Source organism: Ochotona curzoniae, unplaced genomic scaffold (assembly GCF_017591425.1).
Source record: "Ochotona curzoniae isolate NIBS_2020 unplaced genomic scaffold, NIBS_Ocur_1.0 scaffold_4506, whole genome shotgun sequence".
Taxonomy (NCBI): domain Eukaryota; kingdom Metazoa; phylum Chordata; class Mammalia; order Lagomorpha; family Ochotonidae; genus Ochotona; species Ochotona curzoniae.
Genome location: NW_024467119.1, coordinates 71,383,911 through 71,528,089, shown reverse-complemented (window position 1 = coordinate 71,528,089; position 144,179 = coordinate 71,383,911). Strand labels below are relative to the sequence as shown.

The 144,179-nt window shown below is 39.3% G+C and overlaps 1 protein-coding gene and 1 long non-coding RNA gene across 7 annotated transcripts; one reads left to right on the top strand and one right to left on the bottom strand.

Moving 5' to 3' along the window:
* Nucleotides 1-70,257: 70,257 nt before the first annotated feature.
* LOC121147557 lies at nt 70,258-97,814 on the bottom strand. Of its 3 annotated transcripts, none has more exons than XR_005882403.1 (4): nt 97,671-97,814; nt 90,780-90,851; nt 71,199-71,348; nt 70,258-70,680 (listed from the first exon to the last, which is right to left on the bottom strand). It is a non-coding gene; the product is annotated as an uncharacterized LOC121147557 (long non-coding RNA). The 3 variants fall into 3 exon arrangements; XR_005882401.1 differs by lacking the exon at nt 97,671-97,814 and adding an exon at nt 95,376-95,463; XR_005882402.1 differs by lacking the exon at nt 97,671-97,814 and adding an exon at nt 91,497-91,588.
* Nucleotides 95,518-120,292, top strand: GYPA (glycophorin A (MNS blood group)). 4 transcript variants are annotated; one of them, XM_040967461.1, is made up of 7 exons: nt 95,518-95,635; nt 99,427-99,507; nt 111,533-111,625; nt 113,794-113,832; nt 115,865-115,950; nt 117,595-117,670; nt 119,913-120,292. In XM_040967461.1, exons 1-7 carry the CDS (start codon nt 95,599-95,601, stop codon nt 119,918-119,920), a joined length of 420 nt encoding a protein of 139 aa, XP_040823395.1. In that variant the 5' UTR covers nt 95,518-95,598; the 3' UTR covers nt 119,921-120,292. The 4 variants fall into 4 exon arrangements, with proteins under 4 accessions (XP_040823395.1, XP_040823394.1, XP_040823397.1 ...); XM_040967460.1 differs by having other exon boundaries at nt 95,520-95,635; nt 117,592-117,670; XM_040967462.1 differs by having other exon boundaries at nt 95,526-95,635; nt 117,628-117,670.
* Nucleotides 120,293-144,179: the final 23,887 nt, after the last annotated feature.

Here is a 144,179-nt window from a genome sequence, read left to right as displayed (position 1 = left end):
TGTTTGTTTCTCCCTGGTGACAGGAGATGTCTTCCAATTCTGAGATTCTTTCTTCTGCTTGCTGCATTCCATTTTGGAAACTCTCCACTCTACTTTTAATTTGCTCTACTGTGTTCTTAATTTCTGATATATCAGCTTTGATTTGCTTTACTGCTTCCTTAAATTCTTTGAACTCTTGTATGGGCTTCTCATCTTTATTCATCAGAATCTTTAAAATGAGTTGTATGGATTCTGTGTCCCCCATTTTCTTGATGTCTTCCTCAGTTAACTCTGAGCTTGGCATAGGGTTTTGCTCCTTTGCAGGGGAGTTTTCGACAGTATTCATTGTGCCTTTGTCTCTTCTTTTGGTCTTGGTCATTGTACTTCTGGTTAGCAGAGTTTTCTCCTTGGGGCAGGTTTCTAAGCTCTGTCACCCACAGGTCTATAATGCGGTTTTACTTATTGCAGTTGGTATACAACTCTTTGCTTGCAGCCACTTGTGCCACAACCTCCAGCGAGTTCCAGGTCTGGGTTCTTCTGTCAGATTTCCACCGTGGTCTCCACAAGCCCCAGCTCCTGGCTCACCCCTCTCCACCTCCTGTGATACCGTGCTGAGGCTGCACCATTGTCTCTGCAACCTTTCTCCCACTTTCGGTTAGAGCAGATCCCAGGATTAGAGAGACACAAGGTGTCTTATCTCGTTAGGTTTTTGGTGGCACTGATCTTATTGGAACCTATTGGACGTTAGGTCTTGGTGCCACACAGACCTATTTTGACCTGTATGATGCCACAGTTGGTATTATTTTCCTGCAGGACCAGTGCAATCTTCCACTGATTTGTTGTTATTCTGACACTTTAATTTCACATTTGCTGGGTAGTTTTTTTCTTTTTAACGTAGTTTGCACTCATATGTCCAATTTGTGTTTAAATTTGAATACAATATTGGTTTATCTTTAAAGACACTGATATTTTTCTGCATCCAGTTTGGTTAGAAGCTTCTCAAATCATTTATTTATTACTAGTACAATGTCTTTAAATCCTTCATTTCTAAAATTTTTCTTTCTGGCTTCTTCTTACTGCTAAAATTTCCTTTGAGAATCTTCTTTATAAATATGACATGAAAGAGGCACCTTTTCTGCTTACTTCAAATGATCCTAAAAAATGTTAACATGAGCTTTATACCTACAAGTCTACCCAGATATAAACATTTATTGACTAGTAATTTAATGTATCCCTCCCGTGGCTAATATGTATAGTTATTCTGTTTGTTAACTGTACCAAGGAGGTAGGGCCAACAGTGTAGCGAGTTGGAAGCACAAGTAATGTGTTCCCAATGGTTCACGAACAATGTCACGTCTTGAGCCTATTTTTAATTTAATGGGACTTTCTTTGTTTCCCACCATTCTCAAGATGAGTAAAGCACTAGTTACAGAGGGACAAATAAGAATATATTACATGGTTGGAGATGCAGGTTTGAATAATGATAGCACACACACTTGGCCACAATGTAAATTTTAGAACAAGCATCTTAGAATGTGACTATAAAAGTGTTGATCCCTTTCTCTGCTGTCCATTACCCACACAGGTATAATTGTTACCAGATATTTGATAATGAGAGGAGGAAGGAGGACAAGAGACTGAGATGATGTGTAAGACTATTGTCTAATTTTTAAAAGTGCTTGGAAGTTATTTTCTAATTAGAAAAAAAAGTTAATGAGAAATTTTATGTAAAATTTTACTAAGAATGAAACCATATTCATTAAAATTGTCTTAGTCTTCAGACTGAAGGAAATAGGCTCGGTAAAAAAAAAAGCTATCAACCACGCCAAACTTCACAATATTGTGCCAATCGCTAGTCTCCGAGACTTGTTCTGTTTTCTGTAGAAAGAAAATATATGAGTAAAATCATTATTGCTGTCTGCCAGGAGAAAATTCTCAGTGCAATGGTAAATACTGTTGGTTTGGAGAGGTGGCAGGACATGAAAATTAGTGGAAACAAAAAAGCAAAAAGTTCTCTCAAAATCTCCTGAAAGTCTTTTCAATTTGTACACTTACTCTCATTTCTTCTGAGTTTCTACTTCCATTCTTCTTAGGCCTCCACAGAAGATCAGTTTATGGACCAGCTAATTCAGGCTTCTCATTCCAAATCACTTATCATTATGTCCTGGACTCTCCATGGAGTGTTTGACACGTGAATGGCTTGTGAATAAGTGAGCAAACCAAGCCTTGACGTATTAAGTTCTTTCCCTGTCAGCCAAAAGTGTCAGACTGCAACATGAGGTTGCTGCCAAGGTGCATTATCCCAGTTATTCTCATAGTACTGATACCGTTTTTAAAGATGAAACAGTATTATTCCTTGGGAAAGTATGCTTTGGAATTAGCAGAGTTATTACAGGTAAGATCAATGTTTTTAAGAGTGAGGTTACCAGAAATGATACAATAATTGTTACTGTCAAGTTGTTCTGTTGGCAAAGTTAACATTGGGAGGAATTGCATTCTCTTTTTTTGCCATTCCATACTTCTCTTTCACTGATGTGACAAAATCCTATGCTGAAGAAGCTGCTTATCATCTCTTCTGCCCATTTGCAATTTACCAATATCATCACATCGTCTGAGAACACTCCGTACACTCTGCCTGGTAGACAATGTTCATCCAGAACTACTCTCCTAAGGTCACCATGGTCATTCATCAGAGAATTATTTAATGCTGTTTTTCATGCACTTATTTTAAAACTAAGATATAATTTACTTAAAGTGAAGTATAGGCGTCTTAAGTAAATAGATGGATCAAATTTAACAAACACATGAAATGTACCCTGCATCTTACCATAATGTGTACAGTCTCCAGAATATTGCTGCCAATCCCTTAAAATATAGCCACTTGTCTATATATGAAGGAATCTCATTAACATTTGACTGTACAGTTCACTTATAAGGAGTGGTATGGAGTATATTTTCATATGCTCATTTTATATATGTATATAGATATCTTTCCAAATCCTTTGACCTAACTAGATCTAATTTTTTTCTATTTATTTCGATCTATTTTATTTTGTTTGAAAAGCCAAAGTACAAAGATCTCCCATCTGCTGGCTTACTCCTACTCCCCCAGGGCTCTATAATCAATAATTTACTTCTCATTTCTGACTTTTTCACTCCATGAGTGCAGACTGGTTTATAGATTGAATTATGTCTTCTAAGAAGAAATCTTACAATCTTAATTCCTAACACCTCTCAATGCTATTGTTTTGGGGGGTGGGAATAATTGTAACTAGCTAATGTAGCTAGTTAAGTTCAGAGCATATTGAACTAGGGAGGTCCTTTAATCTAATATACATATGGTCCCTGACTGAGAACAGGAGTCACTGTCTTTATGATGGTATTAAAAGTAAAGCTCACAGAGTAGAGGCTGCACTTCAACATTTTTATTCTGATTTTTCTTGGGCTAGCTTTATTTACATGCAACTTTCTGGAGAACCTAAACAGCAGAAAACTACAATTCCTGGCAAAAACAAATACTCTGTGGTTTACATTGTGAAGCTACCAACTCCAGTATCAAAGGCATTTTCCAGCTTAGCAATATTTTTAACTTATGATGGACCTGAGCGGTAGCTCCATCATAAATTAAATGACCTCTACATACAACTGATGTGTTTACAACATGAAGCAGATATATGAAACACTTTGTAATAATGGAGAAGAAAAATGGAGGTGCTTCTGCTGCAAGGGAAGAAATGCCAAGGACTGCTGGCAAACCATCAGACATCAGAAAGTGGCAAGAAAGGATTCTTCCCTATGGATTTCAAAGAAAGCATGGCTCTGCCAGCACCTTGATTACCGACTTCTGGACTCCAGAACAGTGAGGCAAATTTTGTTTAAACATTCTTAGAATGTGCATATTTTTTTCTTTATGCTCTCTTCTCTAACCCACATTCATTTTTGCTCTTTCTGCTATCAAATCTTATATAGACAACACTAGGTACATTTTCTTAATTATCATTGCTTCCTGATTCATTTATCTTCTCCAATCCGATACTCCAGCTAACAAATTTATTATTCAAATGCATCATTTTGTTATTCATTCAGTCTATTATGCTTTTAAAATTTGCATGTTAACAATTACATTTGCATGTTTGTAATTTACTTCATAATAGCTTTTCTTTTCCTTCTAAATGAGAGACTAGGACTGTGTGCTCCATTGCCTCTGTGTCTCAGGTATAAAGTCTATTTGCCTCCTTACTGTTAAAACACTGACCATAACAAGGCAGAATACATGATTTTGACCCTGAAGTGATTGCAAAACGTGTTTTCCTTGACTCAGCTTTGCCGCTGAAATTTGCTGCTGGATGGTCAGCTCCCTCTGCTTGACTAGCTTGCCTGGCTGAGAGTAAAACAAACTGCTCAGGTTTTGTTAATTATCATTTTTGGGGGCAAGAGTTGGGCTGATGCACAGTTTGTTTTACTCTCAGTCAAGCAGAATTTAGGGGACGCTCACTTTTGCTGACAACAAGCAATTCTTCAGGTTTTGCTTTGTTAATTACTCAGTTTCTGCTCTTTTCTGCTGTGTTCAATAACATAGCTCTCTTAATATTGCTTTGCAGTTCTGCAAAAGAGTTCCAGGTTATGATTTTTTCACCATGTAGAAAACTGAGCTAGAGACAGGAGCACCAGGATGCCAAATAAGGTTTGGAATGGAGGTGCTGCAAGGAACAACTTAACAGCTGCACCAAATACCCACCCCATCCCTACTGGTTTTTATTTTTTAATATATAAAAAAAATCTTTCTGCAATTTCCAGGGCTTTGTAGAGAGAGGAAAACAGCACTGTGTTCTTCGTGCTGAAATGAAAAACCACACTTTAACTCCCTAAACTTTGAAAAGATTAAGTCACCAAGTTCAGAAACCTAGAGGTCATCTAAAGGGAAAATACATGTGAGTTCTTTGTATTTTGGATCAAAAAATCTTCGCAAAAATACTTTTGTTCAATGAATACTTCTAGGGTATGAGCAGGAATGAATTAAGTGCAGTGTAGTTTAGAGAAAAATCAGATATTGTAAATAATATGTAAAATTTATTTACATTTACTTACAAATTATAAATATTACAAACAATAGGCTGATGAACTAATCACTTAGTCTCAAAGGATATCTAAAACTATCCTGAACAGTAAAACACTCTAAACCTAAAATGTTTTGATACTTAATAATCAAGTTTTGAGATTTGACAGGTTTAATGAGAGACCATTCTGAAAGTTTTACTTTATTCTTCTTCAAGATCAATTTGCCTTAAGTTTAGCATTTCTGATTTTTCCTTTGCTTGTTTCTTCCTGCTTTCCTTTCTGCAAGTTTAGGTTGCCATTTTGGTGGTACCTTTGTTCAATCTTCTTTTTTATATAATGCTATTATGCTCCATTTATCTGTCATGATCCATAACTCATCACTGAGCACGTATTGTTGAGGACCACCAGGTCTAGCAGTAATAACAATGATAGGATTTGTTGAATGTTTATTATCTGATAGTGACTGCAAAGAGCCCGCATGAGGAACGTCTGATTAAGTTCTCACAAAAGGGTCCTCATCTAAGGTTAAGGAAACTTAGTCTAAGAACATACAAGCAACTTGCCTAAAGCTAGAGAGATAGCACTAGCTGAGAAGGATTTAAAGGTGAGTCCTCTGGACTCCACGGCCTGCACAGAGCAGATATTAAATGTCAGTGTTAAATGATGATTACCATGAGAGAATGGTTAAGTGGTGCATCTTGTTTCATTTTGCAGTATTTTTTTTTTGCCTTTGTCAATTCAATCTTCTAATTTTTTTGCTAATATCATTTCAATTTTTGTTCCTTCTTCCTGCACAAAATATTCCAAAAAGCATGTGCATATGACAAGAATTCCAATGAGTACTTTTACTCATACTCATGTCAACAAAAGCTCTAATTATACTGTTGTTCAAAAAATTCTATATTTAAGGTCAGAGTTATATAGAGAGAAAGAGAGCCAGAGTTATATAGAGAGAGAAGTGAGTCCACTCCCAAAATGGCTGCAACAGTGAAGCTTGGGCCAGAATGAAGCCAGGAGTCAGGAGCTTTTTCCACTTTTTCCACATGAGTTAAGCAGCCTGACACTTGGGTCATCTGCATCTGCTCTCCTGGACACATTAACAGGAAGTTCAGCAGCTGGACCCGAGCTTTTTGGGTTGCTAGCATTTCAGGTGGCAGTTTTGCTCACTTTAGCACACACACACACACACACACACACACACACACACACACACACACATCTTCCATTTTACATATGTCATTATTCATATCCATCCTCTTTTGTTGAAAAACATGATTGGTCAATGTTCTTTGTAATACAACAAAATATGGAGTCAACAAGTATGTTCAACAGATATGTTCACCTTAAAATTATTTTTTGCTTAAAAGATGCATTTGATGAGACCAGGAGTCTCAACTTACTCACAGATCCTCACAAATCTTACATGACTTTCTATATCCCCTCCATGGAAGCCTGACTTTTCTTATGGAAAATTAAAGGGGATGGGCACATTTTCATGATATCTGGAAACAATAGGTAAAATTGCCCGTGAAACATACTTTACTAAACAGTGCTGGACTGAGGTGAAAGCACAGTTTGCTTACAGTTATATTTTGGGTTCAGTGCTTTTTACAAACTATTTCATAATGGAAAACAAATGTGTTTTGAATGTGAAACAAAGGATGAAGTTACAAACTATTTTCCTAATTAAAGAATGGTTATCAAACATGTGTTTTTCACTGTAAATAAATCTAGAAGATACCTCACTGAGTTGTATTTATTTTTCTTTGCATATCTTGGGTGAATTTGTCTGTGACAAATAATGAAAACATATATGGCCAGAGTTGGGCACGGACTTTCTATTTTTACATAATGATAATCATGATCCCTTCTAACTAACATTCCTATGAATTCCAAACATGCAGTGAGATTTTGTTCCACTTCATTAGTTATTCCACACATGGAATGGCCTTTGAAGTTAATTGGAGCTCCCCCATGTTGAAGCAAGATGAACATTTTTGCAGAAGGAAGCCCTGATGCCCACTATTGCAGAACTTACAATATTTGATGACTTGTACTCCACAACTGGCCAGGTCCTAGATACTGTTGCAAGAGCTCTGCCCACAGGTGAGGCCTGAAATGCAACCTGTTAGGAAAACAGCAAAGCACTGGCTGTGGGTACAAGCTTGTGAACCCCAGTGTGAAAAACAACTTCTTTATTTCTCATTACTGACTTACAAATTGAAAAGAATCCAGAGATTCTTGCTCACATTTAACAAATCACATAAATAACACCCACTGAAACAGTCATTCAAAACTATAAAATATTGATGACCTTGTCTCTCCATTTCAAAATTGAAGATTTAATAAACTAGATATTATTAAAGATAACTAGTTTATATTTCTAGCTCTTTTAAGCTTTGATTAAGACCTTTGTTATATAGACTGATGCTATGTATTTATAAAACGGAGGATTTCTTTTGGTTGGTCATGTATTCCTTACTTCTGTGTTTAAGGATTTATTTATTTATTTGAAAGGCAGAGTTACAGAGAGAGAAGGAAAGACAGAGAGAAAAATGGTGCCTTCTGATTTATGCTCCAAACAGCTGTGACAGTCAGGGCTGGGCCAGGACAAAACCAGGAGCCAGGAACTCCATTTGGATCTCCTACATGGGTGCCTGGGGCCCAAAGACTTGGACCGTCTTCTGCTGGTTTCCCAGGTACATTAACAGACAGCTGGATCAGAAATGGAAGAGCTAAACTTGACTTTAAAAAACATTTTTTTTTAGATTTATTTTGCTTCAAAGGCACAATTAGAGAACAAACAAGAGAGAGAAAGATCTGGCTGTGACAGCCAGGGATGGGCTAGGCCAAAGCTAGGAAGCTAGCAGCTTCTTCTCAGTCTTCTGTATGGGTACAGTGGCCCAAACACACAAGCTATTTCCACTGCCTTCCCAGGCCATTGTGCCTGGGTGCTGGATTGGAACTAAAGCAACCAAGACTCAAACTGGCACCTTGAAGGGATACCAGAGTTACAGGCAGTGGTTACCTTTTTATGACACACTTTTGGCTTCCAAAGCTTGATTTTGTTTTTGTTTGTTTATTTGTTTATTTATTTATATTGGAAAGTCAGATTTACAGAGAGAAGGCAAGACAGAGAGAAAGATCTTTCATCTGCTGCTTCACTCCCCAAATGGCTGCAGCTGTTGGATCTGAGCCGATGCAAGGCCAGGCTCCAGAAACCTCTTCCAGGTCTCCCAATCTGGGTGCAGGGTCTCAAGACTTTGGGCTGTTCCTGACTGCTTTCCCAGTACCACTTTGATGTAAAATCTCAAATTAATATTCATTTCCAGGCTGCAAGCAGAGAGCTGGAAGAGAAGTGGAGAAGTTGATATATAAACCAGCATTCATATGGGATCCCAGCGCAAACAAGGCAAACACTTTAGCCACTATGTTACCATCCAGGTCCCAATACTTGATTCTTAAATAGAATGTTGGTATTACAAGCAGCTGTTAAGCCATCTAAATTACAATATTAACCCCTTATTCCTCAAATCTTCAAAAATAACTTATGGAGCATATAATGCATTCTGAGTACTTTGTATTTGTCACTGAAGACACAATGCTAAATAAAGCAAAATGGAGCATATCATCTTTTGTCTTGAGTTGAAAAGTCAGTGGCTATTTTCTTGGCCACAGGTGGCAATTTTTTGTTGTGTACTTTGTGATACTTTAATTAATAAACTGCATTTTTATTTTTAGTATGATGAAATTTTGAGTCCATGTTCTTGTGAAAATTCTTTCTTACATTTTCTCATTCAGTCCTTTGAATGGTACTAGAGGACCATCATTTGTTTCTGTATGTATTTGTTTTCCAATTTTAGTTGCTTGAGTGACAGAAGGTGAAAGGGTAAAGTATCTTGCCCAGGGCTCAATAATTAGTGAATGGAGAATCCAAACTCAGACCTGGTGCACTCTGAGGTTTACAAATAACAAGATGCAATGTTCTGTAAACCAAGAGGTGTAATTTGAAAGATGTTCAAGTCAAGTGATGTGCTGATTCTGGTGTTGAGAGACTGAGTCACCGAAAGTCTCTTCTCTCACAGTCTCACTGTCATCTTGATAACTGGGAAACCCACCAGGCACTGCAAGAGCAGATATGTAATGTCAAGGAATACTCTTTCTTTATATGAGTTGGAAGAGAGAGCATGAGAAGGAGAGGGAGAGCGAGAGAGCATCTCACCTAGTGACTCATTCCCCCAAACACCTGCAAGAACTCTTAGCTAGGATGAAGACAGAAGTCAGAAATTCAGTACAGATCTCCCCTGTAGGTAGCAGGGATCCAACCAAGCCATCACCATTTCCTGTCAGGGTCTGAATTAGCAGGAAGATAAAACTTAGAGCAAGGCTGGAGCTGCAGCTCAGGTCCCCCAATATGAAAATCTAGGGCTAAGACACGTCAAGCATCCCATGTGAGTGCCGGTTCATGTCCAGGCTGCTCCACTTCTGATCCAGACCCCTGCTTATGGCCTGGGAAATACCAGGGCCTGTGTATCCATATGGGAGACCAGACCGGGAAGAAGCTCTTGGCATTAAATTTGCTTAGGTCTGCCACTGTAACCATTATAGGAGTGAATAGGAGATGGGAGATATCTCTTTCCTTTCTCTGTAAAAATCTACATTTTAAATAAACATAAAGAAGTCTTCTTTTTTAAAAAAAATAATTCTGTAGTCCATATTTGAAAAAAATGTATATTTAAAAATACTCAAAATTATGCCTCATTGAAAGTTGCATTGCTTTCCCAATTAAACATTTTATAGAAAATATAAAAAATATTAGTGATTCAAAAGAATTTTTTTTACTACATTTGTGTTAGCATTTTTGTCCTGTCTCCAATGCAAATTTGAGGGTCTTTAAACTCAATTAACATCTGTTCATTCAAATCCTTTTCAACAAATTTTTAAAACACTCCTTTGTTAAGTGTTTAAAAAGAGAAGGCGAAGAGGTTTATGTTCAGGTTGCTCTGTTCCAGTTGGATGAGTACAGAAAAAAGTGCAAATGAGGGAAATATGATGGACAGAAAGAAACGTTAATGGTATAGACGAAAAATATAGTATAATCTTACCTCCTAGTAAAAGAAATGCAGAAGTGTGTCCACCACTATTTGTTAATTGCAAAATCAGGTAGGAATTGGTTTAGCCTTGGACATTGGCTTTCTACTTTCACTAACATCACTTAGGAATTTCTTAGAAATGCAAATATTTAGGATCTATACCAGATCAGCTGAAGGAGAAACTTACCTGGAGTGTGGTCACCTACTTGCTGCAAGTTGACAAGAGGAAAGGAAACTGATGAATTGGCATGCCACAGGGCTTATGTCTTGGTCCAAGTAATTTTGATGAACCTTTAATTTAAGAACCAATGCTGAAGAATAAAGGTTTCACAGTAGGTACTATGGGCAGAACAAAGGGCCAATTAAGTTATTCTTATTTACAAAGAACTTAGAATCTGTTGGAGAAAAATGTTAATTAAATGGAAAGATAATTCATGATTTCAGCATAGTTTGATGCCTCACTTCCAAAGGGACAGAGAACTCTGGAACATGAAATTTGATCAGGGCCCACACGGATGACATGACCTACAGTCTGAAAAAAAAAAAAAACCACAACCTTACTTGCTTCCTCTCTCAGTACATAGCAAGGCCATATTTCCAGCTTCTTTCACTGTTACAAGTGGCCAAGACACTGACTTTTCTGAATGGATTCTGAACAGATAATAGTTTCTCTTACTGAGCCAAAGGTGTTTTTTTTTTTTTTTAGAAGTGATTCATTCTCTTTTCTGCAAGCAAATGGGAATGTCAAGAATGTAAGAATAGTACATTTCCAAGACAAAAGTCTGGGTTCCTAACTCATTGCATTTAGGAAACTTTCTTGGATTAATAAGTGAATACAAACCTATCAAGAACATAACAGGCAGCTTATACACAACAGACTTGACTCAGCATTAGACAATAGCAAAACTATAAAGACATACAGGGGGAATCAGGAGTGATCCTGACAACCTCTTAACAGGAGGTCATATGCACAGAGCAGGGTGGGGAGGCCCAGAGTGGAGCAGGTGAACAGGAGAAGGCTTGAATCCCAACTCTGGAGACTCCTGGATCCTCACCAAGGACTATCAGTATGGGAATATATCCCAACTGCCAAGGAGACCACTGGGAATTGGAGTGCCTTTGGAGGCCAAGAACTCTAAGATCATCCACTCCCGTTTGGATCTCCCACATGGGAAGGAAGAAGCCCAAATCCTACCCCACAGGAGCAAATGTTATTGGAACAACAGCCAGGAGCCCTGAGCAGTCTGCAGAAACAGAAGAACAGTAAATTTCCTTCAGGACTAGGAAGAGGAGCTTTCTCTGGTCCTTACTTAGTTCCAACTTTGGATCTCCACCCTCTCTTGCAATGACCATTAGAGTCGCTCCGGAGCCCCCAAATCCCCCCAAAATTAGATTGGATAGACAGAGAACCACAAGGAAAGCTTAGTACCAAATAGGAAGCGGTTAGCCTAGACTCACATATACCTTACTAGGTAGGACACAAAGATAAGTTACTCCCCACTAAGGTACTGAAGATTTCTCTGCATACTCCTCCCTCCTAAAACTTGTTCAGCACCTCAACTGTTGACATATGTTTTGTTAGAGTTATAAGCCAACATAGACTATCCCCAAATCCATCAAGTTTAGTAAAAATTATGCTTCAATGCTAAACTACTAAATACTAAAATGAAAATAGACATGAGACAGCTGAATAGTACCCTATAGCCATTTTAAGGTGGATAGCAGCCAATTGTTTATAAACTAAAATTGAAATATCAATGCAGTAATCACAGGATGTGGTTAAGAACCTGCATTTCTAACATATTGGTCACTCAATACCACGTCATTTAACTCCATAAGGTTGTAAACAGTTGTTGATGTTATGTTGTAGTTTTCAATAGATCGGGATGATATTCTGCCAGCTCTGCCTTCAGACCAGAGATGGTCTCCCCAGGAAACTGCTGAATTTATCTGGACAATAAGATGCTGAACATTAGGCAAAGTACATGCTTGCAATAAAAGAATCATGACTGGATTTGAAATGTAATACTGTAACAAGGTAGAAGAATCCACCATGGAGGGAGGACACCGGAGGGGTTGGGGGAATTCCAGAGCCTATGAAACTGTGTCATAAAATGAACTGTAATTAAAAAAGTGAATACAAATTAAAAGTCTATAAAGTTTGGGAAGTTCTGTATCAGTGTACTTCAAAAAGCTAGTGAAGCATAGAATTAGTTTTATTTTGGTGCAAAATTTTTTAAATCCACACCTAATTTATACATAATATATACACTACAATATAATATAATATATGTTTATATGCATATAAACTCCTTTCACAAGGAGACATGCCTGCCACATACATTTTTCTCAGGAGAGGGAAATGGGATCAATGTCTGAGGCTTAGATCACACGTATCAATCTCATCCTCAAGAGCACTCTCCAGAGAGCATTTATTAAAAAACAAACAAACAAACAAAAATCCCTATTTCTAATCCAATGAAAATATGGCCATTTTACTCATGCACATTAGATTTTAAAATATAGTAGTATATCATTCTTAACCATTGGTTCAACCAAGTGTTAAAACAAAGCTTGACAAAACTACATTTGCAGGATTACTGACACACACAGGCACTTCTTTGTACCTGCTATCATCCTGTGAATCTAATCTATTAGTGCATTCATAAAAAAAAAAAAAAAAAGAAGTAGAGTTTGTGTGTTTTGGAAATTGCCAGGAGTCAAAAGTAGTTGAAGATTTCTTATTGGCATGGCAGATTGTTTAGGTGTCAATCGTGGTATAATAATCTCCCCACCACATTCATCAAGAACAAGGAAACTGACTTGGATGAGTCATTGGAAATGGAACAGGGATTGGAGAGGAAATGCGAACAAACACTAAAAATGTCATCCTTTGTAGGCCCTGACCTCCCAAGGGTTAACTCCACAGCTTAGCTTGGTCCTCAAGGTGTAACAGGAAGGGCAATCTTGGCCTGCTACATTTAGCCTCTGGCTTGACTGCAAATTCCCTCCTTCCTGCTTCCCCTTTTTACATGCCCTTGGGGGAGCTTAGGTGTTGCTTGAGCATTGGGAAAGTGCTGGGAGGGGCCAAGCAAACTATAAAGATGCAGCTTGACTTTGAATAAACTGGCATTCTCTTCACAAGAATGACCCACTGTGTGTTGTCTCTATGTTGTCTGTCTCATAACCCTAGTCCCTCCACTCGGCTCAGGGTACGCGGCGACTCGGGTGTTACCTACAACCCTTTGCCTTTCTAAGCTGAAAGGACTCATGAATGTTTGTGAAGGGAGAACAGTGCTGTCAATGTAAGGTAACTGTGAGCTATGTGCCCTGTTGTCTCACAGAATCTGCAGCAGCCCTCAGGAGGTGCTCAGTGTCTACTGTGTGGACAAATGGATAGAAAGTGAACATAAGCCACATTTCAACAAGTGACAGATTTGGCACACATCTTGATTTTGTCTTCTTTATGCACAAACTCAAAGATATTTGGAAATCTGGATGCACTATCAGGTTTATCATAACTTTCATAATTAGTTATTCTTAGATAAGTTATTTTGCAACACTAATGTTCAGCCCCTAAGTAATTTTTCAGTATAGTTTTGTTTTAAGAGCTGAATGCTTCTCCGAGTTCCTTCGATTACACTGTTGACTTAAAGAAGTTTTCTTAAGGGCCAGCACTGTGGTGTAGCAAGTAGGACTTCTACCTGTGGTTCTAGGATTCTACTTGGGTGCCATTTCAAGTGTTGGCTGCTCTACTTGTCACCCAACTCCCTGTTCATATGCCTGGAAAGGCAGTAGAGTAGAATCCAAGTCCTTGGACTCCTGCATACACATGGAAGACCAACATGAAGCTCCTGGCTCCTGGCTTCCACCTGATCCAATATTATCTGTTGTAACCATCTGGGGAGGAAACCAGAGGATAAAGATCTGTGTCCCTGCTATTACCTCTATTGTTCTGACTTTTAAATGAATAAATAGTTTTTAGAAGAGGGAAGTTTTCTTAATCTTGTTTCTCAATGGATGGTGATACTCTTCCCAGGATACATATCTGGAGACATTTGAGGTCCTCTCCACTGGGTCAGGACTAGCAGCACCTGCTGGAGAAAGGCCAGTGGTACCACTCCTACGTTTTATCACACATGAGACAAAAAGGCTCACAACAAAGACAGACCTACACTCAAATGTCAATAGTCTTGAAGCCAAGAAGCCTTCATCAAACCTACAACTCTAATCAAGTACATTTTGTAAATACTCAATAGTAGATGCTACAATTATTCTGTAATTTCTCCAGTGTTTAGGCAGTCTTGCTGCTTGTGACGTGCCTAGTTTGAGTCCTGATTACTCTGTTCCTGATTGATGGCTGTGCTTATGTATACCATGGGGGCAGTGAATGATATTTCAAGTACTTGCATCTCGTCACATGAGTTGGAGACTCAAATTGACTTCCAGGTTTCTGGCTTTGGATTAGCCCAGATCTGGCTACAGCATACATTTGGGGAGTGACCCAGCAAATGAAAGTGAATATATATAAATATATATATATATTATGTATATATATATATAATGTTAGGAATTCTTAAGGACAAGTTTGTTACTAATAGCATTAGGGACAGACCCTGGCTATTTTTTGTAGACGTAGCTTTTGTGTTAGGCTTCAAATAAGCTTTTCTAAGCCTTGAAGACCCAAGCTAACAGCCCTGTTGGTGATTTTGTACACAAGCCATGCCAGCCAGATGATTTCATTCTGATCAAGATTTGTATGAACATGACATTTTGTTTATTCTGTTGCTTTTTTGTTCTTTTTGTTCATAAACAGCAATAGAGGGTGGAACAAATATCCGTTCTTACTAGACACAGATGTGTAAATGCATGGAATTTTCTTCGGGGCCAATGGTGCCAAAACAATTCATATTATACCTCATCTATTGCACTTAGGATTTCAGACTACGAAACTAAGAGAAAGGCCATCACCATTTATATTTATGTTTATATTTATGTTTATGTTTATATTTACATGGGCTGAAGAGAGGACTCATGGGACACTGTACAACCACACACTTTTGACCCTCATGTTACAACTCAAGGAAACACTATCCACTGATACAGATTATATTTTTTTTTTACCCAACAGTGGATTGATCATAAACATAAATTTAAAAGATTGTAGAATGTAAGTTAGAGAGTTCAGTCCAAGAAGTGTCATTTGTGTACTTCCAATTCTCTGAAGCTAGGAAGAAACTTTATCAACAATATTAAGAGCTAAAGTTATAAAAAGCAACATTGCAGAGATGCATGTCAACTATTACCTAAGCAGACATCAGAAAACTCTCTACAATTGCCCAGAAAGTAAACATTTTAGGCCTCATTGATTATAGTCTGTCCCAACAACACAACTCTGCTATTACAGACAATATATAAATGTATACATGTGATTGCTCCAGTAAAACATTGATTACAGACTCTAATACTTAAAATCTATAGACTTCTTGTGTGACACAAAAGAGCAGTTTTTTAATTTTTGCAACTAATTTTATAATAACAAAGACATGCCATAGATCACTGTCTCAAAAATTGGCGAGGATTGGATTTAGCCCATTAACTATAGGTAATTGACTCTTTAACTCAGGGATTAATTATAACCAAGAAAAGCATCTATCAAAAATCATAAAGAAGATGATTATAATAAAGATAGGAACTTACTTCAAATTCTCATCATCAGCCTAAAGACATTTTAAGGAAAATAATTATGCTAAATATAATTTGATTCAAACAAGTGAAGATGTTAATATTATCTCTGCTATAACATTCTTTTAAAAGATTGAACTTCTTTTGGAAAGATTAAACTTTTAACGGTATTCATTTTTTTCATGAGACTGATGGTGATTTTTACAAAAGAAGTCTTATGAAGATTCAATCAGGAGCATTTCTTACATATCTTTCTTTTTTAGATTTATTTACTTTTGTTGCAAACTCAGATATACAGAGAAGAAGAGAGACAGAGAGGAAGATTTTCCATCCAATGATTCACTCCCCAAGTGACTGAAATGGCCGGTGCTGCGCTGATCTGTAGCCAGGGGCCAGGAGCTTCTTTCTGGGTCTCCCATGTGGGTACAGAGTCACAAGGCTTTGGGCCATTCTGCACTGCTTTTGTAGGCCACAAGCAGGGAGTTGGATGAGAAATGGAGCTGCCAGGGTTAGAACCGGTGCCCATATGGGATCCCAGTGCGTTCAAGACAAGGATGTAAGCCACTAGGCCACCATGCCGGGCTGTTTTACACATCTTAAAATCTTTTTTCCATGTTTTCTCTATGCTTTGTCTTTAAAGTAATTTGATTAGGGTATATATTTTTTTCTTCAGTAAGTGTAAGTAGAAAAATTAACTCTAAATTGGTTTACTTACGTAATGTATTTCTCAATATCAACAATGAAAGGACGTCCAGAGAAGGAATTATATGAATCAAGTGCATGCATTCAAAATATAAAAACTGTATAGTAATTCAGGAAATTGATTCCACAAACTGTATTAATACCCTTTAAAAATTTCTAAATATATATCTTTGAGCAACCACTTGGATGAGCGTTCTTCTATATAATTGCTTCAAAATGAGCTATTGCAATAGGTGAGTTAGAAAACTAATCAATATCCCTTCCCTTCTTGTTCCCCACAAGAGGGACAACTATGGAAACTCAATTTTATCTTATCCCAAAGTTTGTGAAATCCATTTGAGTTTGTCAGCTTCTTCTGTGTTCCACCCAGCTGCTCCATTTCTCTATATTACCCTTTCTATTCCAAATGTAACTCAAGGAGAATCAAGATGGTGGATAGGGTAAGGACACGTTTAAATGGATGGAATAACATTTAATTAGGATGAAGCAGAGAGGACATGTTTCAGGAAATAGGAAAGGACAGAACAACAGCAGAGGGGTACCAGGAGACTGACAGACACAGGAAAACAGCGGGCACAGCAGTGTGGTGTTGCAGTGACTGATACTCCAGCATGGCGATCTGAACTCCACCAGCAGCCTGAACTTCACCAGCAACCAGGTGGGAAAGGCCTCTCACTGGGAGCTTAGGAAGTGAACCCAGACAAAGAACTGTCTGACCTGCTGGATTGTTTGATTTGACCAGGAGCAGAGACAGAGCAGCAAATCTCAGATGGGTAGTGTGAAAACAGAGTGGATTTCATTCACCAGTAAGCCCCACTAGAGCTGATTTGGGCTCCATTTTGCTAAGGAGGAAAAGGCAAGAGAAAGGACAGAGCGTGCTCTGAGCTGGGAGAAAGCTCATGTCTGACTCAGTGAACTGCAATATGTTCCACCCAGGGCAGGTCTAGGTAGCCCTTGGATCTGACAGCCAGCAGATCAAGAACAGTTGTGGTACCACGTCAGGCACCATTTTGCACACTGTGGCAATAGCTATGGGATTGCAGGGGACAACAGTGAAATGCACATGTGCTGAGCTCGCGAGAACTTGATGAGGTTCCCGCAGGAAAATAATACCAACCGTGGCATCATACAGGTCAAAATAGGTCTGTGTGGCACCCAGACCTAACTTCCAATAGGTTCCAATAAGATCAGTGCCACCAAAAACCTAACTAGATAGGACACTTGGTGTCTCTCTAATCCTGGGATCTGCTCCAACCGAAAGTGGGAGAAAGGTTGCAGAGACAATGGTGCAGCCTCAGCACGGTATCACAGGAGGTGGAGAGGGGTGAGCCAGGAGCTGGGGCTTGTGGAGACCACGGTGGAAATCTGACAGAAGAACCCAGACCTGGAACTCGCTACAGGTTGTGGCACAAGTGGCTGCAAGCAAAGAGTTGTATACCAAGTGCAATAAGTAAAACCTCATTATAGACCTGTGGGTGACAGAGCTTAGAAACCTGCCCCAAGGAGAAAACTCTGCTAACCAGAAGTACAATGACCAAGACCAAAAGAAGAGACAAAGGCACAATGAATACTGTCGAAAACTCCCCTGCAAAGGAGCAAAACCCTATGCCAATCTCAGAGTTAACTGAGGGAGACATTGAGAAAATGGGGGACACAGAATCCATACAACTCATTTTAAAGATTCTGATGAAAAAAGATGAGAAGCCCATACAAGAGTTCAAAGAATTTAAGGAAGCAATAAAGCAAATCAAGGCTGATATATCAGAAATTAAGAACACAGTAAAGCAAATTAAAAGTAGAGTGGAGAGTTTCCAAAATGGAATGTAGCAAGCAGAAGAAAGAATCTCAGAATTGGAAGACATCTCCTGTCACCAGGGAGAAACAAACAAAAAGCTGGAAGCAGAGCTGGATCAGGCCAAAAAAAGTATTCAAGAATTGAAAGACACTATCAAGAGGCCTTATATAAGAGTTATGGGAGTCCCAGAAGGTGCAGAAAGAGAAGCTGAGTTTGCAATTGTATTTAATGAAATAATCAAGGAAAATTTCCCTAATCTGGAGAAAGAATTGGGAAACAAGATCCAAGAGGGGCACAGAACTCCCAACAGGCTTGATCAAAAGCGATCTTCACCACGACATATGATCATCAAGCTTTCTTCAATGGAACATAAGGAAAAGATCCTTAAATTTGCATGTGAAAAAAAAACAAGTGACATATAAAGAAATGCCAATTAAGCTCACATGAGATCTCTCACAGGAAACTCTACAGGCAAGAAGAGAATGGAGGGACATATTCCAGATTCTAAAAGAAAAAACTGTCGGCCTAGAATAACATATCCAGCAAAGCTTTCTTTTGTCTTTGAAAATGAAATAAAATTCTTCCAGAGTCAAGAAAAGCTAAAACAATATGCCTCGCTCAAACTTGCCCTACAAATAATACTTCAAGATGTTGTCTTGACAGAGAAGAGGAATAGCACCCAACAAAACCAAAGGCAAAAGCAAAGAACATCCCAGTAAAATGACAACTGAAGACTAAATCAATGAACAACCCATTCTAAAATGACAGGACCAAAGTACCATCCATACATGTTAAACTCTGAGTGTAAATGGCTTAAACTCAATTAAATGTCCTAGATTAGTAGACTGGAAAAAAAAACAAAACACATCTGTTTATTGTCTAGAAGAGACACACCTCACCAACAAATCAGTGGAAACTCTACCGCCTGGGTTTTGATGTTTTCTGTTAGTTTCATCTCTTCAAAAGCCTTTCTTCTGATTAAATCATTCAATGATTCATAGATCATGCAGTGGCATCACTTTCTTCAAGAAGGTCCTTGATTTTCATTTCTTCAGCTACACGTTAGTTTTTTAGTAGCATGTTATTTAACTTCATGGTGTTGTTAATTTCTTTTTTCTCTCGGATGTTGAGTTTGTTTTGTGGCTCTTCATTTAAGGGAATGTATAGTAGTTGTGTAATGGAGACTGTCATATCTAGTAACATGTTATTCAACTTCATGGCATTGCAAATTTCTATTTTCTTTCTATTGTTGATTTTGTATCATGACTTTTCATTTAAGGAGATGTACAGTAGCTGTGAAATGGGGACTAACATCCAGATATGAGGATACAATGTAATATGCATTTCTGCTTCCAGACAAAGATGGACTTACAATGAAACTGTTTACTATATGTTGACAATAGGATTCTGGACTCTCTGCCATTGTCCATGCCAGCAATGATGGACATATGACTGTGTATGAAGAACTATGCTTTAGTAATGATATAGGGGAACTAGGTGGGGGGGAGGGAATTGGGGATGAGATTTAGGAAATTCCAGGAGCCTATGGAGCTATATCATAAAATGATAGTGATACTAATAAAATGTATCAAAAATAGAATAATATCTTTGCAAGATATTTATTCATCTGAAGCTGCATTTTTAACATGGGATTATAGTATTGGGAACATGTAGTGGTAAAATTCATGCTAGCCATAGCACAAAGTATAGCAGGTAGAAAATGGAAGCATATTTTCCAAGTATCCTAAACTTAGCAGAAGTGATACAACACTATGTATAGATAGATCCTGATAAATATATAATGCAAAGATAGAAAGATGGATAATGTACAGAAAGGGGATTTAACTAGAAAACACACTATGCAGATTAAAAAAGAATAAAGCTAAACAATGCAAAAATACATAGGGAAGAAATGTGAAATAGTTGGGAAGAATAGAGAGCAATCAGCAAGGTGATACATTTACATGATACTGTAGCAATAATTATATAAAGGATCTAATGATCTCAATTAAAATACAATGTTGTCCCAATGGACTTTTTTCTTTTCTTTTCTCTCTTCAGGGTTATTTATTTGAAAAGCAGAGTGACTGATAGCTTCTTTTTGTTGATTAATTCCTCTACATGCCTATAGCAGCTGAAGTTGCAACAGGTTGAATCCAAAATACTAGGAATCCTATCAAAATCCTTCACATTGCAGGCAAGAGTCTTGGGTATTTGGGCCATCACCTGCTTCTTCCCAGTCCTTTTATTAGAAACTGGAACAGAAATAGAGGTGGGACTCAAGTCCAGGCATAATAATATAAGATGAAGTCATCTCAAGTTATAGCTAAAACACTATGCCATAAATCAGCTCTAAAGTCATGTGCAATTAAATTGCAAGCCTAGTAGCTAAGTCATTACATTCCATATGAGAATGTCTGTGGTCTGGCTCTGCCTTTGGCTCATGAATATAGCTTTGTGCCAGTGCAGATCCAGGTAGTGGTTAGTGCTCTAGGAATTGGTTTCTGCCACCATGTGGAAGGCCTAAATTTCATTCTCAGCTCCCCACTCAGTTTGGCTCAACGCCATTTCATACTGCCTCAGTCTCTGAGGTGTGAACCAGTCAATGGGAATGTTCAGTATCCAGCTCTGTTTTTCAAAAGAAAAAGAGAGAGAGAGAGAGAAAGAAAGAAAGAAAGAAAGAAAGAAAGAAAGAAAGAAAGAAAGAAAGAAAGAAAGAAAGAAAGAAAGAAAGAAAGAAAACAAACAGCAAAAGTCAAGTCCTTGTGTCCCTGTACCCACATGGGAGACCAGGAGGAAACTCCAGGATTCTGGCTTTGGACCTGCCAAACTCTGGTCATGGCAGCCCTTTAGGGAATGAACCAGCAGCTGAGGCGCTCTTTTGCTTCTTCTCTGATGGATGGGGAAAAAGCAACAACAACAACAACAACAAACTGCCTTTCATATAAAATAAATACATCTTGGGAAGATCGTGTTGTCATAAATTGGTATAAATGTAGCTACTGTGCTATAAAATTAGAAGGATAAAACATTGATAGAATCGAAAAGAATCAGAGATACTCCACATTTCACTATTCTTTCCTTAATAGATTTAAGAACACATAATTGTCCCTCAAAACAAAAGTGAGAAAGGACCTTCAAAACTTCAAGATATGTACAACTCCTGCAAAACTGTTCTGTCTGTACAGTACAGGCATTGTGGAAACCATCAATAAATCAAAGCCAACCTAGGAAAGGAAAAGACTCATAGCAACACTGTTGTCATTGGTCACAGATTTGGGAAAGTCCATGCTCCTTATTATCTGATCTATAAATGTGGCGTTGCAATAAGAGGACTTTCGAAACATTTGAGGAAGATGTTGCTGAGTTGGGAAAGGATTCCTTCATCTAATTGGGTCTTGGGTAAAGTGAAAGCTGAGTGTGAGTTTAGTAACATCATTGACATTTTCCTGTGGAAATTTTAGACTAGCAATTGACCATCACTGATGTCTGAAGACATAGAGACTTCTATCAAAAACATGATTACAGGACATCTCAGGCTGTCTGTGCTGTCCTGATTGTTGCTGCTGGTGACCATTAATTGGAATCTGATTTCTCCAAGGATGAGCAGACCCATGAGCGTGCCTCTCAGACACTGAATGCGAAACTACTAATTGTTAATGTTGGCAGAATGGACTCCATGAAGCCACTCTACAATGAGGAGAGATTCAAGGAAATCATTAAGGAAGTCAACACCTACTATAAGAAAATCAGCTACAACCCTAACACTAGCATTTATGCCAATTTCCAGCTGAAATGGTAACAATACACCTGAGCCAATTGTTATGTTGTCTTGGTTCAAGGGCTGGAAAATCATTTACAAAGATGGCAATGCTAGCAAAACCACCCTGCTTGAGACCCTGAATTACTAGGCCAACTAAAGCAATTGAAAAGCCTTTGTGGGGTCTCAGGATGGGGTGTCTCATGCCCAGGTCCCTCACACCAGCCACCATGTGCACATGGTAAGCTGTTCCCAGGTGGCCAGTGCGCCCTTTGGAGCCAGGCACTGCCTGCTGGCCACCCGGCCGGGGAGCTCTGGAGTTTATGTTCTTTGAATCGTTCCTTAGGTAGCTCCAGGTTGAGCCCACTGTGCTTTGGGGATGTGAGTCAATCCTAAAGATTCCCAATGACAGTAACTTTTCCTTTGAAGAACTTGTAATTGCTTAACAATGCTGGGCACCAAACAACAGTTCATGCAAAAGCTAAGGCATGGGGCTTATCTAGCTGGATATTCTATTACCTGACATGATGATGGATCAGCTGATGGGTCACACTAGGCAGGGCCATTACATTAACTAGCACTTGAGAACCATAGCCGGGGTGGATTCTGTGAGGGATGTGTGGGCCACACGCTGTGGAAATTCTAGCCCTACTGATTAGCTCAACAGTTTGGGTGGTGATGGACTAAGCTAGGTGTGACCAAAGAGCTTCCATCAATCACAGGTAAAGGAACCCCCAACAGTCTGGACTGATCAAAGCAGCAGCACCCGAATGTGCATCCTGAATAGGGTATGGGGTGGGCTGGGCTTCAACATTCATCAGCTCATACAAGGCCAAATGGAAGGCCAGACTGTGCCGGGAACTGGCATAAAACCCATTGGCATGTGTGAGAACTGAGTGGGGGAGTGGATCAAGTGGAGGAACTTGGGAAACTCCCCCTGGTGACTCACAGCTCCCGCTGGTGAACATGTGGACCTGGGGGTTGGACTAGCTGGGCAAAGTAGCTCCAATGGCTGGCCAGTGTGTGAATTGGTAATGGAGCACGATGTACTGGGCAGGACTGAGCAAGCCTTGGCGTACAAGCAAAACTAGAGACCAGGATGGAGCACAGGTCATGCTGAGCTAGGCTCTTGCACCTACTGGTCTGCATGAGTCAGGGACACTAAGCCACAGTGTCTAAGGCAGAGGACAAGTGAGGGGCTGAGCTAAGCTGAGTCAGAGCAACCACTGGCATGTGCATGATCTATGGCTGGGAACAGGCCTGGTTGGGGAGATAAGGGGACACCCTAGCTGGGTTGAGGTTCCCACCAAGGGGGTGTGACCTGGAGTGGGGGCTGTGTTCTGATCAGGATACAGTTGTAGTCTCCCTTGGCACAAGTGTGGACTGGGATTGGATGCACCAGACCAGGCCAGACCCCAACACCATCTAGTGTCCTGGAAGACCAGGGTAAATGTGGGATGGACTAGGCTAGGTCTCAACCCCTACTGAACCATATGTGAGCCATAAGTGGGTATGAACAAGCCATGGGTGGGCTGAAACATCCAACAGCAAGAACCAGATTGGATTGAAGGCCAGTCAGGAAAAGCCACTGCTCCTGCTAGGACAGGAGGTGAACTGAGTAAGGCTGGCTCATGGTCCCCCTGATATGTGCAAAATCTGTCATTGGAAGAAGTTCTGATGGAGGAGCCTAGGCAAATCCTCTGGCAGGACACAGACCCTGCAGGAAAGTGTATGAAGCATGATAGGAAACAGCCCAGAATAGGCCATGGAAAGTTTCCCACTGGCATACATATGACATGAGATGGGGCTGACCAGGCTGAATCAGTTCACATCATCCAATGGCAAGCCAAGCACCAGAACAGAGTGTGGGTCGAGCCGGGTTCAGTCGCGACAAAAACCAGTGCACAATACAGAATGCCAAGGTGAGGTTGCCTGTGCAAGATGTGACCACAGCACCCAACCAGCACACATGAGATCCAGGAAGGGAGGGGGCAGAGCCAGCAGGGGGAATAAGGCAGGGTCCCCTTGCCAGACAGCTACTACCACTGGAGAGCGTGGGCTGGAATGGGGACAGACCAGACTAAGCAGGGCTACAACACCTGTGCACTTCATGTGGACCAGATCAGGGAAAAACCAGGCTGGGGCTGATTATTCCTACTGGTGCAAGCATAAATTAGAGTGGGTGAGGGTTGTTTGGGCTTAGCCACAGCATCAGCTGGCAGAAGCTGGCACAGGGGGCTAGTTCTGTCAAGTTAAACCACAGAACCACCTGGAGAGTGCATAATCCAGGTGTGGAAGAGGCCTGGGAGGGAAATAGTGGGCTCTTCCCTCTTGGGTTACCACTCCCACAGGCAGGCACGAAAACTAGGACGGGAACTGGGTGGCTTGAGAGAGACCCAACAACATCTGTGAAGGCTGGATAGCTGAGCTGGTTAGATGGAACAAAGCTTCAATAGCCATCGATATGTACGAGGGCCAAATGGGATGTGGGACAGACTGGACTAGTCTGCTACACATACTGGCAAACCAGGGTAGGGGGTGAGCCTGGTGGGGGCTATTGTGGGTTGCTCCGACTAGGCTGCAGCCCACAATTGTTTGTGTGAGGGCTTTGTATGTGCTGGGCAGAACCAGGCTGGACTGCAGCACCCATTGGTTCCAGAGGAAGACAGGGATGAAAACAGAACCAAACCAGCAATTGCAACCACCAGCTGATCGGGGCAATGGACTGTGGTGGGCCCTGTGCTTGCTACAACACACAAGAATCTGGTCTGGGAACACCTCAGAGTTTCTTTGGGGATCTCCCCAATCGAACTGCCGGACTCAGAACCCTAACCAAGAAAAGACAGAGAACAGAACAAGTCAATCAACCACTTCAGTTATTTGTTGGCAGTGAAACCTGGGCAAATGGAGACTCTCTGAGGAACTGTGTCAATCAGTGGATTCTTCAACGACCTCATCGTGATTGGAGTGGTGAGATTGGCAGCGATTCATTACTGGTGAACTATCAAAACCACCTGAGTGAGTATCTCAGAGCATGCCACACATCCAGGACTTGGGGTGGGTGGAAAACCGGGTGGGGCTTCTCCCTCAATATCCCCCTTTACCTCAGATACATGGAGGAAACAATATGGAACTAATAGTCTTACCCACTTCCCTATAGCCCTTGAACCTTTTTACCCTAATAAACTATTTAAAGAGTGTCAAAAATATAATAAAAAACCTTTAAAAGGAAAGAAAAGAAAAGCCTTTGTGTTTGCCCCTACAAGAAGCCTACAAAATGGGCAGTATTGATACAGTCCCTGCCACTCAGTGAAGAGTGTTTTTACACCTGCCATGGTGGTAACCTTTGCTCCAATCAATGTTGCAATTGAAGTCTATTGAAATGCATCATAACGCTTTGTGCGAACCTCTCCCTGGGGACAACATGGAATTCGATGTCAAGAATGTGCCTGATAAATATATTCACAATGCAACATTGCTGGTGACATCAGAGGTCACCCATCCATGGAAGCTGCTGGCTTCACTGCTCAGGTGATTATCCTAAACAATCCAGACCACACCCATTTTGCTATGCCCCTGTACTAAACTGTCACACAGCTCACAGTGATTGCAAGTTTACTGGGCAGAAGAAGGAGGTTGATTGCCATTCTGGTAAGAAGCAGAAAGATGGCCCTAAATTCTTGAAATCTGGTGACTCTCGCGTTGCTGATTTAATTCCTGAAAAGCCATGTGTGTTGAGAACTTCTCTTACTATCCTCTTCTAGGTCATTTTACTGTTTGTAATTTGAAACAGACAGTTGTTAAGGGTGTGATCAAAGCAATGGAAAAGGAGGCTACTAGAGTTGCCAAGGTCACCAAGTGTGACCAGAAACTCAGAAGGCTAAATTAATATTTTCCCCTACATCTGCTAACCAGGTATAGCCAGTGGCCATTTAAGTTTAATAGTAAAAGACTGCTTAATGATAACAATGCATTGTATCAGTGTGTCTTAAGAAGGAAAGACTATTTTGTGAACCATTTAGAGTTTCTGTGCAGAGCAGTTTGAAGTTTTTTAAATCAGCACTTTTAAATGAAAACAACACAACAAAAAATGTGTCACAGAATTTGACACCTATTAAAACAAAATTTGACCTAAATGATATCTGTCAAACTTGCCAAATTGTAACATCAGAATACCTTTTAAAAAAAAAGAAATGCACATGAAATACTTACTAAAATGTGAATATAACATGTCTGGGGGTCTTAGAATAAGTCTACCAAAGTTAAACAGATTGGACTCATGTCAGATATGTTCTCCATCCACTGTGAAATTAATAACAGAATATCTAGAAAATCTCCACACATATGATTTAAGCAATGTATGAGAATAATTTTGTAAAAATGGAGTTAAAATATATTTACTTTGGTGCAAAAAAATAAGAAGTTAGTGTGTAGTCTATTAGCCATATGCATTTACATATATTGTGAAAAGAGTTTTTCATACCAAAATAAGTTTTATTTTCATTTTCAGAACTTTTAACACATTTTCATGCTTCACAACTTAGGGACCAAAGAATGAAGCAAAAATTAAAAAAAAAAACCTGAGAAAAGATGTGAAGTTGAGTAAAAATAAAAACTATTCACATCAAAACTCATGAGAAAATCTAGTGGTGTTTAGAGAGAAATTGGAGTATTAGTGTTCCTGTTAAGCAGGATCTCAAATTCATGCTTTTAGTTTCTCCCTGAGTAAGCTAGAAATAAAAAATTAAGTAAAAGCAGACAAGGATAAGGAAAGGAAATATGAAAGTGGACAGGTTAGAGCAATGAAACAGAAAATTTTAAAATATGGAGGAAATCAAAAAGCTCATACTTTGCAATGTGCATTTAAACTGAGATGTCACCTGAGGCATCCTCTCCTGGAGTGCCTGCATTTCAGTGCAGCTCCCCTCTGTATTCCAGCTTCCAGCCATGGACAGCCGGGAGAGCATGTGACGATGCAAGTGTTTGAAAGGCCTGGATTGAGTTCCCAGCTATGAGCTTCGGCCTGGCCCAGTCCCAACTATTGTTCGAGTCTGAGGAGAGAAGCAGTGGATGGAGATGCTTTCTCTCTCTCTTTCCCTCTCTCTGTCTCATCCTCTCTCTATTTCAAATAAATTATATCTATTTAAAATGAAAGAAAAGGCTAGAACTTTGAGTAAAAAAATGGTAACTCTTTAAAAAATAAGCAGTTAAAAAAACTCATGGAAATAGGAATGCAAGTAAAGTTAATGTGTAGAAAATAATCTATAAGCAAAACTACTATCACCAACATCACACTTAATAATGAAAACCTGAGTGCTTCCACCACCGGCACCAACATGTTGAGCATGGTATCTGCAGAACATGCCTGGACATAATTAAGTGATCACACAGTAAAAATTTCATAAAGATTGGAAAATACAAGAAGAAACTTATTATCCACAGGGGATGCTGGTGCTCAGAAGAATACCACTATCCGTATGCTGAGAACTATAATACATTACAGGGAGAAACATTAGAGGACAGAGATAAACAGAGAGAAATATTTCGCCAATTCTTAGAAAACTCAATATGGTTAAGATACAAATTCATCTATACATCTAATATGACTCCAGGAGGCAGCTTTTCCCCTTATTTTAATGTATGGAAAGACAAAGGAATGGGACTAGCAAAAACAATTTTGCGAAGTATTGTTATAAGACCCACATCCCCAGAATTCAAGACTTAGGATATTGTTATTATTATCAAAACAGTATGGTATGATCACAGCGTTGGCCATATACATTAATGAAACAAAGTCCTGAGAAAGATCCATACATACATGTGACCAATTTATTTTTGATGAATATATCAACACTCTTTGTCCTTTGTACATAGGTCAGACTTCAAAAAATATACTGAATTTGGTTGTTGTAGGTATCTATGGAATGGATTATCAGAAAGTTAGTACCTCTCTCCCTCTCTTTTCTCCTTGTCTTACTTTATTTTGAATGAATGACATTTAAAAAGAGAGAGAAAGAAACCATGCTGGAACAATTGGTTACCCATATGCAAATGGAAAATGAACCTCATGTCATACACAACATTTAATTCAAACTAGCACAGGGACCCCCTTCAATACTAGCTCAGTGGGGCAGGTGAATAAACGGGATGCTGGCAGAAAGGGAATGAATAGACACCTCCACACGTGCTCTTCATGGATGACACATACTGGAAGAAGGTAGCTGGAAAGGCAGATGGAGTCCATTTATAAACATGAGAGTGGATCTAGAACCACTGACAGATGGCCTGTCGTTGCCCCAGGAGCTGGTTTTGCGAAACAGCTCTTTTGTGCAATGAAACACACAGACTCATTTCTCACTGGACTGCCAGTAGACCTGGAGGCTATATTTTCAATGCAGATTCCTAGGTTGAATTTCATACACAGTAAGTCGGAATATGTGATAATGGAACTCAGAAAGTTGCATGTAAAAATACAGTTCCCAGGCAATTCTCACACAGTAACTATTTTAGAGATTTTATTCTTGAAGTTGCCCATGAGAATGGATAGACAAACTGACCCTGGGTCATCTCTTCCTCCTTTTGTTTCTTTCCCTTTTCTCTCTCCTTCTTCTTTTTTCTCTCATCTTCCTCTGCTTCTCCTTTTGCATTAGTATTATGATTATTATTACCATCATATCTCCAGCAAAATGAGAGTGTGTATTTTTCTACAACAGGCTAATTTAGTGATGAGTCAAAGACTTGAAAAGAACTATGAAATAGTTTTTAAATGTAGGATTGCCCAGGGCAGTCCCTCCATCTTAATTAGGGATGAAAAATTACAGTATTGCATGCCCCCCAAAGAGAACACTGTCTATAATTAGAGATGTGGCCCCCAGTGAGCTGCCACCATGGGAGAAATGTTCATGCGCAAAGCCACCAGCGAAGTTTCTGGCTGGGTGCTGAAGGTCGCCATCAGTTGCATGAAGCCAGACTGTGTCAGCAGCAAGAACAGTAGTAATTTTGGTTACATGGATTTATGTGCATTGTTATAAATCAAGTTCCATGCCCTGTGTGTTCTAACGCATGAACATTTCATAATCTGAGACATTTCCCAAGCAGTTTGTTTTGGATTGGCTTGGTAATGCCACTTTTTTTTAAACATTGTGAAATCTTCTCTTTTGAGTGACTTGGGTTACACACTTTGACAATATTTAGAATGGTTTCACTACATCTTTTTTTGTTTCATATTTTTGATGGTTAAAATGCACTCTTTGTCTGGCAGGAAAAAAAAAACGATTAAAGATATAACAGTTGAACTGGATGAGAAAAATATTGCTCTTCTAAATAGGCAGTTTTCCTAAACCAGGTTCAAATTTTGCACTATTTTATTCTCTGCTTGTAGGAATATGCACTAATCTACTGTAATCAGTTCTCTTAGAAATCTTGTGTAGTAAAGAAAGCTTTTGAATATTAGCTTAGGAAGAAAATAATTTTAACTTCAAATCATATAACTTTGGTGTATTTATTGACCTGACCCTCTCTTGTAGACTCCAAAAAAAAATATTTATTAGAAGAGTGATATTTCTTAGACAATTAAAAATAACCCTGTGTATACTAAATACTGCAGTGTATAAATTGCCTTTTTATTACAATGCTCTAACATTCTAGTTATCTTCATTTTGCAGACAAGATTACTGAGTTTAAAATCAACTCCAATTTTGGATTGTCCTGGGTGGATTAGGTGAAACTATGAGAAGACAGCCCAGTTTGTTGCTAAAAAAAAATTTCAGAAAACCTGTCTTATAGGGACATGGCACAGAAAGAGACAGGAGAGAAACTCAAGCTCCAGGCTGAATGGAAAGAGGAGGGGAAAAAAAAAAGACAACTGCCCAGCTGCTGAGGGCGAGGTGCATGCATGAGAGCAAGCAGGCAGCCCCTTTGCTGGCCTGCTCTAAAGCACCTTTGTGTTCAGTGAACAAGCACTCCAGTAAGGACCATCTCACTGCGGTGCTCCCACAATTCGGGGAGCACTTGGAGAAGGAGTTTGGTTCCTGAAGTAAGAGGAGTATTGCTTTCCTGAAGAGCTCCTGCTGAGCATGGTGGGTTGCAGCCTCAACCCTGGACTGCTGCAGTGCTGGCTAAGTGAGGGAAGAAGGCTTTTGAGAGGGTCATCCTCTCTGGAACCAACCAGGCAGCTCCATTTCTGGAATCTGGGTCATCCAAGACCAACAGCTTGCCTTTGGGAGTTCAGATCATCAGGTGGGCCATAAGTCCAGGACCTGTTCAGCAGGTGGACAAAGCCTACAATCAGGACAAGGACTTCAAGGGAATACCTCTTGCTGATGCCTAGTGGCCTGCACCTGCCCTTCAAGGATATGGAGGTCCTTAAAGGAAATAGCATTGAAAAAAAAAGAAAAAGCAGTTGGCTTTGAAGCTCAGGTCTGTCTGATCCTGAAGCTTTTAGTTTCCCTTATTCCAATGACTTCTCAACTGCAGATAAAATAATGCTGAGGCAAATTATCCCGTCCCACTGCAAACCTGGTGAGATCCAAATCTTGTTGGGAAACAATTTCATATTCTTTAAGTCATTTTTAAAACCTTCATAAATATTATTCTGCTATATTGAATGGATGACGGGAATCCTGGCTAATGTATATTATATACATATTAATCCCAACTAAAAGTAAAAACTAAAATAGCATTAATGATCTGTACTTGGATTTCCTTCAGTCTCCCTTTTTAAAAATAATCTTAGCAATATTTTACTTTTATAAAACACCACAATATAATTCTAATAAATACTAATACTATAATTCTATAATTATAAACACTAACGCTATAATCCTAATAAATACTAATACTACAATTCTAATAAATGCTTAAACACAAGTTTAAGGATTTCACCATTGAAAATTATAACATACTGGAAGAATCAGTTTAAAAGAATGCTACCTGTCTAAACATTGAAAATGGTCCTAATTCTTTTTCTTTTTTAAAATTTTAAAAATTGTCTAATTGATGAAGATTGTAAAGTTACCCTAGTAACAAAAATGCAACCATGGGTAGTTTTATTTGAGCATGCATTTATCACACTTCTGATTTTTAAGATTATTTTCAAATACCCAATGTGGTTTTTTCTGTGGGTCACTTGTCTTTACAAGCCCTGAGTGACAGATCTTCAGGGCATGGGGATCCACCTAGCCATGCCTTTTGGGTGGCGGATCAGAGAAGCTCTCCCCCTTGGTTCTTCCCTTCTTCTATCAAGTTCACACAGGTGTGAAGATGTAAGCTGACAAGGGTACCTATGCAGAGTCATTCTCTTCCTAATGAATCTCCCGTGAACTAATTTTAGTTCAAATTTCTCATCATTCCTGTATTTCTTTTTGGCTAAATATTGGTAAATTCAGAAAACTGAGCTGTAGCCACACAGTGGTAGAACTGGGATTTCAACCAGAGCTTGAGAGCCAAGCCTGTGATTTTTAGCCGAATTCTTTAGTGATTTCCGGTCATATGTTCTCAGATTTTACTAAAAGTAGGGTATATTTTGAATTCATAATTCTAATATAATAATTCCTGATATTATTGTGCTTCTTTTTCTATAACACCAGCTAGTTAAAAATTCCAGAGTCATTAATTGATTTTTTTTATCCACAGAAAACAATAAAGTAATTCATCTGAGTTGGGGGTATGGCAAGTGAGAAAATGAAGACATCTTGTAAAATTTGTTTAAAATATCAATTTTTAAAAATCTTTCTATGTAGGCTTTTCTTCGTTAATTAAAAAATGTGTATTTTCTGCAGGAAATAGTCAATTAGTTCTGTTTAAATATAGGTTTTTACCCTCAGATTATGTGAAAAAAAAATCCCATTGGAAAACAAAACAATAGTCTCAATTCCTTAGATCCTAAAACTTGAGAGATCTAAAACAAAACTTAATTTATCGCCAAATAGGGGATTAATTCTAGCAATAGAAAGCAGACTATATCCCATGTCATTGTGGAAATATAGGAAGCAGACTACCAGGTGGGGATGGGACTCAGTTGGCTGCCAGTGAGATGATAAACAACTTCAAAATCGTAAGCCAGGGAGCTCTGGTTCAAGGCATTTAATATTTGTTTTTAAATAGAAAAGCCCAATATTCCCAAACATTATGTCTTAATAGCTCTATGAATGTCACAAGTTTCATAACGTGTTTTTGTTTTTGTTTTGTTAAACAATGTGTTCTGGTGTTCATTTTGCTTTTACTATCTGCGTTTATGTCTCATTAGGCCATGCAGGAAATCCGCTACTTATTTATATTACTGCGCCTTGGGAAAAGACAAACAGACAACATTTTTCTAAAACAATTTCCCATTTTCCAGTCTCTTATTGTAACTTGCAAAAAAAAACAAAAAAACAAAAGTATTTGCAAAGAGTTTTGTCACTTCAAAGGAATAGCCATTTAGTTAATTTGAACGTCTTTTAAAAACTCAAACTGAAGCAACCAAAGCTGTTATTCAATTTTTACACTTAACTTTGAAATTCTTTTTGAAGCTATTTCAGTTCAGCCTTTATTCAGCAGAGTGCTGTAGCAGAATTCCATCGGAAGTAAAACAAAAGTTTCCATTCTCCTTCGGATGAATAGATACTTATTAAAACATCTTTCACCCACAGAGTATTATACTCCTCTTCCTCCAACACTGCATTTTCAATTTTTTCAAACACTTCTTGGAAAAGATATATTTGACATTGATGTCCTAGTTCACTCTATTTTTCTTTTACAAGATTAATTAATTAATTAATTAATTCTGAAAGGTAGAATGAGGAGGATAGACGGGTAAAAAGAAATATAGTTAGAGAAAACTTTATCTGATGTTTCACTCCCCAAACGGCAGCAATAGCTTGGACTAGACTAAAGCAGTGCCAGAACCTGGAACACTACCTGGTTTTCCCATACGGGTAGCAGGGGCCCAATGATTGTGTCACTTCCAGATGCATTAGCAGAGATCTGGGTCAGAAGCAGAGCAGCCAAGATGTGGCTGGTGTTCTGATAGGAGATGCTGGTAGCACAGCAGCTGCATCCACCGTGCTTCAATGTCAACTCCTCCCTGGGTCCTTTACATGGCTCCATTTTATCTATCGACCACATAATACACAGATATGTGTGTTGTGTAGGCTTATGTATTTGCTTCTTTTTTTCACTTTGACTTATTTACTCTTAATATACCCCTTCCGTGTATATTTAGATCTATCTATTAGAAAGGCAGAGTGACAGAGAGAGACAGAGATCCTTCATCTGCTGGTTTACAACACAAATGGCCTAAACAGCCAGGGCTGGGCCAGGACCTACCAAGGAGACAGGAACTTCACCCTGGTCTCCCATGTGAGTGACAGGAACTCAACTACTTGAGCTGTGCTCAACTGTTTCATAGCCACTCTAACAGGAAACTGAGCAATGGGGACACAAACTGGTTAATGTATTTTTCACTTTGTAAAGGGTACTTATATTTTCTTTATGTGAAAAACTTATACTTAAGAACTCATCTATGTGTGATCTTGTTATCTCTTATTGATAAAACAACAACCAAAGAAAACCCCTCTGTATTCTTCATGTAGCACACATCAAGCAAAAAATGGACTTTCCACCTTTTCATAAAAGGCTTTATTTCCAACTTTAATCATTGAGTAGTTGCACCTTTATTTTTGTCTTGTTAGATAAACAAGAGAAAAGAATCTTCCAAGCAAGAAGTGATAGTAACTATAAGCTCAAGTTATTTTTTTTTATTAATAAAATTTATTTTGATATTCTTTACATACTTAGAGTAAAAAGGTTCAAGGGCTACAGGAAAGTGGATAATACTAGTATGTTTTTCCATATTGTTACCTTCATGTTTAAAAGGGGGGTATTAAGGGAGAAGGCCCACCCAATTTCCCGCCCTCCCCAAGTCCCGGGTGTAGGGCATGCTCTGAGGTTCTTGCTCGAGTGGTTTTGATATTGCCACAGTTATGAATCGCTGCCAATCTTGCCACTCCAAGCACTATGAGGTCTTTGAAAAATCCACTGATTGACATAGTCCATCATAGCTGAGATGGTTGGTTGACCTTTTCTGTCTTCTCTCTTTTCTTCGTTAGGGTTCTGAGTCCAGCATTTAGATTGGGAAGATCTCCAAAGAAACTTCTTGTATGTGCTAACAAGTACAGGGCCAGGCACCGTCCATCGCTCCAATCAGCTGGTGGTTGTAATTGCTGGGTTGGTTCTGTTTTCACTCCCGACTTCCACTGGAACCAATGGGTGTTGCGGTCCAGCCTGGTTCTGCCCCGCACATATTTGGCCCTCACCTAAACCAGTGGGAGCTGCAGCCTAGTTGGAGCGACCCACCATAACCCCAACCAGGCCCACCCCCTACCCTGGTTTGCAAGTAAGTGTAGCAGTAATCCAGTCTGTCCCACACCCCATTCCACCCCAGCCACTGTTTAGTTTTATGTCCTCCCGTGGAAGTGGTAACCCAAGAGGGATGAGCCCACTATTTCCCTCCCAGGCCTCTCCCACTCCCAGATTCCAGTTGATGCTGCCCAAACAAACCTCGCCCACTTTAATTTTGTTTGCACCAGTAGGAATAATCCGCCGAGCCCGGCTTTTCCCTGATCTAGTCCACATGAGGCGCACAGGTGTGGTAGCTCTGCCTAGTCTGGTCTGCCCCCATCCCAGCCCATGCTCTCCTGCGGAAGTAGCTATCCTGCAAAGGAACCCTCCCTTATTCCCCTGCTGGCTCTGCCTACTTCCTATCTTGTTCTCAGGCTGGTTGGACGCTGCGGTCCCCTCCGGTACAGGCAACCTCACCTCGGCATTCCATATTGTGCACTAGTCTTTGTTGCGACCGAACCTGGGTCGACCCACACTGGTGCCTGGATTTGCCAGTGGATGTCGTGGACAGATTCAGCCTGGTCTTGCCCCCACGTCTGCCAAGTGTATGCCAGTGGGTAGCTTTCCATGGCCTTTTCTGGGCTGTTTCCTATCATGTTTCTTGCGTTGACCTGCCGGGTCTGTGTCCTGCCAGAGGAGTTGCCCAGGCTCCTCCATCAGAACCTCTCCCAATGCCAGGTTTCACGCTTACCAGTGGGTCCATGAGCCAACCCTACTCAGTCCACCTCCTGTCATAGCAGGAACTGTGGCTTTTCCTGACTGGCCTTCCACCCAATCTGGTTGTTGCTGTGGATGTTCCAGCCCAGCCATGGTTTGTCCATACCTACATATGGCTCACACATGGCTCAGTAGGGGTTGAGACCTTGCCTAGTCTATCACACATCTGCCCTGGTCCTCCAGAACACCAGGGGGAGTCGGGGTCCAGCCCGGTTCGGTGCATCCAATCCCAGTCCACACTTGTGCCAAGGGAGACTACAACTGTTTCCAGATCAGAACGCAGCCCCCCTTCCAGGCCACGCGCCTCTTTGTGGGAACCTCAGCCCAGCTAGGGTTGTCCCCTTTGCTCCCCAACCGGGTCTGTTCCCAGCCATAGATCACTCGCATGCCAGTGGTTGCTCTGACTCAGCTTGGCACAGCTCCTCACCTGTCCCGACCCCTGCCTTAGACACTGTGGCTTCGTGTCCCTGGCTCCTGCAGACCAGTAGGTACAAGAGCCTAGCTCAGCATGACCTTTGCTCCCTCCTGGTTTCTAGTTTTACTTGTGGGCTAAGGTTTGCTCAGTCGTACCAGATCTACTCTGTTCCCTACCAGTTGACACATTAGCCAGCCGTTGGAGCTACTTTTGCAGGACAAGCCCCAAGCCCAGGCTTCTGCATGGACTGGTATTTGGTGCCCAGCATTATTAGTGATTACAACTTTTACAAAGAAAGAGTTACTGCCTGTTTCATGTCTGAGAATCACAATGGGTTCAACCTGGAGCTAATTAAGCAGCGACTGAAAGAACCAAATCACCAGAGCTCCCCAGCCGGGCGGCCAGCAAGCGGAGCCTGGCAACAATGGCGCACTGGCAGCCCGGACACGGCTCACCATGTGCCCATGGTGGCCGTCTGGGATCCAGGCATGAGACGGCCCGTCCTGAGACCCACCAGCTGCCAGGAGGCTGCTGGAGGTTTAAATTCCCAGGCCTAAGGTCGCGCCCCTCCCAAATCCCCTTCACCGCCCAATGAGGGCGGTGGCTGGGTGCCGGACCTGCCTGGTCCCAGAGGCCTCCCCCCTCGGTCTACTCACCCCAAAGGAAGCAACCTCTGGAACCCAGCAGGCCCGGACACGGCTCACCATGTGCCCATGGTGGCCGTCTGGGATCCAGGCATGAGACGGCCCGTCCTGAGACCCACCTAGCTCAAGTTATTTTAAGCAAATACAAAATTAAAAGAATTATATTAGAAGTCCATAAGAATCCTAATTTCACAGACATACACAATATGATACATGCACAACATGTAGTTAGTCATCATAGTTTATGTAAAATAAATCCTGTTAAAACTTAACCACTTTGTTCTCTTTAAGATGGATAATGTGTTAGCAACATAATAGAGGGATTCTGTGCCACGTAAACCAAGAAATTCAAAATGCAAACCATTGGGCCCACAGGATAGGTTTGTTTTATCTGAACTTGGAAGAAAAGGACCTATGAAAACAAACCAATTTGCTTCCAATCCAAATTATCAGCTGGAGAGATTCTTCAACAGAATACCAGAAACAGATGTGAATGCCTTTTCACCATGGACTACAAGCCAGTAAATGATTTCTTGCCATTTTATCCCTTTATGATAAAACCTCAAGCTCTCATCCACACCAGGGAGAGAGGAAAACCCAACAAGAAACATGATACCATTTGGCTCATTTGTTTTTCCTCATCCTTGTAGATACTAAATGTGCTACCAGGTCTCTCCACTGTGTGTTTTAAACTGAAGACAACTTTGGGATACTGTCTCATTAAGACACACTCCCTTCAGTATGCAAAAAGAGCTTGTTTTCTAAATTTTGAAGAGTTAAAGCACATTCAGCATCCTCATGTAGTAATGATTTTAACACAAACATGACTGCATTTGGGAAATTATTTGTTTTGTTTGCTTACTTGCTTTTAAGTTTTGGATCCTGTATTTTCCAGAGGATGTTAATGCGCTAGCCTTGGAATCTTGGGAAGCATGAATTCAAGTTTGGCCCACGGTAGGCAGCAAGTAACAATGTTTGGCCTAGTCTCAAACTATTCTCTGGGCTTCTACATCATCATACCCCACGCACGACTCAACACCATTAACACAACTGGAAACATCTGCTCAACAAAATTCCCAGATCCGGGTAGAGAGGATAGCCAAATGCTCTCAATACCTCACTATTAGAAAACCAAAACTTACCACTGATGTTCAAAAGCAAAGTCAGGAAACGATTTGAGATTCTTGGAGATTAGGGGGAGCTGGCCAACGGATTCTAGAATTCTTGGTAGAAATTCTAATTTTATTTTTTTGACTGTGCTGTTCACTTACAACTATGTGCCTACTTGGGTGGCCCCTGTCTCAAGATAAATTCATGCGGCCATATCTCCTCCAAAAGCACATAGGTTATAGGTTTCAAATTGGTGCAAACTGTCCTAGGTCTGAATGAACTTAAATGCAACCACAGATGTTCTGGAATGTGGAAAAGGCTTGTGTTTAAAAACACTAGAGGGTAGAATGGTCACAGTTTAAAACTGCATGAAATCTTTTTCAACAACTTTCTTGCCTTGTTTTTTGCAACGGATTTTCCCCTATCCTTAAAGAAAATGAAGGAAAAATAAAGAAAGGAGAAATAAAATGAAGAATAAATGAAATAATAAAGAAGATATAGATATTTGTGTAGTGGAGGACATTTTTGAGATACTGAGAAATCTGATAAACCTCTTCAACTGTTGGATAAATTGTTCATAATTATATTAATTTTACAAATTTACATTCCCTACTTATATTGTTTGAAATCCTATTCCAAATATAAATTCTAACTTAAATAAATAAGGACATTTAGAAGAAAAAGATTCATGTTTCTTTTTTTAAAGTTTACATTTTATCTTGCAGGACGGAAGACAGAAAGACTTAAGCCACTGCATCAAATATCTTCCATGCCCAACAAAATTTTCTTTAGAGATAAGGTTATGAGTTAATACCTAAGAGCCAACTGTGTACAGATACATGTTTAGGACCAAGAAGAAAAAAGGAAAATTCAAATTTGACTAGTGATTTTCACCCAAAATAATGATCCTTGGTAAATTATATAAGTGATCAGTGGTCATCTGTCATAAGAAACTTTGTGTAGAGTCAAAGATGTAACACTCGTATGTCATGTTCTCCCCAGTTAGATTCAGTACAAGGACAGACCACTACACGTACTTTTCAATAGACACAATTAGATTTGGAAAAGACAAAGAAGTGAAGTCAGGCTGCATCAACACCTTGCCCTGATGTAGAGCTACGCAGGAACTCCAGCCCACCAAAAGACTTCTATCAACTCTCACTGCTGTACAGCAAGCTCAAAGGAAAGAGCTATGTCTAAATTCATTGCTGGAGCTTGCAGCTGAGAAAGAAGGGGCAAAGCAGGTTACCATTCCTAAAATGGAATCCCTGCTACCCAGAGTCCTGGTGTCACCAAGAATGCAGGAGGGCAGGGGTAGAGAATTTGATAGTCTCTTGCCTGGAGTTTGGTTTTCAAAGGCATCCCAGAAAAAGCTTATCTTGCAGCATTGCACTTGGGGAGGGCCAGACCACCAACCAACCAAGGAATGCTAAAAGAAAGTAGTCTGCGTTTCAACTGTATAATGCATGAAGACTCATGCTGCTTCAATAGCAAGGGCCTTCCAGCTCGCCTTTTTCTTTGTCTCACATGAGTGTTGCAAATCAGAAAGACCCTTCCACTACCTCTTTTTCACATCCTGAACACTTTCCAAATCTCAGCTCTGAAGGGACTAACAAACTGCGTCTCCAGCAGGCAGTTTCTTCAAGGAACTCGACCTCCTCATTCTCTCTTTCACTTGTCATCAGTAAATAAAGGTTTTCTCTGAGCACTGCAGCACCCCAAGTGAGTGGACATTTTGTTTCTGCTAACACTAATAAAATCCTAATCTCAAAAATCCACAGTTTTAGAACAAAAGAGAATGGAAGTTACTTAGTCTTATCTCCTATCTTGAGGATACATGACAGAGAAGGGACTAAATGAATTCTAGATGGTAAAGATCAAGCCAATGGTACCCCTGGCTAAGACTGATAAATGAAAAGTGGGTTCCACATGATTCTGTGCCTTGTGGCTTGAAGTCATCAGAGGATCCTCACCCCCAAATATATTATTTGCTTATTTTAGCATTTTTGTGCACAATATTTGCACTTGCATGTTTACATGGCTTTAGCAAACTGGAAAAACAAACTTTTTTTCAAATGAAACAAAGCTTAGAGTAAGGAAAGGCAGGCCCATTTTATGAAATTTTCTCTAAGATTAATTTTCTGATTACAAGTTCGTTAGTGTAAGAGTGGATTTCTTATGAATGGATGCATTCAGTCCCCTGTTGGCTTGTGCACTCTTGCCCTCTCTGTCCTTATACCATCTACTGTGGAATAACAGCATGAGGGCCCTTACTGGATACCAGACCCTTGCTCTGGGATCTCTCAGCCTCCCAGACAAATGAGGGAAGAAAATTATGGTTAGTACAAATTACTCAGCAAGTGATACCCTGTTTTAGCAGCATGAAACAAACCAAGGCAACTTCCAAAGAAAAATGTCGGTTACAGACCTGAGACATACGTGCTCTATTACTTAAGTAAGGGCTCACCATGGTTGTTTCTGTGAGACAAAGTGAGATGTTTAGCTGCCACAGGAATTGCATTTCAATAGTTCTAACCCGCAGCTCTCCACACAGCCATGAAACAGAGAGTTCTTGAGGAGGTCACTGCTTCTCTGGGTTAGCAGGGGTTTGGGTGTCTAGACTTTTATAAACCATTTTAGAAATAACTCATTATTTTGAGCAGAGTAGTGCAAGGTGCACTGACCATTTCGTATTGCTCATTTGATAGCCGGACCATTTTCATAAGTTATTGAATGCAATTAAACCAAAACCTAATGATGATAAGATACAGTGGTATAAATTTGTGTCTCCATTACCTTCTTGTTATAAAATAATGATAGCACACAAAATTATTTCCTCAAGTTCCCTGTTATAATTTCTATTAACTCTGCACAGATGGTCAGGAAATCTATTCTTGAATAGATGTGTACAAGAACGAAAAAAAGAAGCTTATCTTTTCTGTTTTCTTAATGTGGTACATTTTAAGATTATAATTGTGGAAAAGCTCTTACACTTTGCCCTGTTCTATACTGAAGTTTTCACTAAAATGATGCAAATTAGGAAATGTGGTGCGTTTTTCTTTTGCTTTGTTTTTGGTTTTCTTTTTCTTTCTTTTTTTTTTTTAACAATAGCTAGCTGTCCCTTCCTGTCAAACATGTTACTCCCAGTCAATTAAATGCCACATTTAGGAAATAAGTGACAGTAGACTTGTTTAGGAAATAAGTGACAGTAGACTTGTTTCTAATGTTGCATTAAGACAAAACAACATACAAATTTTTCTATTTAATAGTAATTTAGCTAATCTAACTTTCAACTTCTTTATTAATACATGCAACTGCCTAGAAGTATTGAGTCAATGAAAATATTGTAGATATAAGTAATGTAAATGAATATAAATATTTCATATACAATTGCTAATATTCATGACAATATGAAATCATTGTCCTGGCAATCAGTTCAGTGGGTAATACAAGGAAACTAGTAGAGAAGACGCAGGATGTAACAGATTTAATAAGAAAAAAATCCAAATGCTGTTGGAGTTTTTAATGAGGGAGGTATTCAGAGTTAAAGTTCACCTGAATGAGCTTCATGGAGGCTGGATGAGCTGGAGGTGCTTTGGATTTGTCTAGAGAACTAGAAAGCCATGTTTTCCGTTTTTAAAACCCAAATGTAAAGACAAAGAGAAAGAATATTCAAACTTCCCATGGAGAATAATGAAGGACAAAAACCAAAATTCAATTTTGGGAGAAATGGGAGATAAACATCAATACATCAGATGAAGGTAACTTGTTGGGAGCATTGAAGACCGAATTAGGGCATGTGTACCTGCCCTGAAAAGCAGTAGAAAGCCATTGACAATCATGCTAGAGAAGTAAAGACAGATAAATAGAAATCAGTATTTATGCCCTGTCAGATGGGACAAGGGTCTCCTAAAGCATAAATCTTAATGAAGATCCAGTAGAGATGTCATGAGGTCTCATTTGTAGGAGATGGGATGAGAAATATATCCAGCAATAGTGTAAAAAGGCATATCTAAGAATCACCTGACCCTGGAGCTCAGAAAGAAAAGGAGAGAATTTAAAAAGAAGTTAAACCATGAGGTATATGGCATTACACTGTGACTTAAAATCTAAGAGTACTTTCAGTAGATCACAAAAACTCTTATAGCTTTTTCATAATATAAATTCTATACCTGATATTCATGGATGAATCAAACCAACAAGTCTTTGATATTAGATTTATTCAGGGTATTTTTATAATTGATGCATTTTCCAAAATACCATTTATTTACTAAGATGAGAAAATTTACAAATATTGCTAATACTTCCTTACTAGAGAATTATTTGGAAAAATAACCCAAGACTTAAATTATATGTTTCCCAAATTTCTTATTTAATTCTTTTTATTGCAATCAATGGGAAATACCAGTTGTGTCAACAAAATTACTATGTTGGGAAGCAGAATGCCAAGATCTTGTTGTAGTTCTGCCACTAATTAGCTAAGAGGCAAAGTCATTTTATCTATGTTAAAATTTCCTTCTCCTTGAAAAGATAAGGTTAAGCAAGTTAATCTTTCAGGTTTTTTTTTTTTAATTAAGAGTTTAAAGAAGCTAACTTCTAAAAGTTTTTCAGCTTTAATATTCTCTGATTGTAATTTCTTAGTCATGTGGTGTTGCAGTGAGCTTTTGCTCACTTGGTTTAAGAATTTACAGATAGAAGTACTTTGGGGAAGAGATAAATCTGTCCTGTAAGATGCTGAGAAACAGAATCTTTGTTTTCAATTTTACATAAAACTACTCATCGTGCAGATTGGTTCCAATCTTCTTCAGGAGATAAAAGCCACAGAATTGACTTTGTTTGCTTCAATTTATTCAAGCAAAGAAAACCATGGAATGGACTGTTCTGAATAAAGTCAAATACTAAATCCTATTTGGATCTCTGGAGACAAGTGCTAACGGAATGAAAGAATATTTAAAATAAAATACAACTTGTAAATTCCAGTCTTTGTAGTTAGAAGCCTTGTTCTAAATATTCTATTTTTTCTTTAAAGCTGTGTATGGGTAACTGTGAGAGAGAGAGACAAGTAGGCACAAAGAAAATTAAAATGACAATGAGCAAGACATGCACATATTATAGAAAGTAGAGTTAAATAAGGTGCCCTTCCTCTTGGGCATTAGGAAGCCTACCAAACTGTGGAATGGAAAATTGTGGTCACAACTAGGTTTCATTCCATTCTGAAAATGAAATCAATTTTTTGCCTATTGATATTATTACACCTTGGTGATTGCTTTCAAAATAATTGACCACATTTCTCAAATTTAGACTCTTAGGAATGTATCTAATATTCATTGTCTCTTAGGAAATTATTACATGGCTATGACCTAAGGAAAGATTCAAAGATCATAGTCAATAATAAACATATATCATTCTGTTGTTATGTGTTGGGTTTGTGGATGTTATATAAAGAAAGATATATGTCACTAATACATTTAGACCTTTTACCATTTGTAGGAACTAAATGGTAACCATCTAAATGAATTGATTGCATTACTGTCATAACATTGGTTGAAGCTGCAGGCTGAGCGATTTAAATGGATAAATGTAGATGAGATTCAGAGGGGAAAAACTACAGACCTCTGTCAGAAAGATAAAGAACTTGATTTGTTAGCAAGAACTCTTGACCCTTCTGCCATAACACACTTAGTGTCACATCATAAATGCTCCAAGACCCAAACACAAAATGTGACATAGTGGGACAAGCTGCTTTCATCATTTCTCAGGAACAGGTGAGTCATGGAGCCTTGTGTAGGTCACCTTGAACCTCAAACCACTTCCTCCACCTACCTCAGTGTACTGTACAAATAGGATCATTTGCTATATATTCTGTCTGAAAAAGATGTAAGTGATGGGTTAGCAAATAGCTGAGAAACAGTAGAGACCACTTGAAAAGCCTATATTCAGAAGCTAAGCACAGAATAGCATTTAGAGAAACTTTTTGTTGTATCACATTGCCATCTTCTACATGTCCTTAATATCACTGACATCAAGGAAACCTACATTGGGGCTAATTTCTAGCTATCCAGATGCCAAACGTGACATGATAGAACCAGGTGCTTTCATCACTCTACAGGACAGAAACACTAAACCAACTTTCCAAATGCTTTTTGCAGATCTGCACAAAGCCTTGTAATTAAGCAAAATCTTGCAGCATCTACCCCAAAGAGTCCTGTGAAGGAAAAGCTGCTGAGACAGGAACTCAGATGCTGGCTGGGGCTGCATGTTGAAATTTTGCCCTCTGAAATTTTGCACACTTGCTCCAAGAAAGCGGTGGCTCAGAATCCATCTGTTCTGGCCTTCTGTGAGGCCTACATGCCTCATCAGCTATTAATTGGACTCTGATACGGACTGCAGGAGTCATAGTCAGAAGGGTGAAACTTTGAGTTGTTTCCTAATTATAAACGAATACCCCGAAAATGTGGAGCACTTATTAATAATGATTACATTACAAGAGCACATTTTCCATTTCTTAAATCAGGAAGATTTATGAAGCTGTGTGGTCATGCTTTGTAACTGATGTTTCCAATGAAGAATAATCTAATTTCCCAGTGCAAATCACACTAATGTGACCTAGAGACATTTCTGTTGTGTCACAACAGCATTTAATTTGGTCTGAAATTAGCCAGAATTACACTATGTTCCTGGCAAACAGTAAGCTCCAAAAATATCACCATAGTAACATGTGTATTCTATCAACAATTCCCCTTCCATATTTTTAAATGTCTCATTCTATCAATAATTCTGAAATGCACAAAAAATGTTTTGGAACCCCCAATCTGTTACTATAAGGTATTTGTAACTCAGCTTAAATGGCATAAGGCTTTAAAAAAATATTTTCCTTTTACTTAAGGAAATATTTACTTGCTCATTAGTCCAGATCAACTTTGCAGATGTAGTGAGAGCTTCCAGAGACATTTTATATGACCAAGTACTGAAATTCATTTTCTTTTTACTGTTTCTTTCATCACCTTCTAAGAAATTATATGTTCATTCCAAGGAGTTCCGTCTCAACCGACCATGGAAGGGTAATTTTTAAAAGTTTGCTTCTTTTTAAGCTCAGAGAAAGCGTAGAGGAAACACAGCAAGTTCATATTCTCAAAGAGGCTTTAGTTCTCACTTCAGCAATTGAAGGAGAAATTTCTTTTGATTATATATATGAAACGGTTATAACTGGTCTTTCATAGGCTTAAAGCAGTTCATTTCCTCCCTTCAGCAGCTAGAGTTGTTAAGTGTTATAGAAGTAACAATTTGTACAGGGATGAAATTGAAAAATGATAATTAAATTTATTACAATGCCTGTGATGATGTGTGGATGGCTAAAAAATAAATAAGGGAAGTGAAAAGAAGAGAGAAATAGAGGGAGGAGAGGAGAGAGGAGATATTTCAATGGCATTGATTCTTACATAATGAATATAATACAAATAAAAACTGGATGCTTTAAAAATAATCACTTATTTGTTTTCTGGAGCCAAAGCTACAAATGTTTGAGCATGAGTGCTTGTGGGTAAAGGCAAATAATCGTGATAAAGGATGGCAAATCATTTCAATAAATATTTAACTTGGTAGGGGATGGGAATGCTTTTGTCTACAACACTGGTTCATTGTGTCAGCAGCATGTGTGAACAGTTCAGACTTTCTGTGTATAGTAAACTTCAGCTTGATACCATTAAGATTGAAGAAAAGATTTTTCTGTATAAAAAGATTGCATTTGATTTATTATGTTCATCTGAACAATGAACTCTACAAAGATGCTAGCTTCATCTTGCTGTTTTTGTCACTGTTAGTAGATTAATGGTGCAGCAAGCAAGACATTACAAGTACACTCATTTGTTTTTCCAGTTTGACTTGAACTGCTCAACAGTATTGCAACTCCGTGTTGGCATTTTCCCTTATAATAACATACTTTGTGTGCTCTGTTGGCCCCATTTGAAATAACTTTTTGTTTGTTTCTCCATGTTTGTGTTTGTTATTTTTCTGGTTGCTTGTACCTTCTTCCATTAAGTTTATAGCAATGCGGACAGTGACCCATAGTTCCTTTCCTTTAGTAGAATTCTTCTTCATTCTTTGATAAACAATCTGCATAACTTGTGGGAAATTTTGACACAGGATCATTTTGTTCTCACTGCTGTTTAAACTGTCTGACAACAGAAAGACTTTCTTTGATATGGTAAACTCTCAATAACTGCTTAATTAATAGCTATGCTGTGCTAAATGTGATGTGTATCAGTGAATAGACATGCACAGGCAAGTTAAACAGGGTCCTTTCCCACTGGGACAGATATCAGACAAACATGTAGTAGTATTTCTAATAACAAATATCAGAAAGTAGGATATATGGTTAGAGATTAAGAAGATCAAGCATAATTTAAATTGAGGAGCCAAGAATAGGCTTCCTACCATTTAACCTTATACTTGAAGATAATTCAAATTAGATCAAGAAAGAGAATGGATGTTAAAGTGGTTGGTGTAAATGGTGTATATTGAGGGATAGAGGCAGAAAGTGGGGAGGGGGTACAAGAGTCTATATCATAAAAAGTTAAAGGAGGATAGTGACAGACAGGTCAAACATATAGGCAAGGGTTCAGAACTGGAAGGACTTCACAGGTCTTAATAAAAGATTTGGGATTCATTCTATGGCAAAATTGGACATTATCAAGAGTTACACAATGTGATATATTTTCAGAAAATCACAGTGGCCACTCTAAGGAATGAATTGAAGGAAAGCAAAAATAGATACAAGCAAATAAGGTCAGAGAAATACAGTTCTCATCACATATTGTAGCAATGGTAGGCAGCTTCCAATAAGGCCTCCGATTATGTCACTTACTGATTGTCAAAACTTTGTATAATCTTCTCCTTCATTGTAACCGAGTTGGCCTGTATGAACAATGCAATACAGTGGAAGCAATGGTGCTGACTGCTAAGACAAGACCATAGAATATATAGCTTTTGCCTTACTTCCTTTCTTTTTCATCAATTGATGTAGCAGAGAATCAGCCTATTAAGAGGTCAGTGTGGCAAGTTACCAAGATCTCTCACCAATAGTCATTGAGGAACTGAGGCCTCTTATGAAAACCCGTGTGAATGAGAAAGCTTGGAAGGAAATGCTCCAGCCCTCTACAAGCTTTCAGATGGCTGTAGTCCTAAACAACTGCAAACCAGGGTCACTTTACAAGTGCCAAGATCCCATATGAGTGCTGGTTTGCGTCCTGGCTCCTCCTGTTCCCGTTCAGATCCCTGTTTATGATCTGGTAAAGCAGAAGAGGATGGCCTAAGCCTGAGACCCTGTCCCCATGGAGGAGACCCTGAAGACCCTGGCTCCTGGCTTTAGATCAGCTCATCTCCAGTTTCTGCAGCTACCTAGGGAATGAGTCAATGGATGGAAAATCTTTCTGTCTCTCCTTCTCCCCATAAATTTGATCTGCCTTTCCAATAAAAATAAATGAATCTCTTCTAGCAAACAAACAACAAATGACAACTGCAAATCAGAGGAGATTCAGCACCATTACAGCAAGGCTGAGTTGCTTTGGAACCTTTTACCCACCAAACCTGTAAGAAACTAAATTGCTACTTCATCACTAATTGTTGAGGTAATTTGTTACATAGCAGTTGATATGTAATGCATTTCCTTAAGCAATCGTAGGTACTATTTACTAAACTGCTAAATATTACACAAATATATTTATAGGGAAAGATCGAGAGCTAATGTTATTTGAACTATTCTCAAGTTGGTATCATGTAGAGAACAGAGTAAATGAATATGGAATTCAGAAACCTGATCATAGCTACTGATACATTAGGAACTGTAAGCTTACAGGTGATGGCTTCATTCAAAAGAATAAATGCAATCATTGAGGAAGCGTATGACATATTGAGACAGAATAAAGCAAAAGAACCCAAAATTGAGACATTTATATGCTTGTACCTCTTTTGTACCCTTTTAATCCACTCGGCCTCTCTCTTGTTTTAGCCACTGCTGCATGCACTCTTCTACAACCTTTGCACGCACTCTACAACATGCCAAGGCTCATCAGTTCACACAGAGCCTCTCCGTTTTCCTCCTTGGGACACCATCAGGAGCCACTGGACACTCCCTCATGCACAGTGATGAGATGAAGAGCACTGACTGCCCATTGGATCACCAAAAGGACATTGGGGGGGTGGTGAATACATTTACTTTTCATTCTCAGGCAGTGTGACATGTTTTCCCAAGGGTTCACAAAAGTTCCTCCTGTGTGTAAGATCAATTGTCAAAATAGGTTCTAACTTACTTTCGAATTGTTTTTCCCTGATTTTCTATTTTTCTCATTCTGTCTCTCAGCCAGGTTTCCCGGAATCACTGCCTTAAATAAACATTCTGAAAAACTCAGGTTAAGATAGCCATATGGAAGGGGAACTGAATGAGGTAGTAAAAAGGGGGAAAAGGAGAAGGAGAAGGAGGAGAAGAAGAAGGAGAAGGAGAAGGAGGAGAAATAAAAGTATTGGAGGAAAACCAGGAAATAGGTCTTGAATATAAAGAAAAAATGAGGATCCGTTAAACTCTGTAACACTTTACTTATCATCAAATGTTCACACGGTGTGACTTTCACATCAGTTTTATAAGGTATAAAAGACAGATATTATTTTTCTCAAGGTCTAAGTAAAAGTGAATATACTCAGAAAAGTTAAGTGATGTGCTAAAGTTCAAGTTCTGGGAGTCTACATTCTCTGAGTCTAGTTTATCTGCTTCATAAACCACCATTTATAACACGGTAGTCTGAAATCAACTTCACTAAGTATGAACAACTGTTGTCATTTGTAAGAATTTAATTCCAGATAGCATGTTGGTAAGATATAAATAGTTTGACCTCTACAAGTTGAGAAATTTTGTATTGGTGAAAAGAGCAGACTTTTTGAAAGGCCCTAATTTTGACTAAATAATCAATCACAAGGCATTCTAAAACTGCAATTATTTTATAGCTACTGAAAAGTCACCTAATAAAAATCACAGGAAAGGCAAAAGAAAATACTTTATTCTTATTGAAGACTGAGACCATGTCATCTTGGGATTTATTTTATCACGTTATCATCTAGAAATTTTTTAGTAAAAATATCAATGGATAAATCAAACATTTGAATTATGGTTGTTCGCATAACTGTTGGGATTTGAGGATGCCCAATAAATGAACTCCCTTTTCCCTGCCTTTGTTCTGAGTGTTTGAAACAGAAGCTCATTACTTGCAGATGAAAATGCCAATTTTACACAAGAATTCACTGAGCGGTCAAGACTAGAATGTGCAGGGAATGGGATTTTTACCCCATGCTCCCATCATCCTGAATTCAAGCCTTGTTTTAATCTGTAACACTTCCTATTGCTGCATCCGGCTATTCAGCTAGGGAAGAAAAAAGTTGATTCCAAGTCTACACAACCAGTTGACAGATTTCCCTGCCCAGTTAAGAACAGTTAACTAGCAGAAGTCATGTACCAATCAGAGACAGGAAAAGACACCAAGAATTAAGTGAGAAGCGGGATGGGAAGTCAGAAATGTCTCTTGGCTGAGTGGTATACCATGTTAGCCTAATGACAACCAAAGATCCCTTAGGGTCTTGTTCGCTCACAGTTCTGTTGTGGAACGGAAATAAAATGTGTGGCCTTATTCAAATTAAGATGCTGTGGGATCCTAAATAGCCTCTGTGGGAAGTAAATCTGATGCACACACTATAAACATAGAAACACAAAAAGAGAGTATTGCTTCATCCCTAGCAGGTGATGAAACACAACACTGAGTGCCCTGTGTTCTTCCCCATCCTGTTGTTAAGCAGTGCTTGGACATGAACCACACTTTCCAACACTGCAATGCACACCATTGTGAAATAAGCATGCGTGAAAAACTTTTTTTTCAGTTCAGTCTTGATGTTCCTAAAACATACATGCACCAATTCAATTTCTGCTACCCTTCTTCTTTTTAGCAGAACAACAAATCTGCTTTTTCTTCAAAGTTTTTTGAAAATAACTTTTTTATCTGATCCTAGAAACTGAACATGGATACTTGCAACAAGGAAAGCATAAAATAACTGTAAAAAGAAGGTTAGTTGGATGCTTGGAAAACAACAGGACAAATCATGTACTAAGGGGAAATGTGTGCTTTTTACCTTTCCTAATTATTATTAAAGCCTTGAATGAGTTAAGACAGTTTATTACTTTTAAAATGTAATGAAATACAAAACAAGTAAGTTATTTCAAACTATTGGATTTAGGGTGAAACTTCCTGGGCAAAACGTCTAACTCTACCATAATTATTACCATTTTTGAGGTTAAAAACACATTCAAACTTTCAAAATGACTACTGACAAAATTTCAAATATGCTTAATAGTCTTACTCCTTTATATCTAACAAGGCAATCTTTGTAGACTATTAGGATTCTTTTAGTTAAAACATTAGAAGAAGCACACATACTTGGACTCCTAAATGTAATTGTACAAAATGACAATATAAATCTTTAAACAGGTAAAAATTATATGCCCATTTACCTTTCAAATGCAATAAACGGATGTTCTATCATCAAGAAAACAAACGATTCAAAAGTATAATTGTAACTAGGAGTCAAAAATGATGGGACAGAATGTTTTATTCAAACCATGTAAAGAATAATTTGTGTATAACCTGAGCAATTCTTTCTAGTTCTTTATCTGATCATACGCACTGAAGTTGAAGGCATGGTCCTGGCCACACATTGTTCAGAACTAAAAGCTAGGCAGCAAATCCATTCTCTTCTTTACAGCTGGTGTTCCCTGAGATCAAGGCCTTTTGCATGCTGTACTGCTCTGCTCTGAGTAAGTTCACACTGTCTGCTTTCTGAAGGCTCAGTTATTCTGTTTTTTCTCAACAGGCACACACACAATTTCGATCTAAGCTCAAGTAATAAGATATTTTATTCCTTGTGTTGGTTTCAAATCAGTCAGCAACTCTAATAAATCCCACTAGCTTCCCTACATTTGGCTCACTTTGAAAGAAATCTGAAAACTCTTTCAAACATAGCCCTTGATTTTAAGACACAATTTTACAATCCAGTTTGCGAGAAAAGACTCATGCAAAACAAAGCAGACAGCAGTGGAATCACCAAACTTCTTTGCATTTTGTTCATCTTAATAAATTAAATCTGAATAACTGTTATGTATTGGGTTCACTGCTACACATGTAGCATAAAGTATTTCGTGTAGTCTCATTCCATCCCTTTGATGTAGATTTAACTATTAGTTTCATTACATATGACCAGCTAAACTTAGAGAAACAAATCGACTTGATGTCATACAACTAGAAGATACACAGTAAAGACCACAGTATGGGTCTCTTTGACTTCTCTGCCTATAGGCTCGGCTACCAGAGTACAGCAACAGAAGAGCAGAAAATTCTGGAGTCCAAGAAAAGGAAACCTAAACAGATGTCACCTCCAGGGCTCCGAGGTAGAAGCCCAATCTCCCGCAGTGGTAAAACTAGGGCCAGTCCCATTTAGAATGTGGTACATTTCCAGGCTGGTTTTGGTCTTTATATATATATGCAATACTGAGCCTACTCAAGGGTCCAGTTGGAACCCTAAAGGTACAGAGAGGAAGGAGATGGAGGATAACAGTCTCAGCTAATGCTGAGTGAATGAATACTAATTTAAGGAATGTTAATAATGACAATTTGAGGTTGTAACTGTTTATCTCCAGTCTGCAGCAAGTATAAAAGGAAAAGAATACTCTTCGTATATAAAGAGTGTTCTTTGATAGTTTGAGAGCTTCACAGGACAGGCAATGGGTTTTTTTTTTTTTCAAGATCCTTGTAAAGCAGACCATTTTCATAAACTGCCCCAGAGGAAGTGGCCCTCAAGGTATCCTCTGTGAGCCAGGTTCTTTTTGTTATATCATCACTGAGCACCGTACATCAATGCTGTGTCTTACACTGCCTCAGAAGCCTTTTCATAGCCAAGAGATTAAATACCTTTCATATAGCAATCTCCTCTCTTATCTCTGAACTTTCCTTTTAGAAAGATGTCTCTTTGCAAAGTAACATTCCCATCACTCTGTGGCTTTCACTTATTATAGTCACTGCTCTTATTATATAAGGCAAAATTAGTCAGATAGTCTGGACTAAAGCACTTAATCCACTAATCCAAATGCTGCTTCTCCAAACGTGTTCGGGGCTTGTGAAGATATTTGTTCATGGTAAGGGATTATTCCTGACATCCTGGACTTGCTTGTAGACTTTGTCCTAGCATCGTTGTAGCAGGTGGGGTTTGTGAGTTAAGTCAACCTGAATGTGAGACATGCCTGGTGAGAGTTCCAGAGTGAAAGGTGCTTCTCTGTGGGTGGCACTCACAGTAGGAATCCTTTCATTAAACACAGCCAGCTTTACTGCTACATGCTGGAAACATTAGAGGAGAAAGAGAGTTCCAACCAGGGAGTTAAGGTTATTCCCAGCCTGCTGACTCAATATTTGACTAGGGACAAGTAGCTTAACTGTACTCAGACTTCACGGTTTTCAAGTCAAATGAAAATAGCAGCAAACACATCCAAGTGCCATAGGCAATCCAGTCCGTAGGTTGGTCTCTTTTTGACCTGGAAAAGTGGCTTGTTCCAGATGAAGAGTTACTTAACACCACGCAGGGAGGAGTCCTTTGGATTCCTGTCTAAAGGCATGGCACTCTGCTTACTGTGCTGTCTCTCACCACGGCTCTGCTGCCAGCCCTGGCTAGAGAAAAAACTTCTAAGTCATTTAACTTTGTTTCTGTTGAGTACTTATCTCAGTATTTTATGAAATTATAGGCCCTTTTAAATCTAAAGTTAGAAATACAAAAATGAATTGCTTTGGGCTTGGAACAAAACTTTGTAAACTTTGACTTTCACTTTTGTGTAGATGCTGACTTTGGATGGAGCTTACTCAGATTCCCATTTCAGTGCAAAAAAAAAAAAAAAGGCTGCCAAGCCATCAGCCTCAACAACTGAGCTTCACTGCACACTGACCGATAGGTATCTGTCTTGAAAACCTACCTCACAGGACCTTGTACAGTAACCTACTGGCTAAAGTCCTCGCCTTGCAGGCGCCGGGATCCCATATGGATGCCATTTTGTATCCCAGCTGCTTCACTTCCCTTCTAGCTCCTTGCTGGTGGCCTGAGAAAGCAGTTGAGGACAGCCCAAAGCCTTGGGACACTGCAATCCCCATGGGAGACCAGGAGGAAGTTCCTTGCTCCCAGTTTCAGATCAGTTCAGCTCTAACTGATGGGGCTTCTTAGGGAGTGAACTAGCGGATGGGAGATCTTTATCTCTTCTTTTCTCTGTAACTCTGACTTTCCAAAAAGTCTTTAAACAAAATAAAGATTTATCAGGCATCATTTCCCAAGAGCCTACTGTGGTCTACACTAACATTCTATGACACTTCTTCTTGATATCTCCTATGTCATCAGGCAACTCCTTGGCCACTTTGGTGTCTATATACCTGCTTTGTTCTTTACCTCAATATTACATAGAATTCATTCACTCTTTGTTTCTCGGTCCTTGAAGTAATGCCTAAGCATCTTGTGAATTCATTATTGGGCACTTGCTTACTTACCCTTATCTTTTAGCTACGCTCTTCGAGTTTTCCACATTTGCTCTGGCGTCGATATGAATGGCTGCACTTACTCTTCCCATTATCCTTCACCAAAGGCTTCTGAGTCTCACCTAAATCATGCCTCTATGTCCCAGAAAACCATTTGACAAGTCCAAAAATGACCCTGATGGATAAAATTTAAAATTTGTGGTCACTATGACTCATTCAAAAATAGATGTAGAGAAAAAGCACAGGAAAGGTACAAAAATAACTACATTATGGGTCAATGGGTAACTCAAGCATCAAGAATTTCTGAACACCTGTTTGTCTTCTAGCAGTTTCTGTGGTGGTAAGATATTATTAGCATAGTAACTTTCTGCAAAGGCTTTTTTGTTCCTGACTTGAAAGATCTTAAGAAGAGTTCCCATAGTGTTCTTTTCCTCTCAGTGAGTGAACTTTTATGGGACAAAGGATTTGTGTCTTTGGATAACACATTTTGCCCTAAATAGGGTAGACATCATATCTGGCTAGTGAAGAGGATAATCATCTGCCATGAGAAATAATCAGTAAGGGCTGCATTATAGATTCTGATAACAGAGTATTTCAAAATTTTTATATCTTGAGTCCAATAAATTAAGAAAGCTATAAAAATTAAAAAGAAATATATCTGAGAGAGAAGAGGGAGTGCAAGCAAGCTACAGAGACTATCCTAAAACAGAGGCAAAATTATCAAAGTAGAGGATCAATGGTTTTAGTTTTGTTATATTTTATTAGATGATGTTCAAATATATGTGTGTGTATATATACATGTATATGAATATATATGCAGAATGCTACTTAATACTAAAAATTTCCTCACTCCCACCCCTCAATATAGACAATATTTCCTTTTCTGTTGGTTTCTCTCCCCACCCCCCTTTCAGGTAATTGGCTTTCTTTCTTTTTTTTTTTTTTTAGAACTTTGTAATTTTGGGGAATGAATATAACAATGAAAGGCAGTGTTCTTTCTACCCTTTTCTGGCTTTTGATTTTCTAAACATGTAGACTTTCAGTAAATGGAGCAGGCTCATGGCATGGATGAAATATTTGGGAGAAGACATCATCAGTCAGAGCAAATGCTCCTCGCTCCTTTTCTCCCACTCCACCCTGGGTTTCAGAATAACACAAACAAAATTCTTGGGTTAAAAGGAAAACAAACATCAGAGATAAACTGGAAAAGAAGTTTCAAGAACCTGAAAAGAGGACTCCAATATTCTTGGGCACTTCCCCCCCCCCCCCCCGAGGAGTGAATCAGCCAGTTCCTCCATTGGAATTCGTATGTGCTCTTGATTTTTTCAACTAACAGCAGACACAATTCTGTATGGCTTCTAAGGCTGAGCCATAAACATGATGCTGATTTCACCCTGTTTTCTAGAACATGCCAGGAATTGCTGTGTGCAATTCTAACTAAGTAAAGGGGGCACAACTTGCAGAAGCCAAGTCACACAAAAAGATCGCAGTGGGAGTTCCTGCCAGCAGTCCTCATCCTCAAGTCATCCTAACCCAGACTCTACACAAGTGAGTGGACAAGTTTTCAGATGAATCAGCCACCAGCCACTGAATCACCTCCAGCCTAGGTCTCCCAAATAAAGCACTGAGTCTCATGGAGCAGAACCAGCATGTCTGCTGTGCCTGTCTAAATTCTTGATGCTTCAAATTCAATGAGATTAATAAAGAGCTGTGAAAGCTGCTGTAATATAGGAAGGTTGCTGTATAGGTGTTTCGAATGGGAACCAAGGAGACTACTTCTCTATCTCTGTGCAAATCTCCTGGACAGTGAATCTCTCAGATCTGACTGTGGAATCTGGCAACAAAGAAAATGTGTCATCATACTCAAAGTAGAGGACCTCATGGGTAAGACTCTTCTGCAAGAAAACATGCTGCTTCATATGGCCATCCAGGTCTGGCTAGGCTTAGGGAGTTGGTCTGTTTTCAGTACCCCAGGTCCCAACATGGCCCCTATATACTTTCAAACAACATAGACATGAGGGGGGAGGGGGGCGGGCTTCCAGAGTTGGTGGAGGTGCTTTTGGGAGTACCTTAAATCATCCTTTCAAGCTTTGCACAACTCTGAAGTAAAAAGCTAGTCCTAAAATTACTTATTTTTGGTAAATCCTGAAAATGAAAGTTTTAACACCACTGAATTATAATAAAATTAAGGAAATGGTCCTCCTTGCACTGTTTATGTCAGCAAGCATGCCCTGTTTGTATCACTGAATCTCTAATTCAGGTTAATCCTCCAGTGTCATCAACCATCTAGTCACCCGTAGCACTAGATACCTGTAAGTATTCTCAATGATCTACCATTGTCAACTTATCCTGATTTCCTTGGCACTGACTTAGGTCACCACCTCTTTCTATTTATGTATGCTGAACAGCTCATAATAAATACAGATCTTCCAGACGGTATCTTTCCAACTTCCACATTTGCTCCTATACTGCTTCCTTTTCTGGCATGTCCTTCCAGGCTTAAAACTGCACTGTGTACTCCTGGACCTCCTAACAAACTCTTATTCCGTCAAGACTCTACACCAAAATTTCCTTCTTTGTGAACATTTTTGTTCTGTCCCCAGGTACAGTAGAGTTAATGATTTTCTTTGTTGTGCTCCATACCATGTTTCTCACATTTCATGTTTTTTCTCACAGAATGCTTTATTCATTCATTCCTTCATTCATTTATTCATTTCTCTCTCTCTCTGTCTCTCTCTCTCTCTGAATTCTGAGCTCCTTCAGGGCGATGCATGCAATACAGTTGATGTTATGTTTGCTAATATAGTGGATCTTAGTAAACAAAGTCTCTGAATCCACACTCAAAAACTCATCCTGTCAGCACTAAGACCATTGGCATAAAGCTTGATTATGCCAATTCATTCATGGGTAACAGGATATTGATGATTGTGATGCATACAGAGGCTTTAGAATGATATTTAATTGGAAGTTACACTTCCTTTTCATTTTTAAACATACATTATTATTTATTTATTTATCCAAAAGGCATAGCAATAGAATGAGACAGAAGTCTTATAAACGTGTCATCTTCCACTGTTTTCTCGGGTGCATTAGTGTGGATCTAGATGAGAAGTGGAGCAACTAGTTTCAAGCTGGCACTCTGTCAGTGTTGCAAGTGGCAATTTAAGCTGCTATGCCCAACACCAGCCAGCACCATGTCCTTCATCTTGAAGAAATCCATGCTGGAGATAGATGGCTCAGCAAACCCTTTGCACCAGTTTCCTTATAAGATAGACTATTGGGCTAACCAGCTTTCATTTGACTTGCCAACTGCCAATTAAACAAGGTATGCACCTATCTAATGTTGAATCACTCCATCTAAACCCTGTCACGCACTACAATTATTGTCTGAAGACAGTAAGTTTGGGACTCTGTTAAATAGCAAGGTTAATGCCAAATGATCACCCATTCAAACAAGCACTTACAGTGTCTTAATGGCTTCATATGATGAAATTTAGTGTGTGAAGTCCCAGTCCCATGGAAGTTCATGGTGATGGGAAGAATTTTCATCTCCACACAGCCATTCAGAAACCTACATTCCTTTCCTCTTGCCATTTCTTTCTCTTCTACATCTGTGGAGTTCCATTAATTTGTGTAGCAGATAGAAAACAGAAGAGAGTTGTGTGGGCAGAGAATGAAGGAGAATCACAAGGGTAGGGCTTGTCTGAAAGAGGCATATAACATTTCTATTTTCATTCTGTCAGCCAGCACAAGGTAAAGAGACTGGAAAACACAATCCAGCTGTGCTCCTTGTAAAAGGAAGTGTGGTGGTAACGGCTGATGGACACAGTGATGGGCAGAAGTGCATCAGTCAATGGTGCATGTATCCCATGCCAGCACAATGCTTGACTTCCAATAAATGCTTAACATATGCTATGAAATGAATAAATGAAATGGCCAGAGATCTTGTGCCTCATTTAAGATAAGGTCTGAGGATTAATTACGAAGGGCATTTTATCTCAGACTCATCTAAATCTGTGAAGCACAAAGTTGACAATGATGTTAGTGAAAAAGTTTAAAAACCAAAGCAAGAAGCAGATGATGCTTTGCTGTGGTTTATTTCCTAATTATGAAGACAATAAGAATCACAATGACATAGTAGTTTTGTCTTACCCTAAAATTTGTTTGAGTATCACATTTAAAAGAGTAAATTAAAATGTATTTAAATTAAATATCTGATTTCTCAGTGTGTCAAAGATTTGTGAGCATACATGTATAATATCTGCATATGCACAACACTGTCATGCTATTCAATCAAAATATTGGTAGCTAAGGCATGAAATACATTAGAAATATGACAGAAGATTTTACATAAAATAATTCATGGTATAATCTACACTTTAATGTATGACTAAATAAACGCACAAACTGAAAAGTGAAGACTTAGATTTTAGTCTTTAGCCTCTTGTTAATTATTTCAGCATTTTTACCTTAGTTTCCTTAGCTAACGGCCATAAATTAAATTTTGTATCACAGCATGCATGTTAGAAATGGCCTTTATTTCTCTTTACCCACTTGTAGAGAAATAAATAAGTAAGTAGCAAACTTCCTCTCCAGCGAACTTCAAAGAAAGTTCTCCTTTGCTTTATTTGACATGTAAAAAGGGGACTTAAGTAAATACATTCTAACAGACCCTCTCTTAACCCTAGGCTAGAGAAGATTCTGTGAGTTCCAGACAGCACTTAATAAATAACTAGGGCAACTACTAGGTCATGAAGTGAATTAAGAGGAGATGGCCAGTGGCCAGAAGTTTTCCTTTGCCCCTGCAATATCATCTTCACTGCCTGCCAGTTATGAGTCAACAATGTGTTTGAAGATATTATCTCCTCCAGCACTAACTGTGAAATATATATAAGAGGAATTGATTTAATTATCACCTTGCCTGACAATGATTTTAAATTATCAGGTTCACTAGTGGGAGCTTCAGTGAAAGTAATAGCAAATAGGAATGTTTCAGCAAAGAAGGAGGAAGGAGTGCTGTGGCAGTGTGCACTCCGTGTCATATCTGTGTAAGGTTACCAGAGAGCAGGAGGAAAAGAATTCTGAGTGCCACAACACTGATGTCAGCACCCACAAAGTCCTGGCTATCCCCAAGTGTAAGAAGACCTCAAAGATCATGAGCTAGTTGGGAAAGTAAAAGGCAAAATATGGAGATAATGCTTTGGGTGGGAATAACTCATATGCGTAGTAAAGAGGAGAAAAGAAACAAAGACTGGTGCACAGTACAATTTGGTTGGAGTAGACCAATTCATTGTTACACTCATCCTCTATTGCATATCCTAAATATCATTTCTCTGACATTGCCCTTAAATTATCTCAGGGTGCATTTTCGCAGCTTCATTTTAGATTATCACACCAACTTGTCAATTCAGGGGTGAATTGCGACACTGTTAATTCATGAAAAAAATATTATTTGTGACATTAATGTGCCATTTGTATAAAACATTTACTTCCAGTTGGTCACTTTGAGATTGTTAGGAACAGTGATGATCCTCTTCTAGAAACATTTGGTTCCAGAAACTATCCCACTGGTAGCATTATCACTCTGAATTCAGATATGTGGCCCACACCTTTTTCCCCATAACTAAATTTGTTTTCAAAAGAACAGATTAACAGTACATTGTTGTTTTATAAATCTCTAGTTACACTAACAAGGGTAGAGTATGTTGGAAGAGAAACATAAGCCAGCTTGGGGCAGCAGTGTCCTGTTTAATCAAAACAAAATGCAACCATCATGGGTTCAAGTTTGGTGGTCCAAAACAGGAATTTTTGAAGACATCTACAATGCAATGCCAGCACTATTTTATTTGGTTTCGGGTTTGCTATCACTTTATTAAAAAGGTGTTCAAAAAAACTACACAATTTTTACTGTCTATTTTCACAAATGCCTACATACAAAGTAGCCAGAATTTATGATAAGTGGAAACTTCAAACGTGCAGAAGCAGTCTTTACTCACCTACCTCTTGAATGTAGAGGAAGCTGAAGATTGATCCCATCTGATCTTTATATAGCATCCTACCTAACAAGAGCCATTCTAAGAAATAAGACTCTGAGCCTTAGAACTGCACATCACAGACATTTCCCCTGATCCTCCTGCCGTCTTATATGCAATGTCTATATTGAGTCCTTTTGGCATCATGTGAACTTTTTTGAGATTGGACCGGGGGTTGAATGTAACATCTTCTAGGTCTTCTTGAGGAAGATACATGAGTTGCATGCTTTTTTTTTTAACACTGGAAAGATATTACATTTTAATCCCCAAAGAGAAGAAATACATTCCACAGTCCAGATCTTCAAATTACACATTTGTGATATATCTAAACATATTCTTCTAATAAACTATTTTTAAATATTTTGTTTGCTTAGTCCATATAACACATACAGTCACGTCAGTCAAGACACACTACAAACTGTCTGAGCCCATTAGAAGCATTTCATTAATAACATCTGTTTACCATTGAGAGAAGAGGGCTTCGTGTGCTAAGATTTTGTTTGTCAGTCATTCATTGGAATCCCACTGTTAATAGCATACAATGGTTTGTGGTTATGCCACAATTTAACCCAGGTTTAAAAATACAAACTAGAGCCCTGGTGGTCTACAAGCAGCAGGGAGTGAGTGAAGGTATTGGCTCAACCTGCTTTGTGGGCTAGTGGCTTGGAATACTTCACAAACTAATCAAATTTATTGACTATAGTCTAGAGGAAAAAAAAATATCGCATGCTGGGGTGTGCATCCTGGTTTAACTGCAGTTTGATGATGTTCTGAATGTCTGAAGATGGGAAGCAAGGCAACTATTTGATATTCTTTTCCCCAAAGACAAATTAAAAACAGACATCAGGCCAGGTGTGATAACGTAATGCTTAAGGTCCTCGCCTTGAACATGCCAGGATCCCATTTGGGCACCAGTTCTAATCCCAGCAGCTCCACTTCCCATCCAGCTCCCTGCTTGTAGCCTGGAAAAGCAGTCGAGGACAACCCAAACCCTTGGGACCCTGCACCCATGTGGGAGACCCGGAAAGAAGTTCCTGGCTCCCAGCTTCGGATCAGCGCAGCGCAGCACCGGCCGTTAAAGCCACCTGGGGAGTGAATCATTGGACGGAAGATCTTTCTCTGTCTCTCCTCCTCTCTGTACATCTGCCTTTCCAATAAAATAAATAAATCTTTAAAAAAAAACAGATATCACAGAATAAGAGATTTTTTTTCAGCAGCCTAATAAAAAAACAGACTTTTTCTTTAGCCTTATTTCTACTGTATATTAAACATAGGTAAACAGAATTAATATTGCGCTAGGTTGAATAGGCAGTGACAATTCTGTTAATTTAGTAATTCCAGCAGCCAAGTGTTCTAAGCATAATGGATGAAAAAAAAAATGGTTTTGCATGAAGGATCAGTTTTCTTAAACAAGATTGTCTGAAGGGTTATTGGAATTAAGCATTACCAGCTATGTATGCACTTAAAACATGTGTGTAACCCGGAGGGAAAGTTTATATTTTGCACATATTTGTGTGTAAAACATTCATTTAAAATTAAATAACAATAGCATCTCAATAAGGCATAGAGCATGTCTTTTCGTTTCATAAACTCAGTTGTGCAGAAATATATTGAACTGCCAATACTCATAGCTACTATAGAATGTATTTATGAAATCTAATAGTCATTCATAAAAATAACACCATGATCCTAAACATTTGCGAAATCATTTATTACAAATGCTTAAAACCAATTTTTCAGTTGGTTATATTTATGATTTTAATAATATTTGTATTTCAAAATGAAACAGATTGCACTTATAAGTTTAACCCATAAAAAATTATTAGACCGGGCCCGGCGCGGTGGCGCAAGTGGTTAAAGGTCCTCGCCTTGCACGCCCGGGATCCCATATGGGCGCCGGTTCTAATCCCGGCAGCCCCGCTTCCCTTCCAGCTCTCTGCCCGTGGCCCGGGAAAGCAGTCGAGGACGGCCCAAAGCTTTGGGACCCTGCACCCGCGTGGGAGACCCGGAAGAGGCTCCTGGCTTCGGACCGGCATAGTATCGGCCCGTTGCGCTCACTTGGGGAGTGAATCATCGGACGGAAGATCTTCCTCTCTCTCTCTCCTCTCTGTATATCCGCCTTTCCAATGAAAAAATAATAAAAATAAATCTTTAAAAAAAAAATTGTTAGACCATCAGTAAGCTATATCTTTACACATTCCCAGAAGGTATTTTATTGTTTGAAAACAATGATTTGAACTTGTTTTCCTTTCTCTTTATTACTAGAGAACGTGTCTAGAGAGAAATACTTCTTATGAACAAAAGGACATTTTCTACATTCTTGCTACCTTGGAAATGAAGCATCAAACTACACAGCATCTATCAAGCACAGACCTTACATTTTCAAAAGTTAAAGTGACATTCACTTGGTCCACAAATGGAAATTGGGCACATATTTTCCAGGTCAATGATGGCTGTGGAGACAAATAAATAAACCTATCTTTGAGGATCATATGATTTAGCCAAGAACCCAAGCACCTGATCGTTGTTCAACAAAATCTTCCATGTCCTGCAGAATTACCTTTTGATCTCTTACTTCTACTCATATGCGACTCTTGGAGTCGCTTCCTAGAATACATTTGATTGATCATGGTTCTTAGAACTTCTAATGCAACAGTGTTTCTGTGATTAACCACAAATAGTTCTAGGGTAATTGGGCCAATCTTCAGGAAAGAAGGGAAGCAACACACACACACACACATACACACACACACGCACACACACACACACTTTGGACTTAGCCTGCTGAGGATCCAAGATGATATGAGAACTGAATGGAAAGCTTCTAGAAACCATGACCTCTGCTTAAATTCTGACCAGACCACAGTCCAGTCAGCTCCAATCCTGACTTCTAGCCTGTCTACTATAAAATGATATTTTGAGACTGTAAAATGTTTAATAATATGACAAGAATTTATTTTGTCTTAGAAGGAAAATAATCACATTTCAGCCAAGATAATTTTAAAATAGTCTTTATTTGCAAGATTTCACATAGTAAATTACATTTGCCAAGTAATGTGTCCATTAAATCACATTACTAGACAGAGACCAATGAACTTTTCAGTTTGATTTGCTTCATTTTTTTCAATGTGAATCTTATGCTGGTTTTAACTCTAGTATTACATCCCATATATTAACATAAAACTATCTCTTGTCTGATATTTTTACGTAAAAGTATCCTTAAATATAGATCTCATATTTCAGAGCCTCAAAAATTTTGATACACTAATTGGGGCTTGAAATAATACCGTTCACCAACTTTCTCACTGTGTTGTTGAAAACTAGAAACTAATTTCTTAGAGTTTGATTTGTAGAAGACTAGGAGTTTCCTAAAGTAATATGTGGCTAGAACCAACTTGACAATGCATACCATGTAGTGCCTTTACGTTCAGCTGGCTTTAACAAGATCTTCCTATTGTTTAACTGGACACTTGGAGACCATGGATGGCAGCATGAACTCAAAATTTTTCTCACTGTTCCTTTGAAAACCTGGGGTTTATCCTTGTTTTTCCAACATTATTAGCAGAAGGAGAAAATTGAAAAAATACATTGAGTGGTCTCTAGGAGCTTGATACACAGCTCCCTGGTGCTGGAAATCCCAGTTCTTCCTTTATTCATTGAACTATATCACCTCCTTTTAAATCTAATCTAATCTAATATTGTTCTTGCCTTATAGATTTGTCTAATTAAATAAAGAATGCTTATTCTTCAAAAGACAATGCTACAACAATTAAAAGACAACTGGAAAGTGGAAAAGAGTATTATTTTGATATGTCTGTGTAACAAGGAACTATTATTTGGAGCATTTGAAAAGCTCCTACAAATTAGTAAGAAAAATGCAGGCAATGCAAAGGAAAAAAATGACAAAAGAGATAACTCATAAAGGAGGGCATCCCAATGACTAAAAACTTATTTGCATATTCTTAAGTGTGTCGTCATCAAGAAGTTACCAATTAAATCAGAGTATACCACTAAACTTCATTGGCTGATTCAAGCAACACAGGCAAAAAACGTCAAGTCTTGTAAACAGGTTAAATGCTTACATGCTGTTGATGATAGTATGAATTAGTGCAACCATTATAGAAAGCTACTTGACAGTAACAACTGATTCTCCTTTCTCTAGGTGTACACACGCATACATATTTAATAAAAACATCTATTCAATTTTATTAAAAGACTGCTGAAATGTGCATAGCCAGCATTATTTTAAATAATTCCCAACCAAACTGGATACTATCCAGATGTCTATCAGCAGTGGGCTATATAAATAAATTGAGACATATTTATTCAATGGAATTCATACAATAGCAAGAATGAATGGTATATAAATATATGCAACAATAGGGTAAATCTTGTGAACAAAATGTTCAACAAAAGAAACTAGACAGAAAAAGTGGATGACTCTACTTACATAAATTATAAAAAGAGGGAAATTATGCTTTTGGAAGTCATCATGGTGATTAATCTTGTGACTGGAAAGAGCATCAGAGGTTTTACAAGCGGTTTGTTGCATGCAGGTGCCTTTATCTTTTCAATTTGTGATCAATCTTTTCTGTACATCAAAATAAGAACCAAGAAAGAGAAACTTTATCGCTGACAAATGAAGGCTAGACATTTCTAGTCCATTTCTTCTTTGTGTATATTGCTTCCTTTTATGAACTGACACACTGAAAAACTTTAAGTAGGCTTTTTCAAATTGGTGGAGAAATCAACATGTATAATCTCCCAGCTAGATTAGTGGCTTTTCCTGACTGCTTTTTGAAACCAGAGAAGAAGTGAGATGAGTCCTGAGGTGAAAGAAATGATAAAGAAGCAGAACTGAAACAGAAATATTTTCTAACTGTCCCCTTTGATGCCTTATTTCCCTTGTTAATCTTCAGATCACATGTGTGTTTACTCCAAGACTATATTATGGTCATTGGCAGATGGTCCATAATACTGTTTAAAAAAAAGAGAGACTGTCAAAAAGACAAATGAGATGATGAAGATAAATTCATCCTTCAATTTTGTGGAAATTGTACTCTCAACATGTCACATAGACAAATGCACACAAAATAATGCAGATTATCTTTAGGGACTAACCAGTGACAGACTTGTCCCAGAGGGAGCATGGAATGGCCTTTAGATCCAAATTCCTGCCAAATTAATGAAGTCAATGTACCAAGGAATGCAGAAGCTTCTTAGTCATACTTAAATCATATGAATTTGTGAAATCTATGAAAATTATACTGTGAAGAAAATGGTATAACTGTGACACTACTGATTTCATCTTTATCCAACATCTCTGCACATGATGAAAGCCTGCGCTATAGCATTTGGCTAGCGGTTAAAATTTAGGTGTCTGCATCCCATATTGGAAAGCTTGAGTTTGAGTTTCAGACCTGATTATTCTAGCTTCCCACAAATGCAGACTCTAGGAAGTTGCAGACAATGGCTGAGAAAGTTTTGTCTCTGCCACCCATGAAGGAAACCCAGATTGAGTCTTGAACCCTGACTCAAGCCTGGCCCAGCCCTGGGTCTCATGGATATTAGGAAACTGGATCATTGGAAGATGTTTCTCTCTTGCTCTCTCCTCCATCCCATTTTCTTTCTTTCTGTCAGCCTCTCAAAAGCAAATAAATAAATAGTAAATACATACATTTAAAATAATAAATAATGAGAAAAGACATGGTGAGAATGGTTGATTTAAAAGTTTGATCTTCAAACTGGTTCATGGCCATGAACTTCTGGCTTTTTCAACAAAAACGAAAAGTCCACAGCTGAGTGGAGGCCCATATCAAAGTCTGTTGTCTTTTAGAATGACTCTTGCTCCTTATCTTCATGTTTGTGAAGCGAGGCTGGTTCTCTAAGATAGGAAACAGACTTCACAAGTTCATGATGTACAAAATATCAAAAAAAAATGCTCATTTTGACAAAGATGGAGAACAGAAAAAAGGAGATTTTCTTTTACTCATTACTCCAGGACTATGTATGAAATAAAGAATAACTAAGATTTAATGAATGTTGCAATGTACTATGCAGTTATGGTAGCAGATGGAGTTCCAATTTTTATTTCTGCATTCTCTGGATATAAAACCAGTGGATATAAAATCAGATCTCAAATTCATTCAAAAGAGCAAGGGAGAGGTAAGGATTACAGCACACTGGGTTAAGCTGCTGCTGGGACACCCACATTCCATACTGAAATGTGGCTACACTGCTTCTGATCCAGGCTCCTGCTAATGCATCTGGGAAGAGAAAAATATGCATGTATCAAGTGCTTGGGTTTCTGCCACCCATATGGGAGACCTGCATGGAATTTTTGCTTCCTGGCTTCATCCTCATCCAGCCCCAGCTGATGTGGCTGTTTGGAGAGTGAATCAATGAAATTTTTATTTAAACAACAATAACAGGGGGGGAAAGTCAACTTCAAAGTAAAAGGATTTTAAAATTAATACAAAGTCTCCAGTTAGTATTAAACAGCTTACATCCTTGTTATATTACGTCTTATGCTTCTGCCTCCAGGCATTCAGGTCAGATGAATGCCTTTTCTTGAAATATGATTGAGATCACTGGACTCAGCTGTTTGGGTTCCTCACAGAATCTCTTGTCTGGTCAAATAATGATAGAGTGGTTAACTTCAGATCACATATGAGTCTTCAGATCTGTGGGGCATCACTCAACGCCTCCCACCTTCAAGAAAGCACTTTGTAGCTCCCCAGATGGCAACACACCATCAGTTATTTATTAAACATTTATAAATATATTATTCCACCTGTTGAGTCACCTATACCCTAAAGATCTGATTGTAAATCTCTTTGCTGTGGCAATGGCCTTATCACATAAGAAACACTTGAACGTATGTCTATAGAATTCTTTTTGACTAGGTTTTATAATCATTCATGTCTTTCGCTTGTCTAGAGTCAAATTAGATTTTACTTTTTTCCCTGGGCCTATCCTTCCTAACATTTGATCTCCCATATCTAGGATACTGAGAAATATTTTTGGAAATGCCTGGTTGAAGCAAGCAGAACATTTACAACTGCCTTCTAAAAGAGGACATTGGATTTTGACAATTCAGAAGAGTTCTAGAACATTTCTAGCCATTGTGACAACAAGGATCCATTCTCAGAAAGCAGAATGAAGTTGGTTCCTGGAGAAAAGCTTATATTTCAGTCACCTGGAAAGCCCTGCCTAACTGCCTTCCTCCCCCTGGCCCTGACAGCTTTGTTCGGGCTTCATCCCATCTTGCTTGAAGTAAATTCGTGCAAAGATACTTTCAGGAACATCTGCACTCTCTCATGCGGGAAGAGAAGCAGAGCGGACATCCTGCAGAAAGACATACCAGTAAACATTGGAACACCAGCAAAGTCTTCATTTGGGCCTCTACAGACATCATTCAGGGCTAAATGAATCCACAAGCACACCCCATTCCATAGCAGGTTGTGGAAATTGCACAAAAGCTGCAAGGGCCTGGTGATTTGCTTTTCACATATCCAAATGCCAACATATGCTGTGCTGTGTCAGGGCCTAGATTTCATGGTTGCACATAAAACATAAACATTTAGACCTATTTTTCTTTACAAGAACACCTTCAAATTCCTCATAAATCTCAGACTAGTACATTAACTAAGATGGCACTACAATTCAAATACATATTATTTTACAGATATCTGCTAGGAATTAAATTGTCTGTTAACAATCAAAGTTATCTTAAGAACTGTCAGGCTCAGGTACTTAGCATTTTTTTTCCACTAAGTGGGCAAGCTGAAAAGTAAAAGCATCTTATTGGTCATAAGCTTGGGAGCCTAGTTGCTATGTTTGAATTTCTACAAAATGCTGAATATTAGAGAACATATGGAACTGTTTCAGAAACAAGTCAACTATAACCTTAAGCTTAGCTAATTATATTAAATTAGTAGACTACTTCAGTGTCTTTTAGTAAAGGACTTGAGTTTTTATTGAACATCTCCATTGTCGGTGTACAAATAATATGAAAAGCTCAATGTGTTTTCTAAGCTTTTAGAAAATATTCTGAAGAAATATAATGACAATAACACATGTTAATTATAAAATTCTTATGAAATATTGAGGATTACAAAAAGGAAACTAAACCATGGTCATGAAATAGAGATAAACATATTTGTATTCTGGCATGTTTCTATTGTCTTCTGTCTCTGGTTTTTAAAGAATTAATGCCTGCTTAATCTCTTTATATTTTCTTTACTTTTCTCAGTTAATATTTTGCCATTAGCATTGTCCTGCGATGCTATGCAGACTGCAAGACATCCTTCAATGATCCTGGTTTGTGTGGTCCACTTCCGTAATATCCCAGGGATTGGTATATGTCCTGATAGCTGACAAACAACTGTAACTTCTATGTTGGGCCTTCTCTCTAATCTGCCACTCTGGGAAAGCAAGTTGTTGTATTGTGAGGAAGGCTATGACGAATCATACAGGATAAGTAACTGAGCCCTCCAGCCAGGAGTCAGAAAGCTTGCCCCTAACCAAATGCATGATGTTAAAATGACAACCTGCATGAGCTTGCAGCTGGCTTCTGTTATCACTGTTGTGGCACAGCAGGTTAAGCCAATGTCTCCAATGCTAGCATATCATATGGGTGCTGTTTTAAGTGCCAGTTGTCCCACTTATGATCCAGCTCCCTATTAATGTGCCTGGGAAAGCAGTTGAATATCCAAGCAGCAGCTGAAATATACTTCCAATGAGTAGTCTCATCAATTTAAATTTTACTGATCCACAAATGGCAGATTTGTGACATGGCCAAATTATATCTCTTTATATGACCACATATTTCTGATGTAGAATGCTTTGTATTTGATTGCCTTTTATCTTGAGTGCTGTTCTAGAAAATAATTAGATCTTCCTATCCATTTGCTGTGTTGGCTATATCTGATAAATCAACCTGTCCAGTGCCAACTCATCATCTTTTTCTTCATACCTGCTTTCTTCTTGCTTTTTTCATCTTGGTGTAAAGCACAACCTTTCCAGTTTACTAAGGCAGAAATCAGAGTCATCTTCCATCTACCCTGTTCCTCACCCCTTCCCTACCACCAATTTCTCCATTTTAAATTTGTTCTTAGAATAACTTATAATTGCCTTTTTAAATTTTTACTTTGACGATGTATATGTGGCTGATTAGGGTTGGAAGGGTCAAGGGTTAGGTGAAAGTGGGTGAGATCATTGTTTCCAAATTCCTGTGTCGGGGGAAGCTGGGAGACAAGAGGAAGCTATACCCAGCCTCCCACCCACTTCAGTATGCAGAGATGGAGAATGGCCACCTGATGTCATCCCAGCTTCCAAAATATGGGACATGCTTAAGTGGTTTCAATAATGCTGAAGTGTTGTCAGTCTCACTGAACGAAGGATGAGGAACTCTTTCCAAGGTCCATTGACTGACATGGATATTTGCTGTCAATGCTTTGCTGGGGTAGTTGACCAATTTGTTCTGCCCTCCTTCCTCTGCTATGGTGTAAGATACCCTCTGCAGGTCCCCAGCACACTGCCATATCTTCCATGTGCACCTTGGTATGCTCTCCATTGTTCCATCTAAGATACTGAGGAGGCCCAGTTCTGACACAGGTACTCCACGTTCAGACCACAAATCCTGTGATTCTTCACATGGTTGGAGTTCTAAGTCTAGCAATTCAGGTGAGGGAATATCCAAAGAAGCCTCGTCTTAGGTGACCTCAGACCTGACTCTTGTGTATGCTTGCCAGGGGAGGGTCTGGCTTAGTTTGGCACTTATATCAGCCATGGGGATGATTACAATTGCTGGGTCAGTTCTGTCTTTAGATCCATTTCTTATGTGGCCCAGCCCAACTCTGCCCACCACACACTCAGCCCTCACCTATACCATTGGGAACTGCAGCCTAGTTGGAGTGACCCCTAAAACCTTCATTAGGCCTGCCCCCAGCCCTGGTTCCCGTGCTTGCCAGTATGTGAAACAGACTGGTCCAAACTGTCCCAAATCCCATTCAGCTCTTGTACATGTCAATGAGTGTTGAAGCCTAGCTCAACCCAGCTGACTCCACTATCCAGCCCACACTCATGCTGGCACGTACCATTGCCTATCTAGTTAAGCCTGCCCCCAGCCCTGATTCTCATGTTCACCAGTGAGAGTGGCATCGTATCAGAGAGGTACCCGTTGTTTCCCTATTGGGCCCAATCCCAATCCTGAATCTTGCACTCTCCAGGTGGTTCTGTAGTCTAGCTCAACAATATTTTCCCCCAGTTCCAGCACTTGCCAGCTGATGCTGCAGCAAAGCCCAAACAGCCTACACTTACTCAGGTTCATGCATGCACCAGTGGGTACAGTCAGTTAATCCAACCTGGTTCTCCCCCTAACCCTGTTCACATGCAGACCAACTGATGTTGTGGCTCTGCCTGATCTGCCCTGATCCCAACCTCCTGTATCCCCCCTACTAGGCTCACACCTCCTTCCCAGGCCTCACGTGTGCCTGTGGGTGCTACAACCTAGTCTGGCATGTCTTGCCTCACCTCAGCATTTGCCAACAGATGCTGTAGCCTGGTGTGGCCCAATCTACCCCTGATTCCAGCTTCTGCTGGTAGGTGCTCTAGCTGAGCCCACCAGCCAGCCCCAGTCATGGCCCTAATATGAACTGGCTGACATTGTGGCCCAACCTGGTCTGTCTTACACTCTGTCCTGGTTGTCAGATCTGCCAGTGGGTGTCATGAGGTGGCCCAGCCTGAGCCACATGTATGCCAACGGGAACCATATATTGGTCTGGTCTGGGCTGCTCCCAGTCTTGGCTCTTGTGCTCACCTGCTCTTTATTTCATTATAGCTACTTACAAACATCATAATCTACATTATGTCTGCCTTAATAAGCCTTATAACAGCAGTATTCGATGTACAAAGACCATAAAAACTTTTCATGCATAATACACAAATATACTTGATGGGAAAATTACATTTGTTGCCTGTGGCAAGGCATGGCCTTCAACGACAACCTCAATGAACTATTCAAGATGAATTTGTAATTGACAATACAAATCTTGGTAGTGTCAGGATGAAAACTGTCCCAAGAAAGGATCATTTCAGTTCTTTATCCACTCCTCTTAGATCATTCACTATAGCTGGTGTTTTACTTGAACATCCTTTATGCAAGTCTATCTAAGGCAGACTTCATAACAGATGTGAAATAAAGTGAAGCTTTGGAGACAACCAAAAACACTGAGTGTAGAAAATGAGGGGTGGGCGGCATTTCCCACATCTTTGAGCAGCTGTGTGTTTTGAAGCGTTTTATTTATTTATTTATTTATTTTTAGCATTCAGAAGAAAGATGGCATTTATTCCAAGCAATAAACTTAGCTATTTGCTTATCATTTCAAAATTTGCCTTGGAGAGAAAATACACATTGGCTTAAATTTGAGTTTATAAGAAGATGCCATTGGGAACTCCCACATCTCATGCTGGAATGCCTAGGTTTAAGTCCCATCTCTGCTTCCAATAAATTCCTATTTATGTTCTCCTTCAGAAGCAAGTGATGATGGCTCAAGTACTTGATTTCTTGCCACCCACATGGGAGATCCAGATTGAGTTTATGCTCCAAACATTGGTCTCTTCCAGCTCTGGTTGTTGCATCCATTTGAGGAATAAATCAGTAAATGGAAGATATCTCTCTCACTGTGTGTCTCTCTCTACTTTTCAACTAAAAGGAAAAAAAGAAATATGTAAGAAAGTAGATTTCCTGGGTCTGGCACAATAGCCTAGTGGATGAATCCTCACTTGCATGCATCAGGATCCCATAACGGGTGCTGGTTCATGTCCCAGCTGTTCCATTTCCCATCCCTGCTTGTGGTCTGGGAAAGCAATGGAGGATGACCCAAGGCCTTGGGACCCTGCATCCACATGGGAGACACAGAGGAAACTTCTGGCTCCTGACTTTGGATTCAATTGGCTCAACTCCAGCCATTGTGACCACTTATGGAATGAACTAGTAAATGGAAGATCTTTCTCTCTGTATCGCTTTCTCGCTGTAAACCTGCTTTTCCAATTAAACAAATAAATCAATCTTTAAAAAAAAAAAAAGGAAAATAAAAGAAGTGAAATTGCCACATCGATTCTGAGTTACCTCTTCTGTTGCAGAACTAAATGCAGGCCCAGTACAGGCTTAACGGGCCTTTTATCTAGAGCTTAGCATGTCTGTGTACCACACTGAAATTCTACCTGGGTTCTGCACATAGCTCTGGCTCTTGCTTGCAGCTTCTGGCAATGGCAATTGGAGAGTAGCTGGGTTCCTGTCATCCCAACGGGAGCTCCAGATTGAAGATCATGACTCTAGCTTTGCTCCAGTCTTGGCCTCGACTCTGTGGGCTTCTAGAGAGTGAACCAGCAGATGTGAGCTTTTCTTTCTGTTTTTATCTCTTTCAAATAAAAAGTAAATAAATACAATTTTAAATTTGTTTTATAGATTATATTGGAATACATAAAAGGTTTAATAGAACATCTTTAGTTTATAAACATAAAAAGCAATTTGTTTTTAAATTATGCCTTCTCTAGAACTAGCAGTAAATGGTATATTTAAGTTCAATGTGCCAAAGGCAGTTAGTGCAGTTCAAAAGACGTAGCTTGTAGGCCGGGGGCTGTTTCTACTTAGTGTGGTGTGACTATTATTTGAAGAGACATTCAAAGAGCACATTAGAATAAGACTCTCATTTTGTTTGGTTCTTGTTATCTAAGCAGTCATTTTTCACTCTCAGTTAAAGTTAGTACAGAACATTCTTTAGGACAGCCCCTGCATTCCTAACATATTTCCACAAAGGGCCCTCACTGGAGGCCCCTACTCATTTCATAGAGTCGTTTTCTGAGCATTTTATTAACAATATTATTTGTAGTCATAGTTGCTTCTTATGTCAGAGTGCTAAAATCTCCACATACATTTTCTCATTCAGCCCAGTGAGGTGTTTATCATTATCACCTTTTTCCAGATATAGAGATGGAAGCTCGTCCTTTGAGCAAGTTGACTAAAGTCACAGAGTAAGAGGCAGAGATGGGCTGTTGACTTCTTAACAAGTTCTCTTTGTCTTTTTTTTTTTCTTCATGATACAGTTCCTTAGGCTCTAGGATTTTCCCTCTACGCCCCTCTTCACTCCCCTCTCTGTCACTGATTTCCCCTATGTCATAACAACAGCATCATCCTTCAGTAACAGTCACAAGTCCATCATTCTGCTATTTAAGTGCGTCATGAAATGGTAGGAACAGACAATGATAGAAAGTCCAGCATCCTGTTGTCAAGATAAATTTCAGAGTTTCATTGTGGTCCTTTCTTGTATTCATGAGCAGAGATGCACACTGCAATGTGTTTTCATTTCTTGGTTATGTTCTTTTTGTCTCGATGTAGCTCCTTCTCTTGTAGCTTATGGCCTAGTAATTCCATATCAGATTGACTTATGACCTTGATTCTCCAAAATCTTTCAAGACATTGACTAAGTCACTGTACATTGGGGCCATGATTTATGTCTTCTTAGCAGCCGCACACAGCATTAACTTGGATTGAGTGAATTCCAAGTACTTCCTGCTCATGGAAATGGCCTGTGTGTGTTCTGTGCTCTACTGACTTAAGCACTCGCCTTCTTTTTTAGCGCCCCCTGTGGGGTACACAACATTGAATTCTTGCGGTCTTTACCACCCAGCAGCAGCAGCTTTTATTTAGCAAGACCTTTGACTTGGTCCATGTGACTTGAGTTTTCCAACCACAGTGGGAACTTTAGGAGTAGCATCAAAAAGTTGACAAAGCAGCCTTCTTCAAGTTGCTTTAGTGGATTTTGTCTGATTTAGGCTTTGAATAAATAGAAATTCAAACCAAACTGCATTTTAAAATGATTTCTATTCCTTAAAGTAATTGACACCGAAGTTCATGTTCTAACACCCATCTTTCCTTTTCCCTCTTTTCCAATATGCACCTTCACCTAATGTATTTTTTGTCTATATCTTGCACCACTTAGGAGCTCAGAAGAAGGATACACAATAATAAAATTAACTCTTTGTTAACTACTAAACAATTCTTCTTTGGGGAAGATGAGTAATTTCTTCAATTTGACTTTTCTGGCTGAATTTCTTTATCAGCTCTAGACTGTGATTTTTTTTCTTGATTAAAATTTTCCCCCACAAAAATTAAAACTAAGTGTCCATAAATATAGATGTAAAATTGTATTAATAATGACTTATGCCCAATTAGTCTTTTGGAGTTTACAAAGTAACTTTACAAACAATAGGTCAGTAAGTCACTTAATCCTACAATAGCTATCTGTGGAGGAAAACAAAATGGTACTCAGCATTTATTATCACTTAGATATTGTGTTAGTACTTTACATTTTGGCTCTTGCTTAATCTTCATGCAATGCTCCCAGGCATGTTTTAAATCCATTTTTAAAAAGGTAAAATTGAGGCTACAAGAGGTTCAATATCTTGTTTAGTGTCAAGAAGGCTTAGGATTCAAGACAAAAAGATTCAGATGTCAATGCCCTGTGACCCTAACCTGCTGTGATTGTCCCCAGTGTCACAGCAAACAACACAGAGGCAGGAGGCTCAACGTCCTTGGTGCCTCGGCGTGCTCATGACACGCTCAAATGGGTAAGCCCAGACACCCATTTCCACCCAGGGAACCACACTTGTATCTGAATCCTCTTCTTGAGTTTCTTCCCTAACTTCCTCCATTGCAGACAACCACATCAGCTGATTTCTGGCTTTCTTCCCAGAGTCCAAAAGAAGGTAAAATACTAATATAGGAAAGAGATCTTGTGCCTCCAGGCAGATGAAATTTTCTATTCCAACATGCTTTTAAATACTCAACTACACCTTACATGCCTCCCTGATCAGACCGCAGGTCCAGCAGCCAACCCTTTGTTTGCAATTTCCCAATATCAGTTTAACACAAAGGAAAATTTTGATGGCTTGACTTATGTTTTTGCTTTTTTTTTTGGTTCGAGGTTGTGACAGGAATGCAGACCAACTCCAGGGCACTCTGAGGGTAAATTGGCATAAGAAAAATTTGCTTCAATAAGGAAAAGTTTTGCTTTGTAGGCTTAGAAGAAAATAGGTAAGATCATCTCAAAGGAGAGAAATGGTACATGGATAGAATGAAATTTAAAATGGCTTGCAAAGCAACTACTCTTGGTACCCTTTAAGACCCAGAATCAATTCCATTGCCTCCAAATAATAGATTCATACACACATGCATGTGTACATCTATATATGTACTTGATTACTGAGTAAAATGACATTCATGATAGCAGTATAACCTGAATTTCTAGTCAATTTGGGTATAAATACTATAAGAAATTTTATAAAAGTGAAAGATCTCTAATGTAAGAATTCCTATTAATAGCTAATTTTTAAAGACTTTTAATATATTACTAAGTACAATATGAAAGTTTGTATTCTACTAAAAATTTTACACCAGTCATATAGCAGTTTCCAACATGTTTTCAAATGTGTCTCCTAAAATACAGTGGAAAATGTGACTTATTTACAACTCAATAAATAACTCACTGATATAAAGTGTTCTACGTGTTCTAAAGTAGCAATGTGCGACTTTAAGCAAAGTAGGAAAAACATATAATTGACTAAGTCTAGTTGTTTTCGTTTCTTTCAAAATTTAGCTTTCTTTTGCCTGCCTGTCTGATTTAAGTTAAAGAAAAAAAAAGAAAGAAAGAAACTTCTTGGAAAGTGGGAACTTTGGTCACTTCAAAGTTAACCAAGATCAAAGTCAAACAAGGTCCATGGAATAAGGAACAAGCCTGAATGCAAAACGTGCCACGTTGATGTTGGCTTGAAGTCTTCCAGCTTATGACTTATACCAAAATTTTAACCATGGTTTTCTCAAGTACCTAAACATTGCGTGTTCTTATGAAAAAAGAAAGGTTTGCTGAGTTTCCCCAGAAGATCATTCTAACACAGACTCATCGATATGACCAGGAAATTCATTTCTCTATCGCTGATCGAAGCATTGAAAGCATGAGCTGCTTTGTCTATTGTAACTAACTCCTGATCAATACACACCTTTGATATGCTTTTTTAACTACGGAAAGCATGAATTATGCCTCCCTGCATAAGTAGTTATTATATGTTTCTATCTCTGCTTGACAAATCTTTTGAAGTGGCGTAGTTGCTTTGAATATTTGCAGGTTTTGAGACTTTCTAGCCTCTCCATAGTTTTAGGGTCTGGGGATTTGAGCTTAAAAAAAAAAAAAATGAATCATTGACATGCGGAAAGGTAGTGTGGTCTGTTATTCAAAAGGATGCAATGGGTGTTCTTGAATGTTCTGCTTCACTGAAGCCTTCCTCCACCACACATGTTACCAGGAAAGGCACAGCGTTTTTTCCTTGAAATGGGCCATGCTGTTTCATTTGAAACAGTGTGTGCTGCTGCTGGGTGTTCTGTGGTTCTGTCTCAACAACATGACTCAGAGCTCACATTCAGCAGGTATCAGCCAATAGGCCCTTTGGTATCAGACGAGGAAATAAATCACTTTCTCCAGAAACTCCCATCTGTTTTGAATAGTCCCAAAGATAGATGGCTGTCTGTTTCAGCGTGTATTTAATATTAGAAAAAAAAAAAAAGCTAGTCCAAACAGTTTACTCTCTTTAAGCCTAAGCAGCTAGAGGTCTTCCAGTAAATGCGTAGAACTGCATAACTTGAGAGGCCAGAAACATCCCTTTGACTCAAAACATGCAAAGAAAAAAATAAATGCAAATAATTTCTGAGACTTTGGTGACCTCTAGCGATTCTGAGTGAAAACAACCAAACGGATCTTTTTCCTCCGAGGATTAAGAGGATTCTCCAAAGTCAGAAACTGTGCAAATACATATGCTGTGTCAATTTCCTACCCACTTTTAAAATTAAATGATAGAATTTATTCTTACAATAATTGAACATCAATATATTCTCTTAGGAAAATGCTTATTTTAGTTTTATTGATTGGGTAATTTGAAAGGCAGAATGACAGAATTAGAGGGAAAATAAAAGAGAAATCTTCCACCCATGGTTCATTTCCCAAATGCTTTTCCCAGCTGTGGCTGGGCAGGCTGAAGCCAGGATCCTGCAGAGTCAACATCCCATGTGGGAGACCTGGCTGTCCACACAGCAGCAGAGGAGGGCCCGTGTGCTTGGGTCCTTGAACCTGAGTGGGAGTTCCAGAAGCTCCAGAGTGCTGACTTGTTGGCCCAGCCCCAGACACTGAAGCCATTTGGAGAGTGAACCAGTTGGTGGGGGGAAAAAATCTCTATCTCTGTCTCTCTCACTTGCTCTCTCATCTCACTTTGGCTTTTTTCTATGTTACTCTTTCAAATAAATAAATAAATATTTAAATATATATGAATAGGAGGCCTGGCAATGGCACAGTGGCTAAATCATTGCCTTGCATATTGCCAGGATTTCATACACGTGCCGGTTTGTGTCCCAGCTGCTCCACTTCTCATCAAGCTCCCTTCTTGTGGCCTGGGAAAGCAATGGAGGGTGTCCCAAGGCCTTTGGACCCTGCACCTGCACGGAACACTTAGAAGAAGCTCCTGACTCATGGTTTTTGATCAGCTGAGCTCCAGCCATTGCAGCCATTTGGGGGAATGAACCAGTGGATAGAGGATATTTTTTTCCATCGCTCCTTCTCTCTGTAAATCTGCTTTTCAATACAAATAAATAAATCTTTAAAAAATATATATGGATGGAAAAAAAAGTATTGTTCTCCATTTGTATTAGCAAATTACAAGATAATTTTACGGATATGTCACATAGACGCAACTAGTACATCAACCCAAGGGTATATATATGGTTAACTGGAAACACTTTGGCAGCCTATACACCAGACATGGCCAACACCCAAACATTTCTGCTGGTTCCCTGCATTTGATAGGGAAACCAACAATAAATGATGTTTTATCACTGAGATATATAATAATCACTATTAATTATTTTAAACTTATGCTGGAAAAAAAGTTAAAGAACTATCAGTTCCTAAATAACTCTATTCTGTAAGCATACATAGGTATATGGTTCACACATCAGCCACAACCACTAATGTTGTTGAGGAGGGGGGCAGGTAGCTAAGGTTTACAGGATTGCAAAATCCTGATTGAGACAATCTATATTTCCCATGTCTCAAGGGAAACAATGTTTCTTTGAAAACTAAAGAATGCCCCAGAAGGCCCAGGAAACTTGCCCTTGCCCAAAAAGCCTCACTGCTGACTCCCAACAGCTACTCCTAGCTGCAGCCTGCTATTTCGCAAAAACTTAATATTTTTTTATAATCTTACATAATTGATTAAGGTACAAAGGCTACAGGAAAGTGGGTAAAACAATTGTTTCCAAGCTAATATTATTTTCCCCCTCTACCTGGGGTCACAGGAGAAACAAAGGGAGAAGCCCCACCCAGCCTCCCACCCATCCCTATGCCAAATGTATGCTGGTGGGTATCTTTCTCTTACCTGGTCTGGGTTGCTCCCTATCTTGGTTCTGCACTTACCTGTGGGAACTGTGCCCTGACAGAGGAGTTTCCCAAGCTCCTCCATCAGAACCTCTCCCTATGCCAGATCTTGCACATACTGATGGGTCCATGGGCCAGCCCTACTTGCTGGTCTTCAATCCATTCCGGTTCTTACTGTTGGATGTTTCAGCCTAGCCAACGTTTGTCCATACCCAGACACTGCTCACACATGGCTCAGCAGGGGCAGAGACCTAGCCTAGTCCATCCTACATCTACCCAGGTTTTCCAGAGCACCAGATGGTGCTGGCATCTAACTTGGTTAGGTGCGCCCAGTCCCAGTTTACACTTGTGCCAAGGGAGATTGCAGCCATATCCAGGCCAGAACACAGTCCCCACTCTGGGCTCCGCACTCTCCCTTGGGAACTCCAACCCACCAAGGGTACACTCTCACAGCTCCCCAACCGAGCCTATTCCCAACCCTAGATTACGCACATGCCAGTGGTTGCTCTGACCCAGTTGACTTAGCCCCCTCACCTGTCTCAGCCTTTGCCTTCAATACTGTGGCCTAATGTCCCTGATTCATGCAGACCAGTCGGTGTAATAGCCTAGTTCATGACCTGTGCTCCATCCTGAATTCTGTTCTTCCTTCTGAGCTGAGGTTTGCTCAGCCCTGCCTAGTCCACACCCTTCCAGTTGCAGCTCGGCCCACTCCACATCCTATTTGAGGATGCACTTTCAGGTGCTGCTGTCTTGACCTGCCCAGACTATTGTCAGTTCCTTTACCCATAAGTGATGGTAGGTTCCATGGTCACACCTAGTTCAACCCATCACCACCTCAGCTCGCGAGCTAACCAGCAGGATTCGTATTTCCACAGGGTTTGGCCCACACTTCTCCCATGGAGTCTACCACCAGACCTGGTTCTCTCTTGTGCTGGTTGGTGTCTTGACCCTGCCAAGTGTGACCTCCTCAGTTCCACCACTCGGTCAGGTACTGGCCCCCAGCCATAGCTTCCGTGTGGACTGGTGTGTGGCAGTCAGTGACACTCTGTACTAACAGCCCATCTCAGGATTCCCATGTGGGCTGATGAATCAGTTTGGCCCAAATAGATCTTATGTACTCTCCCCTCCAAATCACCAGGTTTCAGTCCCCACACTTGCCAGAAAGTTCCATGACCCCTGTTGCTGGGAATCACCCAGAATTCATCCCTCATCTACACTCACACTGGCCTTATCCATGGGTGTCCATTGGCAGCAATTACACATCCTAAAAACCCGAGAGCACACTGTCCAGCAGCCAGCAGGCAGAGCTGTGCACCAAATAGGCGCACTGGCCACCCAAAGCCTAGGACTGTTGGCAGTGACTTTGGCACCCCCCACAGCCGCCACACTGCACGGAGCTGCTTTTGCCTCAACCCCGCGGCTGAAGCAAAACTAAATATTAGAGTAAGAGCAAGACTTCTACTGACAGCAGGGGCTACCCAGTCTGTTTCTTGAGCCTCATCCCAGCAGCAGGAAAGCACAGATGCCACGTGGAGAGTGGCTTGGAAAAGAAGATCATGCTTTCCAGAGACCTCTGAGATTTTGATAAGAGGGTTAGTCTCTTTGATTATGAATGCCTTCTATGGTATTTGTAGTAGCTGTGTTTGCATGGCTGCAAACAAAATAAATCACTGCTGGCTAAAGGGAGACAAAATAAAAACAAATAGACAAAATGAGTAGCTTAGTGAGTCTAGGAAGAAAATATTAGAGGATTGTTTTTCCAGGGCCTGGTGAAGCAGAACCAGCTTAAACCACATTCTGCATTTGAGTTCCTTGCTTCAATGGGATACATATGGTCTCTCCTTCATTCTGTTCACCCAAGGGAAAGAGCCCACAAACAGCCAACATGATTTTTACTTACTCACTAGTACTTATTGGTATTATAAAAGTGAAACATTGGGTAAACAATATGTTAAAAATAATGCAAGTTCCATTCTTCGAAACATCTGGGTTGAGACAGTATCAATGACAGGTTCAAAAAATAACAAACAACCATACAAAAATTACAGGTTAAATCAAGGCAAACATGTACTATGTCAATTAATTCCATAATGTTGTATATTGATACTGAGGCCTTGTTGGGGCTTTTAACTGACCAGATCTTTACTCTGTTAGACCTATCTTCAGACCATAGAAGGTCTCCCCAAGAGGCCACTGAACTTATCTGGACAATAAGACGCTGAACTTTATGCTAGGCATGTGTTTGCAAGCAATGAATCTCAACTGAACTTGAACTATGGTTATGCAACAAGGTGGAGGAATCCACCATGGGGGGAGGGGAATGGGAGGGGTGGGGGGAATCCCCAGCGCCTATAAAACTGTACTACATAATACAATGTAAGCAACAATAAAAAGAATATAGGCGAAAAAAAAAATAAAAGTGAAACATTTATTTTATATGATTATGCAGACTATGATGACAGTCTGGTCCACAATGGCCTGCATGTATGAGGATGCTCCCATAATATTATATTGCTAGGGCCATTGTGACTGTCTTAGTTTTGTAAGTGCATGCAAGGTGTTCGCAAAGTGATGGAATTTCATCATGAGCCATTTTACAAAATATAAGCCTATCATTAAGCAGGTCATGACTGGCTTGAAATCCACCGCCCCCCCAGATAGATAATGACACCAGCCAGGTATCTAGCTGATAATCTTGAATCTTCTTAGAAAACAACTTTTAGGTTCTTTCCTGGGGTATATTGTTTTCCTTTTTCTGCAAGCTCAGGATGATTTGCATAATTGTTAACTGGGTAAGATTTAACCAGTTAAATTCCTAAATATCTACTGAAGCTATTGAAATATTATACTATGAAAACCTTATTTTCTTTCTTGTGACATTTTATTATTTATTCTTTTAAACAATACCTGACATGAGCTACAGTTTGCATTGAGGAATGAGCACTAAGGGCATTAATATGTAACTCACGTATTAAATCACACCAACTAACAAGATATGAGTCTACTGACAACATGAACTGAACTGAACATTTGCAAAAGTTTGCTTCCACTATTTTTTCATGAGATCTTCTATTATATAAAGAAAGATGTCAGGACAGGTGGTGGGCCTAGCAGTTAAATTGATTGTCCGCATTGGATTATACAGGTTCTAGTCCCAGTTTGGCTCCTAATTGCAGATTCTTGCCATTGCAGTCCCTGGGAAGCAGCAGCTTGGCTCAAGTGGTTGGGCCCCTGCCACCCACATAGAAGATTTGGATTGAGTTTTTAGCTCCCTGGCTCTGACTCCAGCCCAACCCTGTCTATTATGAGCATTTATAAGTGAACTAGAGGATGGGAACTCTCTGTCAATCTCTCCCAACTAAAAATAAAATTTAAGGACATCAAAATTATGGAAGAATTTCTCTTCTCCTTGCTCCCTAGATCCAGAATCTGGATAGAATGCAAGAGTCAAAAAGGGTGCTGGCCTTCTGTACTGTTGCTCTCTCTCTGGAGAAAATACAGTCAGTCCTGGTGATTTGCCTGACCACATCAATGAGAAACAGATTTGCATAATGCGAGTTTGCTTCAAGCCACAGAAGGCAATGCCATCCTTTGGCATGTTTTTAAGGCTAAAGGATAATTGGATCCTTTTTACACTAGACTGTTACGAAAAAAATATCAGCAGGGTTTGTCTGGAAGAGACAATTAGGGCTCACATCTCACTTCTGGAAGCATGTAGCAAGACTGAAGGGCATATTTGGAATTGTGCTAAACATCCTCACATGATTAATCATGCACAAAAGAGCCCCCTTAGTCATTTGAAGCCAAATTATTTGTGATGGCTACAGCAAGTGCAGTCACTGTGGTCTTCACTTGTGTCATGGAAGACTGCAAAGCCGCTTATCTTGGTCCCCAGCCAGTTCAGCTCAGCCTCACTCAGCCTTAGCTTCATTCCGTTAATGGTTCCTTAATTAGACACATCAAGGCCTTTCCTAATTAAGAGCCTTTTTGGTTACAAGTATCCTAAACCCACTTCAAAACAACTTCATGAGACAGGGGAATTTATTGGAAGGACACTGGGCCACCTTGCACCTCCCAGGCATCAGAAAGGGTGGGAACACAGATTTCAATGAAGTCCAGATTTCCGTTGATGTTCACCTGACAAGTTCATCACTTAGCATGCAAACCTCTGTTGGCAACACCCGCATCGCCACGTACCCCGAGCCGAGTGGAGGGACTAGGGTTATGAGACAGACAAGACAGACAACACACACCACACACCGAGGCTCATTCTTGTGAAGTGAAGCCCTTTATTCAAAGTTGAACTGCTCTTATACAGTCTGCTTGGCCCCTCCCAGGATTTTTCTGATGCTTAAGCAACACCTAAGCTCCCCCGCCCCGCCCCCAGGATAGCAAAAAGGGGAAGCAGGAAGGAGGGAAATTGCAGTCAAGCCAGGGGCTAAATGTATCAGGCCATGATTGCCCTTCCTGTTACACCTTGAGAACCAAGCTAAGCTGTGGGGTTAACCCTTGGGAGACCGGGGCCTACACACCTCAGTCTTCTGTGTCACTCCAGGGGGGAATAAGTTGGGCTCAGTAATGCCAGGTGTCCATGCATTAATTAAGCAAGCCAGGTCAAAATGGTCAAGTCATAAAGCCTACTGACAACCCACCCCTGAAGTGGAGGAAAAATTCTGGGTAAAAACATAACCAAGAAAGTTCTTCTTGGATGCTACTGAGACCTGAAATTCAATTGAATACAGAAAAGCAAGATCGCTTCCTTCTCTCCAGTTCCCAAGGTTAGGCTTAGAGATCTGTTAAAGGCTTGCTCATTCAGCCTGAAGACAGTATGTTCATGTTCTTGCTCTTATACATACTTCAGGATTACTACCAGCTGGGTTGCAGAATAACGCAATAAACTGAATCAAACAACTTTTTTTGGTTTTTTGGAATCTATGAAACTTAAAGTTACATTATAATCTGTTAAGTGTATAAGAGCATTTATGTCTAGAAAATTTCAAACCTTAATCTAAAATAATTTATTGACTAAAGATTGCTAGTTGTTATCTCTATCTTGAGTAATTTATTATATTTTTGCTTGTGGAGCATCTTGCACAGTGCTGAATTAGATCAGAAGTGGAGCAGCCAGGACTCAAACAGTGCCCATATGAGATATCAGAGTTTAGGAGGCAGCTTAACCCAGTACACGACAACACCAACCATGTGTTGCTAATATTCTGATTGGAATCACATTGAATCTATAAATTGCTTTAGGTGCTATGTATATTTTGATAATATTCATGTTTCCAATCTACAAACATGTAAAACTTTCAAGACTTGGATCAAATAGTATCTCTCAAACTCTATGAACTAGGCTTATGTAATTATTCTAAACCATTTGTTGTCATTTTAATTTAATTTACAGAATCTTAAAGAGATATAGCTTCCATGTCAAGAAGCCATTGTCTTTGTTCTTGTGTAAGAAGTGACCCACTCTTCCACTAAAACTAAACCTTGAGATTGCAGCAATTCAATCATATCTGCAGGCCACACTTCAGTTTTCTTGCATCACCACTGTGTTTATTTCCTCTTCTGGAGTCTTAAACCACTCTAACATTAAGGGCTGGAATCAACTTCTTTCAGGCCCTTATTAATATTGACATTTTAACTTCCTCCTATGAATTACAAATGTTCTTAGTGGTTTGCAGAAGGAGGATATTTTCACAAAGCTTTAAAATCCACTTTTCCCAAATTTATCAGAGGAATCACTATGTATAACACCTATTGTTTTATGAAACATATTTCATATTTCAGCTTGTAAGCTGAGATTATTCTTTGTCCAATGGGCTGAAGGCTGGGTATTGTGTTGGCAGGCATGAAAACAGAATTAATATCCATTAGAGCTCTTAGGTGACCAGATGCACTGTCAAGGAGAACTAATATTTTGAAATGAATGTATGTTCCTGACCAGCAAGTCTCAATAGTGGGCTGAGAATGGACAATAAATCATTTTGAAACGAATGTACTGTCATTCAAACTTTGTTTTTCCACTTGTACGTCATGGCACAGTAGTTTTCATATAATTCTCAAGGGCTCTAGGATTTTTGTTATGGTGAATGACACTGGCTTCAACATCAAGTCCCTGCCTTATTAGCTCCCAGCAAGAGAGTTAGTCTAAAGCTGTGAAGCCAGTACTGACTTCTCTTCTCCAGTTATGGAAGTCCTAGATGGGATTTTCTTTTAACAGAAAGCTGTTTCGTCGACACTGAAAATCCCTTGCTTAGTGTAGCTTCTGGTCTCTTAACTAGGCTTAAGGAATGTTGTGGCTGGTTTGAGCTTCTCTACAGACCACTAAGTTTTTTTCTCCATATCAGCAATAAAGCTGTTCAACTTTTGTTATTAATATGTTCTCTAAAATTTTAAATTTCCTTTTGTGACGTTTTCACTTGCACTTACAACTTTTTGGCACAACAGGACTAGTTTATAGCCTATCTTAACCTTTGTCCTCACCAAGATTAATTATCTCTAGCTTTTTATGAAAAGTGAGAAATATGTTTCTCTTCCTTTCCCTTGAACACTTGAAGCTATTGTTGAGTTATTAATTAGTCTAATTTAAATATTATGGAGAATAGAGATGCTTAAAAAAGGGAAGAGATGGGGGACCAGCATGATAGTGTAGTGGTTAAAGTCTTCATCTTGAACTCACTGAGATCACATATGAGCACCGGTTCTAATTCCAGTGGCCCTGATTCCCATCCAGCCCTCTGCCTGTGGCCTGGGAAAGCAGTCAAGGACGGCCCAAAGCTTTAGGACATTCCCCCTGCTTGGGAGGTCTGAAGAAATCTTTTGGCACCCAGTTTCATATTGGCGTAACGCCAGCCATTGCGGCCTCTTGAGGAATGAACCATCAGATGGAAGATCTTCCTCTCTGTCTCTCCTCCTGTCCATATATCTGCCTTTCCAATTAAAAATCAGTAAATCTTTAAAAAAGAAAGAGGAGAGGAGAGAGAGAGAAAGAGAGAGAGAGAAAGAGAGGAAAGGGATGGGATTGAGTGGTTGGTGGAGCAGTCAAAATGCACAAACACCTGTTGATTAAGTTCATCATCTCACATGGGCACGATTCACAGCACCCAAATACAATTACAATACTAACATGAAGTTCACTAATCAAAAATCACCTTAACATGTATAATGAAAAAAAATTTGGAAATCTCTTATGCCTGATCAGCATACAACAGACACGTAAAATAATCACACATTGGAAAGTAGTACCAAGAATTGACAGGGTTGTCACAAACCTTGGGCTGTTGAGTTGTGAAGCACAGTAGAAAATTGGGTGATGCGTTGAGTTTTGTCTGTGGAACACATACTTCTCTTACCCTTTGTACACATGAACAGATTGTTGCCTCTGTCCCTAAGTCCAAATTTTCCTTCTAGATGCCAAATTCACTGATTCATCTCCTTCCTTTCATTTTCCACATACACATTCCAGAGAATTTAAAATTCAATATATTCAGAATGAAACTCACAATCTTCCCTCTAGTTCACTTCCAGAATTTTGCCTCTACAAATAGGGACACTCTATTTCTAATCATGCAAGCTGGAAACACTGGAAATAGCCTTTGGTCTCTATCTCATCCCACATCTTAGTCAATTTTCTGGTGCTATAACAAAATGACAATTTGTGTAATTTATGAAGAATTTTGGCTTATGGTTCTGGAGGTTCATGTGCATGGTGCTGGACTTTGCTCAGTTTTTTATGAGAGCCATGTGTTGATGAATGTGTTGCAAGAAAGTAGGAAAAACAAAAGTGAGTGTGAAGAAGGAATCACAAGAGCCACAGAGTGAAGAAAGCTCACAGGCTTGTTTTATATCAACCTGTTCTCATGACAAGACAGCTACACGAGAACTGCATGAATCCCTTCATGATCTGTTGGAGGCCCCACTGCCTCTCACCATTGTTGCATGGGAGACTTCAACATATGCTTCTATGGGTCAAACCTTACTTAAGACACAACATCTTATTTATCCAACTAAACACAAGACTGTATAATATTAAGATATAAAAAGGTATTGAATCACTTCAACTAGCTCCATGAGTGCTACCTTAACTAAAATAGTTGATTTTACTATCATCCCACTTTCTCCTTACTTATTATCAGTAGTTTTATCACCTCAAAATAATTTCTCCATGGTGTACAGTGTGACTTTATCTTTCCAATGACTTATCAATTGTCCATGAGATGAGGCTCTAAATCCTAACTTAGTTAATGATCTTACTAAACACGATCTTTAACCAACTCTTTTGACAGTACACTTCCTTCTCACACTCTGCTTTCCAGCCATGAGTGAGTCCAGCGCATTGGAACAAAGTATACCTATTTCAGATACTGAAGAGACATGCCTCTTCTCCCATCCCTGCATGTAACAATGCCCTAATTTTAGCTTTTAATATTTGCTGCTCCAAACAATAATAGCTGCTACAGCGAGACATCCACTTTTGGCCTCTGAACCTAGTATTGCAAGACAAAAGTGGCAGGAATACTCAGATCTATGATTTTATAGTTTCATGAAATATCACCAGTCTCCTGGACCAGATATTAAGAAACTAAAAGTCTATCACTAAAAATAATTCTTATATATTTTCTTATTGATCAACTACACTCAAAATTGATACAGTGAGGGAAAGAGTGAGAATATCATCAGGAAAATTGTTCCTCATACGATAGGCTTGTGAAGGCATGGGAGGTAATAGTGACCTACATAGTCACATTAGGGAGTTAGTATTTCTCATGGAGTTCCTCTTTCCTTGCCTATTTGCTGATTTTTTCCCCTATGGGCATAAACTGGGGTGGGAGGGTTAGGAAGAAAAGTGGTCAAAGCTTTGGGAACTTAATCAGCGCTGGCACAACAAATGATGAGCTAGGGCCCAACCATAAATTCTTTTTTTTCACTCCAGAACACTTGCTGATTTTGGAATACCTAATAGGCTGGGGAGCTAAATTAGGAAACAGCAAACTCCTACTAGAGGAAAGGAGTCTGCTATAAAATATTGATGCATCTCTTCCTCAATATATTCCCCATTAAAGCTACATGGGTAGAAGATAAAATGCAAAGCTTAATATATCATGCATACATAGAAAATTACTGGACATGTAAAGAGGAAAAAAAATGTGGCAAATTGCCAAAATTAGAAAGAAAAACAGCAATGTCAATGTACTTAATGTCAATGATCTATACATTATAAAATTGTTAAAATAGTAAATTTGAACTTATTCCTATTTACTATAAATAGCTAAGACACTAACATTTAAATTTTGGAGTCAATTAAAGACTTTAAAATAACTGTTAAGCATAACCAAGAAAGCAATACATATTATACATAGCACAAATAAAATAAGTGAAACAGAGCCTATAAAATAAAAGATGCATTGTAACTTGAAAAACTGAATATGTAACAATAGAATTAATTCATTCAGTACATGAATCACTCCAAGGAGGCACAAAGTCTACAACACTAAATTAAAAGCTGTAACTATGTACTGTTGGTAAGAGACAAGCATTAAGGACATTGACAGTAAAAGACAGAAAAAAACATAGCATATGAATAGCAACAAAATTTGGTTATTATATACATTTTAATATCAGTCTAAAGAGAATTTAATGAAATAGACATTTTTAAAAAGAAATGTTATTACCTTTCATAAAAATGAAGAAGTTGGGGCCAGTGCCATATATAGCAGGCTAATCCTTGAGCCAGGGCACCAATATCCCATATGGGTGCCAGTTTTAGTTCTGGCTGTTCCACTTCCCTTCCAACTCCCTGCTAATGGCCTGGGAAAGCAATGGAGAATGACCCAAGTCCTTGGGCCCCTGCACTCATGAAAGAAGCTCCTGGCTCCTGGGTTAGGAATGGCTTAGCTCTGGCAGTTGCATTCACTAGGAAAGTGAGCCAACAAACAGTAGAAAGTTTCACCTGGATCTCCCACGTGAGAGCAGGGGCCCAAGTATTTGTATCACCTTCCCCTGCTTTTCCGGGCACATTAGAAAGGAGCTAGGTGTGTACTTTGCTAAGGAAATTGATTCAGTGGAATTCAATTGAATCCATAATTTAAGGAAAATAAAATTTTTAATAAAGAAAACTCCAGGCCTATATCAGTTCTGTGTCCTTGAATTTAGTCTAACAGAGCCTAAGCTATTATAACATTTGAAGAATAAACCAACCAGCAGAGGAAAGATCTGTGTCTCTCAGTGTCTCAGAAACCAGGAACAGAATTTCAGACTGGGTTCTCTGTTAGTATCATCTGACTAAACATTTTACATGAAGTTCTAGGCACTATAAAACAAATAAGTGTTTTTTTATAAACAACTGTAATTCACAGATCAACAGAATTACATATGTTGTATATTTTTAAAATCCATAAAATATTTTAGAATTTATAAGGGAGGGTCCGGCACGGTGGCCTAGCAGTAAAAGTCCTCTCCCTTAACACGCCGGGATCCTATATGGGCGCCGGTTCTAATCCCAGCGGCTCCACTTCCCTTCCAGCTCCCTGCTTGTGGCCTGGAAAAGCAGTTGAGGACGGCCCAAAGCCTTGGGACCCTGTACCCACGTGGGAGAACCGGAAGAGGCTCCTGGCTTCAGAATGGCTCAGCACCAGCCATTGGGGAGTGAACCATCAGATGGAAGATCTTCCTCTCTGACTCTCCTCCCTGTACATCTGCCTTTCCAATAAAAATAAATAAATCTTAAAAAAAATCTAGGGGAATATTAGCAAGATTCTCATGTATGAAGTTAACATGAAAAATCATTGCACACACTATCAACAAAATCCTTTCAAAGTTTAAAAGAACCCTCTTGATGAGAGCATGAATGTACAAAATAATGAGTAATTTTTTTGCTGAGTGCATGTTGCTGCTCTTACCACATACCTGGCTCTGGGTGCTTTATAAAGTACAAGGCTTCATTTGACTCGTGATTCTGATGGCTGAGTGGCATGGTGCTGGAACCCCGGTAAGGATGTTCTGGTTATATGACTCAAGATGGTGGAGGAGTAGAAAATGAATCAATCACAAGCAGACCAGGTCAAGCACATGCACAAGTCACAGGAAGTATAACACGTTCCTGTGAGACAGCAATAAGTGCCTTCCAGGGTGATGCCCTGGTATTTAATTATCACTCATGAGAACATATCTCTTCAAGTTTCCACCACCTCAAGTACTACTTCACTGAAGGCCAGGCTTCCAACGCATGAACCTTTGGGGAGCAAACTACCTCCAAACCAAGGCAACTTCTATACAAATAAATATAAAATATTGATGAGAAGAATTAAGGAATTAAGCAAACCAAAATAAATGGCAAAAGATATTGTGGTTATGGACTGAAAATGCAATACTAATAAGACTTTAATTCTGATCCCCAAAGATTCAAGAACTCAATGCTATCACAGATGAATGTCAAGGTGGAAATTTTAACAGCCCCCTCCAAAATATACATGAATACAGGTGTCTTGAAAAAGAAGAATGAAAGAACAAGCCTTATTCTGTAATGAAGGTATAAGTCAGAATAAGATGTTGGCACAAGAACAGAAAACTGGAGAAATGGGATAAAATAAAGCCCATATTACGTAGTCATGTACCAAATCGGTAATGGTTTCTTCCATAATTTAGTGGCTAAAAGATAGTCATTCTTTCATTTTTCTTTTTAATTATTTATACAAAGGGACGAGACTTCATGTATTTGATACATGCAGTCTTAAAACATGAAACTCCCAGCTGTAGGCAATGACCTAAGTTTCCTTGTACACCTAAGCAAGTGTACACTTCAGGGAGAAAAGTAGCCAATAGCTGATAGGCATTCTGGACCTGGTGAATGTCAACTCTGTATTAACTATATCAGTGTATTCCAGTGAATAAGGCTGGGCCAGGCCAGGCTAATCTAGGCTGCAGCACTTGCTTGCACAATTGACAGCCAATTCTAAGATGGGGCTTAGAAGCGGTACTCGGGGATCTATCGACTAGGACACTAGTATAAGAGAGGGTTGGTCTTGGGGTAGGCAGGGCCAGGCCACAGCACCTGTGTGGATCAAGTCTGGGTGTGGGCATAGCTGGGGTTCTTGGGGGTCACTCCTACCAGGCCGCAATACCACCCACCAGCACACACGAGGCTGGGTCTTGTGGCAGTACATGCTGTGCTGGGCTGCAGAGCCTGCTGATGCATATGAGAACCAGAACTAGGGACCAATTCAGTAGGGGCTGTTAGGAGTCAGCTCAACGGGCCCATGCCATCTGATTCCTAAGCTCAGGGAAAACCACCTGAACATCTGATCTGGCCTTGGGGGACAATGGGGGACTGGGCCACACCCATTGCTGACTCTGCGTAAGCAGAGACAACATCCCGGGATGCAAGTGAAGGACAGGACAATTGGCCTCTTACTCAACAGAGGAACTTGAGTACCTGAGCAAAAGGTGGAAAGAAGAGCAGGTTGAATAATGCTACAGGCTAAATTCTCCACTAAGTATCTATGGCTATGGACATACTGAAACATAAACAGCTGGCAAATATAGGAAGTGGTACCTCATACCTGGATCAATGAAGCCGAAACTGTTTCAGAACAAACAAGACTACTCAAGTGATACCTTAGGACATTCTTCCCCCTCCACATCAGGAAATTAAGGAACCACCTCTGCCTCCTGATGCTGATGTGATCTAGAGGCAAGGAGTGGTGCCACATGCCCCCTCCCCATGTCATAAGAGGGAGAGTGGATCTTTTCTCTCACCCACCTCACCTCCACCCCAACCTTCATCCCTTCTCATCCCACCCAGAGACCAGCAGGGGTCCTACCTTATATAGTGTTTATTTAGAGAACCATGTCAACTTCATCTTTGCATTGTTAGAAGGAAAATGGATTAACATCCTTGCATTTAGCCTTAAACGTTGTCCTTTATTGACCATGTTTATCCTTCAAATCTCAGTGCTGGCTCTGGACAGCCCTCCACAGAGCTCCATGGCTGAGTTAGGTGCCCCTTCTACATCCTGCAGTACTGCTCTTTTGTTCACTGCAACACATCATCTGACACTTTCTGGTGCTGTGGCTTTCTACTTTGTCTCCCAGTTGAACTGCAAATTCTTGAAAGGAAAGTTCAAGAATTTTCCTGAAGGTTGTGTCTCCAGCATTTAGCATAGTGCCTGTTAGCTGCTTGTTAACCATTTCTTGAGTGATTCAAATAAAGGATAAGTTGGAACTATCAATGTAATGCAGAAATACCAGGAATGATTCCTAACTTGAGAAAGATAGCACAAGGGGTTTACTGAGAGACAACTGGAAACAGTTGGTCACTACCTACCTCACCACGGAGTGAAGACAGCTCTGATTGCTTAGGCATTCCTGAACTTATCTCCAAAAGACATCATGTTACCTTAAAATCGAAAATGCAGAAAATTGGAACATAGGTTAAATCTCATCACTAGAAGATCTTTAGTGAGCCTTCTAATTACATTTGATTTTCAAACTTAAGTGCACAAAAAGGGAAAACAAATGAAGGTGATAGATTGAATTGGTGCTTCCAATATCCCCTGCCTTGCTGTACATATTTTTTGTGGCCTCACCATTGTTCTTGCAGGGCTACTCTCGGGAAGAATTTGATTTCTTTTCCCGCTAATGTCAGCCTGTGTCATTGTTTTACTGACAAAGAAAACATAATCAGGGCTCAGTGTTGTGGCTTAGTGGCTAAAGTCCTCATCTTGAGTGCACCAGGATCCCATATGGGTGCCGGTTCTAATTCCTGCAGCCCTGCTTCCCTTCCAGCTCATTGCTTGTGGCCTGGGAAAGCAGTCGAGGATGGCCCAAAGTCTTGGGACCCTGCACCCACCTGGGAGACCTGGAATAAGCTCCTGGCTCCTGGCTTCAGATCAGCTCAGCTCTGACCATTGCAGTCACTTGGGGAGCAAATCATCAGATGGAAGATCTTCTCGTGTGTCTCTCCACCTCTCTGTATATCTGGCTTTCCAATAAATAAATAAATCTTTTTTAAAAAAGAAAATATGACCAAAATGACACATACCATATATCACCACACATAGATGCTGTCTGAACAGATGAATTAAAAGCTGGTTTTTCATTTGCCCATTTTTCCTTTCTCTCTGTAACAAGAACAGTATACTCCAAGCCTCGGCATTCCTGTCCTTCCCCTGCTCTCAGTCTTCCATTTAACCTATAGAAAGCAGATTGATCCTCTGGCAGACCCACCCGGCATGCCACCACCCTCAGAAGCAATTTGAGCTTGAAATAGTTGGGAGACTACTAGTTGGTGAAATTATTGTTTCCCTGTTCGATGCATGTCTCGGTTGATGGATCCAAATCTACTTTCCTGATTTACAACTTTGTGCTTCATGTGTTTCATCTTTGTCTGTGAGCATCCTATAATAGTGGCTCACTCAATGATAGTAAGATACGTGCAGACCAAGGATATGCGCTACCAAGAAATTGCAGTGACACTAACTTCTTTATGCTCAAAAAGCATTTTCTTTAGGCACAGATTCAAAATCACGAAAAGATATCTGGTTCAGTCTATCATATTTGCATAACATATCTTATGGTTAGTATTTTATGGAGTGTTAGGATATAAAGGGGTCTAGGGAAATGTCTAAATGGAAAAAGTATAATCTGATGATACTGTGGGTTGCATTTTCTGGGCTTACATTTCCCCCTCAGTTATGCAGATTTACCACCAGAGGGCACTGTGCCACTCTGCATCCACACACCCAGTGCGTGACAGCCAGTTCCCATAAAGTGTGTCTTTCAGGCTTCGCCTTTCTTTAACCAGGCCAGGCAATGCAAATACTTGATGTGAGCCAAAGGAAGCTACAAACCTATATTAACCCAAGTTTACTTCCCACTCTTCAGGAACAGGAAGTAAAGGGATGAACTCTTATGCCTATAAAGCTGTATCATGAAAAATAACGAACAAATAAATAAATACATAAATAAGATCTGATTAGCTCTTCCAGTTGACCACAGGGAAAACATCCATTGCTCTTCTGCAGTCCATGGTCACGTGGGTGGCTTCTTGCGTCATCTGGTGGCCCGTCCTGAAGACAGATGTTAGCTGTCTGCCCCTCTGCCTCTGCAGGATATCCTCTCAGTTACTGAGGGGACAGGACCCACAAATACAGACAACCAATGGCCCAGCACACCCTGAGACAGATGTCAATGAAGTTGCATGGGAAGGCCAGGGAAATCCCAAGAATGACTAGGAGTTGTTTCAGTGGGGAACAGAAGGAACAGTGAGAACATCTTCTTAGGAGCCAGTTAATTCAGATAAAGAATTGGAAACTCTGAATTCTAGGCTGATTCTCATTTTTTTTTTCAGGCCATCCCTAGCAGGGACTTTGCGCTGAGAGTAACCTGAAGCTGGGTCATACCACAGGTATACTGTGTCCCAGGTGCTTGGTGGTAGATGACTGCCACACGCAGAGCATGCCCTCCTACAAGTCCAGTTGGGAGCCAAAGGTGGTTGCTGTGCAGTATGGTAAGACTTATGACAAGAGAAAAATGGGGAGCATAAAAATCTAGCACAGAGGCGCCTGAGACTTAGGAAGTCAGAGAACACTTCTTGGAGGAAGTCCTAGTTAATTAAAATCCCAAGCAGCATTGGAGTAGGTCATGTAAGCTGATACAAGTGTGTGCATGGTAGGACTACAGTTCAATAGAGTCAACCAAATCTTATTTCCGTAGATCCAGTTTTGGGACCTCATCTTTCCAGTGACCTATTTTATTGTGAATCTTCGTGCCCTTACTTTCGGAAACAAGATTTCCATAGTCTGTTGTGAGGACGATAAGTAACTGTTTCATTCAACTGAGAAGAGAAAGAATATTTTTAAGGCTCATGCAAATTTCTCTCCCGTTATCAGTATAAACTCTAGTGTAATCATTCATTACCACTCAGGTTAACATCCACAAGATCTCCTTCATTAGGTAATCTCGTCACACCATTTCTGCAACCTGGTGTCCAACTACAGATTATATTTTATGGAAGGTATTGAGTTATTGAAAATTGCGACACTTTTTGTAGTGGCTTTGCATGAATTATCAGAGTGCTTAGAAAGGCTCTGGTTTTCACAACTGTGCAAGGTTGTGCTTCTGCTGTTCACATTGCCTGTTCTGAGTCCTGCATCCGCAGGCTCCCCCAAGTGCACCTCAGCTCCCAGTTAAACCTCAATCTCAGGCGCCCCCTCTTAGGGATGCTTACCTGGTGTATATCTTCCTCCTTGCCCTAGTGTGCATTCTGTATATTTTTTCCTCTGTGTCTCACTTTCAAGAAGCTGCAGCCATCAGTTTCTTACATGGTTTTTTGAAAAACAATTTTTAGGAAAATGAGATATTTGACTAACTGCTTACTTTGCAAATTGATAACCTGGGTCAGGCAAGAAAAACTTTCACACAAAATTGTTTTTAGCAGACAGCAGAACTTAAGTATTCAATCATTGAAAAACTTTTTCAGAAGAGTTCAAATAAAGTAATTTAATTTTATTGGTTTTCATTTTGCCTCCTTCAATATTGATTTTGCCCAAACTTCCTATACCACACATTTAAAAATGCATACTCAATTTCTTTGAGAAAAAGAGAGAACAAGTGAGACAGAAAAGGAGCGCTTCCATTCATGGATCCACTTCTCAAATAACCACAATACCAGGACCATCTGAGACTACTCAATTCAAATCTCTCCTTTGAGTGACAGGAGCCCAATTAATTGAGCCTTCATCTCTGCCTCTAGAGTGCGCTCCAGCAGGCAGCTAGATTCGAAAATTCAGGAAAGCCATCAGAAACTGGAACCAGAAATGAAGATCTGCAGAGAGGAGAGACAAAGATCTTCCATCTGCTGGTTCACTCCCCAAGTGGCCGCAATAGCCAGAACTGAGCCCATTTGAAGCCAGGAGCCAGGAGCTTCTCCTAGCTCTCCCACATGGGTGTAGGATCCCAAGGCTTGTGGCCATCCTCTATGGCTTTCCCAGGCCACAAAAAGAGGAGCTGGAAGGGAATCAGAGCAGCCAGGATCAGAACCGGTGCCCATATAGAATCCCAGCACATGTGAGGCAAAAGTTTCAGCCAATAGGCTATCTACCACACTAGGCCTAACATCACGTTTTAACTTGCCTTATGACAAGATTTTGTTTGACAATTTCTTTTTTGCCATATTTACATATATTATCTTGATATTTCATAAGGTTACTAAGTGAGGCATATTTTGAAAATAAATAACTATTTGCACGGCCATGTGGGTTCTGATATTTAATCCAAGCTCTGCTTCAATAAGACTTCTTGCATTTTGAGTCACTTAAATTGCTGGGTGTGTGTACTGAGTTTGAAGTGTTTTCAGAAATCAGGCTATTCAAATAGCAGTTAACGTTTTCAGGTGCATTTATTTGAAGCGTAACAGTTTATCTGCAGGGTGAGCATCTGATACCTGGGGATCCCTGTGTGCCCTATTGGTGGCGTACCTGGCTTTGAGCGCCGGCTCTGCTTACTGCTAACACACACCCCGGGTGGCTGTCCAGTACCTGGATCTCTCTCTGATGCTCATGGGGAAACTGAGACCTGACTTCAGCCTGGCACCATCCCGCACTTTGGGGATCTTGGGGAATAAACCAGTTGGTGAGAAATTGAGAGACTGTCTGTCCTCTAAGTCTATCTCTACTTTTCAAATCAACAAAATTAATTTTCGTCTTGAACCACATACATCTCCACATAAAGAGGGGTTCGTAGCCTGCATGGCTGTGCCCATCTGCTGCATGCTGTGACCACAGGCCATTGTATTTCTCCTTCATCCTCTCATTGGGTAGTCTCAAGACTGCCAGCTTGCCATGCCCACTTAAATTTTGCAAAGACAGTTTCACAATTTTCACAAGCAGCAGTCTGCTCCTTGAAATGAAGATTTCCTTACCACGTTCACTGTCCCAGGTAACCGGACCATATATCTTGGTTAACAGACACTTCATGTCTTCACATCACTTTTTAAAATGCCAGCCAGGCCTAAGGCCTGATGGTGACCTCAGAAGGTGGGCCTAGAAGATAAGAGCATCCAGGCTGGGGACAGGCACTGGCTCTTCCAGTCTTCCTTCGTGGTTTGCTTGCATCGACTTTGTGCACCAGCTCATGGTCTCAAGATGTATGAAATAATAGCAATTGCACTATTATTGTTCGGTAAGTCATTTGTTTTTAAACTAGATGCTTACCTGTTGAATATGAAATCATAGATTAAAAAATGAGATCTACCTCATAGCAGCTGTATCTTACCAGCTTAGATGAGTAAATTAATGAGATTCCAGTCTGATGGATGTGTTTTATTGGGATTCAGTTGGTGAGGGACGGGACATGACACAATATAATCCACTCTAAGGATGCTTTAAAAAGCACACAGAAAAAATGGGATCAAAAGATGTTTACTTCAGTGCAAGCAAAATGTGAAATCATTACATATGAATAATTTTCAAAAATATCGTAGAAAACACATACTATGAAAAGATGCATACATTTCAAGAATTTTTTGTTTCTAAATTAATTTACCTTTTAATTTCAGTTTCCACAAAATTGTTGAAATCTCTTTGTATTTGTGGCTGTTTCCATTCTAAACCTAGTCAAAACTGAATGAATTTCATCAAACATGTGAAATGGCTTTTTGTGAATTAGTGTGTTACTTTGTTTCAGTTGTAGAGAAATTTTTCCAAATTAAGGCATCATTGATTAAAGTGCTGATGGGTAAAGTATCATTTTTTAAAAATGCCTTTTCCTATTTCTTCTGCTATAAAGGGAGACGCCTCCAGCATGAATTCTGAAACAAGGAACTGTGTTCCTCTCTGTGGGTCTGTTCATAAGGTTCAATGTAAGAACAATAAAAATGAAATCTGTTGTTGGCACAGGCATTATGTGCCAGTATGAGAGACTGGGGAGAAATCCATATCAATTCATTCACAAATGAATAGCTAGAGGTATTTTAAAGGTGCCTCACATTAACCTTGTTTTTGGTCTCTTTTGCTGCTAGAAACACTCGTGCTTGGGAAAGAACCAGGCTGTGACTTGCAATCTACCTAGCACATTAGATACTGCACTAATCCAAACCAGAGCAGGTATCAGCGATTTACTGTATGATATATAAAACAGAGGGGGGAAGATCTAGCATTCTCTAAGGTATCCCAGAGCATAAAAGAGCAGAAGAACTCAGAGCACAGGCATGAGGAACAGCCAGAACTGGCTTCAAATCCGGTTCCACCTCTGATAGCCTGGGGAACATCAGGAACAAATGTACCCCAATGTACCCACTCTTTGCCTCAATGTCCTCATCTATATAACGTGGGTTACATCAGTACCTGCCTCATAGTAACAGTAATGCAATGCTCTTATTCTAATGCCTAGCTTTAACAGCAATTAATTACTACAATTAGTAATATAATGAAAATATCATCAATGTAAGTATAATTATCAAAATAATTACAGCTGATGGAGCAAACCTGGGTATATGGCGGTCTCTTACAAGTTAGGGAGAACAGAAAATTTACATGGAAGCAGAAACTTCATAATGATGTTTTTATTTTCCAAAGTAGAAAAGGAAGAAATTATCCAGTTTGAACAAAAGAAAATAAAAAAGGAGAGAAATGGAAGGGATGTAGCATACTATGTAAATATATTCAAATATTTGCAGAATGATTATATGGAGAGAAAAGAATTATTCTTTTGGGTTGCTGCAGAAGGCAAAGTGGATGATCTGATCAAAATTAGACACAGTTGGAGGGAGGAGAGAGTAAAACATTAGGAAAGTCAATAGTGACATTGATGTGCCCAAACTTTGGAAAGGGTTCCTAGAAAAGAAATGAATTGTTCAGGGCTCCAGCTGCCCAGAGTGAATGAAGGCTTTGTGTGAGGATGCTGATGAGGTCATTGAGGTCCCAGGATGCTGCAAGCTGCAGTGACAATCAGGGCCTAAGCTGTTAGCATTTTTGTCCTGGTGTGGCTACTTGATAATAAAATAGAAAGGCATCGGAGCATATTTCATCCTTCCCCTTTGCTCTTTAGTTGAAGAGAAGGTTAAACACTGTTGGCTATAAAAATTTTTTGGATCACTCCATTTTCTACAGTAATTTTAGAAGAAAATAAATAATTTTAGAAAAAATTCAATCTAAGTTTATCAGAGGTCATTTTCCTAAAACAGATTGGTGCCCATTCCCTGAATTCCTTCACTCACTTGTTTGTTCAGTAATAGGTCAGGTGCCAAGCCTTGTGTCCAGATCACAGCAATAAGATGCATGAGCTCCCACCAAGCTACATGGTGAGAGAGAACAGAGATTCAATCAACAGAACAAGGAAATTACTACAATCAAAACAGAAATGAAAAAAAAAATAGTATAGGGAAGTAAACAGGGCCTGGCACAGTAGCCTAGTGGCTAGAGTCTTCACCTTACATGTGCCAGGATCCCGTATGAGTGCCCATATATATCCCGGCTGCTCCACTTCCCATCTATCTCCCTGCCTGTAGCTTAGGAAAACAGTAGAGGACAACCCAAAGCCTTGGGACCCTGAACCCACATAGGAGACCCAGAAGAGGCTCCTGGTTTCTGGCTTCTGATCAACTCATCTCTGGTCTTTAAGGCCACTTGGGGAGTGAATCAGTGGACAGATCTTTGTCACTCCTTCTCTGTGAATCTGACTTTCCAATAAAAGTAAGTAAATCTTTAAAAAAAAAAAAAAAGGAAAGAAAGAAAAAGAAAAAGAACGGAGGAGGTTGAAATACATACATGCAGAAGATTGCTTTGAAACAGGGCAGGATCCACTCTTTCTGAGTGGATGATTCTGGGCTAGGAGAGGGACAATGATAAGCAGTCGATTCCAAAGTCTGGGAGGAGACATTAAATGTAATGAACTAGAACATTATAAAAGAGGAACAAACTAAACGTGCTCAAAGGAAATCAGACAATGATGCTAAGAAATTATCTGAAAACACATAATTAGGGTTTATGTTCTAAATCTGGAGCTGCTAGACGTTTCTGGTTTTGATCACAATTCATATAAAATTTGGATTCTGGGTTCTAGGTTATTGATTTGATTGAAAGGTCCAAGAGGAGTAGTAGTATGCTTGCTTTATTCATTAAGGTGTGCCCAAAGTCTAGAACGTTCTGGATTTGTAGTAGAGTATTGGTTGAATAAGGGAGGGAGGAAGTGAAGGTGGGGATGGCAGGGGAAAGGAGCTGAAGGGGCAGGAGAGGAAAGTACTGTTTTCATCCATTTAACCAATCATCTGATCACACAGCCCTCCAGATACTCACTTCACAATAACGAAGAAACAAGGTATCTCTTTCTGCTTCAGCGATCCGTGAACTAAGCCCCCTTCTAACTGTTTAATTGTTACAGAAATTAGTTACAAGAACTGCTTGTCAGGGACCCCGGGATTCTAAGATTATTGAAAAGCAAAAACTTCCTCTCACATGTGCTCCACATTCCCAGGCACTCCATAAGTATTCATTTCAGAAGTGACAAAGGACCAGACCTAGTGGCAGACAAGTGTGACCTCTGTGAACTAGAGATAAGCCTGGGATGAGTTACCAAAGCAATGCATGTGCTTAGCATGGTGTGAAACTGGCTTTTTAAAAAACAAATGGGCTTTTTAATGTGAATTCCTTGATAGAATCCTAAAACAGGAGAAAGAGGGGATTGAATCTCAAAACTGACTTAGGAGCAGAGTTCAAAAAAGTTCTGCGAAAATGGGATTAAAAAATTTTAAATTTGGTGCAACAAGAAAGCCCTGAAAATCCATTCACTTTTCATAGTATACATTTTCCAAGAAGTTTTTGAGGAATCCTTCCTCACACGTGGATTTTAAAATGCGAAATTAAGCTAAGCATGTCTTGATGAGTTTCTTTCCATTTGGATTTTTAAAGGATTTTTGAAAATATCTATGAACTTACTTTGGAATAAATTTTATTTCCTCCACCTTCTCTTTGCAGCTTCCATCACTACATCAACTACCAATGACGAATCTTCCACCTCAACTGACTCTGCTACTGAACATCCAACTCCCACACCAGGTAGGCTCTCTATTTTTATGTAATAAGTGTCTACTCATTGTCATAACCAGATCTCTAATATGTACTTTTCTTTGATCTTTTGAAAACAATTAAGAATCTATATGGGAGGGAGTTGGAAGGGAAAGTGGAGCAACCGGGACATGAACCAGCACCCATTTGGGATCCTGGCACTTGCAAGGGGAGGATTAGCCAGCTGAGCCATCATGTTTGCCAAATTATGAAGTGCTTTAAAAACTGCATTACTGCGTTCTATTCTCCCGAAGAAGTCTATAAGAATACTTCAAAGTATTAATAAAAGTAGTAATTAAAAGATGTATATTTCAGTGAAAAACAAATGAAAGACACATATCCAAGAGGCATCCTAAACTTCATGGATAAATTCATATTGTGAAAAATAATGCACTGATTTCAATTTTTTGCATCAGTAATTCCATTTTTCTATAATACTTTGAAGTTCCTTAATACATCATCAAGCATTGCTTCTCACCAGCATTAATGGAGGAAAACCAATGCAACATTATATTCATTTCATTGTGGTTATTCCTATAGAGTTGGCTATCTTATGTGCTAGAAATGAGCTGGATCATCTGTTGAAGAAGATCAAGAAGTAATGGGGAATACATAAGATAATCCACTTAATACTGGTTCAGTTTTCTGTTTTTTATAGGACTTATTTTTTAAAAGATTTATTTATTTATTTATTTATTTGCTTACTTACTTATTGAAAAGTAAGATATACAAAGAGGAGGAGAGACAGAGAGGAAAATCTCCCATTGATGATTCACTGCCCAAGTGACCGCAACAGCTGGAACTGGGCTAATCCTAAACCAGGAGCCTCTTCTGGTTCTCCCATGCCAGTGTAGGGTCCCAAGGATTTAAACCATCCTCTTCTGCTTTCCCAGGCCACAGCAGGGAACTGGATGGGAAGTGGAGTAGCCGTGTTTAGAACCTGCATCCATATGGGATCCTGGCACGTGCATGGCGAGGACTTTAGCCACTAGGCTACCATGTCAGACCACATAGAACTTTATTTCTATTACAATATAGAACTTACCCTGGATCCACAACTGTCATGCTTCCAGTAACTAAGTATCAGAAAGGGGAAAGCAAATAGAACCACAAGACACTGTGTTGCCCAAGATACTGTGTCACCTCACAGGGGTCCAACAGAATTCTGGTCCATATCTGTGTCTTGGTGCAAATGACTCCAAGAAAGCTGTAAACCTCACATCACACAACACTGATCATCTTTTTCCCAGTTCTGTGGTAGCCCACTCAGCTCCAGTGCAAAGGAGCAGGGCACGGCTCTGACCTACACCTCCCCACCAGCTCCAATCTGAAATTTTGGACTGGACTCCAGCTCAGCAATTTCTTTGGAGAATGGCAGGCAAAGAGGTTATTCCATTTAGCAATTAATGAGGTAGAGCCAGAAAAGCAAATCCACTTGACTCAGAAAGAAATGTTTAGGTAGTTGCTAATTAAAGGGGAGGGAGGTGAATTAAATGCATAATTTGGAGCTGTTTTTCCTCCAGCCCAGCTTGAAACAGTTTGAGACAAAAAGATTTGTGCTTCTTGCAGATGCAGATAATGGGAAACTGCAACTGATAGCTCTTACAGAGCTACTCTTTGTAGAGATCTGCTACTCTTATAGAGATCTGGATTTAGTTCCTGGCTACAGGCTTCAGATTAGTTTGAAATAATCTCTAATGTTGACATATTAAAGATTAAAAATATAGTAATATTAGCAGTGGCAAAGAAGATTTACAGACAATCCTAAATAAATAAGAAGTTTAGAATTAATGCTTCAGATAACAGATATTTTGTTTCTTCCAAAATAACTTTTAGGAAATTTAGTATCAATATTAACTATGATTCCTAGTAAGCATTCCAAGTATCAGCTATGATGCAGAAAAGATTTTTTAGAATGATTTATTTATTTGGGTGATACACCGAGAGGGTGGAGGGAGAGAGAAAGAGAGGAAGAGGAAGAGGAAGAAGAAGAGGAGAGGAGAGCAGATAAAGCACTCCCATCTGTTCATTCACTCCCCAAATGCTTGCAACGGCTCCCAGTTGGAGTCAGCAACCTACCCGCTGGGTGTCAGGGACACAGATTCTTATACCATTATTATTGTCTCCTAGGGACAGCACTGGACAGAAAGCTGGGATCAGAAATGGAGTTGGAACTCAACCCAGCCAACTAATAAGGCTTGCAAGTGTCCCAACCTACACCAATCACCTCAGAGAGACATTTTAGAGAATTCAGTGTCTTTGACTAAATTTCCTAGTTTAGGACAGAGTTACAATAACGTAAAGATAATCTACTAGAAGTTACAAATGCAATTGATGGCACACGCATTATAGACGGACATTATAGACGAACAAGAAACACTTTCATGATACAATTTTTCATGTCATTTTCATGGAACAATTCTGCTTTAAAAGAGGCAACAAACATAAAATAATAGCAAAAACCTTGCCTGATGGATGTTGACTATATTTAAGATAGTAATATTTTACTCAGTGTGGCTTTTTAAAATTTACTTTGTTACAATATTGAATGAAAGCAATTTATCTTCATGATTAAAATTTTGATGCTTCCTTAAATTCAGGCTTTTAGATGATCCCTTCATTTTTCTTAACGCTGTCCATTTCTGACTTAAATAATTGAAATATGCAAATTCTACTGCATATAAATTATTTCTCAGTATAACTGTTTAAAAAAGTGGAGATATTACTTACATCCACCATAATCAAATAAATGAGAATGAAAATAGAAACAAGCACATCCCATCTTTCATTTACCCCTTTGTAACAACAAAAGTGAAAAAGCTTCAAACACCCAAAAATCGGAAAAAGGATAGGGAGGAAGCCACTCTTAGAATTGAACGCTTGGTGTATAAACTGATGTAACCTTTCTAAAATCAAATTTGATGATATTGGTCAAGAGCTTTAGAATGTGTATCTTCTGTCCCAGAAACAAGAGTCTGTAAGGGTCCCATCAAATCACTATTTAGAAGACCACAAAGGAGAAGCAACCTAAACCTTTAAAAGCATGCCATAGGTGAAGTCAAACATGGTTTTGCATCAGAATTGATATTCTGCAATAACTAACATGTTTTACAAGTGTTTATGCTATCATGGATAAAAATGTTGAATGAAGAAAACAAGGATTTCAGAATCATACAAAGAGAAATTTTTTCAAAGTATGTATTTATTTTTTAAAAATCTGAAAGATTTGCACTAAAATATCTACTGGGCTGGAATCAGGTGCAGAATCCAGGAATTGAACTCAGCCTTTCTGATATGGGATATGGTCATCCTAACTACTAAAGCAAATACCTGTTAATTCTATCAGAGACTATGATCTATGTAATCTCTACTTTGAAACATTTATTAAGAATTTCTTCGTAATCCAGGTTGCCTTATGTAAGCCCTGGAAAAGAACAAGTCATCTTTGTTTATAGTGTGTAGTTTTGTGATTGGCTAGTTAATCAACTTTGGAATGTCCATGCTTTAATCTGCCCAAAACAAAACATCTGCAACTGGATCATTTACATATACATATACATATGCATATACATATACATATCACAGTTCTGGGAGTTAGGAAAACTCTGTCAGGCTGAGTGATGAGGTCTGCTTTTAGTTTCCAAGCTGATGCTTTGTTGATATATCCCATGTATGGGAGGAGTGCTGTGTCCTTATAGGATTGAAGGGATAGAAGAGAATCAATCCATTCCTTCAGGGTCTTTTTCAGGATCCTAATTTTATCCATGAAGATTTTATTTTCATGACTTAATTGTGCTTTACAGTCCCCCATTTCCTCATATCATCACATTAAGAATTATTTTAATCTGAATTTTGTGGGACACCTCCAGACCATAGAACTCCATCTCTAGATTTATGGGTGTTAGGTGTTGTTTCTGGTTGGGCTGTAAGAATAGCCAGCTCTGGCATAACACTTATTTTGAGTCTTTCAAAGTGAAGGCTTGCCATAAGTTACCTTGCAAGTTGGTGATTGTGTTTTCTACTTTTAAAGAAATTTAATGGCTTACTCATTCTTTTTGCTCTGCATAGATCATGGTAAACCTTGACAGAGTCTTGGGCAATTAAACTTACATTCAAAATTCACTTCTGCCACTGTCAGCTGCAGGACCTGGGTTAATTGAGGGAATTATTCTGATTTTTGTTTTCTCCTGTACAAATAATAATAGATAGTATTATTTTGAAAATAGAGGGAGATGTGGTTTGAAAAATAGTAAGTGACCATTGTTCGAATGGATATTATCATTATGCACATACATATTTCCAGGATTTTGAGAGGACATATTTTATAGTAGTGTCACAGAAGAGGATCAAACTATAGCTCAATAACTTCAGTGATCTCAGATTCCCCAACCATTTGATGTCAAAATCAGAGCTAGAACTCTAACTTCCTTTCTCACTGGTTTAGAAGACAGAACTGTCACTGGATTTCTCTCTGCCTAGACTGAGGAAGGTGCAATAGCTGGGGCTACAAACTGATTTCCATGTCTACTCCTGCTTCTGTCATGGTTTCAGACAGCAAGTGTGACCAAAAGCTGGGTCTTGGAGGAAAACTCCAGCCCTCCTGAACACCGACACCTTTGAGGTTCTCAACCAGAATGGAGCTCCCTCAAGTTAACAGAGGCACAGTGCAACCAACAGGTGCACAGTGACTCCACAGGCAGACCAATTGGCAGATGAGCAGAAACTGGTCATTGTATTCAGCCTCTCATTGACTAATTGCCCCAGTCAATACGCCATGTTTTACTAGAGAGTTCAAACTAAAGGCATTGAGGGTTATCCACAATTCTGATCCCAAAAATTATTACAGGAAACATTTTGTACTTCAAAAAGTTCAGTTTCTGAAGTCATTAGCTACTTTGGCTTAATAAAATACTTCCAGAAAGGAAGAAAGAATGAAAATAGTATGATTATATTACTATAACTTGATTCAATGCTTTGGTTCAAACACAAAACTGAATACTCCCCTTAAAAAATCGACTCCTGGCAATACTCTTCAAATGTCCTTGGCACACAAGGAAAATTTGCATTTACACCATATTCTATACAAGACAGTGAGGTTGAGCAGAAAAGGCATAAAATAAGACATCAGTGGGTACATTTTTGTCCTCATATTTCCGTAAATTAGTTATGCAAGCTTCCAAAAGCTAATGTATCCACAGCTCCCATATTCTTCAAACTGCCAATAAAACTATAACATTTAGAAAATGCAGTGATCAAATTTGGAAACCTATTCAAGGCATTTTTTTTGCAGGGTGTATCCTTGTAAAGTCTTGCTTTTGTAAGATAAGACTTTTATCAACTACAAGTCAGGAGGGAAAAAAACAGTAACCACAGGAGTTGTCTTTATCACATCATGACAGGAAATCAGCTGCTAGGAGCTTTGCATAGAGCAAAACTACAGAGTATTTTCCCAGGATCACATTTTACTTATGTTCTTACTAATAACATTTCACATTAGAAACATCAATCATTTAGGAAAGCCTTGTGGCCCACTGGATGGAACAGAGAGCAGAGAGCCAAAAGGCAGCTGCCGTATCCTCAGTTGTAGTCCTAATACATTTTGGGTCCACAACCCACTCTTCTTGCCTAATGGAAATGGTGGCGGAAGCCCACATTTCTCCCTTCCTGATCTCACAGACATCACATTTGTATATAGGTTTATGAGCAGTCATGATTGCAGAATAGTTGAGGGGAAAAAATAGAGTTGGTAAAAATATCTGGCTCAGTTTAGATATTATGCAAGTGGAAGCTATGAGATGAAATATCTGTACATATTTGGAATATTTCATCTTCTAAGATGAAATCTTCCATTCATCTTTCCAAAATTCAAAATTAAATCATTCGGTTTAGATTACACAAATATACTGTTTTCTATTAAAGTATCACACTAAATTTCATTATAGTGACTAGGACGTGAAAAAGAAACATTAGATTGGAAATTTAAGACCTTATGAATCTGTCCAAATCTACCTTTTGATTTTTCTTTTGCGGAAATCCCAGAGGTTTGTAAAACTTATACTGATAGTTATCTGCTTGCCTCCACATGAATACGCTTTATTTAGTTATGTTACTCTTCAACCGCCATCTCAGCCTAAAATACCTTTGCTTCAGCGTCCACACAGCAACTACTGCACGGAAGCACAGGTGAGGGCAAGGCTGTCAAAAGCCAGCAGAGCAAGGAATTTTGAAGGTTGGCACAAGACCCAGTGTTCCTGGGTAGCCAGATGGTGGATATTTCTTCCCCAATACCTCTGGGTAAATACATTGTGCTTTGAGAGAGAGGTGGAGTATTTCAGGCAAAGCCTAAATGTGTTCTGACTAAAAGAGGTAAAGAAAATGACTTTAGTGAAAATGCAACTAAAGTAAAACCAGGTTCTCTTAGTAGTTATGACAAGAGAGCACTGAGGATAAAAGATACAATTAACTAAAACATTGAATTGGTGTTGCCAGTTTGGGCAAGGACACAAATACAAGAGGACCTTCTCAGATAGGATGTGCCTAAACTGTGTTGGAAATCATCCCAAGGACTCTTGCTCTAAACACTTTTTTGCCTTTAACATTAAAGAGACTAATAACTGTGCAGGTGTGGGTTGGCATTTTGGTCTAATTTGGGACAAATTTTAAAGTTATATTGTCTGTGTATAAATGCTGCTCTGTAAACCTGAGCATTTATTTCTGGGGCTTTAGTCTCTACTTTTTTCATATCAAAATACCCATGCTTGATGTTGCTCTGTGAGAAATAATTATTGGAGAAGGGAATCTATCAGGTTACTAAGGTGTTCTGAGAAAGTTAAGGAGTTACCAGATTGTGGTATAAAAGACCCTTCCAGGTAGCAGGGACAGGAAGTGCAAAAGCCATGGGTTAGAAAAGTAATAAATTCAAGGAGCAGCAAGGATGCCACGGGAGCTAGAAGCAACAAAAGTGAAAGCAGGGAGATCTGGTAAAAGCAAACTGCAGATGTCTGCAAAACAGATGATGGGGACCTAAGGTCAGGACGGTAGCTACGGAATTCACGAGACCTGCTCCCTTTGAAAGGGTTTACTCATGATATGTGGTGGGAAGTGAAACTGAAAGAATTCAAAAGCTGACTCCAAAGGTGTCATCCAGAGCACCTGCACATACCAGGCTGTGCTGACAAGTACTGCGGTTGCTGTAACTATCTTAGCGTGTCTCTGGATTTGCTTTATTATAGATGATAGTCCAAAGATCTAAAAACATAAAGTTCAAAATTTATTTTTCAAAATTTATATTATCTCTCCCGAAGCATTTTCTCATTTAAATACCAAAAACTCAAATTTTCTCATACATTTTTCATTTTTCATGTTTCTGATTTTTTTTTAAAGTAAGAGCTTCACAGTGCCAGTTTCTAAAAGACATTAGAACCCATCATTGGGTCTTTGCTGTTGTACGTTTTTTCATTTGGTTTGGTTTTGTAGGTTGCTACATTTTATGTCTCTTAAAGCTCTCTCATTATGGGCCATCTCTGTCAAAAGAAATGGCAATAAGTGATAAGAGCTTGGTAAGAAGGAGTGGCTTGTCATGAAAGCATGCCTGCTTATCTAGGCTGCCCTTAAACACAAGGCGGGGCCCACGGTGCAGAGCTCTGTGCATGCTCAGGCCTGTGCCATGCTCCACAATACTGACAATGACCTTCTCCAAAGGAAAATTTGCTTCAAGTTCTTTATTGTCTTTGTATTTCTATACGGATGAAGCTCAGATTTTACCAGTAGGACCCACAGCTTCCTGAGGGCTTCACAACCTCTTCAACCTTTCCTCCTGCCTTCACACCATGTCTCCATCCCTCTCCTTTTCCATCTTACACTGCAGCCGCATAGATCCTGGAGGTCCCCCACAACCTGCAACGCTAGCTCAAATTCCAGTGCACTGGTAACACTGCAGACTCAGTGCCTCAGTGCCCACACTGTAGACCTGGTGTAATCATAGAACTGCTTCAAAATACACTTAAAGAATGACTCTATGCGGCTTTCCCAACTGCTTCCTCATCAAGAAGAATTGTCAGTATTTTTTGTGTCTCCCACCACCATCATCATAAAATGTTTCATTCCTCTCAAATTAAATATTTGTCATTCTCTGAGTTGGAATTTCCTTAGAAGGAAAGGTCACAAATTATTTATTGTTGAATTTCTAGTATATAATCAGTAATAGGCATGTAAGCAAAACTTTGGTAAGTGGATGAATAAACACCCAGAACTACGAGTAAGCAGAAAGGCAAAGGAACGCATTTTTAGATTTGAAATACTCAAGCTAACATTTTCCTGGATGTTTACTAAGTTGTGCTAAATGCTGGAGACCTCATGGAGTTTTAAGTCTAAACCCAATTAGGGGAGGACAGAGAAGATCTCCCAAATGAAGTGGCATTGAATTGAGACCTGAAAACCAGATAGCTGGAAAATGGTGTAGAGCAAAATATTGCAGGTATGAGGAAGAGCATTCACAAAGGTTTGGACAGAGAGAAGGTGTAATGTGTTTCACATCCATCCTATTGGATGCCCAAGAGAGAAAGGCAAAATAAGAAAAAAGGAAAGTGCAAAGAAGATGAAGCTGTATCGTGCAAGACATTATGGGTGTTCATAAAGAAAAGGAGGACACTGTCTCCCAGGCTGAACACCTTCCTAACGAAGCCACATGAATTCTGGGTCAGGCAATCCGTGCAGGCCTGCTGAACACATTCATGATCATAGTGAAAACCATATCTAGATGGCTTCCCAGCTTGACTATTTCTATTTTAAGAATTGTTTATTTTTATTCTCAGATTTTATAGAGAGGATAGACAAAAATCTTCTATCCACTGGTTCAGTCCCCAAGTTGCAGCAATGACCAGAACCAATCCAATGCAGGGAGCCAGGAACTTCTTCTGGGTCTCCCTTACAGGTGCAGGGTCTCAAGGCTTTGGGCTATCCTCAGCTATTTTCCCAGGCCACAAGCAGGGAGCCAAATTATAAGCGGAGCAGCCAGGATATGAACTAGTGGCAAAATTGGATCCCAACATGTGGAACACGAAGACTTCAGCCACAAGGGCCACAGTTAGCACTTTTTTTTAAGCCCATTTAGTTTTTCAAACTCTTAAGTTTTGTCCAATTTTTTGTTTTCAGGTTTTTTTTCTTTCTGGCTGTATAGCTATGTACTTATAATTTAAATACTTAAAAAATTAAATGTGTTAACATACAATAAGATGTTAATTTGCTGTTTTATTTGTTTTTTACATTATTCTATACATACAATTTTGTTGTTTGGCTTACTTGACTCATTGTGGCTACTTTAAGATGTGCTTTGGTAACTCATCTCTTTCTGCGTAAGAATTTGAGCAAATTCATATGCATTACTGTTTTGTTGACCATGTTTTATGTACAAAGCATTGTGTTCTAACTGAGGGATTCAAACAAGCTAGCCCAAGGATCTTAGAGTCATAGGAATAAGGTTTGTTTCAGAAGAGCTCACTTACCATTGGGTCCTTCAAGAAGTTTGTGTGAAATGAAATTAGAGATATGTTCATTTCGGGCAAAAAAAAAAAAAGTGAAATCCATGCATAGTTTTTCACAATATGTATTTTTAAGAAATCTTTGACTTCCCCTAATCTATAGAATGAAGAATCTCTGCACTCTGAGATTACCTGAGAGAAGTTGCCTTACTTTGTACTTCATCGTGGCCTTTGCTGATTTCACAAATAGAGTTGCTGCTCCGGATCTTTGGAAGATTTCTTCCAGGGTCTCCATCAATACCAAAATCTGTGATACAACATGGACTTCTCAAGTTTCATGGAAAACACATAGAATAAAAATCTATGCATTGATTTTACACACACACATATATATATATTAACAAAACTATACTTATCTACTAATTCCATTTTCCATGAACTTTTTGAAGTTCTTATTTTCTAAAAGGGATTGTACATGAAACAGTACAGTCTTTCAGGGATGGAGGATCAAAGGGGGGAAATAAAAAAGCAGGAGGGCAGGGAGGAAGTGGAGTGAGAGGGCAGAGCTGAGAATCAGGGGCACATTTCAGCTGCTCTTCTGGTTTTGTTCCTCTGTGGTTTGAGACTTCTGCTGATCTCAAGTTTCGCTAAGTGCCTAAAATGCTCTTGGCCATGAATGCTTCTTGATTATTTTACCATGAGACTTTCATAGATAGATATAATCTACCACTATTTTATGCTTTTTAAATGATACAGTGGATAGTCCATAGTCCATTCCCTGTGAATAAGATGAAGCTCATATCTAACTTTGATCTACACATATAGATTATTTTTCCTTGACAATTACCCTTGCCTGTAAAGTTTATATATAATTTCACTGAAGTGTAAAAATGATCTCAGAATCTGGATCCCAATATATATTGACTAAACTTCAAAATCCCTATTACCATTATTATTATCAATTATTATCAACATAATTATTTTTAAAACATTATTATTGTGTTATCTTAAAAGCCATCACACCTACATGTTAAAAATGACAGGATCTTTTAGTAGCTATTTTGCTAATTTGTGCAGCATTTATTCATATACAAGTAATACTGGTAAGACAATGTACAGATGGGAAAGGGAATTTTGGAACCATGAATCCTGCCTCCATGATTTAAGGATAAAGTAATTAGCTGGCAGTTGATACTGAAACAAAGAGGCTAATTTCCATCCTCTGCCTCTAAGTTGATTGTCCAGGAAAGTGATTATTTGACTGGGGAGCTAGTGGTCATGTCTCTGTGCAGTTTGTAGAAGCCCTTTCTCCTCCAGGCTATCACGATTGGGTATCTTTCCCTCATGTAATAGGCAGAGAGTCTGCCAGGGGCTTCAGTGTCCTAACCTTTCTCTCATAAAAGTTGATAGATCCAGATGAGTGAAAATAACATGAAGGCTCAGGGAAGAAGACTTATACTACATTCAAACAGCCTTAAAAATATTAGTAGAGAACAACATTGGGCAGCATAGGAACATGCACATAGAATATAAAATAGAAAATTTCTCCCTCAAATATCACTATGCAGTCATACATACATGAACATCACCACCCCATATTTATACGCAATGGTTGAAAATCCAGATGGCTGTACATGAAAATACATCAAGCATTTAATTATGAGTCATTTGATTACAGATGAATTTTATATATTTTTTTGCTCTTTCTTGTATTTCTCCAATTGTCTTTGCTGAATCTATATTATTTTGCAGCAAAAACTCTCACTTAATTTATAAAGCTTTATAAGACAGGTTTTTAAGTGTATAAGCTATTGTTTAATTATTAAGATGATTTTAAAAAAATATTTAAAGGTACTATTAGAATCTACATTCTATCTTCCTGTTACTGCACAAATACACTTATGCTAGAGGATAGCCAGGAGCTAGAATCTGCCACACCAGTTGGCTTACTAGCTGAATTCAGCCAGCAATCCTGGACTAAAGCCAACATTTCCTGCAATTCCATTACAATGCAATGAAAAGAAAGAAAGAAATATGAGCAGAGAACATGAAAATCGATTCACCCCTATGCAACCAAAAAAAAATGAATTGGTGGTGCTTTATTTTTGCCTTGCTTTTTATTGGGTCACTAGGCTTAGTCTCAGAGATGGTGACAGAGGTCTAGAGCACAACTTTGGTTCTCTTACAATCACTCTGCATCTCCACCTGTGAGCAGTTTCCCAAATGCCACCTCATGCTACCCCTTGCTAAGAATGTTCTCATTTTTATTAGATAACATGCCTGTCATGCTCATTGAATGCCCAGTGCTATATTGTACTAACTGACTCAAGTGCATGCACATACACCCAGGCATATTGGCAAACAAGTTCAGTCTTGACTGTGACTCTTTGAGGCCAGTGTAACGTGTAAGTTCCTGCTTTGTAGAATTGTGGAGTTGCCACTGGGAGAGACTTGAGGTAAATTTACGTTTCTGGTATTTATTGTGGTCCTTTCAGTCACCTCTTCCCTGATTCATTTCTCAAATTTTTATTTCTTAGGCCTTGCTCAAACAGAGGATGAAACAACAAAAGGGCCTGTTGATGCTGATAAAGGCCATCTTCTTTTAAATTCCACCCTAGCTGGGAGCCCAGGTTTGGTTTTATGTTCGAATGATTTCTCTGCAGTCCTTTTTGGAACACTACTGTTTTAAATGGGACATGCCATTGCAGGGACATTGTGACAAACAGTAAGAAATGAAAACTGCATTGACAGTCCTTATCACGGGATATTTCTCAATTCTTCACTATTTCACAAGAATAATCCCATGAGTTAGAAACTAAAACAATCTAGTAAAACACAGAAAGGATTAATGAAATGGCGACTTCATGTAAAGGGATCCCATAATGAGTGATGGACGAGAAGGCTCAGTGCAAAAAGTGAAGTTGGTCCTGTTCCAGCTGCTGACTTTTGAGTGAACTTCCCTGTGAGACTTTGCCCTTTAATTTCAGAGCTGGACCAATAATACTTGCCTTGTAGTGTTTCTCTAACAGTTAAATAAGAAGGTGCATGCATAAGTACTAAGCTCCATGTCTGACACATCATCAGTACTCCATAAATAAGGATTGTAAGCCAACATGGGTGCTATGTAAGCAGAACCAGGCAGCATCCCATTCACTTTCATTATTTTAGCAGGGAGCAAATAGCTGTACAAGAACTGTCCAACAGTAGAAAAAGAAGGATTCTTCTGTAGTGACGTTCAAGGAGGATACTCCAGATTTAGAATACAAACTGAGAGAAGATGGCTACAAGACCACAAACTAATTGTTGAGAAAATACACAGAGATCAATAGAGGCAATGAATTTTATTTTTTTTAAAGATTTATTTTTATTATTTTTTCATTGGAAAGGCGGATATACAGAGAGGAGAGACAGAGAGGAAGATCTTCCGTCTGATGATTCACTCCCCAAGTGAGCACAACGGGCCAATAGGAGCCTCTTCAGGGTCTCCCACGCGGGTGCAGGGTCCCAAAGCTTTGGGCCGTCCTCGACTGCTTTCCCAGGCCACAGGCAGGGAGCTGGAAGGGAAGCGGGGCTGCTGGGATTAGAACCGGCGCCCATATGGGATCCCAGGCGTGCAAGGCGAGGACCTTTAACCACTAGGCTACCGCGTCGGGCCCCGAGGCAATGAATTTTAAGCAGAAGAAAAGCCAAGGGAGAAAATCACGATGCGTGCTTAGAAGTTAACTGTTAAGCTTCTGAGTCCAGTTACACACAATTTCACTTTTAAATGACATGATGGTGTCTTACTGGAAAGCATTACAGGGCGAGATGCCCTGCATCCTATACACGATGACTAGCATGGTAGGGCACTGCACTGAGTGTTCTCATGAATTCCTTAACCTCATCCTCATGAAAGCCCAAAGAGATGAGTATTATAACCTTTGTTTTTCACAAGAGTAAATTACAGAGAAATTAAGCAACTCGTCCAAGGCTCAAAAAAAAAAAAAAAAAGCATGCTCTCAGCCACATACACCCACCACAACTATACTAACCATAACTACTGACCAATTGACTGTCAAAAGCGAAACAGAAAACAAGTCCTGTTCATCTTCACACACAGAATGACAAATATTAATGTTTGCCCTACAATACAATGTCGTATGATATTTATAGGAATTAAAGTCAAGAAAATCATGTGGCTCTCATCTTACGAAGCCTTTGAGATGTAAAAGAAGGTAGGTGGAGACACCAATGAAATCTAGGATGTGGACTGAGAAGAGAGGTCAAGTCAGGTAGAACATTAATTAAGGCAATTACGCCAGAAACTTCCACAGACAAGAAAACCAGGAGACGCCCAACAATGAGTTAATTGAGTTACAATGATATATAGATTGCCATGGTGACTCCAGCCTAAATCTGGAAATTGACACCAATGACACTTCCTTGGGTTGGGTTGGAGTCTGGAGTGATGCTTAATCCTTTTCTCCTGATCATTTTGATAATTTTAAAAATGCAGTTTTGGTGGAAGTTAAATAAGGATTCTTCCAATAATGCTTCATTCTTTCCCCTTAAAGTAATGAGATGATTTGTTAGTTTCCCACCTATGAATGCTTGTTGGACAATTAAAATTAAATACCTGGAATTAATACTGGTAAGACTAACACATGACTTCATCATTTTTATTTATCTAATTGTGGGAAATTGATCAACAAGTCTAAATATGGTTGAAAAAAGAAACATACTAAGCAGTCTAATTTCAAAATGACTTTTTAAAGACTTACCTATATATTCTAACTTATTTTGAAATTTTGTGTTTTAGCACTAAGAAATCAACTTGACCATGCATTGTCAGAACCAGGTATGTTAATATTTGATATGGAATTATGATCATCCTGCATTAAATGTTAATTGCTATTTAAATACCTCAGGAAAATAGCTATTATCTTTTTTATAAAGGATTTATTTATCCGGTTATTTACCTGAAAGGTAATATGATAGAATTATAGGAAGAGACAGAAAAAGAGATCTATCTGCTGGTTCACTTCACAAATACACACCATAGAGAAGGGTGGGACAAGATGAAGCCAGGTGCCAGAAACTCCATCCTGTTATTACACGAGGGTGGCAAGGATTCAAGAACTTGAACTATCTTCTATTATCTTTCCAGACATTCTAGCAGGAAGTGAGTCAGAAACAGGATAACCAAGACTCAAATTTGGGCACCTCAAGTGGTGGATTAGCATTCTATGCCACAAGGCCTGCCCTGAGAGTGATTATTTTAAAAGAGCAAATATTGCTACTTTTAGTCACACAAAGCTGTAAGAGCAAATGAAGTATTCTCTCTTTTTTTTTAATTATACTTTGCATTTCTTGGTGTCTAAGCGTTTTGGACTTAGTGGTATGCTAATGTGTTAGTAACTTTTCCCTTGAATTAGATGCTTTTGTTTTCTAATTGACGATAGATACTTGAGAAGTCTGTTCAAAGCTTATAAGCAACTTCCTTCTTCCCTGCTGTCATTGAGTTAATTGGTATATTTTTATATATGCTGATGTTGTCTCAATTTGGAGTCATTTTTGGCCACTGGTCACCACTCTGGGGACAGCACCACATTCTTGCCTGTAGCTGGAGATGTTCCTTCCGCTCTCCTAGAGGGGCCTGCAGATTGGCTTTAGTGACTTTGTGTTAGTCACTGTTAGGCTTTTCTCCCTTCACATTTGATGTGTGTCATATTTCACACAGGAATATAATCAATTGCTGGCTTTCACTTCTGTCTCATAGATTACATCTAAGTTTTAAAAGGATGGACAACAACACTGAGAAGAAAAAGTGTATATGTCTATATTGGAAAAGCTATTTTCAAGAAGTTGTTTAGAGGCTGGCGATAACAGGTAGCACATAAAGCTACCACCTGGGATAATGGCATCCTATTTCAGAGCTGGTTTAGGACCCAGAGGCTCTGTTTCTGATCTCAGCTTCTCCTCTGATACATCTAGGAAAGCAGCTGAAGGTGGTCTGCCACTCACTTGGGAGACCTATGGAAAGTTCCTGGCACCTGGCTCCAACCTGGCCCAGCACCGGCCATTTTAGCCAACTACAAGAAGGAGCAAATCAGAAGATGGAAGATCTCTCTCTCTGTTTTGAAATAAATAAATAATCAATTTTTAAAGAAAAGGCTTATTACATTTATCAGTAATATGATAATATCACATTTACCTGTGCATCTTCCACACATTTCTATTTGTTTCACTTGAAAGCACCACAAATATACTCTGAGTTTGGGAGAGTGACTCTAATTTAATTGATTTATTCTGGTGCATTCTACACATATAGTAGATATGAAAACTAATCTTAATGACTGTATCAGCGACTGCACATGGATACAGTGGAAGGAATAGAACACAGGTGGATTATTGTTATAATTATGCTTCTATTTGTCTGACTCGGGCTGAGGATCTTAGACACAAACTGGTTACACGTGTTTTCTGTCAAACTTGTGACCCTATGGTTTGTCTGATAACATACATTAAGATATTATTTTCTTTCATAATGTTCAAAATATAAATAGTCTGTGATTTTTATCATATCAAATTGGAAGTCCACACAGCTCTTACATTTACACCTGTAAAGAATACTGAATATGAGATTGGAACTTTCAGTTCTTGGTTCAGTGATGAATTAGCTGTATAGCTTTGGACAAAAAAAAGATTGTCCCACAAAGTTAGTTTGAAAAACAATTTTGAAAAAGCAAATGTATATAAAAGCTTACAGTATTAATGTATTTTATAAAAGAAATACATATTCTCTTTATATTATCTGCTTATTTTTCAATAGCTACATGTTAATTTATTTCACACTTTTAAACTTTATTTTCTCTCCTTTTTTCTCATAGTGATAATACCCATTATTCTGGGAGTGATTGCTGGGATCGTTGGCATTATCGTCCTTATCTCTTACTGTATTGGCCGACTGACAAAGGTGAGAATTTATTTTATTTTGTTGTTTGCTAATGTGAACAATTATAAGATCAATTAAACTCAAAAAGAAACAAAACTGTATTAAACACCAGATTTTTCAACTGGACACATAAGAATCACTGAATTCTGTTAGTGTATTTTTTTTTTTTTTGCATTTTTCCTATTTAATGGAACCTCCAAATAGACATCTGTGTCTTGTTTCCCCAATGAAAAATCTTTCAAACATTCTATATAACATGATTGAGTGCTAATATGAACATAGATGAGATAGCCACATTTTTACCTGTATTATTTACTTTATTTAATTTGTGGACAAGAATACTTAAAATAACATGATAGATTTACATGTGTGTATGATTTTTTCCTTTTTTTCCATTCTTTCATTTTCTAAAAAAAAAAATCTAAATTCATTTACCAATTCTCAGCACTTCTTTTTTTTATCACCAAAACTTTTAAAAATCTGTATGACACACCTTTGCAAAGCACACAGCTCTTACTCTGAGAGTCTATAAGGTGTTTAAAACACAATATCTGTGTGTATAATTGTGGTGCCACCACTGCTCTGTCATATTACATCCTTTTTTTTTTAAGATTTATTTGTTTTTATGGGAAAGGCAGACCTACAGAGAAAAGGAGTTAAGGAGAGAAAAGATCTTGTGTTTGTTGATTCACTTCCCCAGTAGCCACAACAGTTGGAGATGAACTGATCCAAAGACGGGAGACAGCAGCTTCTTCTGGGTCTCCCTCATGGGTGTAGGGTCCCAAGGCTTTTGGGCTGTCCTCTACTGCTTTCCCAGGCCACAAGCTGGAAGCTGGGTGGGAAATGGAACAGCTGGGATAGAAACCCACACCTATACAGGATCCTGCCTCATGCATGGCAAGGATCTAGCGACTAGGCTATCAAGCCAGGCCTTGTCATCCTTCATTCTATTTAGTCATTTAGTCACTATGTAGAGTAAAAATACGTATTGTTTATATATCTCTTTTCATTTTTAACTCATTCTAGCCAGTGACTTTTATAATGTCTTAAGACTATGAGTGATACTCATCATTCTGTGTAGATGTGCCCATTCCTAAGCATTACTAGATTATTAGCAAGTGGAATTGCTCTACTTGTGGATGCTTGTTGCTGTGTGAGATTTTATAAGGAGGTGAATATAAGATGCAGTTTCTTGTCTAAAGAATTGAAGAAAAAACATCTTATGTTTGGACATGTGTGTGAAGCTGATTCACCTTCTCTCTTGGGTGATGTTCTAAAACCTGATGAAGTCAATGAAATAGTTGATAAATTTAAGTGAATTCCCTATGAGTATACAAAAAAAAAGGCCATGGTCAACATAAGTCACACCAGATCAACACAGATCATGCCCTTTTTAATTTTATTTATTCTCTCACTACTCATTTCAGTAGAGAAATATTTCATATTTCATATTTTAAAATAGCAAGTATTATAGAAATACCAACATAGTTTCAATCAAGGTTTTTAAATATCTATGAAATAACAACTTATTAAAACATTTACAAAATGAATTTCAATCAAATGAAAAAAGCATAAAAAGATATTTTAAATTTGAATCACTTTAATTTTTAGTGTCTTAAGTTTGGAAAATTTTGTGATTAATATTTTCTTTTTTATTCATAGAAGAGCTCATTTGACATACAACTTTCCTCCTCACAGGGTCCAAACGTGACTCCACATTCTGTTGAAGTAGAAATCCCAGGTTGGTGTCAAAAATTTGCATTACTTGTTATCATGAAAATAACTAATGAGGTCCTTTTTACTCTAGGTTGGAGAAAATGATTAGGATTCATTTATATTCTATTTATTAATGTTATTTACCTAAGGTTGTGGTTTTTTTAATGTATTTGCAGTATAGTGAGATGATCTATTAGGCACAAAGTGTCTGAGAGACAGAGAGAGAAAAAAACAAATACTGCATATAAAAGAAAGCAAAATGTACTTCATGATTCCCAAGCAATGAAGTTAACATACATAGGAGATCTTACAAAGGGAATAGTATAAAAATCAGAGTTGTAGAGTCTGATCTTGAATAAGTCCATGACCTAGCATTTTCTTATCTGTGTGATCTTGAACCAGACACTAAGTTGGTTTTACTATGAGGATACTGTTAGTGTCCATTTGACAGGGTTTAGTAAGGATTAAACGAGGTAAAGCATTTAAAATAGGTTTTGGCTACAACAGGTGTTTATGTTGGTTAGCTACTAGCAACACTGCAGGATGGATTCCCAGGGACCTTCTGCATAACATCCAAGGCGAGCCAGGCCAAAGCCAAGAGACAGGACTTTCATCCAGATCTCCCACATGGGTGACAAGGACCCAAAGTCTGCTTTCCCAGAATTATTAGCTGGGAGCTGATTCAGAGAAGTCAAGACTCCAACAGGCTCTCACATGAGATGCTCATTGCAGTATCGCAAGACGTGGCGCAACTGGTTACAGCATAACCATGCCTCAATGCAGTTTTTAAATGCATCAAGTATCTCCCAAAGCCCAATTCTTTGCTAGCTGAATTTCGATGCAGTTTTAACAATTTGTTAATTTTGGTTTAAAAGTTATTATTTTAGCATTTTCTCTACCATTTTCACATGACTTTGAGCTTCTTTATGGAGTAGTGCCAAAATTTGGTGACAATTTTTATATTTCAATGTACCATAATGTACATTTATTTAACCCAAGTATTTCTGAAAGACTTATTGCAGACCTGACATGGCATTCACATTGACTCTATCATCATGGGCTTTCAGAATGTAATCAATGTAGTGAATATGTTTTAATCAACACATTGTAATGGTGCATGCTAATGGAGTGCTATATGATAATTTGATGCATAAATGCAATGTGTAATAATAAAATCAAGGTAATCAACATCTTCCTCTAGTAAATATTTACCATTTTTTGGTTGGCAGACTTCAAACTCCTTCTCTTCAATTTTATTATGAATCATATAATAAAGTGTAAATTCATGCAGCTTCTAAGCTAGTGTAGACCATGGCCTCCAATAAGAACTGAGATATAACAAAGACTTGAACAAACTAAAACACTTAGCACCAATTTTAAGGAACAGATGATGTTACACAGGATAAAGTAGAGCTAACAGACAGGCACCATGAACAAATGCATGCAGGAATTCAAGCCCCCCCCCCATCATATGCATTTCCACATTGGCAGAATTACTGGTTCAGTTCTCTCTGTTAATACCTCAAATACATGGAAAAGCGGTCAGTGTCAGATGAATCAAAATTTAAACTGACTTTATTCACCTATATTTGTGCAAGTGAAGTTGTTATCAGTAGCTACACAAGCGGAAACTTACAGGAAAATTTTCTGCTTCCATGGAAATCAAATGCTGTCCTGTTCCTTCCATCCATTCTCTGAGAGCAATATGCATACAACCTGGGTTGCACTGGTTTTGATCAGCTTGATACTCTGCTATCATATAGTAAACTGTGAGAGAAATTTGGGAATAAGTGTCTATGAAGACTTAACTTTGAAGAAAACAAAAAGAAAAAACGATATGATTCTTGAAATTAGACAGACTTGTGAGTTTACCTTAAACTCAAACCTGCATATGTAACTTGAGCATCTTATTTGTGACTTTCTCACCTTGTTCTGCCTCTATCCAAGTTGTCTGGTAGTGGCTCATCTCCTGCATGTAGGAGCACAGTAACAGTGTTTGTTCCTTACCTAAGACTTTTAGAATTGATTTGCTAATCAGTTTGCTAATCAATTCTTTTTTAAAAGGAAGAAAGAAAATATGTATCATTCTTAACATAAGACTCTAGCAGAGCTAATTCCTAAAGACAGTCCTTTCATTTGCTACCAATTCTATTCAAGGGCAGCTCGTTGGGAATGTAGAATCCTGAAATTTATTTTGTACATTAATTTGCTTTTTTTTAAATGTAACTGTATCATGTTGTATTTCTTTCCCCACCATAATCCCACAGAAAACTAAGCAATGGAAATCTGCTCATTCAAACAAATATTTGCAAAAAATCAGAGAAGACATTAGACTTCAGTCAAATGAAAAATGAATGTGTGATTTGGACATTCCAGTGTTATATACTTCCCTAAACTTACGAATTCAGAATGCAAATTTCATCGTCACAACTGCTGGTGATGCTACAATGAAAATAGATCTTCGCTCACTAACACTTCAAGATAGAACTTTTTTTGCATACTTGTTTCTGTGTTAATATAATTTTTTTTATAATCATGATTGGAAATTCTGGGCCAAAATTTCAGAATTCATTGACTGGTTCTTAAGATTACCTTATTTTGTACTATTGGATTTTAATTATGGTGCTATAAAATGAAGGTTTTGTAACACTTGTTTTTATTGCTTTGAAAAAATTCAGAGGATAATGAAATCCTATGTACTAAGAAAAGAATCAATTACTTTTTTTGGAAAAGAAACTTGACTGATTATAACAAAATGTATAAACTTGACATGCAGGTGAATATTTGAATCAGCCCCTTTGTTCTCTCAACTAAATTCATTTTCTTAGTAACATTTTGTAAATTATTTCAAATTATCTAAAAGAAATTTCTTAATATAAGAGACTAATATTTTGTGGACATACAGATGTCACTAAATTGCAGTACATTCTAAAAGGAATTATAAAAATAAGAAATACATGCTTGCAATATCCTGTATGCAAATTAATGGAATTCCATATATAATATGATAATAAAATGAATAATTTTGTTAATATTGGAACCTAGCAATTTTTAATTTTAAAATACATTTTAAATGTACATTTTTAAATGTATATATTAACCTACCTTTATGCTGAGAGTGTTTTTTTTTTAACCAAATTGTCTCTTTCAATCAAATAGGGAAAAAAAGAACATTTCTGTTCTCATGTATTTATGTGTATGTATATAAGAAACAGTTTTTAAAGTGTTATTAGGCTCATTTGAGACTATTGCAAAGATAATTTTAAGTGTTAAATATCTCTTTCCAGTAAAAATTAAACCTTGAACCAAGAGAGAACATGAAACTAACTTGGTTTCTACAGTAATCCACAACTCCAAGACAGTGAGAGATTGCAGTGTGCCTTCTGAACCAGGGCTACAGAACTCAGAGCAGAACTGAAGTACCAACTGCTTCAATCTTGAACTTCTCAACTTTTTTCTCTGTGCATCTCTTCTGGATCTTCCACATTAAATTTAGTGTGTGAAACAAAACTAGCTTTATATATTTTATATTTTTATAATTAAGCCATTAAAAGCTATAACAAATGAATCTATCTTGTGAAGATGGCATGAGATGGTTCATGCTGAATTTCTTAAAACTAAGGGCTAGTGTGTAAGGGGTAGTGAAATTGTAAAAATTCTAATCCTCAGCCATGTTTTCGTGTGTGTGTGTGTGTGTGTGTGTGTGTGTGTGTGTGTGTGTGTGAATTAAGGGTCTAAATCAGGGAGGCAATAAATGAAGAAAGGTGTGGGTCATTGTGAAGATATAACATGGGGCCCCTAACAATGGCATAGTAAAAGAGGTATTTTATGGATTGCAGAATAGCCTCTGGTTTATTACAAGCATTTACCCAATCAAAAGAAGATCCAATGAATCAAATGTCATTTAAATAAAAAGAAAATATTCTACTTTAGGTAACGTGTAGGCCTGTTATTGTGTCACACCAGTCCTAGTGTACTGTGATCCGAATTCCATCTCCTGCTTTTCTGTAATTTACTAACATCAGAGATTTTAATTCATTTCTGTGATTCCAGAGGCTTGAAAATTTGTTTTTTATTTCATAAGAACTTTCTTTCTTTTTTTAAAAAAAAAATCTATTTGTTTGAAAGTTAGGGTTACTGAAAGAGGTAGACAGAAAGAGGTTTTTCAATCGCTGGTTCATTTCCAAGTGGCAGCAGCCAGGACTAAGGCAAGTCAGGAACCAGGAACCTTCTTCAGAGTTTCTCAGGTGGATTCAGAATCCCAAACACTTGGGCCAATTCCCGCTACTTTCCCAAGTGCATTTCCCAAGTGGATTGGAAATGGAGCAACCATAACAACAAATAGCACCCATATGTGCAGCTAGCATCCTATGCAGCATACTTCATGGGCTGCACCTCAAAGTTAGCCCCATCAGCACCATGAAGCTTTCTGATATTCAAAACAGCATTTTGCATGGGACCATGATAAATATTTCATCAGGCATAATGTGGGAGATTTAATTTGGGGAACAGAATCTGAACTTGTACCTTTGTTTCCTCATCTGTGATACTCAGATTAGGATAACTGAACTACAAAAATGATATGAGATTTTTATGAAATAAGGTAGAGGGGAAAATCAGCACCATATGTGTGTTTGGTAAATGGCAGCTGTCATTATTGTCACTTGGGAGAAATTCTTTCTTGCTCACTTATTGATAATGAAAAAGAGTGCTAAACTCAATCCACATTTAGTATCCAATGGAATATTTAGCCTTCAAAGGCTGTTCTTGGTTGTGTTGAATAGCAATGGATTTGTCTTACTCTGCTGTCCCCACAAATGTAGACTTTGGCAATATGTCTTATATTTTAATGTTTTGGTACAAATCAGGTCAAAATTTTTATCTTTTCATTACAATAGCATTGTGTAATCATGAATTCTACAAATGTTTTACTATTTCAATTTATTCAAAACACAAACATTAAGGATATTATTTATTGAACACTTACCATGTAATCAACATCATTTTATCATTTACTTATTTATTTTGGTGTATCATTGTTTTAGACAATATGAATTTATTAGGAAACAGACATTGTAAATGATTCTAGAGCTTCAGTAGAATGAGCAGCTTCATGTGATGCCATTTCAATATGGATTCTGGTCTACCTGCTTTCCACGAATGTCACCATCTCCATATCAGACATAATCTTTGTCTTCTATAATTATTTTTGGACTTCCATATTCTGGAGAGGAACTTGATCTCGTTTGCACTGAGTCTTTCTACCCATTCCTTTACAATCAGATCCAACACTTTTCCCTGAGATTTTTCTGGGAGCATAGTGCCTCTTTGGGCACAGTTTCTGTGGCATTTCGTTTAACCAATACCCAGCCCAAGAGCAGAGCAACCCTTTAAATGCTTGTTCTGCCATGGCCTCATCACTCTAACTCTCACTCTGTGGAAGAGCTACTACAAAGGAACACTCCCAGCCCTACTCTTGAGACAAAACACAGGCCGACATTATTTTAAATGTTTCCTTTGGTCTTCATAGTAATCATTGAGGTTGATATTGTTTTATATTAAGATGAAGAAATTCATGTTCAAAGAGACTAACTGACATCCCCAACATAGTTTGATATGTCAATGGCAGAGCTACCATTTCCCTGCTTGCAGACAGGGAATTCGCAGTAGATCTGTGCTCTTAAACATAGCGCAAATGTGCTACTCAAGATTTTTGCTTCTGGGGCTTGGTGTGATAGCCAAGTGGCTGAAGTCCTTGTCTTTCTACCTTCAGACCAGAGATGGTCTCCCCAAGAAACCGTTGAACTTATCTGGACAATAAGACACTGGACTTTATACTTGGTAAATGCTTGCAATGAAAGAATCTTAACTGAATTTGAACTGTGGTAATGCAACAAGGTGGAGGAATCCACCAAGGGCGGGTGGGGTTGAGGGGAGTTGGGGATAGGGGGAGGAATTCCAGTATGTATAAAACTGTGTCACATAATGCAATGTAATCAATTAAAAATAATTAAAAATAATTAAGTCCTTGCCTTTCAAGTACTGGACTCCCATATGGGCACTGGTTCTAATCCCAGCAGCCCTGCTTCCTATTCAGTTCCTTGCTTTTGTGGCCTGGGAAAGCAGAAGAGGTCTGCCCAAAGCCTTGGGACCCTGCACCTGCCTGAGAGACCTGGTGGATGTTCTGGCTCCTGGCTTCACGAATCTGTGCAGCTCTGGCCATTGCGGCCACTTGGGGAGTGAACTAGCAGATGGAAGATCTTCTTCTCTGTCTCTCCTTCTCTCTGTATATCCAATTTTTCATATAAATAAATAAATACATCTTTAAAAAGTATTTTTGCTTCTGGTAATGGTTGAGTAGCTTGCTTCTGAAAACTCCTCTAACTTCCCCAATAAAAATGCACAAAATACTTATTTTAGTCTGACAGAAGGCATTATACAACTAACAAAGCAGTAAGAGCTTAAGGGTCCATAATCCTAAAAGAAAAGAAAATTCAGAAATAAGAGATCGTGCATGATAGCAAATTTCTCTTAATGCATTTGCCCGTTTCAAAGCAGAAAATGAGATGATAAGAAGACAAGCTGAATTTTGGGTGAGTGTACAAATGTTAGAGTGGGACCAGGAATTCACAGATCTACACATAAACAGATTGTTTACTTTGTATCACCTTAACCCCAGAGTATTAAAGGTTATCCTAACCTAACTACTTAACATAAGCTGATATAAATTCTTGAAAAGACATGAACAAAATACAGATAGCTCAAAATATCTCTTTTATTCTGGTGCAACACCCAACATTTAATTAAAAAATAGCAAGGAACTTCCAAAGATAAAAATGATTAAAGATACACACAAAAGCAGAAAGCAGAAACAAAACTATAGGAAACTTCAATGTTACAGGTCATGAAATTTAAAACAACTTCAGATGACTTTGGAACTGATCATGTGGTAAGAGAGAGACGTTAAATTGTATATTAAAAAACAGATACAAAATTCTAGACTAGAACCAAAATGTCCAATCTAATGATTAACCTATTATGCAAATTTAATGTCATATTTGATTTAGCTGAATGAAGAATGAGAAGAGTAGATCAGAAAAAAGCATTCAGACTAAAAAATGCAGAAATGAAAATGCATGCCAAATCAGAAAACAAGGCATAATGAGCACACAGAATACAGAGAAAAGCTCTATACGCATGTAATAGAACACTGTGGGGGATGCAGAGAACTCAGGGGCAGAGGTTTTTTCAAAACTGTCCAGAGACATCGAGCCACACCTTTGGTAACTGTTACTTCAACACAAAAATATAAACATATCACTGAAAAGTTCACAAAAAATATACAACCATATTCAGAGTCCACAGTGCTTTTTCTTCTTGTTGCTATTTCAGAACCACAACTGTTCATTCTAAAATATAATGGCAACATTGCTGATTCCCCTTGACTGTCTCTAGACTTGAACCCCGCTTAAAAATGAACACTAGGGGCATCTTGGCATTGCACCCTTCTCCATATCTTGCAAAACATATGTTTTTGGAGGATCGCGTTTAGAATATGTTATGACTCTGCACAAACACTCCTTGAGATATGAGAAATGAATGTTTCAAAGAGCGGGAAAAACAGAAGCAGCTCTGCTTCCTAATTTATCACTAAGGTAAAGTCATTTGCATGTGTAGGAAGGAGTACAAACTTACTTTGACATGTGTTCTGATTTTAAAATCTATTTTTATTATATCAAAGCACCCTTTTAAAAAAAGATTTATTTACTTTTGTTGGAAAGTCAGACATTCAGAGAGAAGAAGAGACAGAGAGGAATATCTTCTGTCTGCTGATTCACTCCACAAGTGGCTGCAACAGCTGGAGCTGAGCCAATCCAAAGCCAGGAGCAAAAAGCTTCTTCCAGGTCTCTACAGGGTCCCAAGACTTTGGACAGTCCTCTTCTGCTTTCCCAGGCCACAAGCAAGTAGCTGGTTGGAAAGCAGGGCACCAGGGTTTAGAACCAGTGCTCATATGGAATCCTGGTGCATGCAAGGCAAGGATTTTGGCAGCTAGGCTACTGTGCTTAACCCAAGCACCTATTTTTAAAATCCATTTCTCGAATTTTACGCCTCCAGCAGCCTCCTGGCTGCTGGTAGATCTCAGGACCGGGCATCTCATGCCTGGATCCTAGACGACAGCCACCGTGTACATGTGGTGAGCTGTCCCTGGGTGGCCAGTGCACCCTTTGGGGCCAGGCTCTGCCTACTGGCCCCCGGCCAGGGAGCTCTAGGGTTTTCATTCTTTGAATCATTGCTTAGGTAGATCCATGTTGAACCCATTGTGCTTCTAGAACATGAGGCAATTGTAAAGATCCCCAGTGACAATAACTATTCCCTTGAAAAACTTGTAATCACTGAACGATGCTGACCACCAAATAGCAGTCCATGCAAAAACTATGGCTCAGGGCTTGTCCAGCAGAATCATATCCTGTTACCTGACATAATGATGCCTCAGGAGAAGGGTCACATTAAGCAGGGCCATTACATTAATTAGCACTAGAACCACATCCGGGGTAAATTCTGTGAGGGTTGTGTGAGCCAAACCCTGTGGAAATTCTAGCCCCACTGGTTAGCTCAAGAGTTGAAGGGATGATGGACTAAACTAGGTGTGACCAAGGAGCCTGCCTTAAATCACAGGTAAAGGAATCCCTAACAGTCTGGACTGGTCAGGGCAGCAGAACCCAAATGTGCATCCTGAATAGGGTTTTGGGTAGGCCGGGCTGCAGCATTCATCAGCTCATACAGGGCCAAATGGAAGGCGACTTCACCAGAACCTGGCCTAAACCCAATGGCATGTATGAGAACTGGGTCTGGGAGTGGATCAAGTAGAGGAACTTGGGAAATTCCCTTGGCGAATCATAGCTCCCACTGGTGAACATGTGGTCCAGATCTGGGGGTCGGACAAGCTGAGCAAAGTAGCTCCAACAGCTGGCAAATGTGTCAATTGGTAATGGAACAGGGTGGACCGGGCAGGACTGAGCAAACGTTAGCCCACAAGCAAAACTAGAGACCAGGATGGAGCACAGGTCATGCTGAGCTAGGATCCTACTGGTCTGCATGAGCCAGGAACACTAAGCTACAGTGTCTAAGGCAGAGGTCAGGACAGGTGAGGGACTGAGCCAAGCTGAGTCAGAGCAAATACTGGCATGCATGTGATCTATGGCTGGGAACAGGCTCAGCTGGGGAGTTAAGGGGACAACCCTAGCTGGGTTGAGGTTCCCACCAAGGGGGTGTGGGCTAGAATGAGGGCTGCATTCTTAACGGGACATGGTTGTAGTCTCCCTTGGCACAAATGTGGACTGGGATTGGATGCACCGAACGGGGCCAGACTCCAACACCCACTGGTGTCTTGGAGGACCGGGTAGATGTGGGATGGACTAGGCTAGGTCTCAACCCCTACTGAGCCATATGTGGGTATGGACGAGCCATGGCTGGGCTGAAATATCCAACAGCAAGGACCAATTTGGGTTGAAGGCCAGTCAGGAAAAGCCACTGCTCCTGCTAAGACAGGAGGTGAACTGAGTAAGGCTGGCTCATGGACCCACTGGTATGCGCAAAATCTGGCATTTGGAGAGGTTCTGATGGAGCAGCCTGGGCAACTCCTCTGGCAGGACACAGATCTTGCAGGTAAGTGCAAGAAACATGATAGGAAAGAGCCCAGAATAGGCCATGAAAAGTTACCCACAGGCATACATCTGGCATGGATCAGGGGAAGACCAGGCTGAATCTGTTTACGTTATCCACTGGCAAAACCAGGCACCAAAACAGTGTGGGTCGAGCCGGGTTCAGTTGCAACAAAAACTAGTGCACAATACGGAATGCCAAGGTGAGGTTGCCTGTGCCAGATGTGACCGCAGCACCCAACCAACATGGATGAGAACCAGGAAGGGAGGGGGCAGAGCCGGCAAGGGAATAAGGAGGGGTTCCTTTGCTGGACAGCTACTCCCGCTGGAGAGCATGAGCTGGGATAGGGGTAGACCAGACTAAACAGGGCTACAACACCTGTATGCCTCATGTGGACTAGATCAGGGAAAAGCAAGTTATCTGCCCATTGCCATACTCAATTTACAATGCTGGAGCTGGCTAAGAAATGGATAGTAAAATTCTCATTAAAAAAAAAGGCAAATGTGAAACATTAGTCCTGGATCAATTGTACAAACCCTGAAGACTGCTTCTCATGAAATAGAAGAAATATTGTTCTCTGTGACTTTTGGGTTTGCATTTTTAAAGTTTCCTCTTTGGTCATGGAATTCTGTGGTTACATTTGAAGTATCAGTGAGCTTATTCCCAGCGAGAGGTACACAGATTTTGTAAAATCATTTCTAATAGTGCTAGGTTTATTTTATAGGGGGCATAGGCAAAGGATTTCTCAAGCCAGGTTCATGGTTACTTTAACATTGCAATTTCGCAGAAACTTAAAGACTTACAACCAACGTGCTTTTAATTAGTACCATTTTCCCATAACTGCATCCAAAGTTACTTGAGAAGAACAATACTTAATCTATTTATGCAGCTGCATTTTACTTTGCCTCAAATTGAATGCTAGCTCTTTGGTGCACCTAAACAATGAGCTAAAATTGAAACCAATAATCTAATAGTGTCTTACCTATGGGATTGAGTTCTTAGGTTAATGGGAGCATGAATTTTTTTTTCCTCTATGCCTTTTTCAGTTTTATCTTTCACTATTTTGGATTCAAGAACATTAGTTAACCACAACACTTTGAAATCTTGAATTTACTCTTGAAAATAAGACAATTATTTCATTAGCTCATTTGTTTCTTATATTACTTTTAAAATCAGTAAAACAAAACAAAACAAAAACAAGCAAAGCTTTTGCATTTTCTTTTCTTTTTTTTTTTATTTATTTTTATTGGAAAGGCAGATATACAGAGAGAGAAGATCTTCCGTCCAATGGCTGGCTCATTCCCCAGGTGACTGCAATGACTGGAACTGAGCCAATATGAAGCCAGGACCCAGGAGCTTCTTCTGGGTTTCTCACACTGTTGCAGGATTCCAAAGCTTTGAGCTGTCCTCAACTGCTTTCCCACGCCACCGGCAGGAAGCTAGAAGGGAAGCGGGAACTCTGGAATTAGAACCAGCACCCATATGGGATCCCAGCACATTCAAGGCGAGGACTTTCAACACTATGCTATCACACCAGGACCACTTACACATTTTGTAACAACTCCCCTGAAGCATGGATACAGGAGATATGTGGTATATTTCTAACATTATGAACAAGATTCACTAGGTAACTTACTTCAGTACAGCATGAGTATACTCCTCCCCAACACGGAATACACAATTTTTTGCCTCCTAATGTGCTAATACTAACCCAAGCCATATATATGTCAGTGTTTCAATTGGCTGGCATCTCTATTTCTGAATTGAACTGAACACTGTACCAAATATGATCAAATTGAAGAAGTCAGGACAGCCAGAGTTGGTTTTTTTGTTTTTTGTGGGTTTTTTTTGGTTTGGTTTTGTTGTTGTTGTTGTTTTTGCGTATGTGACCATACAGTATGAATCTGGAGGGGAGCGATTTCTACCCCCACAATCATTCAGGTACCCACACTTATTGTGATCTTCAGTCTACAAAATCATCTGGGGTATCACCTTCCCAATCAGCCAAGAGCCAGAAAAGTTTGACTACATGTTCACTCACACACTGTTTCCCCATCATGTCATTCCACTAAACATCTAACTGCTGGGAGCACTTTCAGCCACTACCTCCAGTACTATAAGCAATGGCAAGGATAGTTAAAATCTTTCTGGATCTTTTTCCTAAAGGTATTGCACTCAAAGTTACTCTGTTACGAATAACATTCTCAGGATAGTTATCATGGTACAGTAGCCTAAGCCTCCATCCACAGTGCTGGCAGTCCATATGGTCATCAGTTTGAGTCCTGGCTGCTTAGCTTCTGATCTAGCTCCCTATTTATGCCCTGAGGAAGCAGTGCAGAGCAGATTATGTCTTTGAGCTCCTGTACCAACATGAGAGACCTAGAAAAAGCTCCTGGCTCCCGACTTCAAGCAGGTTCAGCTCCAACTGTTCAGACAATTTGGGAAGTGAATCAGCAGATGGAAAATCTCTCTCTCTCTCTCTCTCTCTCTCTCTTTCTTTCCTTTCTTTGTACCCTGCCTTTCAAATAAAAATAAAATAAATCTTACAAAAAAAATAAAGAATAACCTTCTTAGTGTGTGTTTGGCCTGACAGTCAAGAGTCTTTTTTACAATGGTTGCATCCAGTATCATATTGTATGGCTTCACTCCATATTTTCATTTCATTTCATAGAGATGCTGGAAGGAATCTGAAACACCCCCAGATGTTATGGCTCAGTGGCTAAATCCTCACATTGCAAGCACCAAGATCCCATAGGAGTGCCAGTTCATGACCCAGCTGCTCCAGCCAGCTCTCTGCTTATGGCCTAGGAAAGCAGTGAGGATGGCCCAAAGTCTTGGGACACTGCACTCACATGGAAGACCCAAAAGAAGCTCTGGCTTTGGATTGGTTCAGCTCTGGCCATTACAGCCACTTGGAGAGTGAACCAGCAGACAGAAGGTCTTTTTCTCTGTATCTTTCTTTCTGTATTCTATGAAAACAAAATTCAGTCCTTGCCCTCAAGAATCTCATGTTATACCTAATTAGGTCATTTGCTAGTGTTTAATTACAGCACTGTTTGGGCAGCCAGTTACTTGAGGCACTTGGCTAAAATTTACTTTTTCTATAGTACGTTCTGTCCAGTCTCTTTCACATGTGATTTCATTCATCCCCAAACAGCCACCAGGCCTGTCTCTTTCTGTGCCCCTTAAATAACTAAAATAAATCAGTTATAAAAATTTCTTTGGGCCCGGCGTGGTGGCGCAAGTGGTTAAGGTCCTCGCCTTGCACGTGCCAGGATCCCATACGGCCGCCGGTTCTAATCCCGGCAGTCCCGCTTCCCTTCCAGCTCCCTGCCTGTGGCCCGGGAAAGCAGTTGAGGACGGCCCAAAGCTTTGGATCCCTACCCCTGCATGAGAGACCCGGAAGAGGCTCCTGGCTTTGGATCGGCATAGCATCGGCCATTGCGCTCACCTGGGGAGTGAATCATCGGAGGGAAGATCTTCCTCTCTGTCTCTCCTCTCTGTATATCCGCTGTTCCAATAAAAATAAAATAAATCTTAAAAAATTTTTCTTCAAAATGTTTGTATTAAATTATCTGTTCTCTAGATGTCTGTTTTTCAAGGATCTCACCCACAGCTGTCGTGCCCTCACTCATTATCATGGTCCCCTTGTTCTCCAGGCTGCATTCACTGAACACTTTCTTGAAACTTCAAAGCATGATGCTTGCTTCTCAGGTACTTCATTTTATGTTTTTCCACCTTTTTTGTTGCTTATCTTTGCTTGGCTGTCTCGTTTCACATCATTCCTGTCTCACGTCTTCAAGGAAATTTTTGGAGATTTCATTGCCGGTCTGCTTTGCTCACTATGAATTCCCATACTCCAAAAGAGTGACAGGACTACAAACTAAAATTCCTCTTTTACTACTTTTTAAGTCCATTCATACGATAATGGACACTTTGCTTGATTCCATGTTTTGATATCAAATTGTGATTATTGAGAATAAGTGAAAATGTTGTGATGAACAAGGGAATGGAAGTATTTGCTGGTTTCATTTCCTTCACAAAGATAACAGAAGTGGGATAGCTTGGTCCAATTGTACCTGTTTTGGGGATCCTGAGGAACTATTCTCCATAAGGGCTATGCTAGTATGCATTCCCAGGACAAAGCAGGAAGTTTCCTTTACATCCTCAGAGGCATTGTTGCTTGTTAGCTTTGTCTGGTTGATAATAAACCTGACTGGAGTGGAATCGCATCTCACGTGGTCTTTATCAGCATTTCCTTAAGGACTAAGTGTATTGAGTTTTCTTCATGTATTGGTGAGACACTTGTGATTCTTCTTTTGTGAAATTCAGATACACTGCCCATTTCAAAACTGGGTAGGTTATTTGGTTACAGTCAAATTTTAAAATTTCTTCTATATCCTAATTATTACTTATTTGTCAGATGCATAGTTTAAAAATATTTTCTGGTTTTCTCTTTGCTCTAGTGATTGTTTGCTCTGTAGAAGCTTCTTTAACTGATATAAATTGTATTGCTTTTGTTGTGCCTGCATTTTGGAGTCCTATTCCGAAAAAATTGCACATGTCAGTGCCTTTTCTCCACTGTGTTAGATTCTACTGGTTTAGTAATTTTTTATGTTATATTCAGATCTTAAATGCAGTTGGGGTTGATTTTTGCAGGGTGAGAAATTAAAAAAAATTTCAGTTGTCTGCATATGAATGTTCGGTGTTATCAGAACCATTCGTTGCATGTACTGTCCTGTCCCAGCTGGATATTTTTGTCACCTTTGTAGAAACGCTTGGCTGTAGATAGAAGGACTCATTTCTGAGGTCTGTATTCTGTTCCATTGTGTCTTGGCAGTTCTGTTTCTGATTTGGGGAAAATCTTCTGTCCAGAACTGAGCCGACCCGAAGCCAGGAGCCAGGAACCTCTTCCAGGACTCCCACACAGGTGGAGAGTTTTACAGCTTGGAGCCATCTTCAACTATCCTCCCAGGCCACAAGCAGGGAGCTGGATGGGAAACAGGGCTGCTGGGACATGAACTGGCACCCATATGGTATCCCAGTGCATGCAAGGCGAGGACTGTAGCCACTAGGCTACCACACTGGACTGACCTCTTCACTTTTTGAATGTTTCTTTTGCACACTGAAGACCCTTCTTAGCTTAATGTAATCCCATTTATTTGTTTTTTACTTTAATTGCCCATGCTTCTAAGGTGTTTTTCAAGATGCTTACGACTATGTCATTATTCCCCCAGTGTTTTCCTACAGTAAACTGATGGTATTCGATCATAGGTTTGGACCTGTGATATATTTAGGAGTGGTTTTCATGTAAGGTGTAAGGTAGGGGTCTTGTTTCATATATCTGAACACTTAGATACACCACACTTTGTTGAGCAGAGACTGTCCTTTCTCTAGGGACATTTGTTATTCAAAGTTCATTTGTCAAAGATTAGTTGGCTGTAGATGTGTTAGTCTTTAGCAGAACTAAGCTCTCTTTGGGATTCCAGCAGTTCTGCTTCCCATCAAGCTCCCTGCTTGTGGCCTGAGAAAACAGTCGAGGACAGCCCAAAGCCTTGGGACCCTGCACCCGTGTGGGAAACCTGGCAGAAGTTCCTGCCTCCTGCCTTGGGTCGGTGCAGCACCGGCCGTTGCAGTGACTTGGGGATTGAACCATTGGACAGAAGATCTTCCTCTCTGTCTTTCCTCCTCTCTGTATATCTGATTTTGCAATTAAGAAATAAATAAACAAACAAACAAATAAATAAACACTCTCTCTGGGATAAGTTTGCTGCAATAAGCCGAAACACCAGATGGCATGAGACACCCAGGAGATCCTTTATTCCAACAGGGTAGGGATCATGAAACAAGAGGAGACAGAGCAGTGACCCCCAATAACTTAATTCTTGAATGGTTTTCTTAGCTTTGCTGGCAGCAACCCAGGCCTTTTGTAAGTGGAACCTGTAAGATGCCAAGTCAATTTTATTTCCTGGTGGGAACAGCAAAATGCACTTAGCTGGAAGTGTGTTCCTTCTGGGCTTTGCGCATGCACAGCTCACCATTATTTCCCTCTTCCAATCTAGACAGTTTGCACAATACTCAAAATGGCACCATACATGCCACTTGTGAGACTGGTGAGAGGTTGGGCTGTGAGTTTCTACCCTTTTCCCACATTCCTCTGCAATGGCTCTGCTGCTCTGTTTCTTCTGGTAATGGGATTAAAGAAATCACCAGGACCCACACCTTCTGTGCTCCCCTTCCCAGTAGTCCTCCACTGGAGTTCCAGTTGCCCCTAAGACATCTGTTCCCTGCAGCCCCGTTCTGCTGTCTCTGCTGCTTCCCCATGTCTATGGGTCCCCTGTGCCCCTCTGCCATCGGTCTCCCCACACCTATAACAGGGGTCACGTCCTCTCTGCTTTTCTTCCACTAACCCTCTGTCTGCTTTATCATGTCCTCATCCTATTCTGCCATATTGCTTTATGCAAAACATACAATGTTCTAAAAGTGCATAAGTGAGATTATGTTCTGGCAAATGGTGATCTAAATAAATGTAATATTTTTAGCTAAGGTAGTCTTAGCTCAAAGCGGTAATGCCTAGAATTTAGGAATAAACAGATTTTTAAAGATTTAGTTTATTTTTATTATTAAGTCAGATATATAGAGAGGAAGAGAGACAGAGAGGAAGATCTTACGTTCGATGACTCACTCCCCAAGTGACCGCAGTGACCAGTGCTTCACCGATCCGAAGCCAGGAGCCAGGAACTTCCTCCAGGTCTCCCACACGGGTGCAGGGTCCCAAGGCTTTGGACTGCTTTCCCAGGCCACAAACAGAAAGCTGGAAGGGAAGTGGGGCTCCTGGGGTTAGAATCGGTGCCCATATAGGATCCTGGCACGTTCAAGGCAAGGACTTGAGCCACTAGGCCACCGCGCCAGGCCCTGGAACAAACAGATTTTTAAAAGACTTCCAATTTTTTGAAAAATTCAAACCTAAATCAAGCTTTCAGTAGATGTTACTTGGTAATTTAAGGTGGAATAATATCAAAGTATCTGACTATGTTAACAACACAGAGCTAGTCAGTAGAATTAATATTTATTGATGCAATGGGACAAAGCAGCCAGTTAAATATCAGCCTTGGTTTTATGCAGAATCACAACAGTGAGTTAAAGGATCACATTTTTGCCTCACTCTCCCTAAATCCTTAGTATAAATTCTTGAAAGGAGAAGAGTGCAGAATCTACAACGATAATATTAAGGGGTGTTCTAACATTGATATTGTAAACACAGAGAACATTTCCAAGTAGAAGACAAGGTTCATCTGGCCTGCCCAACATTCTTTTTGAGTCAATTAATTAACATTATTTAATAATCAGTAGCTTTATGTCAAATATTTTGACCCATCTTGAGTATCAGAAGACATGTAACTAATGGCCCCATAATCTCTCATGATACAAATAATTAACAGCTCTCCCTCCAAACATGGTATGTTCTTCTCATATTGTTGCAAGTGGTCCTATCTTTGTTTTACCATTTAAGTAATTTGCTTTTCATCTATACACACAGAATTTGGAACCCAGAGTTCATCCTAGTCAAATAAAAGAATAAGATCTAATTTGCTATAAGTTAAAGTTGTCTAAGTGTTCTTTGACAAGCCAATCAGCCAAAAAATGTAGCCAACAGTCTCACAGTTCAGCTATTGTCTAGGAAACCAACATAAATTCCATGCACAGGCAGTCTACGGAAAGCAAAATAGAGAATATTTTATGATATGATTCTTAAAATAGTTTCTGCTCTGTCATTTTATTACTATTTGTCAAAATGCTTCTTTGTCAGAGAATCATTCTTCCAAACACAGAGCTACTAAACTGCAGTTGGAATTGGATTTTTTGAGTATATACTTTCATACCTCTTACAATGTCAACAATAAACCCAAACATTTAAATCTTGCTAATGAAGACCTACCTTTAGCTGCAATTAACTAAAATGTTAGAGACCAACCAATCAGCTTGCTTTGAATATTAACCTACGTGGAAAACACATGTTTGTATATGACTCATATTATAACCTAAGAGTACAAGGCATTTCCAATTTCAAAAATTTAATTACAGTTGATTAACATTAATCAAAAGTGTTCAGAAAAGGAATATGCTGTTCAGATGAGACCTGGGCATGACAAATAAACCTTGTCATAGAACGTGACCCACACAGCGTACCTTTGAATAATTAATCCTGACACAGTGTTTTCATTCCAGTGTTGCAGACCAGATGGAAGAATATAGGCTCCATGAAATCATAGGAGGATTATGTCTTTTCCCTCAAACTGGATCTAATTTAAGCCTCTTTTGTGTTGATCCCCAGATAGCCAAGCTAGAAGCCCAGGTCTGCCTATTTCTTGTTTCCCCTTTCACACCTGGTTCAGTCTTCTACCACTTTCAGACTTCAGTGTTGCTGCTGCTCTGAGTGAAGCTGTCCTACAAGAGCTTTCTGTTTGTGGCCTCTGAACTGTCCTTGTTAATTCCTTCCCAAAAAGATCACCTGATTAATTAGTTAATCAATTGTATATTGATGATTCTCCATATCCTATTTGATCTTAGGTTATTGTAATAAAATTCAATATCTATGATATAGGATGTAGAAAAAAAAAGGCAGGAATACAAAGAAATGAAAACATGAGCAAACTTCAAAGGAACCAGAGTGCACAATCACACGAATGTGGAAATGCTTTCCTGTAAAGGAAAAAAAAAAAAAAGCTAAGTTAAACAGAATTATCTGTAAATAATGGTAGATTTGTTCTGCAACAGCCAATAAAATGGTTCTAGGATATCTATTAAAGAATTTGGGCTATTGGAAGGGAAAATGTTAATGCTCAAAGTTAAACAACACTGTGCAAAGAAATTCACTTGCAATGCTAGAAGCATTCAAACAATTGAACAACTTATCTGATCAAAATATTATACAAACTATATAATTCTTGCAATTCAAATCTGTGAGCTTAAAAGTCTATGCAGTCTTCATATGGTATGACTAACTTTTCAGCATCAAAAGTACTTAATACTACTAAGATTATTTTAATACTTACTGAGTCAAAGAATACACACATAATCTATGATGTATTTATAATTACCTAATCTATGTCTCATCTCTTTCGGCCAACTACACTCACCTTTTAAGTCATTAATTTTGCTAATTTTAGTTCCTCTCAGAGCGAGTGGACAACCATGTGACCCAGGAAAAGCAAATCTCAAAATACTTACTACTCAAAACCCTTCAGAGGTATCCTTGTCACCATGCAGCAATATTTTTAGAAGATTCTAATTTTAAACCAAGGTTTAAATTATTGGTAATATGAGTAATGCCAACAAAGATTCCTATTTCCCACCCAGACTTAGGATACTCAGAGCCAGGAGAGAGGGAAAAGGCTATTTTGGAAAGTTGGGGGAGGGGAGGAAATGTTCAAGAAATAATCTATAGTAATTAGTGTAGGATTATTGGTTTTGTTGTATTTATGGTAAAGATCAATTTCCAGGACTAGAACTCTTTTAGGCCATGATTTGTCCAAATTTCTACCTGGGTGAAAAGTGGGAAAAGCTAAGTTCAAAGTAAATATGACAAATGATGCTGGCTATGTCATTGTTGATACTCCTCAAACCCCTCCATCTTTCCAAGGGCAAAAGGACTGAGTATGTGTGAAAATTTGTCAAAATTCTCATTAGTATAGCCACTGCATTTAAGAAAAGTATTATCATGTACTATCTCGTAATATACAGGCATGGAAGTGATAATCCAGAACTCCAGAGAGAATCTTTCAAGTGCCTAAAGGAAGCATGTCTGTGGTAAGTCTCTGTCAAGTTGAGATTTCTGAGGCTGAGAAGAAAGATTACAAGACATCAACCAAGCCAGATCCCAGACAAATGGCTCTCGCACCATCTCTGATCTCTCTGCTCACGTTCTATGACAGGCCTTCTGTTCAGGTGTGGGAATGCAGTGGCATGGACAAACCTTGGGAGGAAGCAGAGAAAGAGACTGTGTAACAGAAGGATGAACTTATTGGAACAATGGAGACTATATCTGAGAAATTCAGATGAAGGAAAGCCTCTTCTCATTACAGCTGAAGGTGAAGTATCAATAAATCAGCTTTGATGTTTCCAAAACATTCAGTGATATATGGATTCTAATGAAGCAACAGGCAACAGTCAGAAAGGCGAGTTAACTGATAGTCAACAGCATGCAGAAACACAGCCATTCATTCTTTCTCCACTTCATAGCTCTGTTCAACATCTTCCCTCAAATTTTGAAGATAATAAGTCCCATGTGAAACTCTCCTGAAAATGGCTGAACTATGTTTTGAAATTCTATTATTCCTTCTGTGCCTGTCCAAATAGCAATTAGAATATTCTGTGATTAACATGGTATAATGATCACTGAATGACCATAATAATTATGCCAGCAAGTTCCAAGTGAGTAACTCTGGTGAGAGCCTGGAACATAACATATACCCAACAACTTTCCCTGGCCACCCTCATAAGACAGATTTCCCTCTCAGTGCAGGGGGTGGGTCTAAGTGTCTCTCAAGAAAAGATAATACACAATAATCTGAAAAAGACATTTTGATTATATCTTTCATTTTTACATATTGATAATCCAAAGCAGTTGTAAAATGTTCTCAAACCACATGTTACATGTGGTCAATTAAATCTAGTGTTCAGTAGGGTTTTCTTACTCCTAATGAATCATTTTGAACAACTCTTCTCCCCATAGCTTTAGTTGTTGCTGCTATGCTTTTATTTTACAAGATTTAACATTATTTAGCTAAAAGACAGAAATACAGATAGGTGGAGACACAGGTAGAAGCCCTGCACCTACTACATCATAAGCCAAATGGTTACAATGACCAGGGCTGGGCCCAGGTTGAAGCCAGGAGCCTGGAACTGCATCCAGGCTCTTACATGAGTGGCTGCAGCCCAGGCACACACATCTTCTGCTACCTTCCCAGGAGCAATAGGAGGGAGCTGGATAGGAAGAAGACCGGACAGAACTTGAACCAGCACACCAATATGGGATTGCAGTATCAAAAGCAACAGCTTCACAATAGAGTGCCTCACTGCCATACTTTCAAAACACCTGATTTTTCACTGTTAGATGAGTTGCTTTAATGACTTAAAATTGGGCAGTTTAAAACATAGTATGTATTCAATATGTTTTTATCTCTATAGTATTTGAAAAATCCAATTTCTGTCTTGTTCCTCCTGACTACGTTATCATAAATAAATGCATAAGTAAAAAGTAGCAAAATCGCTTGTTCTTGGAAACCAACCCATCCACAAACAATAAAGAGCATCTGACGGATTCTCCAGGAGAACAAACTGCCTGATACAGTTCTTGCGCACACTGGGTATTGAGACTCTCTTTCATGGCTTCTGTCTTTTCTAGGGAGAACAACAGAAAAGAAAGCCTACCATGTTTGCATTCTTTCAATGCTCACATGATTGTTTAAGTAAACTGGAGTTCTGTGCTGAAGGAAATGCTAAGGTTTGCTTTCAGAAATTGACCTCAGAGGACGAACACTGTATCGTATCTCTTTTGTTCCTATCTCCTACTGCATTATAGACATAATTGCTACTACACTGGAATTTCCTCATCACATAATGTTAGCCTTAACTCTATTATCTGTTTTCTTTTATTACAAAAGGCAAGCCAATGCCCCCTCAATCAATATAAAGTAACACAAAACACTTTTCAAATTAAAATTCAAAAATGAAAGGAAATAATTAGCAATGGACCTCACATAACATTTCTCTGGCAAGCTGCATGTGTCAGAACCCTAACAAGCATATATAAATGCAAACATCAGCCTCACTCATGAGAAGTCACAAGTTCAGCCAAACCAGGAATTTGGCCAATGAGAAAACAAATGCCATTCATTGAAATGTTTAATAACTACTCTGGATTCACTCTAATTGATACAGCATATTATCTGTCCTGGAGAAATGATCACAACTTCATAAATCTGGCAAAATCTTTTGTAAAAAAAAAAAAATCTGAAACTGTAGATACTTTTCAAATTTCAGATAGTGTGTTTTTCCCCTCCCATTCATGCAAAATCTTGGCATGCATTTGTTAGTCAAAGCAGCAACCAATTAGGAAAAATAGAATTTATTATGTTTCTCAGGCCTAAGAATTCCATAGATATCAGTTCCAAAAAAGCAAGAAATGTGGTAGTAACAAAACATTTTTAAGAAACCATGGTTAAGTAACTAATGGAACCTATTCTCACTGATATATGTAATCACTTAACCCATTTTAATGAGATCTGGTAGATCCATCATTTTTAGGAGGTGTACACAGCAAGCTTTTTGTGGACTGTCCCCTAATTTCTACCCTACATACTCCTAACACCCTAGAAACCAGTTAGGGCTCTAGAACCTTGACGAGGCCAGAACGGTCCCCTCCACAGCAGCATCACTGTCAACATTTTTTGTACAGCAGAGAGTAAATCCTGTTTATGACTCATTCACCTGAGTAATTTATTGCTGCAATAAGAAAATTGATCTCTTTGTCTCCATTGTTTCAGAGTAGTGATAGGTCACTAGGTTGATGCCTCCTGCATGGTTTCAGCATGGTGTGATAAATGTCTCCATTTCCCCCCTCTCCTTCTTGCAATGCAATCTGATGTTTCCCTTTGCCAACTATAAGCAGATGCTGACAAAAAGGAACTTAAGCCAAACTACAATTGTTGACCTCTTTTAGCTTTCTCTACACTTACAGATACAGTGTGATGGTAGATCATAGCTTTTGGCCTTATTGGCATTTTTACAAGGTAAAGTAACCTACTTGCCTAGCACATAGGATGTGCTCAATAAATGCTCTATTAAATGTTCTGTCAATAATAAGTTAGTAATAGTGATCCTGAAGCAGGCATTTGGCCTATCAACTAGCATTACAGTTAAGATAGCTTGACCCATACCAAATAACTGGAGTTTTTTTCTGGCTCCGGCTCTGGCTCTAGCTCCTGATTCCAATTTTCTGCTAATGCAGACACCGTGAAAAAGCTCAGCTAATTGGGTTCCTGCTACCCAGGTGGGACTTTTTAAGTTTCTGGCTCCTGGATGTAATGATGATCATTTGGGATTGAATTAGCAGATGGGGTCTCTTCACTCTCTCTTGCTTTTCTCTCCTGTCCTCCTTAGCTCCCTCTTTCCCCCTTTTTGTCCTGCTCTCATGCCCTTCCTATCCTTATCTCTTCCAAAATTCTAGTAAATTCTAGTAAATTTTAGTAAAAGCTGTAGTCCCTTTAGTGATGGTGGTAATATAAAGAAAAATCAAGAAAAAATGGGGAATCCCAAGATCTGAATCCAGAAATGAGATCCTGTGTGTGGACAGAAGACAGGATAAGGAGATAAGAATGTCAAAGGAACTAGGATGAAAGTATGAGACACAGAGGAGAGAAATTACATGAGAAGCCATCCATTAGAAGTACAAGGAGGAGTAAAAGGCTCAGAATGGCTTTGGTTGTTTGTGAGTTTCTAAGGAAATTATTATCTATTATTTCTGCCCTTTATGTCCCTATGCTGCTCTTGATTGAGAAAGTGATTTGTTTCTTGACCTTGGAAAACTAGAAGTTGCCAGAGCAGCATGGGGGAATATTATATTTTGAAGTCACAGCTGTCAGCAAAGCGCAGCCAGGAAATGCACACAGCTTGCCTTCATGCACACCTTCTTCATGCAGCCTACAAGACCTCTCCTATCCTTGTCGTGTTACCTAGCTGCACAGAGAGCTCCAATCTCTGTGCCCAGAGGCTGGTCAATCATCCAGCAGCCTCCCAGATAAAACGCCCCACCTGTTGTGAGCTAAGGAGTTGACTAGCACTTGTTAAGCTGAGCACTACACGGAGTGGGCTTGGGGCTAGAAGCACCTGGTCTCAGCTGTATCCAATATGTGCTAATGAGAGACTTCCACCATCACTGTTCTCCTGTAGGTGCCTCATCCCTCGGACCCTCGCCGTGTCCATGTTACTCTCTCTACTGGCGCTGCTGGCGGGAACAAATGGCACCTAACATGGGGCACTGCATGAAGGACATCTGAGGGACCCCTGGACCTATGAAAGTAAGTTTAGAATTTAGGAATTTTGCAGGCGCATAACTGATTTCATCCCCAGACCCTCTCCTTGCGCTAGGGCACGAGGGACAATCTGAGGGACCCCTGGAACTCTGGAGGGGCATAATTAATCTCCGCAGGCCTTCTCCCCATCATGGGGCACAAGGGACCCCGGAAATCTAGAGGCAAGTTTAAAAATTCTGCAGGGGCATAAGTAAAATTTATCATCGAGCAAGAACTCACTAAAATGTAGATAATTAAGGGAATCAGATCTGCTTCAGTCACAAGGCACCGACACTAAGCTTAAGGCCTCGCAGAGTTTCTTTGAAACTGTCTGTGACGTATTCCCATGGTTTGCTCTCCTTGTAGCCACCTTTTTCTTCTGGCGCTTGGTAAATATTGCTTTGTCATTCTGTCAAGTGGTGGTGCATCCCTTCCTTCAAAAATTATCTGTAAGAAGGGGGAGGGAGCCACAAACCAGAGTAACTAGGAACTCCAAACCAGGGTAAATAAGGAGAAGGAACCCCAGACCAGACTAAGTCTGGAGAAATTGCATGAAGTAGATTCAGAGTCCTCTTCTGAGGAGGAGGAAGGGATAGAGGATGGAAGTGAGTCTTCCGAGGATCCCCCACTCATTGGAAGCTTGGCTGAATGCTTTGCTCTGATAGCAGTTCTTGGGATGTTGATTTTGTTAGGCCTTTTCTATTGCTGACAGCTGGCCACTTTTGATTCATCCAGACCTCCATTACCTGACCCTAAGTTTTCTGTTGCCTGGTTGTCCACCTTTTAAATATCTTTATAATATGATCAGGAAGAAAAAGTCAAGAAAAATAATTTTACAGAATTTGTCCTCCAGACTTGCAAATTGTGCAAAGGAACAGCAGATGCTGTGAGATTTGGTCTAGGCCTCTTGTTCTCCACTCTATCATATGTCTTTTTGTGTGTCATTGCTACTGGCCTATCACATAGTGCCAAGTGGACCCACGAGGAGACGTGATTGGTGGAGAATGATATAAAAGTAGCTGGTAAAGATAGGCAAGGACAACGACAACGAGAAAGACTGAGAGACTACAATGGAGAAAGACTGGTACAATGGAGAAAGGGACAACAAGGACATAGACAACAATGAGAAAGATGGAGAGACGATGAGAGATGGGAAAGGAGAACGAGGGCCGGAATGAGAAGAATAGGGCAGGGGAAGATGGACGGGGAAAGGAACAAGGGCCGGAGCAAGAGGAGAGGGATGACAGAGAAAGACGGGACGAGGAGAAGGATGGGCGGGAAGAAGGATGGCAAAGAGAGCTGGAAAAGTAGCAGAGAGGGATACACAGAAGCAGTAAGACCTACGTACGGGGACAAGAATGGACAAAGGCGGAGAGAGGGCTGGAAAAGCAGCAGAGAGCAGTACAAAAGCGGTACAGAAGCAGTAAGACCTAAGTAAGGGGATGAGAACAGAGAAATGCGGCATAAAGTATGGAAAGAAGAACGGGAAGAGGGGTGGTAGAGAGAGGGCTGGAGAAGCGGGGAGGAAAGCTAAGGCCAATGGGGAAAGAGGCAGCGGAGAGAAGGGTTTAATTAATCATTAAGTTTAAATTTTCGTTGCTTTGGAGACAAATATTTTATCAAATTCCAATACTGTCAGTTCAGCTCTACACCTGTATCCTAGACTTCCCAAAATATTTAGAGACCTTAAGAAGCTTTTCGAAAGCTGCACTTATAAATTTTGAGAACTTCTAATAGAAAAGTTGTCTGTCTCTGGCTAGTAAAGGCAAAGGTGCTGCATCTTAATGGTGTTGTTCTGATGTATAACCCACAAGCCTTAGGTTATGTGAAAATTCTTTTTGGTATTTGCCTAAAGCGTCCTGTTTTAGTACAGAAAAAGAACATGAATTTCTGAAGTTCTTCTGCTCTAGTAAGACTGAAAAAGTCTTGAGATGACTGATCTATATTTAACAGTTTTATAAACTGATTGTATCTCCCTCCACCAAATTCATATGTAAAATTCTGACCTATGTTGCCTCAAAGTGACGCTATTTGGAAACAGACTCATTAAAGATGTAATTGGCTGAAATAAGGGAAAATGGGGGTAGGTTGGGCCACTCATTCCTGTTTGGTGACTTCATATAAAGAAGAAACTATGACACCTACATGTCGAACATCATGGGGAGACTAAAGGGAGCCATGGGGTAAGGCCACAAAAGCCCAAGGGGACTGGGATTGCAGCAAACCTAGGAGCTGTGACAGAAGCATGGCACAGATCCTCCAACCCAGCTCTCAGGAGAACCCACCATATCATCATCAATCACCTTGATTTGAGACTTTTTGCCAAGATCCTGAAGTCGCAATTATTATTATCATCATTATCATCATCATCATCAATTAAACAGTCCAAACTGTGGTGCTTTGTTACAGCAGGCTTAGAAAACTCCTCACAGCCTTTGACAAAGGATGGTACTATCTGTGAATGTGGAGGCCCTAGAAGTCTGCAATCCAGGAGGAGGACTTCCAAAGAGTGAAGTACAGAAAGTGCTCACATTTTTTTCCTAATGTTCTTTTTTTTCTATTCTTTCATCTTTTTTTTCAAAGATACTAAATGTTCAGACTCCCTCAGATTACCTTCTTATTTATAATTCTTAGAAAACATCTTTAGAAGAAATGTTCTACTTATTGATTGTTCCTCATGGCAACTTTTCCCTGTCTGGTTTATAAAGTTTCATTATGAGTTCATTGTGCATTCATTGCCAGTATAGGGTCTGCACAGTCCATCGCCCCAATTATGCTCATGCAGGTGGTTGCAAT

Bases quoted from the DNA above. Each gene is read 5' to 3' on its own strand.
- GYPA (XM_040967460.1), top strand. From the start codon at position 95,599: ATGTATGAAATAATAGCAATTGCACTATTATTGTTCG. The intron at 99,508-111,532 runs GTAGGCTCTCTA...TTTATTTCTTAG, and splicing joins ACATCCAACTCCCACACCAG to GCCTTGCTCAAACAGAGGAT. The intron at 113,833-115,864 runs GTATGTTAATAT...TTTTTCTCATAG, and splicing joins CCATGCATTGTCAGAACCAG to TGATAATACCCATTATTCTG.